This window comes from Pinus tabuliformis, chromosome 2_1, assembly GCF_031772625.1.
Source record: "Pinus tabuliformis cultivar Carrire ecotype Pingquan chromosome 2_1, CPIR1, whole genome shotgun sequence".
NCBI classification, from domain to species: Eukaryota; Viridiplantae; Streptophyta; class Pinopsida; order Pinales; family Pinaceae; genus Pinus; species Pinus tabuliformis.
In genome coordinates this window covers 374863419-375007597 of record NC_142299.1, presented here as the reverse complement: position 1 = coordinate 375007597, position 144179 = coordinate 374863419, and positions in this window count along the sequence as shown.

Below are 144179 nucleotides of genomic sequence, written 5' to 3'. Positions count from 1 at the left end.
TGTGTTGTCAAAGTTCCCAAGATATCTGTTTTGAAATCTTCTAGCAGGTTACCGATTTCTACACGAGTAATGCTTCCACCAGAGATTTTGTTGTCCCTGGTGGTCATATCACGTTTTGCTGGTTTCAATCTCGTACTGCCTCTTGAGCACCTGATACATAAATTAATAATGTTAGCATAGTCTTCTTGATATATATCACCTTTACCCATAATATTTAATGTCTCTATCCATTGGTCTTTCATCCCCTTAATCAGTGTAGTTTTTAGCACATTATTAGGCAAAGGCAGAGTTGCGTAGGGAGACCTTTGGAGGTTATATTGAAAATGCTCCACATACTCTTCCAACATTTCACTAGGTCTTGCTACCATTTGGAATATTTCATCTTTTAGTTCCCTAGATCTGCAATAATCCTGATATTTTTTAAGGAAAGCAGTTTTCATTTGATCCCAATCATTTATGGTGCCCCCACCTAGTCCCATAAACCAATGCAGGGCTGCTCCCTTTAACATAGAGGGAAACAGCTTCAGTTTCTGGGGATTGGTGGTGTAATCATAACCCCGACATAATACATCAAATTCAAACAAAAATGCATTTGGATCTTTTGATGTGAGTCCATGAAAGGTGGGAATATTTTGTAGAGGGATAGCTTTCATGGGTGCGTTGATAGCTGTGTCAATGATAGGATATTGTAATGTAGAGGTCTAGGGTGCTTGTGGATTATTGGCCATTTGATCAAAGATATGCCAGTACCCTTCCAGGATCTCTGGAGCTAGAGAGTTATCCCTAGGATGTCTAGAAGGGGTGGGAATGATCTTAACAACACTCCCTTGATCTGGGACACTGGGTGTCCTTTGCTCAATTACTACCTGAGGGGATCTTGGTTCCTCTATTTCCCCTGTTTCTCCTCCTCCTTCACGAATATTGCAAGAGTTCCCTTCTTGTGAGGGAATTGGGCGTGAATTTTCAATATCTTGAAAACTCTGCTCAGTCCCTTCCATTTTACTATGGACCTCAGCGTAGGCTACAGATGGTGAGCTTGTGGCCCGAAGGGAGACAATAGGTTGTCTAGAAGCAATGGTTCAGGGACCTACTGATGGCTAAGATTCAACTTTTCTTAAGATGTCGTCGATGAAAGTTGATCGTCCAAGGGTCACCGGTCCCTTAGATTTTTTAGGTTTGGGATGTAGAATTGGATTGTTTTCTGGTCTTTTCTTCTTAGTCATTCATGCAAAAAATTCAAATGTTTATTTCTACCTTAAGTTCCTAGCAATTCTACTGGAAAGTGGGTGGGGGAGCAGGCATTTTACTTGCTCCGTACGCAGGTTCTTACCTTCCGTTTTTAATACCCAGTTCTCTCTCAACAGACAAGCATCAAACACCTACTTCACTTTTTTGTAATTGTGATGAAAAGTGGGTGGAAGAGCAAGAACTTTACTTGCTCGTTATGTAGGTTCTTACCTTCCGTTTTCAATACCGAATTCTTCCTCAATAGCAATTATGAGATATACATCACTCTTTGTAAAATGGCTACACTCTCGCCGGCAATGGTGCCAAAATGTTGGCTGATAAAAGGTTCCTTTTAAACCCCCTAATTATCCCACATTAATCATCAACCTGAGCAAGTCCTCTTATTTCAAGAGTGTACACAGTATGTGGCTGCTATAAATTCAGAGAGTAATGTTTCCTAAATTGTAGTATAGATCTTTGACACAAGAGTAAATGGATGCATCTAATAAACTCAAATTGCAATGATTAAAGGAAATATGACATCTAGCTTCAAAACTCAATCCTTTACTTAAATCAAATCCTATAGCAATTCAAATAATAATAACATCAGCCTAGAGCACAGTAATAATAACTCACCTCTTCTTAGCTGATTCAATCTAAACCATACTCAATCTCTATAAAGTAATCAAAATAGTAATGATATCAATTCTAGGAGTCTAATAGCAATAATCAAACTCTTATAGATGATTAAATCAATGCAATGCACTATCTAAATAATTTACTCTGTAATAAACATAACTCGAATCAAATGACAACATTGTAAATTATAAATAGACCATACTCTACTTCAATACAAGGAAGCAATAAACAACGAATAAAGTAAACTCACAGAAACAATAAATTATCAAACCAACCAAACTTTATGAGAATCATAAATATAACACAAGAAAGCAGTTAAATCCACCAGAGGCTGGGCCCTTAGCCACCAGCAAACATTGCTAAGCTACTTCAGATAATGCGAGGGAACAACAACTTCAATTATATATTAATCATCGAACTTAAGTAGCATTACAATATAATCACGTTCTCCAATAGTGCAAGTCTGTAATTAAATTTACAACTTGAAAAATAACAGAGATTCCCCCCTTTCTTCCTACAATCGCTTTCTTTTATAATCAAAAAGGGGTAAAGGGTAAATGGTAAATGTGATCCCTCAAGATCTCCCGATCCTGAGGGATTCGCAACCGATTGCTAACTTCAGACACCTTTCCTATTTCGTGCTGATCCCTCTGATTCGCCCTCAGCCTTATCCGCAACTGACGCGTTCCTTCCTTTGTTTGTCGGATTTTGCTATTCCAACATCAGGGAACAACAATCATTCCTTTTGTCGCTTTCCTACATAAAGAAGGGAAAAAGTTAGCTAAATCATAACTGCAAATAATTCATCTGTCTCTTAACATAATTCCTCAATATATTGGTGCATTAAGATATGAAAACGATAAGAATCAAGAAAAAAGGTAATGAAATTAATAGTAAATACATACCCATTTCGCCACTCAACACTAGTATACATGCTGGGATGGCCAGCTCCGAGACGCTTTGGCAAGTGTCGTTTATCACCTATACCATGTACTGACTCTGCGACACCAATTTGTCACTCTGCAAGCTTAGTTGTTCCATATTTATCTTCTGCTCACTAAGGACTTGGAGCGCGTGGCTCTCCCGAGCTCGCAGCTCTGCTCTTATGCCTTCCTGCAACACATATAATGTCTCACGTATAAGGGCAGCAAGATTAACACCGAGACCTTTTAGCATGCTAATTGAAGGCTTGTTGGCCTCATTTGATGTCACAAGTGCCCCTTTTGGCAGCACTATTATGTTCGTCATCTGCGCATGCAACATCTACTCTGCTATTGTGGATCTGACTGTGAGGTTGGTGAAAGGGTACCAACTTGAGGGGGGCGCGCCTGTAATTCCTACAGTTGTGCTTTGAGGGCCCCCAACACAGTCTGGTTCTCCTGCATGAAATCTTGGAGAGCCTCATTTGTGACATCGCACATCATCTCACTGATGTCAGGCAGATCACCCTCGGTTAGGGTGATCAGGTCAATGGACAATTTCGAGGCCTTGACCTTCTTCCACGATCCTACCCGCTCCGCTGGGTGTTGATGCTTCAGCTGTGTGGATGCGGTTCATGGGTCCATGACTCCTTCTTCTCTTTCTGCTTCCTCTACTTCCTGCCCCTGCGAAGTCATTGTCTGGCCCTAACCCGTCTTCGCGGCTACTTCCTTTGTTGTTGCTACTGCTGTAGCCTTTTCCTGCTCAGCTGCTTTCTGTGCCGCATCCTGCGTTGCCTGTACTTCTGTTGCTGCTATTTCATTTCTTCATTTTTTGGCCAACTATGCGATGCGCAGCTTGGCACTGTATTTCTTCTTTTGCGTTGCCAACTTCTCAAGTTCTGCAATGTCTCGGGCACGCCATTCCGGTGACCATGCCTCCAAGACATTGAAAATGGCATCATCAGTGGCTACAAAGGGTAGCTTTGTACACTACTTCGTCAGATCCTTGCACGCCCTAATATATATGTTATGCATGTCTGCCTTAAATTCTGTAAAACTCTGCAGGCTGGTGTAAATCACGGGTGACAACTATGGCTTACGATTGATCCACATTCAGATGTTCATCTCCATGAGCAGCTAGAAGATCTTGTTGTCGTGTATCCTTTTTGTATCTGTCGTGGCCCAAAGTGAAACATACTTCGTGGCCTCTAGTAACTCTCTATCAATTATGGGGAATTGACTACCTTCCAGTAATTCCCTAGCTACGAGTACTATGGACAACAACAACCATGCGTAGTGGAATGTTTTACCTTGTTCCTGTGCTTCGCGATAATTCTCTAAAAATTCTATGCAGATGAATTCAGACCAATTAGACTGGACCCCCTCCGTGCACTCCTCGGCCAGTGTGATCACCGGCGCAGGTACCTCATTTGCACGACACTTCCACATAACTCTACCTGCCAGGATTTGGGTTGTCACGCATACTGCTTTGTCCTTGATGCTAGAAATGGTGTAGCCCCTCTTCTTCTTTTCCATATTTTACTTCATCTTCATGGCCTTCGCGAGGGCCAAATCACTTCCCTTCCCTTCCAATATGGTCGTGGGGTCCTTTCCTCTGTATGGAAGCCAGGAAACGAGATGAATCAGGTCTACCGTGATGGGGATGGGCTCCCCTAGCCATAGATACCCATCATGCACTAAGCAGAGTAGCTTCTTGATGACTAAAATGGTTATTGGGGCATGGTGGAAATGCGGCACCCATAGTAGTTTCAACATCCTAGCCTTTTCCACTCCGTGCAACCATTTTCGTGGCTCTAATGTTGTCACCACCCCCGAGTTGTTGTGATTCATGAGGTTTTCAGTCTCAAGGTGAGGGAACTTCTTGCAGTCAACAAGGCCCCAATATTCAAATTTCATGGTTGGCACATGGCCCAAGTGCGTGCCTTCAAACATAATGCCATTTGGGAGGAGTGGGGTCTGGAGTGAGCTCTTGGTCTTGTCCCAGTCCTTGGGCACTTTTGCCTTCCCTTTTCACAGGGGGACATGGGCGGGCAGTTTTGTCGCAGAGTGCGTAGGTTGAGTATCCACCTCCATGCCTTTGTCTTCTTCCTATGTGATGATAAGGGCCTACATATCTTCTTCTTCTTCGTCTATTTCTATAGTGACGACTTTCCCTTTCTCCTCCATCGACAGTTTGCTACACAGTAGGTTCCACGGGGACATGTGTACGAGAGCTACTGCTTGTTTATCCTTCTTGGGTCTTGGCATGCACAGTGATTTTGGGATCTCTTCCACAATCCCAGCACCTTTTGGAACATCCCCCATAGTTAGGGCCTGCGTGGCCTCGCTCGTGGTCGCATTTGCTATCTCCATACCATCCTTAGTTGTTGTCATTGCATCTATGCAACAATCTATCACTCACGAATTCAGGGGCTTAATCAACGCTCGACTCACAACACTTAGGGCTATGCTCAATTGCTCAATTCACAAATGACCAAGTGTTGTTTGCTGAGTAGCCCTTTGTATTTTATAGTGCTTTTTGAATTTGAATTCGACTGTTCCCCCCAATTCTCGTTCATTAATGCTTTCTCGGCAGTAGATTTTCCCAAATCTTGCCCACAAATCGCATCTTAAATGCCTGTTGCCCGCTCCACTTAGCCTCAATTTGAGAATCCCATAGTGAATAATGACTTCAATGGTCACTTTCTGGCCAACCTACATGGTAGCATAGCCCCCCGTGCACAATCGCTATCCTTGTGACTCTCTTCTTCTGTGTGCATCTCCAATATCACGTAGCTCCTGGGCAGAATAGTTTATAGTCCCGTGCTCCCTTCCAACTACCTGGAATGCTAATACTATCCTTCCCTCAGCTAGTCAGGTGGTCGCACCACCCGTGTAGAGTTCCATCTTGTCCTTTGTCATGGTTCCTGGAGAATCCCCACCTTATGTTGTTATGGTTGGCATCACGCACTTCACCATTTGGAATGCATAACCCTAGTCACTATGCTTAGCAATATGTGATACAAGCAAAGGTATCAGACTGATTAATTCATAGCAATAGGACTTAACCATGGCATTGGGATTGCGCACACCTTATCTTACCAGTCTGGTCTTTTTTCCAAGAAAATCTTTCGTTATTTCGTCCTCCATATTTTTGACCTCCGCGTCCATTAAAGCACTTTTCTTCCTTAACCGTACCCTTTCTTCTTCAAGTTCGTGGAGTCTAAGGTTTCCCTGTTGGATTTCTTCCTCAAGTCCCATGCGTTCTATTTCTTGTGGCTGTGTGATCCCTTATTTTTGGGCTTCACGAACCATCGTATCTATGGGTGCTACTATGCACGGACTAGGTTTTGCATGCTCCATAGGCATTAAAACATCTACTTCATACTTCAACTTTGGAAGTGCCTGCGCGGCCACAGTTTTGCACATGGTCCTATAAGCCCATAGAACCACTGGTACACAGAGGTCCCAGCTAGTTCATTTCGCATGGTGGACCGCGTTAAGTACTTTGCATAATTTGTCAAAGGCTTCCACTCAGATAATCTTCTGCGCACTTGCTATTATCATACTTCTTAGTCGTCATTCGCGCCATTGTCTTGCGCTCCTGCTTTTCGGTCATGTTTCCTATCATGAGGACGGTGTGCGTTCATGCAGGTTGTACACCGTATGCATGTACCCATCTGGAAAGGTGAGCATGTAGGTTGTTTCATCCATCATACCCAGCTTTCATCCGCATTTGAGGCTTTCCAAACTGCATGTGCATCTTCCTTCTGCATTCGCGTCAATCCTCAAAACTTCTTTGATGTGTACCCGACCATCTTGCAAGCATAGCGCATAGTGCCCATTTCAGAGTGTCGAAACGCTGATGTTATGGTACTTCTCTTTCAAATTTGTTCAGGAAATCATCCACCTCACTCAATCCATTATACACAGGCAGATCTCTTACCTCTGTTTCCAAGCAGTGCAGTGACCTTATCATCATATTGCAATTGAGCGTGGTCACCTTGTGTAACCGGTTCTGCCATCATTGTATCTATTCGTCTGAATCTGAGGTGCAGGAGCTTTCACGCTCCCATGAGATCCTGCCATACACAGTTGGATTTACCCAATCCTACTCCCATGCAGTTATCATTTAGATACAGTCTAGATCATCGTTGCTATTGTAGTCACGCACTGGCTCTGTGTAGCATGATCATTATGTAGGGTCTAAGGGTACCACTATGTGCAGTGACATTTTCTCAAAAATCATCTTGCGCTTCTTTAGATTTATCACTCCATTCATGTCAATGGCCCAATCTATTCCCAGTAGCTCGGGATAGGGATTATTATTATCAACAATCTCTATCACTTCGAAATCTTCTAGTGTGCTCGCACCTTCGATATCTACCGTTATTCCCTGCAATCTTCCCATAGGTAGGATGTTTTTTTGGTTTGCCATTCACAGTTGGATCAGTGACCATTGCAGTGCAGGCTTGCCCATGCACTCCCATGTTTGCTTTGGCAGGAAGTTTGCATCCGATCCTAGATCCAAGATTACTTGATCCATTTAATATTCCCTGATCTGCGTGGTCAATCTCATCTCTCTTCATGTTCATGTTGTGTGCTTCTCGAGCTTCCAAACTACATGCGGTTCTCCTGCCGTGGTTTTAGCACATCTAGTGATGAGTTTCTGTAGTCCCTTCATAGCTTTATTGTCGCGCATCAGCTTCATGCATGTCTCCAAAAATTTAGTGAGCATTGATGGGTCCATTTCAGGTTCCAGTTTGTCTTTACTTCCTGAAGTGGGGGCCTCTGTGAAGCTCTTATTAGCTTCCATAAATGTCTCCTCAGCGCGCTCCTGTTCAAATTCCGTTTCCTTCGTCAGAGCCTTGCGAACCCAGGTACTTTCTTTGAGCTACTTGTCCTTGTCATCCCTCGTCATAATACCACTTCGAAGCATGATATTTACATTCGAGTCTTCCTCGCGTGGCTCAAACCTCATCATTTGCAGGTTCTGAGTCGGGGGAGGTTGGAGTGATCCTTTATCATGCAACCTCGCAATCAGCATGGAACAGTCCTCCATCTCATCATCAAACTAGGTACAATATAAGCATGATGGTCTCATCGGATTTGTACAATTGCGGGCATAATGCCTCAGTCCTCCGCAATTGTAACATATTAGTTGTCGACGAACTCTTCCTGGTCCCATTCCACCTCGACCTTGTCTGAGCCCCTGAAATCCAGTGCGTGCCATCCCTGCATTTTGATCCAGGGGCCGTGTTTCGGTCTAAACTCTGTAGGTAGGAGTCTGATCCATCATTAGTTCATAAATTCTACAGGTGTGCTCATCGTGGCCTACTGACCTGCAGAAATTACATAACAACTGTTGGGAGTTCTGTGTGTACCTTTGTAATAGATGGCAGTTATCTATAGCATGCTTCCCTCCTATCTGACAAATCGCGCACCATAATGTAGGCGCTGTGCTTGGTCCTGCTTGTGCCTCCGGTCCTAGTGGCATTGGTCCTTCTCCCACCAGGTAGTTCGCGAAGAATGGTCCTTGTCATGTCCGTGGTTCTTTCAAACTCTGCATCTCAAGGCACAAGTTTTTCAACTGCGCATGAATCTATTGAACTCCTAGGTTAGGATCTTGTATTGGGGTCTCATGCAGTCTCATTGTGATCTCCAAGGCCTCGGCCTGAGTGGATAGCTTCTGCTGTGATAGTGCGTTCCTTAGATGTGGCATTAGTGATGCTACAAACCATGCGCAGTGTTTCCCATCCTTCAAGGTCACATTGGCTTCACGAATCATACACTTCAGTCTGTAATCTAGCTCCTAGGGGGTTTTTCTTCGAAGCATCACAACTTCCTTAAATCCGATAATTGACTGTGTCTCTGATTTTGGCCTACTAAATTCCTTGTTTAGCAGAGCTTGGATATTTGTGATCCCTGCATTTGGATTGTCATTGAAATGCTTAATGTACCACACCAGTGCACAATCCTGCAAAGTGCTGACCAATGTTTCTTTCTTTATATTGTCATCCGTGAATCCCTGCGCTTCCCATACAGCCCTTACCATGAACCAAAACCGGTCTAGGTCTTCATTCCCTACTCCTTTGAACACTAGCAACTTTATCGTTCTTGCCATGTTGAATTGTGGTGGTGGCGGAGGTGGTGTGGACAAAGATGGGGGTGAAGATGGTTAAACTGGTGGTCGTGTAGGTGGGAGTGGTATGCATGGAATTCGCTACTTTATCAAAATGATCGCGCTTCTTGGTGAAACCTTCAAGAGCTCTTCCTCGCTTTCCCACGGAGGTGAAATCAAGGGGCTAGTTTCTAGCTCTGCGCTACCTTCGTTTCTATAGATCCTCCCACTTCGCGTAGCCCCAAACATCAATTTATTCACATAACCTGCTTTTCACACAATAGCATTTTAATTCAAGTATTCAAAGATTTAATGTACTTACCTCGCGGTCCTTTGAGGAAGAATCGTTTCGCCTCCCTATAGCTGACTGAAGTATCTACTGCGAACTCAGTGATAAATCCTCTTATAATTCGATCAAGCTAGTGAGACACAACGCATGCGATCTTATCTTCTGATGCTTCCTGTCTGCGCACCAACTCCAGAGTGCACACAATCGGTTTGTCGAGCCTAGACCTTCCTTGACTATCTACTAGATTCGCGATTCACTCATACAACTCAGAGGGGAAGTATGCAAAGAAAATTTCATGGATTTTCGTATATAAGTAGCAATCTAACTTCTCTTCCTTTGATAATCGAGGATTCATGTTTTCCTGCACCACGAACTCTTGAATCTTTCTGTTCAACAACTCTTCATTTCCTTTCTTTGTCAAATTCCATTGATACGAAATCATACATCCCTATGCAGATCTTAGTCCTAGCAACGGAACCAATTTTTGGCTTATTGGGGCCTGACCCAGGTTCAAAGTTAATTTAGCCAAACAAATCCCGATACTACTAGCCCTTTTGGCAATAGTCCATGGAGCACGGACTAAGGTCTCACTCGAAGTAGTATGGGAGGGTGCTAGAACCAGATTTCTGCACCCTGGAGATGTCTGATGAGGTCACGTGGTCCATGGTTTGACCCTATGCACAGGTTTCTTCGTGCACTTTCCCACACTTCGCAGCCTAATCTACTTCCTTTGCGCAACCCTACCCAGGAGTTGAACATCATGCTTTCCATTATTACCCAAGATCTCACTGACATTCCAATGTTAGTTTATTATCTTAGCTTACTTGCACGCTTTAAGTTATACTTAACAATATAAATCATTCATATAGGTGCGCACAGTAAATAAACATTATATTTGCAAAGTATATCAAACATGTATTAATCCAAGTACAGATACACAGAATTATGACAGAACTTCTCTTTATTAATTCCTTCTTTGGTTACATACTCGACTCCACCCTACGCACTCAACTGCAGGGGTCCGCGCACTCAGCTGCAGACTACTAGGCCTCTGCGCACTTAGCTGCAGAGCCTTCTCCTACTCTATGACCCAAAGACACACTTCACACTTCGATTCAATCGCTTTCTCTTCTCATGATTCTCTTATATTTTCTATCTCTTATCTATACTTAGGGCCTCACTCTATTTATACAATCCCATGGTCTGCAGACCATGGGTAGGTCTCTCTAGCCGACATAACATTACAAAACTAGGGCGGGCAACCCTGTGACTCTATCATACTTTCGCACCCCGCGCCCACAATTTGTGGAGCTTTACAACAAGATTCGGTCAAAACTTGGGCTTTAAGTCCCAAAACATGCCTTGGGAGGATTCCATGCCCAACACACCTTGAGATTCAATAACTCTGATCTCTTCAATCCTTTGAATTCGAAGGCATTATTTGAGCACCTACCTGAACCGTTAAGAGATTTGTGGAACAATAGTATGACTGCGTTAGAGGAAGCCATGGATATTGGAGAGATGAACGTTGAAGAGGCCGTGTAGGCCATGACAATAGGAGACACCCTAGAAAGCGTTGGGATAGTTGCAGAAATTCCTAAATCATTGTGCACACCAAGGCCTAAGAAAGACAAGTGGCCTATGGTACCAGTGCACATGTACCTTAGAAACCCACTGAGAACTATATTGACCATGGAAGAAAAGGGGAAGGTGATTAATTTGGAAGCCAATGATGAGGAGGAAGACCTTGAAAAAATCCTGGTAGAAGAGGAGGAGGACGAAGAAATGGAGGAGGAAACCCAGGGTGTAGACCTTTTAACTAGGCTGCCCACGTATGTTCCTCTGCGGAAGGGGAAAGCAAGAGTGCCTAAGGACTATGCGTGGCTTCTGCTATCCATAGTACTGGTGGCTTGAGAATCACTTGAGGACAGCCAGTTCTCCACGATTGTGCAGGATCTTCCGGAGGCAACGAAGTATGCTTCACTGTGGGAAACTAAAGATGCACAGAGGATTAGAGACAATAAGATATTCTGGGTGTTCATGGAGATGAACATCAAAATGGGGATTAACCGCAAGCTACGATTATCGCCCACTGTCTATAATAGTCTGCAGAGCTTCACGAAGTTCAAGGTGGACTTCCATCACATATATATCTAGGCGTGCAAGGACCCTGTGAAGAAATGGAACAAGCTCTGCTACCTAGCCACGGATGACACCATATTCGTTGTGCTTGAGTCGTGACCGCTAGAGTGGTGCACTCCAGCCAGCTCTACGGTGGAAGCAGAAAAGTCTACCACATAGAGGAATAAGGAGGAGGCAAAAATATGGATGGAAAAGTTTGCAGAGAAGAGAAGGAATGAAGCAGCAACAGAAAAGGCGTCGGTGGCGCGAGATGCTGCGAACGCAGCAGCAGAACAACAACAGGTATCAGAGAAGGAGTGCGAGGGCCATAAGTCGCCCTCTCCTGAATAGGATCCCGAACCAAAGGAAGGTGGTGTGGACCCACGGACAACATCTACACAACTAAAGTGGCAGCACCCCAGAGAGCAGGTGGGGCTGCGGAAGAAGTCAAAAGCCTCCAAGACTTCTTTCAACCTGATTACCCTCACTTAGGGGGATCTACATGATGCAAGGGAGACGATGCGCGACGTCACCGTGGAGGCCCTCCAATAGTTCACGGAGGAAAATTATATGGTGTTGGGGGCCCTCCAGGCATAGATACAGGAGTTGCAGGTGTGCACTCCTGAGGCTGGTACTCTATTGACCAAACTCATATTAGGCATGACCATAGCTGAGGAAATTTTGCGCTCCCGCATAACCAACGCTATAGTGCTGCTAGAAGGGGCACTGGTTACAGAAAACGAGGCCGATAGGCCTATGGTTAATGCACTGAAGGGAGTTGGGATAAACATGGATGCGCTCCCATGGGAGACGCTCCATGTTCTGTAGGATGGTGTGATTGTAGAACTATGGGCCAGGGAGAATCACACACTCCAAGTGATGAGTGAGCAAGGGATTTTTATGGAACAACTGAGCCTACAGCACAACGAGGTTGTCACACAGAACAGGTAGCTAGTGCAAGTGGTCGAGGAAGCCTGCCATATGGTCGCTAAGTTGGCCATCCCAGCAGAGGCACTAGTAGAGGCGCACATCCAGAGATTAGCAGTAGGGGTGCGCGAGGCGAAAGAAGAGATGGCTAACGTTCAGCTAGAGCTGAACCTTCAGATAGCTAAGTTGCAATTGAAAGCACAACATTTAACTCTGCCAGAAGTGAAAGAGAAGTGCGCTAGTTGATGAGCCCCAAAAAAGGGTAACTTATTGGGCTCATTTTACCTATTATTCTTGATTAATCCACCATTCTTCATATTTTTATGCATTCTTTTGAATATATTTATGTTAATTGAATGAATGAGAATAGTCACTTGACCACAAAGTCTAATACGTGCTTATTGCAGATTTTTGGACATCTTTTAGACCAAGGTCAAGCATTTATGAGCAAGTTGATAGCCAAATACGAAGGAACAAGGCTGAGGATTTGTAGGAAGGGTTTCTCCCACTCTAAATGACCCCTTTCTGGAGTTCTCCACCATCAGCTCAGAGTTCAACAGCCAACCAAATATGATCTCAAGGGGCAACCGAGCAGATTTTGTGAAGTGGCTGATTAACTACAGTTTTGAGCAGCCAATCTCCTAAAGTTGAGGGTTGTTGGGAGTCCTCATGGTGCATAAGTAGGAAGGATTCAAGCCTTGATAGTTTAGCCATTGAACAATTGTTTTTCGCACCTTAGTGAAGCTCTGCATTTCAACTCATTTTCAAGCTCTTGCTGTAAACAATTTTGTGACATGATTATTTTTTGAGTAATGGAGATGAAATTCATTTTGCACCAGCTTTGAGATTTCTTAGGAGGCTGTAGCTCTTGCTCTTGGGCCCAACCCAAGTGCTAGTACCTCCTTTTTGTACTTTTATGTGTTTTCCTTGCATTCATAGAATAATTTCTGGTATTTAGGTTAAGATCTTGCTTTGTTCCTTAGGTTGTTTTTGATGATTACAATAGATTTTCATGCTTCAGGTTGATTTGACAGTTTGGTAACAAAAAAGATCTGCAAAAATGCCATCAAGCAATCCTTGATCTCATCTCTCCCTCCTTGGGACCATGAGCGGAGACCAAGGCATACTTAGTGCCACAAAAACACTGTTTTTTCCTTTCCATGCGAATGTTAGTGTTAGATTTTTAGTTGGAAAAGTTGATACCAGTTGTGCTTGCATGTTTATATCTATTCTTACTTAGTTTCCATAGTTATCTTGCATGATTTCCTATCTATAAAATTTTGTTCATCATGTTTCTGGTTTTTAGGTTAGATTAGGTCAAAATAGATAGATCTCTGGTTTTTCTAGTCTTTGTTCGACCAATTTTGGAAAATAGTGTGTAGAGCACCTATAATACATCCCTACCTACCCTTCCTCCATCATACAACTTGTTCTAGCCTTGATCCAAGATTCCTTCCCTTCATTTGCCACACTTTCCCAATTTGCCCTAATTTCTGCATTCTTGTGCAACATTGCTCCCTCCATCCTTGAACAAAATTAACCACCTTCATCACTCCTTAGCTTCATTTACCAGGTCCTAGACCCCTTAACATCCTTATCCATCCTTCATTTCCACTTTCCCACCTTTTTTCCTCCATCAATCCTCTAAAAACCTCTTTCGACCGTTCCTGTAGAACATCCTCTAGAATCCCTGCAGACTTCCTGTAGAAGTTCACGTGAGCAGTTTCTTAAGATCTGAACACTGTGAAACTCTCTGGAAGGGTGATAGGGACCCCTTAGGCCCTCTTCTCACCTTCCCAACCTCCTTCAAGTGCCCACTCCATTTCCTTTCGCCAACCAACCTCTGCACAGTCAAAAATAGTTAAAGCACATGCATAATAATTCTTCTAAATTACTCAAAAATACCAAAAGATGATTTTTCTATATTTTCCTTCAAAATTAGCTTAGACAAATGCACTTTACCTTTCCAAGAGTCAATGGCATCCATTTCAGCAACCTTCATCTCTTTTCTTTCACCAGTAGGGTTAGTCAGTAAAACTAGGGTTTGCTAGGGTTTGCATTTCCTTTCAGTTTTCCGCTTCTTTCTGCAAGTAGACTAGCCTCTTTTGAGTTAGATTTCGTCCATCACAGTTAAAAGCTTCTTCTAAGAACTCATAGAATTTGGCTTAAGCTCCTAGTGAACTTGTGCCAGCTGATCAAGTGACAGCCTGTAGTAAGAGCTAGTACTTGTGCATATAGCACTGTCGCTTCCAAGTTTGTTACGAACTACCAGGTTGATAAAAGTAAAGAAGGGAGTCCCAGGAGTTGCAGCATCATTGCTGCAATACTGTCGCCCACCATATTTTTGGCGCCATTGCCGGGGAAGTGTCAAAGTATTTGTGATTACTACTTTTCTTCTATTTTCTACTACAACATTCTGCTAAGTAGTTTATTTAAGCAAGAATAGAGTAGTTGTTTCATTCCCATTCCGCAAGTTCATTTCCACAAAAGTAGATTAGACATTCCCTGCTTTCATTTCATTTCAACAAGCGTAGACTAGACATTTCCTGCTTTCACTTCAATTCTACAATTTCAATTCTGCAAGCGTAGCATAGCATTTCAATTCTGCAAGTGTAGTTTAGCATTTCAATTATGCAATTTCAATTCAGCAACATAGATTAGTCATTTCCCGCTTTCATTTCAATTCTGCAATTTTCATTCCAGAAAGGTTTATTTTAGTTAGTTGCAATTTTTTGTTCAATCAATTTCAGTTTTGCAGGTACAAGCTGAGAAAAACACAAAAATTAACCAAAAATATTTCATTTCATTCCTCGTAGGAACCGAGATAATTCAGGAAAATTCCTACCCAACACTCCCAACACATCACTAAGTCACCCTTCTCTCTTCTTTGGTGGAAGTGATCCAGAAGATATTATAGGTGAACCTCCAGAGATGTATGAAGATCCTATAATAGAAGAAGAGCAAGAAAACATTCCTCCTGAGACCATGGTTGAAAATAGAAATGGTAGAGGAAATGGGGAGAGAATAGAAGGCACCTTTCCCATCTGAGAGACCAATGGGGACACAAAGATGAAAAGCATAAGTCCCTCAACCTTACCTCACTTCCATGGATTGACTACTGAAGACCTTGATACCTTCTTGTTTGAGTTTTTTGTCCTTTGTCGAACCTATGACTATGTAGAAGATGAGCAAAATTTGAAACTCTTTCTCTCTACCCTCAAGGACACAGCACTCCACTGGTTCATGGGGTTACCTAGAAAAAATATCACAACTTCGGCTCAGATGTAGCAAGCCTTTAACAAAAAATACCGGGACTATTGTAGGTCAAAGGAAACAAAGGAAGAAATCTTTCGGATGACCATGGGAAGTGATGAATCTTTAGAAGACTATGAAGAGAGGTTTCAACTCAGTTATAAAAGGGCCAAGTGCACACTTGACCCCGAGTCTTTGAAGTTGGTTCTACTCTGAGGAGTCCCTAAAGACCTTGTAGATACCATCCATTTGTTGGCTGGGGGAGACATCTACTAGCTACCTTATGATGACATAAAGACTATGTTTAGAAACCATTCTAGGGCAGCCAAAAAAAGAGGTAGGGGAAGTCAACTTTCAGTTAGTACCACTTTATCCAAAAACGAGTTTGCAAATCAGATGGAAGACCTCAAAAGTGATGTGAGACAGACCATTGCCATGCAAATGGATACCTTCTGAATCCAACAGAAGAAAGAGGAAGCTAAGAGGGATTTGGCCATCTTTTGTCCCAGATGCACAAGGAAACACCCTAGGAACGAGTGTCCATTACACTCTGTAGAGGTATGTTTTGTTTGTGAGGTAGACCACCCTAAAAACCAGTGCCAAAACTTACCCAGACTTAAAGCTATGTACCAAGGGGCTGAAGGAGCCATTGAACCACTCTACTTCCTGAACCAAAGGAGGCCACATGGACCCAGAACTTACTAGCAAGGGATGCAAGGGACATCCCAGAATTATTACAACCCCAACCAATCCACTCACATACCTTCTTGGGGCCCCCATGCTCATCCTTCTTGGTCTGCACCCCCTCCTTGGTCCTATCCATATCAATACCATACTCAACCTGCTTCTCATTCGTTTCATTCTCATGTTCAGTCACAACCTCAGTGGAATGCACCTCAACAGGGGTGGAGGCCCTAGTACAAATCTCCTCCCGCTATTTTTCCTCCACCACCTGCTCAACCACAACCATTACCTCCTGCTCCTCTGAGACAACCCCAGATGCCTGCTCAACCGAACCCGAACCCCAATAACAAACAGGCCCAGCAGGTATATACTGGAGAGACAACATGCCCTACCTACGCTGTGGAGATTCAGGAGATCAACCTACGATCTGGGAAGGTCCTCCCAGATAGCCAACCTCCTCCTAAGGAGGATGAGGAAGAGAAATAGGAGAGTGAACCCAAAGCCATTCCACCCTTTCCTGAGAGACTAACTCAAACCACGAAACCAAACCCAAAAGAGACTGAACTTCTGGGAGAACTTAAACGGTTATGTGTAAAAATACCACTTCTCCAGGCCATAAAAGATGTATCAATCTACAACAAATTGATTAAGGAGAAGTGTTTCAGGCACCCAGTCAGGCGCAAGAGAGATGCCCCAACTATTAATTTCATAGGAAAACTGTCCGACCTGATGTTGGGACAAGTAATCTATCCAAAATATCTAGACCCTGGGAGTCCTATAGTCGATGTCCACATCAATGGCACCATAATCCCCCACACCCTGATTGATCTAGGGGCTGCCATAAATGTGATGACTAGGGACACTATGCTTAGACTCAACCTTCAACGTACTCTAAGAAAGACCTCGACAGTACTACAGTTAGCAGACCGCTCCACCGTGACCCCCGAAGGGATTGTGGAAGATGTCATGGTCTCCGTTGATTCTTGGGAGTACCCTGCGGACTTCTTGGTCCTTCAGCCAAAGGCAAAACTCACTGGATACCCCCTCATTTTTGGAAGACCTTGGTTAGCTACTGTAGATGCTTACATCAGTTGTCAAGCTAGGAGCATGACCATTAAGAATGGGCCTATGTCCAAACAGCTAGTCCTATATCCTCCTGCCCAACCTCTGCTAGAACATGACTTACCTCTCTGGTTGGAGGAGGAAGATGAGGATGAAGTCTACTCTGCACCATTGTGCACAGTGGAAGCCACCAGGGGAGGTCCTCAAACCGAGGATGACCTTATTGAGAATTTGATTCAAAATCCACCTCACAGTGTGCTGCCATTAGAAGCATTGGTAGAAGATACCCAAGCCAGTGCTTTAGTGGATCTCTGTGTGGCTGATCCGTTCCTCCCCGAGTTAAGAATGTGGAATTTGGCCCTGAAAGAACCTTGAAGATCAACTTGTCCCTATCCCCCTCTCAGGAGAAGGAGCTGTGTAGCTTATTGAACTGCCATTTGGATGCTTTTGCTTGGAGCTATAAGGAGATGAAAGGAGTCCACAGTCTATACCCATCACATTTACATTAAAGAGGATTGTAAACCAGTCAGGCAGCCTTAGAGGAGAATCAATCTAGCCCTTAAGGAAATTGTCAAAGAAGAATTGAAAAAGTTGCTGGATGCAGGATTCATCTACCCCATCTCTGACAGCGAGTGGGTTTCTCCTCTGGTGCTTGTGCCCAAGAAAAATGGGAAGTGGAGAATCTGTTTAGATTATCGAGAACTTAACAAAGCTACCAAGAAGGACCATTTCCCTTTGCCTTTCATAGATCAAGTATTAGATGGCTTGGCAGGGAAGAAGTTCTTTTCCTTCCTAGATGAATTTAGCGGATATAATTAGATCCAAATCAGCCCGGAAGACCAAGATAAGACCACTTTCACTTGTCCATGGGGTACCTTTTCCTACCGGGTCCTTCCCTTTGGGTTATCCAATGCTCCTGCCACTTTCTAGAGAACAGTACTGAGCATATTCGTTGAGCTGGTTCATGATTTAGTGGAAATATATATGGATGAATTTACTCCTTATGGGTCCAACTTCCAAGAAGCATTGTCTAACCTGGAAAAAGTTTTAACCAAGCGTATTGAAATGAACCTGTCCCTCAGTCCTGAAAAATGTGAATTCTTGATGACTGAAGGGACCGTGCTAGGTCATACAATTTCTCAGCAAGGATTACAGGTGGATCCCAACAAGATTGCTATCATCCAAAGGGTTCCACCTCCTCAAAAGGTAAGAGATGTTCGGAGTTTTCTAGGCTTAGCAGGATATTATAGAAGATTCATTAAAGATTTCAGTAAGCTAGCCTCTCCATTGTTTGGTCTTTTGGGGAAAGATGTTGAGTTTATATTGACTGACAATTTTCAAGAGGCTCTGGAGGCATTGAAAGGTAATCTGGTAACTACCCCAATCTTAAGAGGTCCAAACTAGGCCCTACCTTTCCACATTCACACAGATGCCTCAAACAAAGCCATAGGAGTAGCCTTACGAAAAGTTGAAGAGAAACTACCATATGCCATATATTTTTTTAGTAAGAACCTGTCCAAGGCAGAGTTAAACTATACTGTGACCGAGAAAGAACTCCTAGCTGTAGTCCATTCCCTAAACAAGTTCAGACACTACATCACTGGTTATCAAACATTCGTACACACTGATCATGCTGCAATTAGGTATTTGATGAATAAACCTGATGTAAATGCTCGTATCATTAGATGGTTACTTTCATTATAGCAATTTGATTTTCCATTATTGATAAGCCAGGTAAGGAAAATGTTGTTGCTGATTTTCTGTCTAGACTAGATTTGCCTGTAGGTGAAGAAGGGATGGTGGATGATCAAATTCCAGATGAACACTTGTCTGCTATTTCAGTACTCTCTCCATGGTTTGCTGATATAGCAAATTACTTGGTTTTAGCACAGTTCCCACCACACCTATCCTCAAAAGAGAAGAGCAAGATTATGAGGAAAAGCGCCCCATTCACTTGGATTGGGGGCAACCTATTTAAACTCAGTGTAGATCAGATTTTGAGGTGTTGTGCCAGGGAGGAGGAAATTTTTGACATCCTCCTAACCTGTCATGATGGGCCCTATGGAGGCCACTTTGCAGCAAAAAGAACCACCTTCAAAATTCTACAGGCAGGCTGATATTGGCCCACTCTTCATTAAGATGTCAGGAGTTACATCAACCAATGTGACCGATGTCAAAGGATGGGGAAACCGAATCCAAGGGATGAGATGCCCCTCCAACCTCAAGTGACTTTCGAGCCATTTGAGAAGTGGGGCATGGACTTTGTGGGTCCTATCAACCCTCCTTCAAAACAAAAGTCTTACATCATTGTGTGCATGGACTACCTGACAAAGTGGGCAGAAACAAAGGAAATCAAGGTAGCAACAGAGGAAAAAGTGGCTGAGTTTTTGAGGGAAAATATCTTCTACAAGTTTGGCTACCCAAGAGAATTAGTCACAGATCAAGGAAGTTAGTTTACCTCTAACTTGATTGAAGACCTGCTCGCTCATCACAAGATTAAGCACAAAACTTCCACCCCTTATCATTTGCAAGCAAATGGATAAGTGGAAGTCACTAACCGAGCTTTGGAAGATATTTTGACTAAAGTGGTGAGCAGTAGCAGAAAACATTGGGCAGATCACTTGGTTGAGGGAAGCAATTCATCTACAACAGTCTCTGAACAACGCGTCCAAGAAGTACAGGAGGAAGCTGCTCAATGCACTGCCGATCTTGTAGCGGTCCAAGTAGGTCTTCGTTCAAAAATCTCTGCATCGACAGAGTGACTTGAGGGTGAGTCACGATGTTTGTGTTGGGGGCCTGTTGGGTGCAGGATCCCCCAAGGGAATTTTTGGGGCTTAAAGCCCAAATTTTGGTCAAAAGATGTAAATCTAATGTAAAGACTCCACATTTTGTGGGTGCGGAGCACGAAGTTTGTACATGAGTCATAGGGTTTTCTGCCCTTTATTTTGTAATGTAGTGTCGGCTTTAGAGATCTACCCATGGTCCGCGGACCATGGGATTGTATAAATAGAGCGAGGCTCTAAGTTGTAAAAGAAGAGGAAAAAGGATCTAAGGATGGATAATTGAGTCTTATATTAAGTGTAGAGTTGAGTCTTTGGGTTGTAGAGTAGGAGAAGGCTCTACAGCTGAGTGCACAGAGTCCTAGTAGTCCACAGCTGAGCACGCAGACCCCTTCAGTTGAGTGTGCAGGGTGAGTCGAGTTTGTAACCATTGAAGAATTAATAAAAAGAAGTCTCGCATCAATTCTTTGTATCTATTTCCTATTTTTATGCTTTGAGTATATTGGGTATGAATTGCATTTTCACTGTTTATATGGTGCACAAACTTATATGATTGTGTTGATTAAGTAAATGTGAGATAAGTATCTGTTTACATAAATATAACTAACAATTGCAAGAAGATAAGCAAGATCTGCAGTGTAACTTGGGGAAATAGCTTAGATTGCTGCCATAAGCAGCGTGAAAGCACCTCAGCCCCTAGTGAGGGCTACGCGAAGGCGGTTATAACAGATCACGAAGGTATCGCAGGTCAGGATAGTGCGCAAAGTGACCTGCATGAAGGTATTCACAATTGGACTAAATCGACCCCCAGACATCTCAAGGGTGCGGAAATTTGGTTCCAGCATCCCCCCATACTGCTTCAGGTGAGACTTTAGTCTACGCACCATGGGCTATTGCCAAGACGGCCAATAGTGTATGGATTCATTTAGCTAATTAACTCCAAACCCGGGTCAGGCCCCAACAAGCCAACAGTTGTGTACAGGTGGTACTATGTACATGTTGTACATATGGCACTGGTGTAAATGTGGTATTGTGCACATGTCATACATGCGATCATGCACTACTATGTATGCGCATTATGTCTTTGTGGTATCGTAACATGTGTATTTGTTGTGTTGTACTCTGTGTACATATATGTATTGTGTTGTACATAGGGTGTAGGTGTAATTTATTGTGTGGTGGTGTACACCGAATGTAGGAGTATGCATTGCATTGTGTTGTATGTTAGGTGTAGGTGCATGTATTGCATGGTGTTGTATGTCATGTGTGGTTGTATGCATGTGACGCACACTATATGTATGTGCACATGGTTGAAGAGAAGGAAATTGGTGTTTGTCGGGTGTGGAAACCGATCCAGTGTGTACAGAATAAAGACAAAGGCAGAAGCTAAGGATTGATTAAAGGATAAGTATCAGTATTTTATTTTATTTTTATTATGCATGTGATTTATGATTGTGGTCAATGATGATTGCATGTGATCTATGATTATGGTTTATGATGATTACATGTGATTTATGATGGTTGTGTTTTGAGCTAACCTAATGTGATATGTTTATACATGATGATTTGGTCAAAGATGCTAGTTTGACTTGTTATGATAGGAAGTGAACAGAATTGCAAGTGTATCTTATTGACGGGCCACCAATGAGGTATGATTTGAAGTTATTCAATTTATTTTGAATCTAATGGAAATGATGTGTTTGGTACAGTAAATCATGAAATGCCCATTTGGGTGGTCGAACTGATGACAAGAATTAGTAGCAATAGCAAAAGGAATTTGAACATACAACAATATGTTGGTAAAGTACTTTAAGAGCAGGGCCATTGTGTGACACTAGTACCTAATAGTGCCCATTGATTTCCATGAGAAGATTATGACTAGTATGATGTTTCGAGGAAGGGATATGCCTTGGTTTCTAGACCTTCCAATGCAAGGAAGCCTTGCTGAGGGATGGACTACCCGGGATGAGGGTGCCAATGGTACTTGGAAGATGTGTGACTACATAGAAGGGGGCGAACAGATTTCCTGAGGGACTGTGTAGTAGAGAAGGGAAGGTCAGGGATATATGTGTTTTGGTAATTAGCATTTCTAGATGGAATAAAATGCACGTTGGGAGTGTTCCCTTGAACAATGAGATGGTAATTGTTCATTAAGAGGACAAGTGGCACTAGATTCTAACATTGGGCATCGAATGCAAATTTAATCTTGCAGCGGATACTGGACTTCCTGGGAAGGAGGTGAATCCTAGTATTACTTTGAGGGTGGAGGTGTGAGCCTCTAGATTCCCTTGTTGCGGATGCATACATCGTATCCTTTTATTTGTTGGTCGAGCAAATATGAATATGTGTATATGTGTATATTATTGTAAATATTGTATAAAGATGGTTTATAAAGCACCATAAACAATATGGTTATTTATTGGTTGAAGAAAATGTGCTTAAGTGTATGTGGTTGTTATTGTAAATTCCGTAATGAGCTCTATTATAAAGCTCCAATAAATGGTGTGTTTGTCATGTTTTAGCAGATGGTCATTGTAAATACTATAATGAGCTATGTTATAAAGCTCCATGGGAAGTATGTATTGTTTTCAGTGGCTTTTCTAATTATAGGTTCCATTGAACACCGAGGATGGTGTTCCCCCAAGGGAGAGGATTTTGTAACAACCCTGGTTAAAAATCCATGTAAATATAAAAATATAATACCAAGGTCATGGGACACACATTCCAAGTTGAATGTTGGGAAAGAAATCCTAGTGTGGGTGTTCATTGGTTTATCATGGCTAAGGAAATTGGAAAAGGAAATGACAAAGGATTTGGAAAGGGAAAATGGCATTTTTGGCACATTTATTTATGAAAATAATGGAAATTAGGAGAAAAGGGAGGTGAAAGGTCACATGTTACATGTGAGGAGGAAAATGAAGAAAATAGAGGCCCCACTGATAAAAAGGCTTATGAGGATCAGTGGGAAAGCTTGGTCAGTGTAACCTTTTCTTAGTTTAGTTTTGGAGCTCTCTCTCTATTCTCTCTCCCATACTCTTGGACACTTAGATTTTTCTTGGAGAACTCTTGGAGGACTGTGGAATACTTGGAATTTTGGAGCACGAAGGCAAAGAAAGAGTAGGAAATCACAAGAGGCATTGGGATCAGTAGCTACAATAGGTTTTGCTTGTAGGTACCAAGGTGCATGTATGTTTTCCTCACTAGTTTTGGCATGCAAGGCATATGTGTGTGGTTTGTTGGTCATGATATCTCATTGGCATGGAGGATTTCATGGACTGACAGTGGATTTGCCTAGCCTTGCCATTTCATGGATAGCCATGGTGTTGTGGGTTTTACTTTTTCTTTTTTTTCCGGTTGGTTTTGTTGTGCCTTTGGCTATGGGTTGAGTTATTAGTTCCTGGAAGCCTTGGATGGAAAAATGCTTTGTAAGGCCTGTAACAACTTGGGTTGAGTTACTAGTCCTAGAAGCCTTGGTTGGAAAAACGGTCTAGAAGCCCTATAACAACTTGGGTTGAGTTACTAATCATAGAAGCCTTGGTTTGAAAAACACTTTGGAAGCCCTTGGTGGGTTGAGTTACTAGTCCTAAAAGCCTTGGTTGGACAAATGCTCTGGAAGCCCAAAGAAAACTGCGGGTTGAGTTACTAGTCCTAGAAGCCTTGGCTGGACAAACTATTTGGAAGCTTGACAAAAATGTGGGTTGAGTTACTAGTCCTATAATTTGGGTTGGAAAAAACACTCTGGAGCCCTGAACAACTTGTTTAGAGACCAATATAGAGATGGTTAGTGATGTCCACCGGTGAGGTGGAATCACTCATTGAGGGTTGAGGTGGTTCTGCCTCTGGAAGGCTTGGTTTGGTTTTGATGGATTTGTTTCAGGATATCCCACATTAATGTTTGGAATATTCCATGGGGGTGACTGGCTAAAAGAAATATTTGGTTCATCCTAGTATACAGTCAGGTGGTTCATGGAAGTCCCATACCTGGTCATCTAATGCAATCATCAATAAGAGATCTATTTCTCCTTGGTATGTTATGAGTATTATAGTGGCTTACATGTGGATTAAATGGTTATTATTTCCTTGGTATTTATGTTATTATTATGTTGGTTATGAACATGTATTATGACAGTGGCTATGTATGGCTCTCCTCATGTTTTGATTTGTAAATTAATGAACAATCCATATATGGCCTAATAGATGATAATGCAACCAATGTGATAAGGAAACAATGCCTCATAGTGAATCTCAGATAAGTATGAGACCCCTATGCTTAGCTTTGCTCTCAAGACCTAGATATTTCATATTTGTGATATGTTTGACAAAATTCCTGTCATGGCTAGTAGGGGTCCAATCTAGTCCTTGTCAATTTTTTTGAAAATATATCTTTGTTCAACTTTGAAATTTAATTTCTAAAGGTGTCATTGAGTCTTGGGCAGCAACTTAGGCTTTGGGCCTTAAAAAGTGGCACAAATAACAGAGTTGTAGGCATAGCACTAGGAAAAAAGTCCTCAAATGCTTGCTTGCACTTGCTGTGGGAGCATCTGGAGCCTCCTAGATGCACCCTGGTCCATATCAAGGGAGTGTCCTCAGAGTTCTATTACTGATGTGGAAGGTGTGTGTAATTTTTTCCACCAGTTGCACTTCCTTAACTAACACATAAGGAGTTGAATCATATCATAGTAACTTCTCGTCACATGTTTACCTTGGTTGGTTGGTTACTTGAATTGATGTAGGAGGAGGGTGTTACAAACATGTAGGACTAATTTTACCATAGTAAAATCACTTTCACCATAGCAAATAATTTAGTAAACCATTTATATTAAATTATTTCTATTCAAAATATAAAAAACCCCATGAAAATAATTGAATAAATAATTATTTAATTTTCTCTAGAATAATTATTAAACCATTATTTGATAACTATTTCTTAATACATGTGACTAAATCACCTTGGAATAATTAAATACATCACTCTTTATTTATTGTTCCTTATTCTTATTTTTTGAATAATTGTTAAATCATTATTTAAAAAATATTTCAAATTCACAATTTTCTTAATCCTTGTAAAGTGATTAATAAATCATTTTATAAATAAAGATATTTGATTGTTTTGAATGTATTTTTCCTCTCGAAAAAATATAATAAAGTATTCCTAACGGTTAGATCTGGATTTGGTCAATAATATTTTATTACTTTCCAATTTCTAATATAGCTTAATACTTTGCTAGAAATATGATGGTTTTCCATTCATTCTTGACCATGATCACTATCATCATCACCATTATCATCTCATGCCATTTGAGCTCCCACTTGAGTTCTATTTTTTTTTGGGTTTTCCGCATATTGAGAGAGAGAAACAAATCGTTGAAGCACATGGAAATAAAAGGACCCATCCCATGGAGGGGGATTTACAAACCCATTTTGTAAATCTTCTTCACCACGTGTTATTAATGAAAATATTATTCATTTAAAGTATTCTTTTATTGGGTTATGGCATCAATTATTTCTTGGTGTTCTAATTTTTAGAGTGCACATGATCTTTTTGTTGTAGGGTTTTCTCCTTTTGTCATTGTAGATTTGAAGAGTAAAAAGGCACATCTTGTTGTTAGGTTCACTTGTCACCAGTGACTTAAGTAAATTATTTTTGGTACACCTTTTCGAAATCTTTACACTAACAAATGACGACTCCATTGGGTCTTTAGCTACATTGTCGTCAACAAATGGTGACTCCATTAGTGTAGTAATTCATATCCTTGGTGACTGTTGTTTTAGTGGAATATTTTCTCCAGCTATTTTTTCCTCTCAATTTTTATTTTTAGATCTCCTTTCTTTTTTTGGAAAAAAATTGGATTCTATTGATTTTCCGCATCTTTCCGTAGGTCCCAAGTTCCAGCCAAGCAGGAGACTACAAAAGCTGGGGGAGATCTTCCGACAAAGAGTCCTAGGAGAAACGTATTTTTTGGCCCCTTTTCTGCATTTTAAAACACACTTTTTGGCAAGTTTTCTGCATTCAAACACAGTTTCCACGTCAAATCTACATTCTCCAATTTTTCAATTTTTTTTTTTCATAATTTTCAGATTTGTCGACTATGTTATGTGTGTACTGGGAAGGGTTTCTATTATTTCCTAATCCACCCTTAGGACTAGATTATCTTAGTAATTTCTCATTGAGGAAGAAAAAATCCCCTTAGGGTTTAGAGTATACCTCCATCATTTAGGAAGAGATTTGATGAGTTGAGGATTATAGGGTAGAGCACTTTCAACCACTGATTTCTATGGTTTTTTCCAGTTTTTTACAGCCCTCTTGGATAGTTTTATTCATCATCTTACTCCCTTTATAGTTTTGTGTTGCCTTTCCCCCTTAGGATCCCCTTGTGTGTCATATATTTTTGGATATTCTTACCTATCCTTTGCAACATTTTTCACCTTTAATTGTCTACACCATTTATAGAAGATTAGTGACTTCAAATGATAGTCCCTTAGACATTAGATATTTTTGCCATTTATGTGTCTTTGAGTAGTTTATTTTCCTCCTATTTTTTAGCTTATTGATAGCCTTCTTGGGTGGGGGTTGTTTGCTTGGATTTGTTGTTCATTTTACTATCCATTTTCAATATTATTTATAGTTTTTCAAGACTTTATTTTCAGTAGCACATGGAATCATAAAACATGATCGATTAACTCATCCACTTGACATATTATTTTCACACACACACACACACACACACCCCAAGTGAAAGTGAGCTTGGTTAATACCACCAAGCCACCACTTGAAACACTACACTTTAATATTTCAACATAGATAGATTAAGCCCACTTGGGCACCAGGGCCAAACAATTTGTGTAGTAAGGTGTAGGATCGGTGGGTAGGATTCCAATAACACCCTGTTGTACTACGAAACAAACCCCACCCCCCATTTATAAAAAACAATAGCTAGGTTTAGAATCTTAAATGGGGACCCTTTTAATTTTTTAGGCTTAGGATAATAGAGCCCTAACTCTAAGAAAATTCCTAGCAAAACCTTGCAAAACTAACTAAGGATCAAATCCATATCGCAAATCGCAAATTGCACTTTTCCGCATGATCATGTTAAAAACTGTTACAAAAGTGCAATATGCGATTAGGTATCCCGTTGCGATAACATCACCTGGTCATTTCACAATCACATTTCGCACTTCACATAGTTCACAAAAACTTGACCATGCCATTAGAACAACCACAAACGATTTGCGAAATGCAATATTGCGATCTTGCAATCGCATTTCACTTAAGATATTCGGTAACGCTATACTGTATCATTTTTAAGACCGTGATGCGCGATTAAGTCCTGTAAAACATGTGGAATAATTACGTTTTAAATGCTAAAACAAATGAGTTGTTGTTGAAAATAATACTGAGAGGGGGGGTGAATCAGTATTATCAAGCAATTTAATAAATCTTCCTTATTTGATCTTTGAATTATTTTTGCATGTCAGTACCATAAAATAACGAGCATGAAAAACAGATAATCACACCAAAGAACACAAGATGTAAGGTGGAAACCCAATGTGGGTGAAAACCACCTGCTGCAATATGTCTCTATCTTCTTTCAATTTAGAAACTTCTTTTACAATGATTTTGTATTGGTGCAGTCCTTTACCAGTACGCAGGCTGCAACCTGCAGAGAGCTACAACTCTCTCTCTTTCTCGTTTTCCAGTCTACTCCTGGAAGGGAGCTACAACCCCCTACTTCTTTTCATAAAGCATCAGATGATCAACAAGTACATAACAGATATAGACCACTACAGATATCAGATCAGCAATAACAGAACTAACCGAGAACACCTTATCAACAGAGAAATTCAATCAACAGAACATTTTAAAACAGAGACGCAGTTTTCCTTTCTGTGGCCTGCGACCAGACGCTGTTGACCTTCTGTTACTCTGCGTCCACACGCAGATGTCCTTCTGCCTCGCTGCGTGCCCACGCACTGTTCCTTTGTCTGCTCTACGTTCTGTTGCTTCAGGGATGCACCCAAGGATACTATCGCGCCGCGTCTTTCGCTACAGAGACGCACCTGAAAACACTATCGCGCCGCGTCCTTCTGCTTCAGAGACGCACCTGAACCTTGATCTCCCTGCGTCCCCACGCAGGTCTCTCTCTACTGCACTGCGTCTCAGCGCACTTGCCCTTTACAGTACCTGCGTCCCGGCGCACTTTTCCTTCACTGAACCTGCGACCCTTCAGATATAAAAGATATGAAGACTTCAGAACAAACCTAAACAGTCAGATCTACCAGATCTGATCATGCGCCATAGAGATCACAGTCCATTAGAAGATTCGCCCTCTTAGATCTGAACTAGATCTCACCAAATAAGATATTCAACCTAAGACACTTACTCAATCCAAATGAACTCCTTTGCTTTATATAGGCAAGCTCCTCCCCAAAACATGGAACAATACCACGAGCCGACACCATAGAAACACAAAACCGTCGGCTAGATACCACACAAGAAACCCCCACGTGCTTTTCTCTGCCTTGAAATGTGTGCACTGGGTAGACGCACCCCCTGAACGGCTGGCCGGCGTCCCTGGACGCGGGTTCTGCATGGTATACCTGCGGGGACGCACTTTCTGAACCGATTTCCTGCGTCCTTCTTAATTTCCAACAAACTGAGAGCCTTACCACTGGAGTTGCCATCAAGTACAACATCTGTAACATACAGTCATACCAGAAAACATAATGCCAACAATCTCCCCCTTTGGACTTGATGGCAACCTTACAAACTTCAGCTTCATTCTCCCCCTTTGACATCAAGGGCAAAGGGTATGCTCCCCCTAAGCTCATGCTCCCTCTGAATATGAACCAGATCTGCAGCAACGCACCACCATGAAAGAGATAGAGACATATTGCAGCTATTTCCAAGATCTCCTTCTTCATAATGCCAACAATGCATTATGTGCTCCCCCTGAGCCTGTACCACCAATAAGAAGAAGTTCAACAAGATGATGCATCAACAACTCCCAGCTTTTGCCTGAGGTATTCAAACGTGTCCCTGGGCAATGGTTTGGTAATAATATCAGCAACTTGTTCCTTGGAAGGAACATACTCCAACTTGACTTTCTGTTCAAGCACTTGTTCCCGGAGAAAATGGTACTTGATTGGTATGTGCTTGGTTTTTGAATGCATAACCGGATTCTTTGAGATGCTGATTGCACTTGTGTTATCACATAAGATGGGGATAGGTGGTGTACAAGTGATTTGAAAATCCTGCAAAGTCTGCATCATCCAAAGGAGTTGAGTGCAACAAGATGCAGCAGCAACATATTCTGCTTCAGCTGTAGACAAGGCAATCGAACTCTGTTTCTTGCTGAACCAAGATACCAGTCTGGAACCCATAAAGAACGCACCACCACTTGTGCTTTTCCTGTCATCCACGCTTCCGGCCCAATCTGCATCTGTATAAGCATGAAGAGTAAGATCTGTATTCTAGGATACCATAAGCCATAATTTTGAGTCCCTTGAAGATATTTGAAAATTCTCTTTACTGCCTGAAGATGAGTCTCCTTCGGATTTGCCTGAAATCTTCCAACTATTCCAACTGCATGCATGATGTCCGGTCGGGTACCTGTCAAATATAGTAAACTTCCAATCATAGATCTGTAGGTTGGTTGATGTACTGCTGCAGATTCATCATTTGCACTGAGACTACATCCTGTGACCATGGGTGTACATACTGGTTTTGCATCTTCCATGCCATATTTCTTCAAAATCTGCTTGAGATACTTGGTTTGAGATAAAAAGATTCCTCCTTCCTTTTGTTGGATTTGCAAACCAAGGAAATATGTCAGTTCTCCTAGCAGGGACATTTCAAATTCTTTCTGCATGACCGAGGCAAAGCTTTGACTCATAGCTTCTTCATTGCTGCCAAAAATAATGTCATCTACATACACAACAAGTATTAGTAATTTGTCATTTTCAATTTTTATATACAGATTGCTATCTGCTGAACCTTTTGAGAAGCCTTGTTGATGAAGATATTTGTCCAACCGGTAGTACCAAGCCCTTGGAGCTTGTTTGAGACCATAGAGAGCCTTTTTCAATCGGCATACAAGATTTGGATCATTTCCAAGAATGAACCCATATGGCTGTTCAATGTACACTTCTTCTTCCAAGTCTCCATTCAGAAAGGCTGATTTCACGTCCATTTGAAATACTTTGAAGTTTTGAAAACTTGAGAGAGCAAGGAACATTCGGATGGCCTCAAGTCTTGCAACAGGAGCAAAAGTTTCTTCAAAGTCTATTCCTTCTTGCTGCGCATACCCTTTACAAACAAGTCTGGCTTTGTTTCTAATTACTTCTCCATTTTCATTCAATTTATTTTTGAAGACCCATTTTGTTCCGATAACATTCTTATCCTCTGGTCTAGGAACCAGCTCCCAAGTGTTGTTCTTTTCGATTTGCTCAAGTTCTTCATCCATTGCTTTTACCCAACATTCATCTTTGCATGCTTCTTTCACATTTTGTGGTTCAGTAGAGGAGAGTAATGCCAAATAGCTTGAGGCTTCTGCAACTGTTCTTCTTGTTTGTACACCTGCTTCTTTTTGCCCCACAATCTGAGATTCTGGATGATTCTTCTGAACATATCTGGATGGAGTTTTCTCTTCTATTCTTGTCTGCTCCTCTGGTTCTTCTTGAGGTTCTCCTTGGGGTTCTTCTTCTTCATCATTCTGTCTTTGAGGGTAGCCTTCATCTTCTTCTATATCTTCATGATGTACTTGCCTAGGAATATATCCCTTCTCATCAACCACTACATCAATGCTGTCAACAATTCTGCCAAGTCTTTTATTGTAGCATTTGTATGCTTTGCTATGTGGAGAATAGCCAAGAAGAATGCCTTCATCTGCTCTAGGTTCAAGTTTGCCAAGATGCTCATCAGTATTCTTGATATAGCATTTGCTCCCAAAGATTTTGAAGTGCTTTACCGAAGGAGTTTTACCACTCCAGAGCTCATGAGGAGTTTGAGTGCTGTTCACCCGGACATTTGTTTTGTTGAGAATAATAACCGCAGCATGTGCAGCTTCACCCCAGAAAATTGCGGGAGTTCCTGATTCATCAAGCATAGCACGAGCCATTTGTTGGATTGTTCTGTTCATTCTTTCAACAACTCCATTTTGCTGAGGAGTTCTAGCTGTAGAGAATTCTCTCCTTATCCCATGTTCATCACAGAAATCGAAAAATTCATTTGAAGTAAATTCCCCACCTCTGTCGGATCTGAGGCACTTAATTTTGTGACCTGATTCATTTTCAACCAAGGCTTTGAAGGTCTTGAATTTTTCGAATGCTTCATCTTTGTGTTTCATAAGTCCTAACCAGACAAACCTGGAGAAATCGTCAATAAATAATATCAAGTATTCCTCTCCTCTAGGTGTTCTTTTCCTGAATGGGCCACATGTATCTGTATGTACTAGCTCAAGAGGCATGCTAGCTGATCCCTCTTTCTCTGGAAAGTTAGTCCTGGTTTGTTTTCCAAACTGACATGATCTGCATATGGTGTTGTCAGGAATTTTGATATCTGGAAGATCGCGAACTGCCTGATATTTGCATGCTTTCCTTATTTGTGAGAAGCTTAGATGTCCCAACCTTCGATGCCATAACCAGTGCTCTTCATCCTTGCTAAGATAGCATTGTTGTTCTCCTTCTTCAAATATGTACAGATTATTTGGAGTTCTTTTGCCTTTGAGTACTGTTTTACCTGTATCAAGATCACGAACAAGACATCCATTCGATCTGAAAATAACCTCGGTTTTTTGATCACACATCTGGCTGACACTTAGTAGATTATGCTTCAATCCATCAACATACAAAACATTTCCAGCCTTGACCTTTTCTTTCAAAGGAGCAATACCTTTTCCTTTTATAGTTGCAGGAGTATCATTTCCAAAAGAAACTTTCTTTCCCTTTTCTAAAGTAGAATAAGATTCAAGTTTTTCTTTATCACCTGTCATATGTTTCGAACATCCACTGTCAATGTACCATAGATTTTCCTGTCCTTCTGCATAAAATGCTATCCCACATCTTTCTGTTTGAGGTTCTTTTATTCTCCATGTTTTGGTGCTTGTGGCTTGTTCCTTTTTCTCCTGAAACCTGCTCCTGCATTCAGAGTCTTCATGACCAAAATTATTGCAAATAGAACATTCAACTTCATTTTCAAGAACCGAAAAGTTGTTATAGGTCCTCTTTGTAATCCCTGTCATACTTCTTTGTTTTTGAGCTTCCCTAGTCATGATTGTTTTATATGCAACACATTGAGCTGCTTTGTGACCAAAGTTATGGCAAGAAAAGCATTGTCCATTGAAGAAGCTTCTGCGGTTATTGAATCTACCAGCGAACTGATTGTAATTTCTATTTTCATCTATTCTTGAACCAAACTGAGAAGATTTTACCTGTGGCTGGTTGTAGCTTTTGTTCACCCTTAAGATGGATTGTCCCTGATAGTTTCTGTTAGTAATTCGTCCCTGCTTTACCTGATTATCTTCATTTTTCTTCTGCTCATTTCTTCTTGCTGCATCAAGATAACTTTTTGAGGTGGATGCTTGAGAGGTTTCTCCATTATAGCCCAAACCTGTCTTGTTTAGAGGAGACCGCTGCACATTGATAATCTCATCCAAAGTTTCAGATCCTTTGACAAACTTAAGATTAATAGCTTTTGTTTTCTCAATTTCTTTTCTGAGACCAACAATTTCACCTTCTAGTTTTTCAAGATGTTTTTCCTTTTCATCAATTTGAAATTGCAAGGTATCAATGATCACATTCTTTTCTTCTATGCATCTCTTGAGTCTAGTAATTTCATCATAGAGATTATCTACATCTACAGCATCCTCATAATCATCATCTTCAAATGTCATCAACAACTTATATTTATTACCTTGTTCATCTTCATCACTGTTTGATAAGCCATCACTATCTTCATGGGTGTAGTAGCTTTTCTTATTTGTACTTTGTTTCCTGTTCCATCTAGCAGGTTCTTTTCCTTTATCCTTATAAGGACATTTTGCAGCATAATGACCTACTCTTCCACAAGCAAAGAATTTGAAAGGTAGCTTACCTCTGAACCTTCCAGAACCCCTTTGAAGATTTCTGACAAAATTTGATTCTTCTTCCTCTTCTTCTGGAACATGGCTTGCTTCATAGTAATCTTCTTTGCCTGATGCCTTAAAAGCAGCTTCCCTTCTGTCTGATGGACCTCCCTTTCTCATTTCATAAGCAGTTAGAATTCCATGTAGCTGAGACATAGTGAGAACACGGAGATTTTCCTTTTCTTCTATTGCAGATACTTTAGATTCAAACTTGGAGGATAATGATCTTAGAATCTTTTGAACTACTATAGTCTCTTTTATTTCTTCACCCAAATTTTTCATACAATTAACAATCTCATCTACCCGAAGAAAATAATTAGCCACACTTTCATCATTATACATCTTGAGAGTCTCATATTGAATCCTGAGAGTTTGAAGTTTAGCTTGTTTTACCTGTTCATCTCCTTCATAGCTAGTGATCATTTTGTCCCATATCTCTTTTGCTGATTTGAAGTGCATGACCTTCATGAATTCTGTTTGGGATATACTTCCTAATAGAGTACTGACTGCTTTTGCATTTGTTTCATACTGCTTTTTCTCAGCTGGATCTGTAGGAGTAGCTGAAGGAAAAGCATAGCCTGTTTCTACAATGTTCCAAACTTCTGTACCAAGAGATTGAAGATATGCAGTAACTCTTACCTTCCAATAATTGAAATTTGTCCCATCAAAAATAGGTGGCCTGATTGATGCTTCTTTCTCGTAGTTGCTCATGATGAACGATCTACCTTCAAGCGATCAAGCTTCTCTGAAGGACCTGCTCTGATACCAATTGTTGAAAATAATACTGAGAGGGGGGGTGAATCAGTATTATCAAGCAATTTAATAAATCTTCCTTATTTGATCTTTGAATTATTTTTGCATGTCAGTACCATAAAATAACGAGCATGAAAAACAGATAATCACACCAAAGAACACAAGATGTAAGGTGGAAACCCAATGTGGGTGAAAACCACCTGCTGCAATATGTCTCTATCTTCTTTCAATTTAGAAACTTCTTTTACAATGATTTTGTACTGGTGCAGTCCTTTACCAGTACGCAGGCTGCAACCTGCAGAGAGCTACAACTCTCTCTCTTTCTCGTTTTCCAGTCTACTCCTGGAAGGGAGCTACAACCCCCTACTTCTTTTCATAAAGCATCAGATGATCAACAAGTACATAACAGATATAGACCACTACAGATATCAGATCAGCAATAACAGAACTAACCCAGAACACCTTATCAACAGAGAAATTCAATCAACAGAACATTTTAAAACAGAGACGCAGTTTTCCTTTCTGTGGCCTGCGACCAGACGCTGTTGACCTTCTGTTACTCTGCATCCACACGCAGATGTCCTTCTGCCTCGCTGCGTGCCCACGCACTGTTCCTTTGTCTGCTCTGCGTTCTGTTGCTTCAGGGACGCACCCAAGGATACTATCGCACCGCGTCTTTCGCTACAGAGACGCACCTGAAAACACTATCGCGCCGCGTCCTTCTGCTTCAGAGACGCACCTGAACCTTGATCTCCCTGCGTCCCCACGCAGGTCTCTCTCTACTGTACTGCGTCTCGGCGCACTTGCCCTTTACAGTACCTGCGTCCCGGCGCACTTTTCCTTCACTGAACCTGCGACCCTTCAGATATAAAAGATATGAAGACTTCAGAACAAACCCAAACAGTCAGATCTACCAGATCTGATCATGCGCCATAGAGATCACAGTCCATTAGAAGATTCGCCCTCTTAGATCTGAACTAGATCTCACCAAATAAGATATTCAACCCAAGACACTTAGTCAATCCAAATGAACTCCTTTGCTTTATATAGGCAAGCTCCTCCCCAAAACATGGAACAATACCACGAGCCGACACCATAGAAACACAAAACCGTCGGCTAGATACCACACAAGAAACCCCCACGTGCTTTTCTCTGCCTTGAAATGTGTGCACTGGGTAGACGCACCCCCTGAACGGCTGGCCGGCGTCCCTGGACGCGGGTTCTGCATGGTATACCTGCGGGGACGCACTTTCTGAACCGATTTCCTGCGTCCTTCTTAATTTCCAACAAACTGAGAGCCTTACCACTGGAGTTGCCATCAAGTACAACATCTGTAACATACAGTCATACCAGAAAACATAATGCCAACAGTTGTTATGTTATTAAATATTTAGCAGCCCGAGGAAGGATAATCATTTTCCTGGTTATGGGTAGTTATAATTGAGTATCTCATTAAAACCTTTCTCATGATCCAAAGTCACTTCACAGAAGTTTTCAATCTTAATTTATAGATATCATCTATGCTGATATATCTTGTCTATCTTAGGAAAGTGACAAAAGACACGTCCCTTAGAAAGGTGATGTAGAAATAGAGCAAACAAACCATTGTTGAATTTGAGTTTACAAAGATGGCTCCTATCTTTTCTGATACAGTTGACGCTGCTAGAGGTACAAAAACTTTGGAAGTGATTTACAATAGGCTGGAGGACGACCATCCTAAAATCAATGTTACGAGAGCAACAACTGATTCCAAAAGGCCTTCAGAAATCCAATGTAGATATGTTTCCTGTTCATTCCTTCATAATATAGGAGCAAGGGCTAAAATCCTCCCCTATACAGATATGAATAGGTGGGTGATTGAAAACCTTATAATTGGAGATAAGAAGTTCAAGAATTCAAATAGGGAGCTCATTGGGTCGTTCAAAGCAGAGGATCTGAAGAAGATGTACCACATACCTGATCCCCAGGATATCTACGATGGTACATGTTTGGCTAACTCCACAAAGCAGAATCCAAACCCCTTCAAGCTAATTCAAGGTTGGAGGGTGTTGGATAACAAATTCAAGTATGAAAGATTGGGTATGTATGTTATAGCCTCTTTGGTGAACCCCTACAACTATGCAGCAACCATGTTATGTAGATTGTATGGGCTACCCAATAATACTAAGTTTTCAATTGAATGGATTCCTCTGATTGATGCCAGTGTTAATTCCCATATCATGAATTGGCATTTCATCCTATCTAACAACCTAGCCACCACCATTACTGAATATCAACAGAAGAAAGCCTCCTTCTCAGATAACCTCCCTCCCTTCTATTTTAGTTCCTACATTATCGATGCTATCTATTTTTGCACAACATTTCCAACCATGGGTTGGAAATGGACCTTACAAGATCCTTACCTAATCCATCTCAGTCATAAACAAATATGGGAGTCACATTACATACCTCACCTCTATAAGATATTCCATGCTATTGTGTTTCCCCTACATCAAATGATTTTTAATAAAAAAGCCCCCAGGTTCTCCCAAGAAGCTGCAGCAGACCTGCTTACTGTCGGCAAGTATTTTATTGAAGAGTGGTCACCTATATTAGGGTTTTTGGTAACACATTTGATCCACATGTCGTTCCATTATATGTTTCTGATAAGTTATTATCAAGAGAGATTTCCTACCAAACTGTGGGAAAGGGCCTGACTAAAGTTCTAAATGATTGCAAGAAGTCATTATGGCCCATTTTCCGTGTAAAATTTGGCTCTTTTCCTTTAGCCAATTTTTTTCATGCCACTAAGGAATCACCACATATGGAAGCCCTCAGGCTTCATACATTTCCCAAGAGGCAATTTAATCCATAAAATGTTGCATACAATGTCACTACTAGAGTTAAACTCAAGCCATACAATCATGATGATAATCATTTTGAGGATTTGTTACAGTCAGTTGTATCCTTCGAACAAGCGTTCGAATGGGCAAAAGAAAATATGAAACCTGAAGATTTTCAAAGATTTCAAGAATTTAGAGATGAGAGGCTCTGGGTGATCCCAATGCATCTATCAAAACTCGAGGATAAGACTACTCCAAGCGTCACTATTGATAGTGGAGGCCCTAGCTCTCAAATAGACTCTTAGGTAAACACTGAGAAGACACCAAACACAAGGAAGCCCCAAGATGCCGATAACATAGCTGAGTCCAACAGAAATTCGGATGAGAAGCAAGTGATGATCACCTCGGCTATAGAAATCGGTTCAGAGACCAAAGGCAGTAGTTTGGATCCGGAGTGGGATCAGTTTAATCAGAAATTGCAAGGCACTTCCAAAGCCTCAAATGCCCAAGAAATAGAGGAATTCAAAACTCCTCCACATGTTCAAAAGGATACAGAGCCCAAGTCTATCGAAAAACAATCTACACCTATGGAGGAACAAGAAACAACATCCCAACATACTAAAATTATCCCTGCTCTACCCACATCGAAGAGTGTTCTCAGAATGACTGAAATACCTCCAGTTGATGTGTTCTATAGCCCTATACACAAGGTTGTAGCTAGAAGGCAGAGGAAAAGGATAAGGGTAGATGCACCTGAATTCCCACCTGGAAACGAAGCCATGGACGTGGTCTGGAAGGACATTCCTTTTAGTCCAGCCAAGAACTTGACTAGACTATCACAGTTCACGAGAGCATACGCATTGGCCACTATGGACAAGGCTACTGAGGTCTTTACTTTGCTAAGGGAGAAGGAGGAGAGAATCGCACAGCTTGAATAAGAACTCGAGGCAAAGATAGCAAGCGCAAATGGGCAGGTGGTGGAGCAACTAAAACAATTGCAGCAAGACATGGAGGTTTTGAAAATTAGCCATGAGGCCGATATATCGACCAAAAACATGCAACTCCAGGAAATGCAACAATCCATGGAAAGATACAAGGACATTCCCACTACTGAGGAGTTCATCAAAGAGGCCTTGGAATTAAATTCCCTTTTGGTGAGACAACAAGAGTATTTCTGCCAAAAGATGTCGCATATTACTCCCTATCTGACTACTAGTGACCAGCTGACAGACAAGGAAATCGACTAGAGAATGAAGTTTAATGATTTAAACACCAGAATCTCTGAGTTCATTGAGTGGTAGGAAATAGAAGATGGAAAGAAGGCCAATCTACCTAAGATTGAAGAAACTCATAAGGACATTCTCTTTATATATTGGGATGCCAGAATCAAACAGGTTGAACTAGCAGTTGCAAGGGTAGTGGGAGTATCAAAGAACATCGTCAAAGCAGTGAACCACATCCTGTTTGCCACCAATCTCATCAAGGAAGGAAATACAAAAGAAATTCCTGATTTAACTGCTCTATATAAAGACTGGAAAGAGAAGGCCAGGATTCAGAGAGAGGCAATTGAGAAACTGACTACGACTAAATTGGAGTCATATTGGCAGTATTTGGTTAAGCCACATAGCCAGATTATGACTCTCAACTATTCCCTTCACATGACTTAAAGGATGTTTCCACCGCTCACCAATGTGATCTTCACCAGACATCTTAGGACTCATTTCGGGCCACCTCCTCAAATTCAACCAATGACCAATATTTGTGACTTAAAGGACAAGCTGGAAGACAACAATTCATCCTCTTAGTTTTGCTTATTTAGCCTTTGTTTATTTTTGGAGTTGGTTACCTATTTAGGAGGAAGGTTGTTTGAAACACCCTCAAATTTTGTATAATCTATTTTTCACTTTTAGTTAGACTATTTATACCCTTCTCATGCATTTAGAGAAGGGTCCAGAATTTTATCAAAAACATTTGAAAAGAATGAACTATTGTAAGTTTGTGAATGATTTGGTGAAATGATGGAACATGATCATTTATTTTAGATATCAGACTACTTTCCTTTGTTGATACACTTTTGTATTCTTGGGAGACAATTTGATTTGAAGAAAGGAGTTGGTCTATGTCATTTGTCAAATGTGCACGACTTCACACATATGGTACTATTATCGTGTATGATTGATTCTATTTACATTTCATTAGTGGCAAAAACTTTACTTTTATGGATTATATGTGAGATTTATTGTTTTTGTTAAGCATTAATTGCACTTTTGTATGATGCCTAGCTGAAGTTGTGATTTTCATATATAACTCATCATATATGCGATATATTTTATAAATTCCTTTGACTAACTATTTAGTCAAAGGAATTATCTTTTACGTTATCATCTTTGTTTAGTTGTGTTCAATCTTTATTATCACATGCTAAATAGATATCCTTGTAGATAACATACCACACAAGAACACCTGAGTTTATATTAGAATAATTTAGTTAGAGTAATTGCATTGTAGAATGGATCGTTTAGATTATCATTATTCTATTGCAAGGCACTCATAAACCACCCACTCTCATCTTAAAACTCACACTGGGAAACTGGTCCCATTATCCCCAGTCAGAGCCACCACTTTAAATGGGAAAGGATTTGTCTTAAGGTCTAGACTGGGTGGTTATCCCCCATGTTTTGGCAGTAGAACTTTGAGGCCGCAACATTTTGGCTCTAGAAGGAGGGCATTCAACTATGAATGGCAGATGAAGCTAAAAATCATTCGAAAAGAATTCATAAGAGTCAAAACCCCTCCACCATTTCTACACCTTCTCAAGAGACGGAAGATTGTCCTACACTGATAGCTAGGATACGCAACAAGTAAGTGCTACCACCTCCCCCGACTTAGAACCTACAGATGATGAGGTCTGAGCCAAGCAAGGAAGATCCAAATGTGAACATTATGCTCCGAATTGGCATTACGATGGGAGATGATAAAGGAAAATAGCCCAAAGATAGTTCTTGGGTTCGCAAAACTCCACTGAAAGAAGCGGAGTTTGATTTGGGGCACGCTCGAGAAACTTTTATGGAAGCTAAGAAGAGCTTCGCTAATGCCTCCACTTCAGGAAGCAAAGATAGACTGGAGTCAGAGGTGGACCCATCTATGCTTACGACATTCCTGGAAACATGCATGAAGCTACTGCCTGACAGTAAGGTTGTAAAAGGATTGCAGGAAGTCATTAACATATGTGCTGGAACCGCACCAAGAGAACCACGCGTAGTCTGGAAGATTGGAAAGCATAAGATGAGGATGGGTAGTGAAATGAGGTTAACTACACAAATTGGAGAATATGAGATGGACCAAGTAATTTTGGATTTAGGATCGGATGTGAATGTTTTGTTGAAGCAAGCATGGGAGCATATGGGGAGACCTACATTGTAATGGTCCCCTATTCAGCTGCGAATGGCGAACAAGCAAAAGATGATACCTATGGGGAGATTGCAGGGAATTACTGTGGATATTGAGGGAGCGAGCATTCTAGCAGAATTTGAAGTAACAGATATGTTTGATGATATCAATCCCTACCCCACGTTCTTAGGAATTGATTGGGCCACTGACATGAAAGGGGTGATTAATCTAAAGAAGCGCAAGGTGATTTTTGAGAAGACGTCTTTGCGCATAATTATACCCTTGGACCTGCTGAAGGATTGCGCTATACAGATCTAGTGCGTGACTATGAAAGTGATGATGATTTGGACTGCATCTACAAAATAACCACGCGAGAGCAAGATTAGGTAAATCCCACCGCAGACGGATGGATCTCATGGGAGCGCAAAATCTCTTGTATGTCAGATTCTGATGAGGAGATAGAGCGATGGCAGAACCGGTTACACGAGGTAACCATGCTGAACTATAATATGATGAAAATATCATTGCGTTGTGTATCGATGGAAGTGATGGATCTGCCTACTTATGATGGGTTAAGTGAGGTAGATACTTTCCTAGATAAGTTTAAAAGGGAGGTGCTGGAAAAGCAATGTTTCTAGGCCTTGAATTGGGTACTGTGTGCTACGCCCACGAGGTGGTGGGGTACGCACAAAGGGAGCTTTGACGAATGGCACGAGTGTAGGAGGATGATGCACACATGGTTTGGGAAGCCTAGAGTATGATTGACAGAAAAATACAATGGGAAGGATGATCCGCACACGCATCTGGCTAGGTGGATGCAGGCATATGGAAAAAAACCTACGCGGATGCATATGAACTCTGCACTGAGAGGTATGGTCAATAAGCATGTGTTGGGGGGGAAATGTGCATTTGGATCTTAAGGTTGGACAGATAGTATGTGGGAAGAATAATCGTGTAGAAGGTTATCCACGCAGAAGCAATTGACAAGGAGTGCAACGCGCTGAACACGGTATGCAACACACAGTGAAGTGATTGGGACCTGTGCGTACCCGGACAGACACCTTTTCGGTTGATCGATGGAGTAGAAGCCATAATTCCTATGGAATCTATCGTGTCTAGTCAGTGGATAGTGGTGCTCATAGGGGTAATGGACCGCAAAGCCCTGGAAGAAAGGCTCCTGCAGTTGGAAGAGCTCGAAGAAGAATGATTGGGACTCGATGAAGAGATCTAGTAGGGTGATATTAGGCTCCAAAAACTCATGAATGAAAGAGTTCGGTTGAGGGAGAAAATCACCATGGCGAAAGCAGAAATCAAGAAGCTTGAGGAAGGAATACAGAAGGACTTCCTTGATAAAAAGACCATGCTGATAAAGCAAGAGGAGCTCGATTACATTGATGAACTTAGGGACTGCCATTGAGAGTTTATTAGTTTGATGCATTGGATAGGACCGTATGTTATTAGGATCATAGATGGAGGTGCGGTGCAGTTGGTGAAGTTAAATGGAAAATTCTCTCTAGGAAAAGTAAATGGTAGTCAGTCGAAGCCATATACAGGTGGTCCGGCCACCTGACTAGCCGCAGGAAGCATAGTCATAGCACTCTAGGAAGCTGAAAGGAGGGGCAGAACTATAAACTACTCTACCTGAGAGCTGTACGATGTCAAGACTACGCGCAGTAGAGAGGTGTCACAGGGTCCGCAATAATGCAAAGGTAGTTGCGCTGCCATGTAGGTTAGCTGGAAAGTGACCGTTGTAATCACTATTCACAATGTGATGCTTTGTTTGAGACCAAATGGAGTAGGCGATAGGAATTTAAGGAAAACTTTATGAGCTATATTTGGGAAAATATGCCGCCAAGGGAGCATTAATGAACCAGATTTGGGGGGAACGGTCGAATTCGAATTCAAAGGGTGCTATAAATTGCAAAGGGCTGCCCAACAAACAACATTTGACCATTTGAGAATTAAGTTGTTGCATGCCTTGTTGGCTTATTGGAGCTTGACCCAGGTTCATAGTTAATTTAGCCAAAAAAATCCCAGTACTACTGGTCCTTTCAGCAACAGTCTGTGGAGTGAGAACTGAGGTCTCACCCGATGTAGTATGGGAGGGTGCTAGAACCAGGTTTCTGCACCCTAGAGATGTCTGATGAGGTTACGTGGTCTATGGTTTGACCCTGCGCGTAGGTTGCTTCGCACATTTTCCTGGACCTCGCAGCCTGATCTACTGCCTTTGCGCAGCCCTACCCAGGCGCTGAACACCATGCTCTACATTATTACCCAAGATCGCACTGGTATTCCGATGTTAGTTGATTATCTTAGCCTACTTGCATGCTTTAAGTTATACTTAATGATATAAATCATTCATACAAGTGTGTGCAATAAATAAACAGTATATTATATCAAACATGTATTAACCCAAGTATAGATACATAGAATTATGACAAAACTTCTCTTTATTAATTCCTTCTTCGTTTACAGATTCAACTCTGCCCTGCACACTCAGCTGCAGGGGTCTGCGCACTCAGCTGTAGGGGTCCGTGCACTCAGTTGCAGGGGTCCACTCACTCAGCTGCGGACTACTAGGCCTCTATGCACTCAATTGTAGAGCCTTCTCCTACTCTATGACCCAAAGACACACTTCACACTTCGACTCAATCGCTTTCTCTTCTCATGCTTCTCTTCTATTTTCTATCTCTTATCTACACTTAGAGCGTCGCTCTATTTATACAATCCCATGGTCTATGGACCATTGGTAGGTCTCTCTAGCCGACATGGCATTACAAAACTAGGGTGGACAACCCTGTGACTCTATCATACTTTCGCACCCCGCGCCTGTAATTCGCGAAGCTTTACAACAAGATTCGGTCAAAAGTTGGGCTTTGAGCCCCAAAAAATGCCTTGGGGGGATTCCATGCCCAATAGGCCCCCAACACAAACATTGTGACTCGGCCTCCAGTCACTTTGTTGGTGCAGTGATCTGTTAGTGAAGTCCCTCCAACTGTTCTCAAACTGCGCTGAGGTCAGCAGCACAATGAGCTGCTACTTGTTGGATCTGCTACATCCGTTGTTCCGAGACCTCTGTGTCGGGAGTGCTTCTCTGCATCAATGTGTGCATTCCCTGCATGTGTGCAAGCTTGGCTTTGATATCTGCTGTGATGGTGAAGGCCTCATCGATCCAAGGCTGGATGCATGCTTTTAGGAATGCTTCCTTATGTTGTGTCGTGTCCACTTTCTCCTTCAGTGCCTTAGCCTGCTGCATCCACACAAGCCTCTGGGTGAGGACCACCGTCTGCGCAGTTTCCCGGACAATTTCATACTACTGTTAGAGTTCACGTGCCTCTATCTCTAAGTGTTGGATGTTGGGATCCTCCTGCATATTTGTGAGGACCCCAAGTGACTCTTCCAACATGCTGGTGCAGTCTCACACCGCACCTCCAATTTCCTCTAGTCCCGTTGTGATAGTGCTAACGTGTTGTTCTCTAACTTCTAGCAAATGGATGGTTGTGCCTTTAACCGCAGCTCATCGATCTGAAGTTTCAGCTCTAGCTGAACCTTCATCAATTCCTCCTTAGCCTCGTGGACCCCTGCTTCCAACCTGTGGATCCACGCCTCCGCTAGTATACCTGCTGGGATGGCCAGCTCCGAGACGCTTTGGCAAGCGTCGTCTATCACCTGTACCATATGCTAACTCTGCGACACTAATTCGTCTTGCTGCAAGCTTAGTTGTTCCATATTTATCTTCTACTCCGTGAGGACTTGGAGCACGTGGCTCTCCCGAGCTCGCAACTCTACCGTTATCCCATCTTGAAACACATATAATGTCTCATGCAGAAGGGCATCGAGATTAACACTGAGACCTTCTAGCGCGCTAACCGAATGCTTGTCGGCCTCATTTGATGTCACAAGTGCCCCTTTCGGCAGCACTATTGTGTTTTTCATCCATGCGCACAACATCTGCTCTGTTGCCATGGATCTGACTACGAGGTTGGTCGAAAGGGTACCAACCTGAGGGTAGCACACCTGTAATTCCTGCAGCTACACTCTGAGGGCCCCCAACACAGTCTGGTTCTCTTGTATGAAATCTTGGAGAGCCTCATTTGTGAAATTGCTCACCGTCTCACCGATGTCATGTAGATCTTCCTTAGTTAGGTTGATCAGGTCAATGGACAATTTCAAGTCCTTGACCTTCTTCCATGATCCTGCCTGTTCTACTAGGTGTTGGCACTTCATCTATGTGGACGCAGTTCATGGGTCTGGACCTCCTTCTTCTGTTTCTGCTTCCTTTGCTTCCTACCCCTGTGAAGTCGTTGTTTGGCCCTCACCCGTCTTCACGGTTGCTTCCTTTGTTGCTACTACTGCTGCGGCCTTTTCCTCCTCAGCTGCTTTCTATGCCATGTCCCACACTGCCTGTACTTCTACTGCTGCTGTTTCCTTTCTTAATTTTTTGGCCAATTGTGTGATGCGTAGCTTGGCATCGTCTTTCTTATTTTGCATTGCCAACTTCTCAAGTTCTGTAATGTCTGGGGTGCACCATTCCGACATCCATGCCTCCAAGACATTGAAAATGGCATCATCAGTGGCTACAAAGGGTAGCTTTGTCCACTGCTTCATCAGATCCTTGCACACCCTGATATATATGTTATGCATGTTTGCCTTAAATTTTGCAAAACTCTACAGATTGGTGTAAACCATGGGCGACAACCGAGTCTTATGGTTGATCCACATTCAGATGTTCATCTCCATGAGCACCCAGAAGATCTTGTTGTCGCGTATCCTTTTCGCAACCTTCATGGCCTAGAGCGAAGCGTACTTCGCGGCCTCTAGTAATTCTCTGTCAATTATGGGGAATTGACTATCCTCTGGAAATTCCCCAGCTACGAGTACTATGGATAGCAATAGCCATGCGTAGTGGAATGTTTTGCCCTATTCCTCGGCTTCGTGGCAATTCTCTAAAAAATTTGTGCAAAGGAATTCAGACCAGTTAAACTGGACCCCCTCCGCACACTACTCAGCCTGCAATCACCGACACAGGTACCTCGTTTGCGATGCACTTCCACATAACTCTGCCTACTAGGATTTGGGTTGCCACGTGTATTACTTTGTCCTTGATGCTGGAGATGGCGTAGCCCCTCTTCTTCTTTTCCAACTTTTACTTCATCTTCATGGCCTTCGCGAGGGCCAAATCACTTCCCTTCCCTTCTGACATGGTCACGGGGGTCCTTTCCTTTGTATGGAAGCCAGGAAAGGCAATGAATCAGGTTTAGCATGATGGGGATGGGCTCCCCTAGCCATAGATAACCATCATGCACCACGCAGAGTAGCTACCTAATGAAAAAAATGGTTATTGGGGTGTGGTGGAAATGTGGCACCCATAGTAGGTTCAGCAGCCTGGCCTTTTCCACTCTACGTAACCATTTCTGCGGCTCTAATGTTGTCACCACCCCCGCGGTGTTCTGCTTCATGAGGTTTTCGGTCTCAAGGTGAGGGAACTTCTCATAGTCAGTAAGGTCCCAATATTCGAATTTCATGGTTGGATCGTAGCCCAGGTGCATGCCTTCAAACATAATGCCATCTGGGAGGAGTGGGGCTCGGAGTGAACTCTTGGTCTCGTCTAGGTCCTTCGGCACTTCGGCCTTCCCTTTTCATAGGGGGACATAGGTGGGCAGTTTTTTCGCAGAGTGCATAGGTTGAGTATCCACCTCCATGCCTTCGTCTTCTTCCTATTCGATGATAAGGGCCTGCAGATCTTCTTCTTCTTCAACTATTTCTATAGTGACGACTTTCTCTTTCTCCTCCATCGACAGTTTGTTGCACAGCAGGTTCCGCGGGGACATGCGTATAGGTGCTACTTCTTGTTTATCCTTCTTGGGTCTTGGCATGCATAGTGATTTCGGGATCTCTACCACAATCTCAAAACCTTTTGGAACATCCCCCACAGTTAAGGCCTGTGCAGCCTCGCCGACAGTCACCTCTACTATCTCCATACCATCCTCAGTTGTTGTCATTGTATCTGTGCAACAATCTATCACTCAAAAATTCAAGGGCTTAATCAATGCTCATCTCACAACACTCTCACAACACTCAAGGCTCTTTTGAATCGATCAATTCGAAAATGACCAAATGTTGTTTGTTGGGCAGCCCTTTGTATTTTATAGCACTTTTTGAATTCAAATTCGACCGTTCCCCCCAATTTCGATTCATTAATGCTTTCTTGGCGGCAGATTTTCCCAAATATTGCCCATAAATTGGGTCTTAAATGCCTACCTCCCACTCCATTGGCCTCAAGTCGAGTATCCCATCATGAATAGTGACTTCAATGGTCACTTTCTGGCCAACCCACGCGGTAGCGCAGCTCCCCGTGCACGGTCGCGGTCCTTGTGAATCTTTGCTTTTGCGCGCATTTCCAATATCGCGTAGCTCCCAGGAAGAATAGTTTATAGTCTCGTGCTCCCTTCCAACTGCCTAGAATGCTAAGACTATCCTTCCCTTGACTATTCAGGTGGTCGTACCACCCATGTAGAGTACCATCCTATCCTCCGTCATGGTTCCTGGAGAATCCCCACCTTGTGTTGTGACGGTCAACATCATGCACGTCACCATTTGGAATGTGCAACCCTGGTCACTATGCTTAGCAATATTTGGTCCAAGCCAAGATATCAGACTGATTAATTCATGGCAATAGGCCTTAACCATGTCATCGGGATCACACACACCTTGTCTTACTAGTCTGGTCTTTTTGCCAAGAAAACCTTTCTTTATTTCATCCTCCATATTTTTGACCTCTGTGTCCATCAAAGCGCTTTTCTTCCTTAACCATACTCTTTCTTCATCAAGTTCATGATATCTAAGGTTTCCATGTTGGATTTCTTCCTCAAGTCCCATGCGTTCTGTTTCTTGCGGCTGTGTGATCCCTTGTTTCTGGGCTTCGCGAACCATCGTATCTATGGGTGCTACAATGCGCAGACTAGGCTTTGCATGCTCCATAGAGATTAAAACATCTGCTTCATACTTCAGCTTCGGAAGTGCCCAGTCAGGTTTTTCACATGGTCCTATAATCTTCCACGTGGATAATCTTTTACACGCTTAGTCTTATCATACTTCCTGGTCGTCATTCACGCCATTGTCTTGCCTGCTCCTGCTTATCGGTCGTGTTTCCTATTGCGAGGACAGTGTGCGTTCATGCAGGTTGCACACTGTACACCTGTACCCATCTGGAAAGGTGGGCACATAGGCTGTTTCATCCATCATACCTGGCTTTCATCCACATCTGAGGCTTTTCCAACCACATGCGCATCTTCCTTTTTCATTCACACCAATCCTCAAAACTTCTTTGATGTGTACCACACCATCTTGTGGGCGTAGCGCATAGTGCCCATTTCAGAGCGTCGAAATTCTGCTGTTTCGATACTTCTCTTTCAAATTTGTTCAGGAAATTATCCACCTCGATCAATCCATTATACACAGGCATATCTCTTACCTCTATTGCCACGCAGCACAGTGACCTTATCATCATGTTGCAATTGAGCGTGGTTACCTCGTGTAACCAGTTCTGCCATCATTGTATCTCTTCGTCCAAATCTGAGGTGTAGGAGATTTCATGCTCCCACGAGATCCTGCCATCCACAGTTGGATTTACCCAGTCCTGCTCCCACACAATTATCTTGTAGATACAATCTATATCATCATTGCTATCATAATCATGCACTGGCTCTGTGTAGCGCGATCCTTCTGCAAGGTCTAAGGGTACCACTACGCATAGTGACTTTTTCTCAAAAATCATCTTGCACTTCTTTAGATTTATCACTCCATTCATGTCTGTGGCCCAATCTATTCCCAGTAGCGTGGGATACTGATTGTTGTCATTAACAATCTCTATCACTTTGAAATCTAATAGTGTGCTCGCACCTTCAATATATACCATTATTCCCTGCAGTATTCCCATAGGTAGGATCTTTTGTTGGTTCGCCATTCGTAGCTAGATCGTTGACCATTGCAGTGCTGTCCTGCCCATCCACTCCCATGTCTGCTTTGGCAGGATGTTCACGTCCGATCCTAGATCCAAGATTACTTGATCCATTTCATATTCCCTAATCTGTGCGGTCAATCTCATCTCTCTTCCTGTTCGCGTTGTGTGCTTCCTAAGCTTCCAGACTATGCATGGTTCTCCTGGCGTGGTTCCAGCACATCTAGTGATGAGCTCTTGCAGTCCCTTCACAGCTTTGCTGTCATGCAACAATTTCGTTCATGTCTCCAAAAATGTAGTGAGCACTGATGGGTCCATTTTGGGTTCTAGTTTGTCTTTACTTCCTAAAGTGGAGGCCTCCGCGAAGCTCTTCTTAGCTTCCATAATTGTCTCCTTAGCGCGCTCCAGATCAAATTCAGGTTCCTTTGTCAGAGCCTTGCGAACCCACGTACTTTCTTCGGGTTGCTTGTCCTTGTCATCTCTCGTCGTAATACCACTTCAAAGCATGATATTTACATTCGGGTCTTCCTTGCGTGACTCAGACCTAATCATTTGCAGGTTCTGATTCAGTGGAGGTTGGAGTGCTCCTTTATCGCGCAACCTCACAATTAGCGTGGGACAGTCCTCCGTCTCATGATCAAACTGGGTACAATATAAGCATGATGGTCTCGTCAGATTTGTAAAATCACAGGAATAATGCCCTAGTCCTCTGCAATTGTAACATATCAGTTGTCTGTGACCTCTTCCTGGTCCCATTCCACCTCGACCTCATCCGTGCCCTTGAAATCCAGTGCGTGCCATCCCTGCATTTTGATCGAGGGCCCGTGTTTTGGTCTGAACTCTATAAGTAGGAGTCTAATCCATCATTAGTTCATAACTTCTACAAGTGCGCTCATTATGGCGTACTGACCTGCAGAAATTATAGAACAACTACTGGGAGTTCTGCATGTACTTCTATAATAGATGGTAGTTATCTGTAGCATGCTTCCCTCCTATATGACAAATTGTGCACCATAATGCAAGCACCGCTCTTGGTCCTGCTTGTGTCTCCGGTCTTAGTGGCATTGGTCCTCCTCCCGCCAGGTAGTTTGCAAAGACTAGACAATGGTCCTTGTCATGTCCCTAGCCTTTGCACTTTATGCACCATACCTCTTCGCGCACTTCTAGGCAAGCTGTCCTGTCTTTTTTCAAACTCTGCATCTCAAGGCACAAGTTTTTCAACTGTGCGTGAATTTGTTGAACTCCTAGGTTAGGATCTTGTATCAGGGTCTTGTGCAGTCTCATTGCGATCTCCAAGGCCTTGGCCTGAGTGGATAGCTTCTGCTATGACAACGCATTCCTTAGACGCAGCATTAGCAATGCTAGAAACCATGCGCGATGTTGCCCATCCGTCAAGGTCATGTTGGCTTCACAAATCATACACTTCAGTCTCTAATCTAGCTCCCAGGGGGTCTCGCCTGGAAGCATCATGATTTCCTTAAATCTGATAATCGACTATGTCTCTGATTTTGGCCTGCTAAATTCCTTGTTTAGCGGATCTTGGATATCTATGATTCCTGCATTTGGATTGTCATTGGGATGCCTAATGTACCACGTCAGTGCATGATCCTACAAAGTGTTGACCAATGTTTCTTTCTTTATATTTTCATTCGTGACTCCTTGCGCTTCCAATACAGCCCTTACCACAAACCAAAACTGGTCCAGGTCTTCATTCCCTACTCCTTTGAACACTGGCAACTTGAATTGTGGTGGTGGCGGAGGTGGTGTGGATGAAGACGGGAGTGAAGATGGTGAAATTGGTGGTGGTGTAGGTGGGAGTGGTATGTGCGGAATTCACTATCATATCAAACTGATCACGCTACTTGGCGAAACCTTCGCGAGCTCTTCCTCGCTTTCCCACAGAGGTGAAATCAAGGGGCTAATTTCTAGTTCTGTGCTACCTTCGTTTCTATAGATCCCCCCACTTTGCGTAGCCACAAACATCAATTTATTCACATAATAGGCTTTTCACATAGTAGTATTTTAATCCAAGCGTTCAAAGATTTAATGTACTTACCTCGCAGTCCTTTGAGAAAGCGTCATTCCACCTCGCTACAGCTGACTAAAGTATCTACCATGAAATTAGTGATAAATCCTCCTATAATTCGATCGAGCCAGTGATCCACAACACACGCAATATTATCTTTTGATGCTTCCAGTATGCACACCAACTCTGCAGTCCACACAATCGGTTTGTTGAGTCTACACCTTCCTTGACTATCTGCTAGCTCCGTGATCCACTCGTACAACTCAGAGGAGAAGGATGCAAAGAAAATTTCATGGATTTCCATATATAAGTAGCAATCTAACCACTCTTCCTTTGAGAATCATAGGTTCCTGTTTTCCTGCACCGCAAACTCATGAATATTTCTATTCAACCACTCTTCAATTCCTTTCTTTGTCGAATTACAGTGATACGAAATCAGACATCCCTATCCATATCTCGGTCTTGACAGAGGAACCATTTGTTGGCTTATTGGGGCCTAATCCAGGTTCAAAGTTAATTTAGCCAAAACAATCTTGGTACTACTGGCCCTTTTGGCAATAGTCCGCGGAGTGTGGACTGAGGTCTCACTCAAAGTAGTATGGGAGGGTGCTAGAACTAGATTTCCACACCCTGTAGATGTTTGATGATGTCACATGGTCCGTGGTTTGACCCTGCGCGAAAGTTGCTTTGCGCACTTTCCCGAACCTTACAGCCTGATCTACTACCTTCACGCAACCCTACCTAGGGGTTGAACGCTGCGCTCTATGTTATTACCCAATATCTCACTGACATTTCAATGTTAGTTGATCATCTTAGCCTACTTTTGTGCTTTAAGTTATACTTAACAATATAAATCATTCATACAAGTGCGCATAGTAAATAAACAATATATTTGCAAAGTATATCAAACATGTATTAACCCAAGTACAGATACACAGAATTATGATATAACTTCTCTTTATTAATTCCTTCTTCGGTTACAGACTCGACTCCACCCTACGCACTCAACTGCAGGGGTCTGCGCACTCAGTTGTGGACTACTAGGCCTCTGCGCACTCAGCCGCAGAGCCTTCTCCTACTCTATGACCCAAAGACACACTTCACACTTTGACTCAATCACTTTCTCTTCTATTTTCTATCTATTATCTACACTTAGAGCCTCTCTCTATTTAGACAATCCCATGGTCCGCGGACCATGGGTAGGTCTCTCTAGCCGACATAACATTACAAAACTAGGGCGGACAGCCCTGTGACTCTATCATACTTTCGCACCCCGCTCCGGCAATTCATGGAGCTTTACAAAAAGATTGGGTGAAAACTTGGGCTTTGAGCCCCAAAACATGCCTTGGGGGGATTCCATGCCCAACACACCCTGAGATTCAAGAACCCTAATCTATTCGATCCTTTGAAGTCGAAGGCATAATATGAGAACTTACCTAAACCGTTGCGAGACTTGTGGAACAACAGTATGACTGCACCAGAGGAAGCCATGGATATTGGAGAGATGACTATTGAAGAGGCTGCATAGGTCATGATAATAGGGCACACCCTAGAAAGTGCCAGGACAGTTCCATAAATCCCTAAATCGCTGCATGTGCTGAGGCCCAAGAAAGACAAGAAGCCTATGGTACTGGTGCGCATGTCCCCTAGAACCCCGCTAAGAACTAGATTGACCATGGAAGAAAAGGGGAAGGCTATTAATTTGGAAGTCAATGAGGAGGAAGAAGACCTTGAGGAAATCCTAGTAGAAGAGAAGGATGATGAAGAAACAGAGGAGGAAACCTAGGGTGTGGACCTTCTTACTAGGCTGCCCACGTATGTTCCTCCACGGAAGGGGAAAGAAAGGGTGCCTAAGGACCTAGATGAGAGAAAATTATTTCTACAGAATCCACTACTCCCTGATGATATCATTTTTTTAAGAGTGCAATTAGGATGGGTTCTGGTTCTAAAGTTTGAAGATTGCGATCTCACGAACCACGAGAAATTCCCACACTTGGAAACCACGCAGCTAATGCGACCAAAGAAAAAAGTAGTGGCAGGATTCATAGAGTTGGAGCCACACAAGTGGTTGTGCAGAGTAGAGAAAGCAAGGTTATTAAACCTACTCTGGGTGCCGCATTACCATCGCGCCCCAATAACTATTTTTTTCATCAGGCAGCTGCTCTGCCTAGTGCATGATGGGTGTTTGTGGCTGGAGGAGCCCATCCCCATCACGGATCACCTAATTCACAGAATTACCTAACTCCCTTGCAAGGGGGAGGACCCAACGGATATTTTGGATGGTAAGAGTAACGATCTGGCCATCGCAGAGGCCATGAAGAAAAAGTTCGAGTTGGAGAAGAAGAAGAGGGGGTACATGATCTCCAGTATCAACAATAATGTGGTTAGAGTCACGACGCAGATATTGGCTAGAAAGGTTATATGGAAGTGCCACGCGGATGAGGTGCCCACGATGGTTGCACTTGCCGCGTAGTGCACAGAGGGGGTCTAGTTTAACTGGTCGAAGTACTTGTGCAAGGAGTTCTTGGAGAATTTTTGCGGGGCATAGGAACAGGGGAAGACTTTCCACTATGCGTGGCTTCTGCTATCCATAGTACTAGTGGCTTAGGAATTTCCTGAGGACATCCAGTTCCCCATGATTGCGCAAGATCTTCTAGAGGCAGCAAAGCATGCTTCGCTGTGGGCAACTAAAGATGCACAAAGGATCAGAGACAACAAGATATTCTGGTTGTTCATGGAGATGAACATCAAAATGGGGATTAACCACAAGCTGCGGTTATCGCCCACTGTCTACAATAGTCTGCAGAGCTTCACAGAGTTCAAGGCAAACTTCCATCACGTATATATCCAGGCATACAAGGACCCCACGAAGAAATGGAACAAGCTCCCCTACCTGGCCACAGACAATGTCATATTCACCGTGCTTGAGTCGTGGCCATCGGAGTGGTGCGCTCCAGCCAACTCTATGGTCGAAGCAGAAAAGTTTTCCGCATAGAGGAAGAATGAGGAGGAAAAAATGTTGATGGCACATTTTGTAGAGAAGAGAAGGAACAAAGCAGTAGTAGCAAAGGCATAGGTGGCACGGGGCGCTGCGAAGGCAGCAACAGAATAGCAATAGGCAACAAAGAAGGAGCGCGAGGGCCAGAAGTCACCCTTGCCTGAACAGGAGCCCAAAATAGAGGAAGGTGGCGTGGACCCACAGACAGCATCCACACAGCTGAAGTGACAGTGCTCAAGAGAGCAGGTGGGGCCGCAGAAGAAGTCAAAAGCCTCCAAGACTTCTTTCGACCCGATCACCCTCATTGAGGGGGATCTACATGATATAGGGGAGACAGTGTGTGACGTCACCGCGGAGGCCCTCCAACAGTTCGCAAAGGAAAATCAGATGGTGTTGGGGGCCCTCCAGGCATAGATACAGGAGTTTCAGGTGCGCACTCCTCAGGCTGGTACTTTGTCGACCAGCCTCACAGTAGGCACGGCCGTAGCTGAGGAAATGTTGCGTGCCCGCATAACCAACACTATAGTGCTTCCAAAAGGGGCACTGGTTACAAAAAATGAGGCCGACATGCCTATGGTTAGTGCACTAAAGGGAGTTGGGATAAACATGGTTGCGCTCCTGCGGGAGACGCTCTATGTTTTGTAGGATGGAGTGACTGCAGAACTATGGGCTAGGGAGAATCGCGCACTCCAAGTGATGAGCGAGCAACAGATTATTATGGAACAACTGATCCTACAGCATGATGAGGTTGTCACACAGAACAGGAAGCTAGTGCAAGTGGTCGAGGAATCTTTCCATATGGTCCCTAAGTTGGCCATCCCAGTAGAGGCACCAGTAGAGGCGCACATCCGGAGATTAGTAGTAGGAGTGCACAAGGCGAAAGAAGAGATGGCTAAGGTTTAGCTGGAGCTGAACCCTCAGATAGTTGAGCTGCAATTGAAGGCACAACCTTTAACTCTGCTAGAAGTGAAAGAGAAGTACACCAATGCCATTGCAGCAGGAATAGTGGATATTAGCATTGCAGTGAAGGAATGCACCAAACATTTTGAAGAATTGTTCGAAGTCCTCCCCACTTTGCAGGAGGACCTGAACATACAATGCCTAGAAACAAAGGTGAACGAGATGTAGCAACAATATGTTGACATAAAAGGGACCATGCAAATGGTTGCCCTTACACAGAGGCTCACGCAGATGCAGCAGGAAAAAGTGCTCAAGGAGCAGGTAAACGCTTCATGACATAAGGAAGTTGTCCTGAAGATGCACATACAACCATGGATCGATGAGGCATTCATCATTATAGCCTTGATTGAAGCCAAGCTCGTGCATATGCAGGGAACATAGGAACAGGTGCAGGGCAACAGTTCATCTACAACAGTCTTTGAACAATGTGTCCATGAAGTACAGCAGGCTGTTGCTCAGTGCACTGCTCATCTTGCAGTGGTCCAGGTAGAGTTGGGTGGTCTTCATGCAAAGATCTCTGCACCGACAGAGTGACTCAAGGGAAAGTCACAATGTTTGTGTTGGGGTCCTGTTGGGTGCAGGATCCTCCAAGGGAAGTTTTGGGGCTTAAAGCCCATATTTTGGTCAAAAGATGTAAAACTGATGTAAAGACTCCGCATTTTGTGGGCGTGGAGCGTGAAGTTTGTACATGAGTCATAGGGTTGTCTGCCCTTAATTTTGTAATGTAATGTCAGCTTTAGATATCTACCCATGGTCCGCGAACCATGGGATTGTATAAATAGAGAGAGGCTCTAAGTCGTAAAATAAGAGGAAAAAGGATCTAAGGATGGAGAATTGGATCTTACCTTAAGTGTAGAGTTGAGTCTTTGGGTCATAGAGTAGGAGAAGGCTTTGCAGCTGAGTGTGTAGAGGCCTAGTAGTCCACAGCTGAGTGCACAGAACCCTTAAGCTGAGTGTGCAGGGTGAGTCGAGTCTGTAACCATTGAAGCATTAATAAAGAGAAGTTTCACATCAATTCTGTGTATCTATTTCTTGTTTTTATGCTTTGAGTATATTGGGTATGAATTGCATTTTCATTGTTTATATGGTGCACAAACTTATATGATTGTGTTGATTAAGTAAATGTGAGATAAGTATCTGTTTACGCAAAGATAACTAACAATTGCAAGAAGATAAGAAAGATCCACAGTGTAACTTGGGGAAATAGCTTAGATTGCTGCCATAAGCAGCGCGAAAGCAACTCAGCCCCTAGTGAGGGTTGTGTGAAAGTGTCTATAACAGATCGCGAAATTATCGCAAGTCAGGATAGTGTGCGAAGTGACCCGCGGAAAGGTATTCACAATTGGACTAAATCGACACCTCAAACATCTCGAGGGTGCGAAAACTTGGTTCTAGCATCCCCCCATATTGCTTCGGGTGAGACTTTAGTCTACGCACCGTGGGCTATTGCCAAGAGGGCCAATAGTGTAGGGATTCATTTGGCTAATTAACTCCAAACCTGGGTCAGGCCCCAACAATCCAACATTTGTGTATAGGTGGTACTATGTACATGTTGTGTAAATGCGGTATTGTTTAAATGTGGTATTGTGCACATATCATACATGCGATCATGCACTACTATGTATGTGCATTGTGTCTTTATGGTATTGTGACATGTGTATTCGTTGTGTTGTACTCAGTGTACATATATGTACTGTGTTGTACATAGGGTGTAGGTGTATGTATTGTGTGGTGGTGTACATTGAATGTAGGCGTATGCATTGCGTTGTGTTGTATGTTAGGTGTAGGTGCATGTATTGCATGGTGTTGTATGTCGTGTGTGGTTGTATGCATGTGATGCACACTATATGTATGTGCACATGGTTGAATAGAAGGAAATAGGTGTTTGTCGGGTGTGGAAACTGATCTAGTGTGTGTATAAAATAAACACAAAGGTAGAATATAAGGATTGATTAAAGGATAAGTATCAGTATTTTATTTCAGTTTTATTATGCATGTGATTTATGATTCTGGTCAATGGTGATTGCATGTGATCTATGATTATGGTTTATGATGGTTACATGTGATTTATGATGGTTTTGTTTTGAGCTAACCTAATGCGATATGTTTATACATGATTATTTGGTCAAAGATGCTAGTTTGACTTGTTGTGATAGGAAGTGAATAGAATTGCAAGTGTACCTTATTGACGAGCCACCAATGAGGTATGATTTGAAGTTATTCAATTTATTTTGAATCTAATGGAAAGTATGTGCTTGGTACAGTAAATCATGAAATGCCCAGTTGGGTGGTCGAGCTGATGACAAGAATTAGTAGCAATAGCAAAAGGAATTTGAACATACAACAATATGTTGGTAAAGTACTTTAAGAGTAGGGACATTGTGTGACACTAGTACCTAATAGTGCCCATTTATTTCCATGAGCATGTTATGACCATTATGATGGTTTGAGGCAAGGATATGCCTTGGTTTCTGGACCTTCGGATGCAAGAAATCCTTGCTGAGTGATGGACTACCCAGGATGAGGGTGCCAGCGGAACTTGGAAGGTTTGTGACTACATAGAAGGGGGTGAACGGATTTCCTCAGGGACTATGTAGCAAAGAAGGGAAGGTCAGGGATATATGTGTTTCGGTAATTAGCATTTCCAGATGGAACAAAATGCACATTAGGAGTGTGCCCTTGAACAATGAGCTGGTAACTGTTCATTGAGAGGACAAGTGGCACTAAATTCTAACATTGGATATCGAATGCAAATTTGATCTTGCAGTGGATACTGGACTTCTTGGGAAGGAGGTGAATCCTAGTATTACTTTGAGGGCGTAGGTGTGAGCCTCCACATTCCCTTGTTGTGGATGCAGACATCGTATCCTTTTATTTGTTGGTCAAGCAAATGTGCATATGTGTATATTATTGTAAATATTGTATAGAGATGGTTTATAAAGCTCCATAAACAATATGGTTATTTATTGGTTGAAGAAAATGTGCTTAAGCGTATGTGGTTGTTATTGTAAATACCATAATGAGCTCTATTATAAAGCTCCATGGGAAGTATGTTTTGTTTTCAACGGTATTTCTAGTTATAGGTGACATTGAACATCGAGGATGGTGTTCCCCTGAGGGAGAGGGTTCTGTAACAACCCTGGTTGAAAATCCATGTAAATATAAAAATATAATACCAAGGTCATGGGGCATGTATTCCAAGCTGAATGTTGGGCAAGACATCCTAGTGTGGGTGTTCATTGGTTTACTATGGCTAAGGAAATTGGCAAAGGAAATGAAAAAGGATTTGGAAAGGGAAAATGGCATTTTTGGCACATTTATTTATGAAAATAATGGAAATTAGGATAAAATGGAGGTGAAAGGTCACATGTTGCATGTGAGGAGGAAAATAAAGGAAAATAATGGAAAATGAAGAAAATAGAGGCCCCATTGATAAAAAGGCTTATGAGGATCAATGGGAAAGGTTGGTCAATGTAACCTTTTCTTAGTTCAGTTTTGGAGCTCTCTCTCTATTCTCTCTCTCATACTCTTGGACACTCGATTTTTCTTGGAGAACACATGGAGGAGTGTGGCATACTTGGAATTTTGGAGCAAGAAGGCAAAGAAGGAGTAGGAAATCACAAGAGGCATCGGGATTAGCAGCTACAACAGGTTTTTCTTGCAGGTACCGGGGTGCATGTATGTTTTCCTCACTAGTTTTGGCATGCATGGCATATGTGTGTGGTTTTTTGGTCATGATCTCTCATTAGCATGGAGGATTTCCTGGATTGACAATGGATTTTCCTATCCTTGTCATTTCATGGATAGCGATGGTGTTGTGGGGTTTTTTTTTTTATCTGGTTGGTTTTGTTGTGCCTTTGGCTATGGGTTGATTTATTAGTTCCTAGAAGCCTTGGATGGAAAAACGCTTTGTAAGGCCTGTAACAACTTGGGTTGATTTACTAGTCCTGGAAGCCTTGGTTGGAAAAATGGTCTAGAAGCTCTATAACAACTTTGGTTGAGTTACTAGTCCTAGAAGCCTTGATTTGAAAAATGCTTTGGAAGCCCTTGGTGGGTTGAGTTACTAGTCCTAAAAGCCTTGGTTGGACAAATGCTCTGGAAGCCCAAAGAAAATTGTGGGTTGAGTTACTAGTCCTGGAAGCCTTGGTTAGACAAACTATCTGGAAGCCTAACGACAAATGTGGGTTGAGTTACTAGTCCTAGAATTCGGGTTGGAAAAAACACTCTAGAGTCCTGAACAACTTTTTTAGAGACTAATCTAGAGATGGTTAGCGATGTCCCCCCTTGAGTTGGAATCACTCATTGAGGCTTGAGGTGGTTCTACCTCTAGAAGGCCTGGTTTGGTTTTGATGGATTTGTTTCACGATATCCCACATTAATGTTTGGAATATGGCACGAGGGTGACTAGCTAAAAGAAATATTTGGTTCATCCTAGAATACGGTCGGGTGGTTCATGGAAGTCCCATACTTGGTCAACCAATGCAATCATCAATAAGAGATCTATTTCTCCTTGGTATGTTATGAGTATTATATTGGCTTATATGTGGATTAAATGGTTGTTGTTTCCTTGGTATTTCTGTTATTATTATGTTGGTTATAAACATGTATTATGAGATTGGCTATGTATGGATCTCCCCATGTTTTGATTTGTAAATGAATGAACAATTCATCTATGGCCTAATAGATGATAATGCAACCAATGTGATAAGGAAACAATGCCTCATAGCGAATCTCAGATAAGTATGAGACCCCTATGCTCAACTTTGCTATCAAGACCTAAATATTTCATATTTGTGATATGTTTGACGAAATTCTTGCCATGGCTAGTAGGGGTCCAGTCTAGTCCTTGTCTTTTTTTTTTTAAATGTATCTTTGTTCCACTATGAAATTTTATTTCTAAAGGTGTCATTGAGTTTTGGGCAGTGACATAGGATTTGGGCCTAAAAAAGTGGCACAAATAACAGAGTCGTAGGCATAGCACTAGGAAAAAATTCCTCGGATGCTCGCTTGCACTTGTTGTGGGTACATATGGAGCCTCCTAGATGCACCCTGGTCCATATCAAGGGAGTGTCCAGTGGTTTTATGCACTAAAACTTTAGTTGGAGGGATGGTTACCTAAGTGGTTCGAATGGCTCCTCAGAGTTCTATTGCTAATGTGGAAGGTGTGTGTGATTTTTTCCACCAGTTGCACTTCCTTAACTAACACATAGGGATTTGAATCATATCATAGTAACTTCTCGTCACATGTTTACCCTGGTTGGTTGGTTACTTGAATTGATGTGGGAGGAGGGTGTTACAACCATGTAGGATTAATTTTACCATAGTAAAATCACTTTCACCATAGGAAATAATTTAGTAAACCATTTATATTAAATTATTTCTATTCAAAATAAAAATAAAAACCCCATGAAAATAATTGAATAAATCATTATTTAATTTTCTCTAGAAATAATTATTAAACCATTATTTGATAAATATTTCTTAACACATGTGACTAAATCACCTTGGAATAATTAAATACATCACTCTCCTTATTCTTATTTTTGGAATAATTGTTAAATCATTATTTAAAAATTATTTCAAATTCATAATTTTCTTAATCCTTGTAAAGTGATTAATAAATCATTTTATTTGTTAATTACTTCAACCATTTTTTAAATAAAGATATTTGATGGTTTTGAATATATTTTTCCTCTCCAAAAAATATAATAAAGTATTCCTAATGGTTAGATCTGGATTTGGTCAATAATATTTTATTAATTTCCAATTTCTAATCTAGCTGAATACTTTGCTAGAAATAAGATGGTTTTCCATTCATTCTTGACCATGATCACTATCATCATCACCATTATCACCTCACGCCATTTGAGCTCCCACTTGAATTCTATTTTTTTTGGGGTTTTCCACATATTCAGAGAGAGAAACAAATCGTTGAAGCACAATGAAATCAAAGGACCCATCCCATGGAGGGGGATTTACAAACCCATTTTGTAAATCTTCTTCACTAGGTGTTATTAATGAAAGAATTATTCTTTTAAAGTATTCTTCTATTGGGTTATGGCATCAATTATTTCTTATTGTTCTATGTTTTAGAGTGCACATGATCTTTTTGTTGTAGGGTTTTCTCCTTTTGTCATTGTAGATTTGAAAGTAAAAAGCCACATCTTGTTGTTAGGTTCACTTGTCACCAGTGACTTAAGTAAATTATTTTTGGTACACCTTTTCGAAATATTTACACTAACAAATGACGACTCCACTGGGTCTTTAGCTACATTGTCGTCAACAAATGGAGACTCCACTAGTGTAGTAATTCATATCCTTGGTGACTGTTTTTTCAGTGGTATATTTTATCTAGCTATTTTTTTCCTCTCAATTTTTATTTTTAGATCTCCTTTCTTCTTTTGGAAAAAAAAAGGATTCTGTTGGTTTTCCGCATCTTTCTGGAGGTCCCAAGTTCCAGCTGAGCAATAGACTTCAAAATCTGGGGGAGATCTTTCGACTGAGAGTCCTGGGAGAAAAATGTATTTTTTGGCCCCTTTTCTTCATTCTGAAACACACTTTTTGGCAAGTTTTCTGCATTCAAACACACTTTCCAAGACAGAATCTGTATTCTCCAATTTTTCATAATTTTTTTCTTCAAAATTTTTCAATTTTTCCGACTATGTTGTGTGTGTAATGGGAAGGGTTTCTATTCTTTCCTAATCCACCCCTAGGAATAGATTCTCTTAGTAATTTCTCATTGAGGAAGAAAAAATCCCCTTAGGTTTTAGAGTATACCTCCATCATTTAGGAAGATATTTGATGAGTTGAGTATTCTAGGGTAGAGCACTTTCAACCACTGATTGCTATGGATTTTTCCACATTTTTATAGCCCTCTTGGATAGTTTTATTCATCATCTTACTCCCTTTATAGTTTTTTGTTGCCTTCCCCCTTAGGATCCCCTTGTGTGTCATATATTTTTGGATATTCTTACCTACCCTTTGTAACATTTTTCACCTTTAATTGTCTGCACCACTTATCGAAGATTAGTGACTTCAAATGATAGTCCCTTACACATTAGATCTTTTGGCCATTTATGTGTCTTTGAGTAGTTTATTTTCCTCCTCTTTTTTAGCTTCTTGATAGCCTTCTTGGGTGGGGTTTGTGTGTTTTGATTTGTTGTTCATTTTACTATCCATTTTCAATATTATTTATAGTTTTTCAACACTTTATTTTCAGCAGCACATGGCATCATAAAACATGATCGATTAAATCATCCACTTGACATATCATTTTCACACACACACACACACACCCCAAGTGAGCGTGAGCTTGGTTAATACCGCCAAGCCACCACTTGAAACACTACACTTTAATATTTCAACATAGATATATTAAGCCCACTTGGGCACCAAGGCCAAAGAATCTGTGTAGTTAGGTGTAGGATCAGTCGGTAGGATTCCAATAACACCTTGTTGTACTATGAAACAACCCCCCCCCCCCAACCACATTTATAAAAAACAATAGCCAGGCTTAGAATTGTAAATGGGGACCCTTTTAATTTTTTAGGCTTAGGATAATAAAGCCCTAACTCTAAGAAAATTCCTTGCAAAACCTTGCAAAACTAACTAAGGATGAAATTCATATCGCAAATTGCACTGTTCCACATGACCATGTTAAAAACTGTCACAAAAGTGTGATATGCGATTAGGTATCCCGTTGCGATAACATCACCTGGTCATTTCACAATCACATTTCACACTTTGCATAGTTTGCAAAAACTTGACCATGCCATTAGAACAACCACAAACGATTTGCAAAATGCAATATTGTGATCTTGCAATCGCATTTCGCTTAAGATATCCGGTTGGAAATGGACCTTACAAGATCCTTACCCAATCCATCTCAGTCATCAACAAATATGGGAGTCACATTACATACCTCACTTCTATAATATATTCCATGTTGTTGTGTTGCCCCTACATCAAATGATTTTTAATAAAAAATCCCCCAGGTTCTACCAAGAAGCTGCAACAGACTTGATTACTGTCGAAAAGTATTTTATTGAAGAGTGGTTCACCTATATTAGGGTCTTTGGTAGCATAGTTAATCCACACTTCCTTCCTCTATATGTTTCTGCTAAGTTATTAGCAAGAGATATTGCCTACAAAACTATGGGAAAGGGCCTAACTAAAGTTCTAAAAGATTGCAAGAAGTCATTATGGCCCATTTTCCCTGTAAAATGTGGTTCTTTTGCTTTAGCCAATTTTGTTCATGCCACTAAGGAATTAGCACATATGGAAGCCCTCAGGCTTCATACATTTCCCAAGAGGCAATTTGATCCAAACAAAGTGGCATACAATGTCACTAATAGAGTTAAACGCAAGCCATACAATCATGATGATAACCATTTGGAGGATTTGTTACAGTCAGTTGTATCCTTCGAACAAGTGTTCGAATGGGGAAAAGCAAATCTGAAACCTGAATATTTCCAAATATTTCAGGAATTTAGAGATGATAGGCTCCGAGTGATCCCAATGCATCTATCAAAACCCGAGGATAAGACTACTCTAAGCGTCACTATTGATAGTGGAGGCCCTAGCTCTCAAATAGACTCTTAGGTAAACACTGAGAAGACACCAGACACAGGGAAGCCCCATGATGCCAAAAAAATAGCGGAGTCTAGCAGAAAGTCGTCTAAGAAGCAAGTGATGATCACCCCGGCTATGTAAATCGGTTCAGAGACCAAAGGCAGTAGTTTGGAGCAAGAGTGGGATCAGTTTAATCATAAATTGCAAGGCACTCCCAAAGCCTCAAATGCCCAAGAAACAGAGGAATTCAAAACTCCTCTGCATGTTCAAAAGGATATAGAGCCCAAGTCTGCTGACAAACAATCTACACCTATGGAGGAACAAGCAACAACGTCCTAGCATACTGAAATTATCCCTTCTCTACCCACATCAGAGATTGTTCTCAGAGTGACTGAAATACCTCCACTTGATGTGTTCTATATCCCTCTCCACAAGGTTGTAGTTAGAAGGCAAAGGAAAAGGAGAAGGGTAGATGCACCTGAATTCCCACTTGGAAACGAGCCCATGGACGTGGTCTAGAAGGACATTCCTTTCAGTCTGGCTGAGAGCTTGACTAGACTATCAAATTTCACAAGAGCATACACCTCAGCCACTATGGACAAGGATACTGAGGTCTTTACTTTGCTAAGGGAGAAAGAGGAGAGAATTGCACAGCTCGAACAAGAGCTCGAGGCAGAGAAAGCAAGTGCAAACAGGCAGGTGGTGGAGCAACTAAAGAAATTGCAGCAAGACATGGAGGTTTTGAAAATTAGCCATGAGGCTGATATATTGGCCAAAAACATGCAACTCCAGGAAATGCAACAATCCATGGAAAGATACAAGGACATTCCCACTATTGAGGAGTTCATCAAATAGGCCTTGGAATTAAATTCCCTTCTAGTGAGACAACAAGAGTATTTCTACCGAAAGATGTCGCATATTACTCCCTATCTGACTATTAGTGACCAGTTGACAGACAAGGAAATCAACCAGATAACGATGTTTAATGATTTAAACACTAGAATCTCTGAGTTCATTGAGTGGTAGTAAACAGAAGATGGAAAGAATGCCAATCTACCCAAGATTGAAGAAACTTATAAGGACATTCTCTTTACAGATTGGGATGCCAGAATCAAACAAGATGAACTGGCAGTTGCAAGGGTAGCAGGAGTATCAAAGAACATCATCAAAGAAGTGAACCACATCCTGTTCGCCGCCAATCTCATCAAGGAAGGAAATACAAAAGAAATGCCTGATTTAACTACTATATATAAAGACTGGCAAGAGAAGGTAAGGATTTAGAGAGAGGCAATTGTGAAACTGACTACGACTAACTCAGAGTCGTATTGGCAGTATCTGGCTAAGCCACATAGCCAGATTATGACTCTCAACTATTCCCTTCACATGACTCAAAGGATGTTTCCACTGCTCACCAATGCGATCTTCACCAGACAGCTCAGGACTCATTTCGAGCCACCTCCTCAAATTCAACCAATGACCGATATTTTTGACTTAAAGGACAAGCTGGCAGACACCAATTCATCCTCCTCGTTTCACTTATTTAGCCTCTGTTTATTTTTGGAATTAGTTACCTAGTTAAGAGGAAGGTTGTTTGAAACATCCTCAAATTTTGTATAATCTATTTTTGCACTTTTAGTTAGAGTAGTAATTATACGCTTCTCATGCATTTAGAGAAGGGTCCAAAATTTTATCAAAAACATTTGCAAAGAATGAACTATTGTAGGTTTGTGAATGCTTTGGTGAAATGATGGAACACGATCATTTCTTTTATATATCAGACTACTTTCCTTTGTTAATACACTATTGTATTTTTGGTATACAATTTGATTTGAAGAAAGGAGTTGGTCTATGTCATTTTTCAAATGAGCAGGACTTCACATATATGGTACTATTGTCGTGTATGATTGATTCCGTTTACATTTCCTTAGTGGCAAAAACTTTACTTTCATGGATTATATGTGAGATTTAATATATTTTTTAAGCGTTAATTGCACTTTTGTATGATGCCTAGCTGAAGTTGTGATTTTCATATATAGCTCATCATATATGTGATATATTTTATAAATTCCTTTGACTAACTATTTTGTCAAAGGACTTATATTTTACATTATCATCTCTGTTTAGTTGTGTTCAATATTTATTATCACATGCTAAATACATATCCTTGTAGATCACATACCACATAAGAACACCCAGGTTTATATTAGAATAAGTTAGTTAGAGGAATTGCATTGTAGAATGGATCGCTTATATTATCATTATTCTATTGCAAGGCACTCATAAACCACCCACTCTCATCTTAAAACTCACATTGGGAAATTGGTCCCATTATCCCCAATCGGAGCCACCACTTTAAATAGAAAAGGAGTTGCCTTAAGTTCTGGACCAGGTGGTTATCCCCCATGTTTCAGCAGTAGAACTTTGAGGCTACAACATTTTGGTGCTAGAAGGAGGCGTTCAATTGTGAATGGTAGATGAAGCTAAAAATCATTCAAAAAGCATTCATAAGAGTCAAAACCCCTCCACCATTTCTACACCTTCTCAAGTTCGTTCAGAATCTCCTGATCAGAAGTCTAAAGTAGTAGAAACATCTCCCTCGTCTCCTGAAGTAGTAAGGAAACCACCTTCCCCGGAATACACTCATGAGTCTCCTGAAGTTCATTCTTTGATACAGCAATTGGAAGAAATCTGCCTTTCTGCAGAGAAACCACAGAGACCTGAAGTATCTGAAGAGAGTGTTACCTCCTTATTACAGCAAACTGGCGTATTGACTAGACTGCAAAGTGAGATACTTGGGATTACCCCTTTCGAGTTCCCCATTCCTCCATGACGTAGGAAAGTCACTTCATCAACATCTGAATCAAATACTAGCGAGATCACATCACCTTTTTGGTGAGCTTCAGTATTGCAGCAATAATGCTGCAACTCCTGGAACTCCCTTCTTTACTTTTATCAACCCGGTAGTTCGTAACAAACTTGGAAGCGATGGTGTTGTATGCACAAGTACTAGCTCTTGCCGCAGCTGTCACTTGGTCAGCTGGCACAAGTCCGCTAGGGGCTTAAGCCAACTTCTATGAGCTCTGAGAAGAAGCTTTTTAACTGATGGATGAAAGCTAACTTAAATAAGGTTGATCTACTTGCAGAAAGAAACTGGAAAGCAAAAAGGGAACGTAAACCATAGCAAACCCTAATTTTACCAGCTATCCCTACCGAGGCAAGAAAGAGGATGCAAGCTACTGAAAGAAATTCCATTGACTTCTAGGAAGGTAAATACATGTATCTAATCTACTTCTACAGTAACATCTAAAAAAAAAAACATCTTTTTTGTATTTTTGAATAAGTTGCCAGAATTATCATGCATGCAATTTGACTCGTTTGACTATGCAGAGGTGGATTGGCGAGAGGAAATGCTTGGATGAGGTCGAGAAGGTTTAGAGAGGGCCTAAGGGGTCCATAAAACCCTTCTAGAGAGTTTCACAGAGTTTGGCTATCAAGAAACCTCATTCGTGAGCTTCTACAGGAAGTCTGCAGGGGTTCTATAGGATGTCTGTGATTTTCTATAAGATGTTCTGTAACTTTCTACAGGATGTTTAGAAATGGGATTTTGGAGGATGGATGGATGGAGAAAGGTGAAGGAGTGGGTATGGAGGTAGGATAAGGGTTGGAGGTGGTCCAGGACTTGGTGGATGGAGTTGAGGACATAGGTGGATGGCTGGATTTGTTCAAGGAGGACTGAAGCAATGATGCACAAAAAAACTAGGGTTATGTGAGAAAATGGCAAACGTAAGGCTAGAAGCTGAGCTGAGGGATGGAGCAGATGGGTTTGATGGAGAATGGGCAGGTAGAGAAGTGGTACAGGTGCTCTGCAAGTCGTTTTTCCAACTGAACCAACGAAAACTTGAAAAAATCAAAGACCTAGTTACGTTAGCCTAAGCTGATCTTAGCTGTCAGTAAAGAGAATGAACAGAGGTTGAACTGCAATGAAACCATGTATACTAACTCATGCAACTAAGCAAGCAAAAGTCTGAACTTGTAACCAACTTCTACACATGAAAATCAAACACTAGTGATTGCATGGCAAAGCAAAATCAGTGTTTTTGTGGGTAGCAAGGTGTCCCTGATCCAACTCCTCATCCCACTGAGGGGGAGGTGAAACCAGAGATGTTTGATGGCCCTTTTTTAAAGCTTTTCCCTATTAACAACTTATCAACTAAATCTGAGCACCAAAAAGTCTTTTTAACCATTAACAATGACCTAGTTAATCAGAAAGATTTAATCTACTTAACAGAAATAATTTTGCAAATGCATGAAGAACAAATAACAATACATAAAGGAGGCCTTAGCACTCAGGTTGGGCCCAACCCCAACAGCTGCAGGCTCCTATAAAGAACTCAGATATGATGCCAAGTAAGGATGCTTCCCATTACTCAAAAATAATCATCACAAGAAAGTTTGTACAGCAGTAGCTAAGAAAAACGAGCTGAAAAAGGACAGCACTATGGTGCAAATACCAACAATTCAAACAAGTAAACTACAAAGGCTGAGGCCTTCTTATTTATACAATACGAGGGGGCTAGCAGCCCTCCTAGATTCAAGGGACTCAGCTATCCCAACTGCTAGTAGATAGTCACTCTTCCCAAAACTGCTTGGCTTCCTTTAGAACTCGTTTTGGTGGCCTGTTCAGCTCGAAGTTGAGGGTGAAGATTTCGAGGAAGGGCCATTTAATGCCACAGAAAACCTCCTTACGAATCCTCACCTCAAGCTTCGCTGTCACCTGAGCCATAATTTCTTGGTTTTGCTCCAAAATTTGTCCAAAAAAACTTGAAATGACCATGTATTAGCCTCCTTGGTAGAGTGACCACCCTTATTCGTTCAAATAACATAAACATACTAGAAAAACATGCATAATCTATGAAAAATGGAGGATTGAACAAGGAAAATTAGGCAAAATGAGCCCAATAAGTTACCCAATTCGGGGCTCATCATCACCCCCCTGCTAAATGGGTTGCTCATCCTCTGAGCAACTAGTCCAGCTCATCATCCTTTATGGCTTTGATCGCCTCCCTCACGTCCCAAGCCTCTGCTGTGATATCTTCTTCCCGATCGTGGAATTTTGCCTCCCTTTCCACTTCCTCCCATTGTCTACCTTCTTCCTCTTCCTTCACTCCTTCTAGCAATCCCAAAAGTAAAGGAGGACTGAATTTCAAGCCAATCCAATTGGCCTGCAAATTCTGCATCAACTGTTTGTAGAGGGGTACCCTTGCCAAGGCTTCCCTCATCCTGGTGGGAGAGTGGTATTCTTTTATCTTCATGCTGTGAGGCAGTGTGTTCCACCACCTTGTGCAGACATGCATGCATTTTTCTCCCAACACTCTCTCCATGCCCTCAAAGTGGGCAATGGCTTGAGCATGTTGCTCAATGTACTCCGGTAGATCCTGAGGACGGTTGGCCAAGTGTTTGTGGGTGCTTATCACTGCTGATGGGTCATCTGGTTCTACTCTGATCATGAGAGGCTCACTGAGCTCTCTGCCTATGATACTGCGGACTTTTGCTTCTCTCTTCTCCTCATGGGTCATCCAAGAGGCCATGGCCATAAGCTGGACATCTCCTATCATCGCGTTGGGATCCCATGCGTTCATGTCCAGAAGGGAAAAGTTGTGCAAGTAGAACTCTGATAATTTGGCCCTATCCTCAGATGAACTACTGCCACATAGAGCTGCAAACTGATGATAATTTTGGAATGGGGTGATGCCCCTTTGAGCCAAGGTATTGATCTAAAACTGTAACCACTGATCCTTGAGGTATAGGGCATAGGATTTTGCAGGCTGCCTACACTGCAGAGCTTCCATTGCCCAGCTGGCCATGCAGGCCAGTTGGGCCTCCTTTTCTTGTATCTACTATTTCAGAGACCGTGTCTCCAATTCTTTTTCCTATAGCTGCCGATTCAGTATCTCAATTTGAGTATGCACCCCTTCCTTTCTCTGTTATTCATCAGGGGTATCTTTGGCTGTTGTGGGCTCCTCCTGTTGCTGTTGTCCTCCCAAGATATGAGGCCTGTCTTCCTTCCTATGTCCCTGTAATTGTAGCTACTGTCTAAGCAGCTCATTTTCTTCCTGTAGCTTGACCCGCTGGCTACTCTCCACATGCCGTACTAGAGCCAATTCCCTTCTTGCCTCCTTGAGTTGTTCCTCCAGAGGACCTATATCCGCCACACCCTTGGACTTAGCGATTTTCATCCAAGTGTGGGTCCTCACTCTCTCTTCTTCTAGTGCAAGGAAAAGTGGCACTGTGAATTTTTGAGGAATGATCTTTCCGGCCTCCAAGAAGTTATAGTAGGAGCCCAAGCTGGGCTGGGGCTAGGTTCCACAATGTTCTCCACCTTTTCTTCCTCCTGGGGTGATTTAGCTGCCTCACCTTCCATTGCTTCGGTCTCCTTCAACCTAGCCAATGTTTCCTGTAGAATAGTCTCAACATCCTGTAGAGAGGCCTTTGTGTCCAACATTTTCATTCTCTCCCTCCAGGTGGATGTCTTCGGGCTTCCTCATTCATAAGTGATGGATGCCTTGGGGGGGGACCTCTCCTTTTGTGTGGTAGGGGTGTCTACAATTGTGATTTGATCTTTTGACGGAGGTTGGGGTCTGCCAGTCTTAATCCTCACAATCCTTCTTGCCTTAAAATACAGGGGAGGCTCCCTCTTTCGCTTTTCCTTCTGCTTGGGAGATGTGCTTAGGGTGGCCAGCACAGCTGCTGCCTCCCTAGCTAAAATTTCTGGTGATTTTTCCCTCTGTTGCTCTGTCTTCAGACTTCCTGTAGAAAGTCCTGTGCTGACTATTTTCTGTCTTCCTGTAGAAGCAGTTTTCGGGCTTCCTGTAGAAACAATTTTCACTGTTTTGGCCTGCTTGGTTGGGGGTGTCTTCTCCTTCAATTTTGCTATGGTTTCCTTGGATGTGCCCTCACTTGCTTGGACCTTTTCAGTCCTTTCTGCCCTGATTTGCAACCGTTTCTCCCTTGGCGTTTGTGCTTTTACTCCACCCACAGCTTTGGCCTCAGTAGCTTGGCCTTTTTCTTGTTTCTCTTCTTGCTTTTTCTGTGGGGGCCTGTCCTGGGTTTTCTTATCCTTAATTTCCTTACCCTTAGTTTGCTTCTCTGCCTCAATATGCTCCTTTTCCTCACTACTGGATGAAGTGAGTTCTTCGGCCAGAATCCGGATATCATCATCCTTGGTCATATTGCGAAAAATCTCCCAGGAGAGAGGGACAATATGAGTATGGAGGGAATCTTCTACTAGAAGCTTGATAAGCCCATGATGGGCCAGCTGGTCTGGTGTCCCTTCCTTCAGTTTTGTGCCACACTCAATCAATGACTGTAGGAGGAAATATGGGAGGCTTAATTTTTGTTCTGTGGGTAAATCCATCTTATGCCTGAGCTCAGTTAACAACCGGAAGTGATAACCATATACAATACTGAATCGCCCCTCACAGGTAATGTATTTCATAATCTGAAGGCTAACCTCGCTCCAAAATGGATGTAGGCTAGCTCTCCAGACCCCATTTTTATCCTCTGAAAACTGTTCTTCTGGTAGGAAGAATTCCTTTTTGGCCTTCTGGTCCAGTTTCCTTTCCTCTTTATCCTAGGGTATTACCAATGGTAAGTCAGTGATTTAGGCTGCAGGGACCTTAGGAACTCCTCTGTTATCTCATCATCATGACCTTGAATTCTGTCACAAAATGTCATCCAATTTTCACGAGTAAATAGGTCTACCACCTCAGGAGTTTCTCTCAACTTCTTGGAATCCGAGGGTTCCTTTCTAATAAACCCTCCTGGCATGGTGAAAAATACTCTGTTTTGGCTTGTGCTTTGATCAGAAGGGGAATTCTGTTTAAGGTTTCCTCCTTTGATTCTCATGATAGGGTTTCTCAGACGTTTGTATCTCCCTTTTCACCAATTCCTTGGTTATAATACTGCTGCTGCCCCAAAACTTGGCTATCAAAAGGAAATTAGGCTCTCACAGACAGAGTGCAGAGCTTAATTTTCACACCAACCATATACAAGTCACAATTTTTTTACGCATAGATCAGTCCTTACAGAGGTTTATCATTTCTACAGGAGGAATTCATTAACATGCACTGTGGAGGAGAATGTAACATAGAACCAACTAAAAAACTCTGTGTATCACCCAGGCAAACGATAATTGTTGACCCACATAGGCATACTTGTTTTAACTTTCCCTACTCCAAACAGTTTAATTTACCACCTTTTGAAATTTCATGCACGGGTATGGCATTTTTCGAGCCTACCTCTCTTCGAAACTCCAATTCCAACGCAGAAGATCTAGGTTTCTCTGCTCCAGGAGGCTATGCCGTGCTTCCTGTAGAGCTCCTTCCTATAGAGAGCTTTGTTGGCTACTGGAGGATGTCACGGTGCTTCTGAGCAAGCTTGGGACACAGGAGGAGTTTGAAACGGGCCGAGAAACTCGGGCTAACGAACTGCAGAGGAGGAGGATGCGTACGCTACTGAAAACCGGTTGCAATAGTAAATGCCAGTGGTTAATGTGAGTGTTATGGCTGAAGGATTTTGAATTACGGTGCAATTCATGGCATGGGGGTGAGGTGTCCAGGCCGATCCGTTGGCCAACATTGCAGCGATCATTCTCCGGCATGTCTCTAACTTCCATTTTTCTATATCTGCCATTACCTGCCGTCATCACTACCCATCCGCCGATTTCACAGCAAATCTGCCTATTTTCCTCGATTGGACACTTCCCACGTGTCGGCTTCACGTCCCTTTGGTGGATTCGAGCGTAACCAAGCTCGTTCGAATCCCATGATGCCATTCGACTGACTATGGGTGGCCAGTTGACTGGCCACCGAATTTGTTCAACCCGCACCATTCACAGACATGAAAGTTCCATAGTATAGTTTACGCAATTTGATGAAATAAGGTTAGGCACTTACCTGTGTGTTCGTGGACGTGCTCTGCAGGTTTCCAGACGTGGAACGATGGCTCTTCTCATTGCTGCTTCGTGCACAGGCGCTGGAATTCCCTCGTTCATTGGTTGATGCTGCATGCAGGCTTCGGAATTTAATCCACTGGTAGCGAACGTTGCATACACAGCTCTGCCATTTCTCAGCTGTCGAGGAGGTGTTCACATTGAAGTGGAGCTGGTTACCTGCCTCCTGCATTGATTTCAACTGCTATTGACTCCATAGTGTGTATTCTAGGTGGATCAGCTGCTACAGGATTCCTGTAGGACATCCTGTAGCTACTTCTCCTCCTGGGCTGCATGCTGAAACGAGCAGGGTTGCATTCACGATTGAAGGGTCCTGATGAAGCTTTAATAGGTAGAGTGTGTGGGCCTTCATGTACTTGATTTGTCCCTTGAGGAAAAAAAAATTGCAATCTGAGGAAAACAGGACTTTTTGCATGACTGTGCAGGAAACAGGTCCAGATTGTGGTAATGGTGGTGGAAAGAGATGAAACAGGTGATGGATGGGAAAAAGGGGTGGTTGCATGCCTTATCAACTAATTTTAAGCTTTAAATCCCTCTTCAGAATCGATTTTGGCCTGCCCAAAGGTTCTACAGGATGTTTCCTATAGAAATGCAGAACTTCCTGTAGAAAGCCCTGAAACTTCCTGTAGGAGGTTGAATCTTGACCCGAATGTGTCCAAATCCTGGAAAAAGTGAGTGGCCATGGAGGGAGTGTCTGTGAGGATGTCTGGTAACTTGGTACGGACCCCTGTCCTTGTTTTGCGCGACCTCCTTTATCTGCACTGCATTCCCTGCAACCTGCAATAATTTTTCAGAGATGAGACCTGTTTCTTTTCTTTTTCTTTCCTCTTTTTCTTTTTCTCTCTTCTTTTTTTTTTTTTTTGAAAGATAGCAGGGGTGCCTTCATGAGGTTTTCACCCCCACTATCTGCCCTGGGCGCCTCAGAGAGGTTTTCACCCAAGGATCTTTTTATTCAAATTCTTTATTTTCTGAGAGACAGCAGGGGCGCCTCCCTGAGGTTTTCACCCTCACTGCCTGCCCTAGCAGCCTCAAAGAGTTTTTCATCTAGGGATCTTTTTGTTCCTCTCTTTTTCTTTTCTTTTTTGATCAAGATGTGGCCAGAATAGAGGCAGAACCCTACTCTATTACTAGCACTGATTTTTCCACAGTTTCAATGAACTCCTTCCTTGAAAGGGGTTTCTTGTAGATTTTCAATCGATGCCCATTGACAAGCATGGGGATGGCTTCTTCATCAATGGTCCTGATAAGGACTGAACCATTTTCATTGCATTTCTCCACTGTATATGGTCCTAACCATCTTGTCCTCAGCTTTCCTTTGAAATCCTTGTATCTTGAGTCATACAGCAGTGCCCAATCTCCTGGCTGGAATTGCTTTTCATTAAGGTGCCGGTCATGCCATATCTTCCTTTGGAGTTGAACTACTTCTTAGTGGAGGAGGTCTTGCATTCTTTGTTCATCTAATCCATTCAGTTGCAATAATCTTTCACGTTGAGCATGGCTGAGATCTAGGTCCAGTTGAGCTGCCACCCTTAATGTATTGTACTCGAACTCTATGGAAAACAAAGCTTTCTTCCCATAGACCAGCTCATAAGGTGTGAAATCGGTTGTGGTCTTCCAAGTGGTGTTGTAGGCCCAGGTGGCCTCAACTAGGCGATCTACCCAATCCTTTCTGTTGCTTCTCACAACCTTAGTTAAAATTCCTTCCAATGCTCTATTAGTGACCTCCACCTGCCCATTTGCTTGAGGATGATAGGGGGAGGAAGTCTTGTGCTTGATCTTGTGATGAGCGAGCAAATCTTCAATCAGGTTGGAGGTGAACTGGCTTCCTTGATCTGTGACTAACTCTCTTGCGTAGCCATACTTGTAGAAGATATTTTCCCTCAGAAACTCAACCACCTTTTCTTCTGTTGCTGCTTTGATTGCCTTCGTTTCTGCCCACTTGGTCAGGTAGTCGGTGCACACAATGATGTAAGACTGTTGCTTCGAAGGAGGGTTGATAGGACCCACAAAATCCATGCCCCACTTCTCAAATGGCTCGAAGGTCACTTGAGGTTGGAGAGGAATTTCATCCCTTGGAGCTGGTTTTCCCTTCCTCTGACATCGATCACACTGGCTGATGTATCTTCTGACATCTTGATGAAGAGTAGGCCAATAGTAGCTTGCCTATAAAATTTTGAAGGCAGTCCTTTTGGCTGCAAAGTGGCCTCCACAAGGTTCATCATGACAGGTTAGGAGGATGTCAAAGACATCCTCCTCCCTAACGCAACGTCTCAAGATCTGATCTGGGCCAAGTTTAAATAGGTTGCCCCCGATCCAAGTGAACGAGGCACTCTTCCTTACAATTCTGCTCTTCTCCTTTGAGGATAGATGCGGAGGGAATTGTGCTAAGACCAAGTAATTTGCTATATCAGCAAACCATGGAGAGAGCACTGAGATAGCAAACAGATGTTCATCTGGCATCTGGTCATCCACTGTTCCTTCTTCACCTGCAGGCAAGTCCAATCTAGACAAGAAGTCAACAACAACATTTTCCTTACTTGGCTTGTCAACAATCGTCAAATCAAATTGCTGCAACAAAAGTAACCATCTAATGATACGAGCATTGACATTAGGCTTATTCATTAAATATCTAATCGCAGCATGATCAATGTGTACAAATGTTTGATAACCAGTGATGTAGTGTCTGAACTTGTTCAAGGAATGGAATACAGCCAAGAACTATTTCTCGGTTACAGTATAGTTCATTTCTGCCTTGGACAGGTTTTTGCTGACGAAGTATATGACATATGGGAGTTTCTCCTCAACTTGTCCTAAGGCTGCCCCTATGGCTTTGTTCGAGGCATCAGTGTGGATGTGGAAAGGTAGGGCCCATTTTGGACCTCTCAAGATCGGGGTAGACACCAGCTTATCTTTCAACTCATCCAATGCCCCTTGACAATTGTTAGTCCATTTAAACTCAACATCTTTCCCTAAGAGGCCAAACAAAGGCGAGGCTAGCTTACTGAAGTCTTTAATTAATCTTCGATAATATCCTGCTAAGCCTAGGAAACACCAAACATGAGGAGGTGGGACCTTTTGGATGATAGCAATCTTATTAGGGTCCACCTGTAATCCTTGCCGAGAAATGGTATGATGTAGCATGGTCCCTTCCGTCATCAGGAATTCACATTTTTTAGGACTGAGGGACAGGTTCATCTCAATGCACTTGGTTAGAACTTTTCCCAGATTAGTCAATGCTTCTTGGAAGTTGGACCCATAAGGAGTAAAGTCATCCATATAGATTTCTACCGAATCATGGACCAACTCAGAAAAGATGCTTAATACTGCTCTCTGGAAAGTGGCAGGAGCATTGCATAGCCCAAAGGGAAGGACTCAGTAGGCAAAGTTACCCCAAGGACAGTTGAAGGTGGTTTTGTCCTGGAATTCTAGGCTTATTTGGATCTGGTTATACCCGCTGAACCCATCTAGGAAAGAGAAAAACTTCTTCCCCGCCAGTCCATCCAACACCTGATCTATGAAAGGTGAAGGGAAATGGTCTTTCTTGGTGGCTTTGTTAAGTTCTCAGTAATCTACACAGATTCTCCACTTCCTGTTCTTTTTGGGCACCAACACTAGAGGCGAGACGCACTCACTATCGGAGATAGGATAGATGAATCCTGCATCCAATAATTTTTACAATTCTTCTTTGACAATGTCCTTAAGGGCTGGATTCATTCTCCTTTGAGGCTACCTGACCAATTTAAAATCTTCTTTAATGTAGATGTGATGGGTACAGACCGAATGATGGACTCCTTTCATCTCCTTATAGCTCCAGGTGAAAGCATCTAAATGATTGTTCAATAAGCTACACATCTCCTTCTCCTGGGAAGGAGAGAGGGAGGAGCTGATATTTAAAGTTCTCTCAGAACCAAACTCCACATTCTTAACTTTGGAAGAGGTTGGATCAGTCACACAGAGGTCCACTAAGGTGCTGGCTTGGGTATCCTCCACCAATTCGTCTAAGGACAGTGCACTAGGAGGTGAATTCTGAATCAAAATCTCAATCAAATCATCCTCGGTTTTAGGACCTCCCCTAGTGGTTTCTACTGTGCACAATGGTGTAGAGTAGACCTCATCCTCATCTCCTTCTTCGAACCAGAGTGGTAAGTCATGTTCTAGCACAGGTTGGGCAGGAGGATATAGGACTAGCTGCTTGGACATAGGCCCATTCTTGATGGTCATGCTTCCAACTCGACAACCGATGTAAGCATCCACAGTGGCTAACCAAGGCCTTCCCAAAATGAGCGGGTATCCAGTGAGCTTTGCCTTTGGTTGAAGGACCAAGAAATCCGCAGGGTACTCCTAAGAGTCAACAGAGACCAAGACATCTTCCACAATCCCTTCGGGAGTCATGGTGGAGCGATCTTCCAACTGCAAGACTGTCGAGGTCTTCCTTAAAAAATTTTGAAGGTTGAGTTTAAGCATGGTGTCCCTGGTCATCACATTAATGGCATCCCCTAGATCAATCAAGGTATGGGGGATTATGGTGCCATTGATGTGGACATCAACTACAAGACTCTCAGGGTCCAAATACTTTGGACAGATTACTTGCCCCAACATTAGATCGGACAGTTGTCTAATGACATTGATAGGCAAGGCATCTCTATTTCTCCTACCTGGGTTCCTGAAACACTTCTCCTTAATCAATTTGTTGTATATCGGTACATCTTTGATGGCCAGAAGAAGTGGTATTTTCACACACAATTGTTTCAGTTCTCCCAGAAGTTCAGTCTTCTCTGGGTTTGGTTGCATGGTTACTGTTAGTCGCATAGGAAAGGGTGGAATGGATTTGGGTTCACTTTCATATTTCTCTTCCTCATCCTCTGGGGGAGGAGGTTAGTGATCTGGAAGGGTCTTCCCGGATCGCAGGTTGATCTCCTGGATCTCCACAGCGTAGGTAGGACATGTTGTCTCCCCAGTGTATACTTACTGGGCCTGTCGGTTTTTGGGTTTCGGGTTCGGTTGAGCAGGTATCTGGGGTTTTCTTGGAGGAGCAGGAGGTAATGTTTGTGGTTGAGCCAGTGGTGGAGGCAAAATGGAGGGAGGAGAGTTGTATTGGGGCCTCCACCCCGGTTGAGGTGCATTCCACTGAGGCTGTGGTTGGACATGTGAGTGAAATGAATGAGCAGTGGGTTGAGTATGGTATTGAGGTGGATAAGACCACAGAGGAGGTGCAGACCAGGAAGGATGAGTAGGGGGACCCCAAGAAGGCATGTGAGCAGATTGGTTAGGCCATAATAAGCTTGGGATGTCCCTTGCATCCCCTATTGGTAAGGTCTGGGTCCATGCGGCCTCCTTTGGTTGAGTAAGTAGAGAGGTTCAGTGGGAGCCTCAGTCCCTTGGTACATGGCTTTGAATCTGGGCAAGGTTGGGCATTGGTTTGTGGGGTGATTCTCCTCACAAACGAAACATACCTCTACTGAGTTCAATGGACACTCATTCTTAGGGTGCTTCCTCGTACATCTGGGACAGAAAATGGCCAAAGCCCTCTCTGCTTCCTCTTTCTTTTGTATCTAGAAGGTCTTCAGGGACTCCTCGGAGTAGAACCAGCTTTAGGGATTCAGGGTCAAGTGTGCACCTGGCCCGTTTATAGCTAAGTTGGAACCTTTGCTCGTAGTCTTCTAAAGACTCATCATTTCCCATGGTCATCTAAAAGATTTATCCCTTGGTTTCCTTTGACCTACAGTAATCTTGGTATTTGTTGTTAAAGGCTTGCTGCATTTGAGCCCAAGTAGTGATACTGTTTCTAGGTAACCCCATGAACTAGCGTAATGCTGCATCCTTAAAGGTAGAGGGAAAGAGTTTCAACTTTTTCTCATCTTCTGATAGTCATAAGTTCGACAAAGGACAGCAAACTCAAATAGGAAGGTATCAGGGTCTTCAGTGGTCAATCCATGGAAATGAGGTAAGGCTGAGGGACTTATGTTCTTCATTTTCATGTCCCCGTTTGTCTCTTGGATGGGGAAGGTACCTTCTATTCTCTCGTCATCGTCTCTACCATTTCTTTTGTCAGCCATGGTCTCAAAAGGAATGTTTTCTTGCTCTTCTTCTGTTATAGGATCTTCATATATCTCAGGAGGTTCACCTATAGGTTCTTCTGGATCACTGCCACCAAAGAATAGAGAAGGGTGACTCAGTGAAGTGGTGGGGGTGTTGGGTAGGAATTTTCCGGTATTATCTCTGTTCCTACGAGGCATGAAAGGATTTTTGGTTTCTTTTGCTTTTTTTTCTCTGCTTGTACTTGAAAAACTGAAACAGATGGAATTGCAACTAACTAAAATCTATCTTGAAAAAATGAAAATGCGGAATTGAATGAAAGCAGGAAAGGACTAATCTATTTTGCTGAAATCAAATTGCGAGAATGAAATGCTAGACTACGCTTACAGAATTGAAATTCTATTCTACGCTTGTAGAATTGAAATTGCGGAATTGAAAGGCTAATCTATGAAAGTAGTAAATGTCTAATTTACTTTTGCAAAAAAGAAATTGCAGAATGGAACTGAAATAAACTACTTAGCAGAAGATTGGAGTAGGAAAATAGAAGAAAAGCAGCAATCACAAATACTCTGACGCTTCCCCGGCAATGGCGCCAAAAAGAGTGGTGAGCTCTAGTATTGCAACAATAATGCTGCAACTCCTGAGACTCCCTTATTTACTTTTATCAACCCAGTAGTTCATAACAAACTTGGAAGCGATGGTGCTGTATGCACAAGTACTAGCTCTTGCCGCAGCTGTCACTTGGTCAGCTGGCACAAGTCCGCTAGGGGCTTAAGCCAAATTCTATGAGCTCTGAGAAGAATATTTTTAATTGATGGATGAAAGCTAACTTAAAGAAGGCTGATCTACTTGCAGAAAGAAACTGGAAAGAAAAAAGGGAACGTAAACCCTAGCAAACCCTAATTTTACCAGCTATCCCTACCGAGGCAAGAAAGAGGATGCAAGCTACTGAAAAAATGCCATTGACTTCTAGGAAGGTAAATACATGTATCTAAGCTACTTCTACAGTAACATCTGAAAAAAAAAAAAAAAAAAAACATCTTTTTGTATTTTTGAATAAGTTGCCAGAATTAGCATGCATGCGATTTGACTGGTTTGACTGTGCAGAGGTGGATTGGCGAGAGAAAATTCTTGGATGAGGTCGGGAAGGTTTAGAGAGGGCCTAAGGGGTCCCTAACACCTTTCCAGAGAGTTTCATAGAGTTTGGCTATCAAGAAACCTCATTTGTGAGCTTCTACAGGAAGTCTGCAGGGGTTCTACAGGATGTCTGTGATTTTCTACAGGATGTTCTGTAACTTTCTACAGGATGTTCAGAAATGGGATTTTGGAAGATGGATGGATGGAGAAAGATGAAGGAGTGGGTATGGGGGTAGGATAAGGGTTGGAGGTGGTCCAGGACTTGGTGGATGGAGTTGAAGACAGAGGTAGATGGCTAGATTTGTTCAAGGAGGACTGAAGCAATGATGCACAAAAAGACTAGGGTTATGTGAGAAAATGGAAAATGTAAGGCTAAAAGCTGAGATGAGCGATGCAACATATGGGTTTGATGGAGAATGGGTAGGTAGAGAAGTGGTACAGGTGCTCTGCAAGTCGTTTGTCCAACTAAACCAATGAAAACTTGAAAAAATCGAAGACCTAGTTACGTTAGCCTAAGCTGATCTAGCAGTCAGTAAAGAGAACGAACAGAGGTTGAACTGCAATGAAACCATGCATACTAACTCATGCAACTAATCAAGGAAAAGTCTAAACTTGTAACCAACTTCCACGCATGAAAATCAAACACTAGTGATTGCATGGCAAAGCAAAATCAGTGTTTTTGTGGGCAGCAAGGTGTCCCTGATCTGGCTCTTGATCCCACTGAGGGAGAGGTGAAACCAGAGATGTTTGATGGCCCTTTTTGAAGCTTTTCCCTATTAACAACCTATCAACTAAATCTGAGCATCAAAAAGTCTTTCTAACCATTAACAGTGACCTAGTTAATCAGCAAGATTTAATCTACTTAACATAAATAATTTTGCAAATGCATGAAGAACAAATAACAATACATAAAGGAGGCCTTAGCACTTAGGTTGGGCCCAACCCCAAGAGCTGAAGGCTCCTATAAAGAACTCAGATCTGATGCCAAGTAAAGCTTCTTCCCATTACTCAAAAATAATCATCACAAGAAAGTTTGTACAGCAGTAGCTAAGAAAAATGCGCTGAAAAAGGATAACACTATGGTGCAAATACCAATAGTTCCAAAAAGTAAACTACGAAGGTTGAGGCCTTCTTATTTATACAATATGAGGGGGTTAGAAGCCCTCCTAGATTCAAGGGACTCGGCTGTCCCAACTGCTAGTAGACAGTCACTCTTCCCAAAACTGCTTGGCTGCCTTTAGAACTCGTTTTGGTGGCCTGTTGAGCTCGGAGTTGAGGGTGAAGATTTCGAGGAAGGGCCATTTAATGCCACAGACAACCTCCCTACGAATCCTCACCTCAAGCTTGGCTATCACCTCAGCCATAATTTCTTGGTTTTGCTCAAAAATTTGTCCAAAAAAACTTGAAATGACCACGTATTAGCCTCCTTGGTAGAGTGACCACCCTTATTCGTTCAAATAACATAAACATACTAGAAAAACATGCATAATCTATGAAAAATGGAGGATTGAACAAGTACAATTAGGCAAAATGAGCCCAATAAGTTACCCAATTCGGGGCTCATCACTTTCCATCCATTTACTCCTCCATACACTTCTATCCAATCCAGGACTTCTCAAACATCCACTTCTCCAATTAGTACTACAACTATCAGTATTAATCCAGTAGTAAGTTATTCACCATCTATACCTACTTCTGGACCGACCTTCCCAATTTCTCAGTCCCTAATTCAAGTTATGGCCAATCAACCTTGGACAAATCCTAGTTTTTTTCTAGTTGCAAATCCAAATGCACTCCAAGCAAACCTAGAAAAGTGGTTGCCTAAGTATAATCCTGACGATTCTCTCCCGGCCAAAGAACATCTAAATAATTTTATGTTAGCCATGAATCTTAATGGGGTTGCACATGAAGATATTGTAATTAGACTGTTTCCTTATACTTTCCAAGGATCTGCTAGGTCTTGTTACTTTTCCCTCCCAGCAGGTTCAATTAGAGACTGGGATACTTTTCAAGAAGTGTTTCTTGCAAAATTTGCTGATGATAGGACCATAGCATCCTTGCTCAATGATATTTCTAATTTAAAATCTAACCCAGATGAAAAGATCAAAGATTTCAACTCCAGATTTAACAAATTGGTAAACAAAATCCCAACTGCCTCTAAACCTGCTATAGATGTACAAATATAATGGTATATATCGTCTCTGCCCTCTAATACTACAATTTTTGTAGATAGAGCCAATAAGGCTACCTTGTAGAAAACATGAAATAATCCCTGTCTGTAGAAAGAAGAATCATAGCTTTGGAGAAGAGATCACAAATAGATGAAAGGAAGACCAAAAAAGTGACATTTAAGGATGACTCTAAGAAGAAGGCTTCAAAAGACCCTTTTGATCTTGAAGGTCTTCAGAAAGTGTTAAAGACAATGTCCAACAAAATGGTCGAAATTAAAAAACAAGTTACAGAATCCTCTGCTCCTAAGAAACCTTTTTGATCATTCAAAAGGAACCCTTCTTCTACGTCACAACCCCCAAACACCATTTCAAATGTTGAATCTAACCAAGAAGCAAAAGAAGATTCACCAAGCCGAAATGGAAGAAGAAATTGAACTAAATAGGATGTGGGATTTTATTCTCCCAACTAAAGAAGAGGCACAAGCAATGCCAGTGACTACAAGAAGAAAAAATTCTCCTAACATGTCTATCACAAATCACAAGTAGAAAGTTGCTACTTGTACAAAGAAGAAAACAATTGCTAAGAAATCTAAGACTAGCCAAACTGATCCTATCCCTCCATATTCCCCAAATTCCTCAAAAACATTGGTAATCTCTGATACAGTCAAATACAATATAGTGGACGACATGAAAAATACTAGAGCTAACATCTCGCTGCATGAGATCACTAAACTCAAACATAAGCAAAAGATTTTATTAAGATAATTGAAAGCAGTTCTAGTATCTCCTCTGCCATCTGTTGTAGTTACTCAGGCTACCTACAATATGGGAAAACCTCCCTCATCCTCAAACAAGGTAGATCCTTCAGATCTAGTTTTGATTGGTGATAGGTCTATTTCTCACGTTCCTCTGTTTCTACTCACAAAATTTTCAACAAGAACATTCACAACCGCCTTGTTGATTCAGGAGACTCCTCAAATATAATGCAAAGGGATGTGTGTACCAAATTGAACATTACACCACAAAAATCTGCAGTGCACATAGTTCAACTAGATAGGACAAGATTTGAAGTCCTTGGAGAAATAACCTTAGTTTCAATTAGGCTTTCCTCTAATCCAAAGTTTCCCAGATAATTGATATTCTGGTAGCCGATATCCCTAAATTTTATGGTTTAATTCTCAATAGGGACTAGTCTGAAAAGCTGCATGATTATTTCACAATTGATTGGTCTCACATGTGGTTGCCACACAATGGTAAGCCTAACCAAATTAGGGTAGACCGAGAGAAATTCATGAAATATACGGTTATCGACCTTGAGGGAAGAAACAAGCCTATTTCTTTCACTAATAATATCATTGGAAATTACTCTGCCGAGTCCTCTTTAGGATCCTTTAATGCTCAGAGGTCTCCTTTTTTAGATAACATTGTAGTCTCTCAAATCGAAATTTTTTCACAAACAGATCCTTCCAAATGTCTAAATTTAGTAGATAAAGTTTCTAATGATTCTCTATTCTGGAATCTCTATTTTGATGGTTCTAAATCAGAGGATGGCGTGGGTGCAGGATGAATTTTGATCAATACACAAGGAGAGAAAACCATGCTGGCCTGCAGACTTGAATTCCAATGCACTAAGAATGTCGTTGAATATGAAGCACTAATCCAAGGATTGTATAAAGCCATTGGTCTTAATGTCAAATACCTGCAAATCTACGGTGATTCAGAGATAATTGTGAAACAGGTGAGAAATGCAATTCATTATGTCTCTGGGAAACTTAAACACTATCAATCTTTAGCTCAGAAATTGACTTCTCATTTTTCTTCTTTCAACATATCTTCAGTCCCTAGATTACAAAACATAAGTGCTAACTTACTTGCAAATGTGGAATCCAGGCTTATGCCCTCATAAGATTTTAGTCCAGACAAATTTTCAATAGAATTAATATTTAGGCCATCAATTCTCGAGAATGTAACAAATTGGAGAGTATTCAACAACGATGTGGATATGAAGAACAGATCATAGATGAACATGAGCATGTTCTAGAAATCAAACTTAATCATGATCATAACCTGATCCCAAAGTATGTGGTTAAAATGGAAGATCTTTATGATCTAAAGGATAGATTTAAGAAAAGTACTAATTCCAAAACTCAAAGATCTACTTTGAGATTTGTAGTAAACTTAGGGTCAAACGAAAAACCTCAAAATGCCAACCTAGGTCTAGGCCTATCATCTGAAGAACAAATATCATTCATCAGGTTGTTGAAGACATATAAAGATGTTTTTTCTTGGGATTATGCAGATCTCAAAACTTATGATGCCTCTATAATTCAACACACCATACCCATGACTTCAAATGAAAAGCCAGTTCAACAGAAGCTTCGCAAAATTCACCCAAACCTTGAAATTCAAATAAAATCTGAATTGAACAAGCTTCTGAAAGCCAAAATAATCTTCCCTATTATACATTCTAAGTGGGTATCAAATATGGTACCCGTAAGGAAAAAGAATGGAGATATTAGGATTTGTATTGATTTTAGAAATCCGAATCAGGCTTGCCAAAAAGATGACTTTCCCTTGCCCACCATGGAATAGATTTTACAATCAGTTGCAGGTTCTGAATTAATGTCCTTTCTAGATGGATTCTCAGGATATAATCAAATACTTTTCCATCCAGATGATAGATTAAAGACAACATTCAGGACCAAGTGGGGAACATATGCCTATCAAAAGATGCCTTTCAGACTCATTAATGTGGGTGCCACATTTCAACGTGCTATGGACATTGCTTTCAAAGGTCTAATCAATAAATCAGTGGTTATTTACTTGGATGACATCATAGTCTATTCCAAGGATAGGAACAATCATTTAGCTGACCTAAAACACATTTTCGAAAGATGCAAGAAATACGACATTTCCTTAAATCCCAAGAAATCCTATTTTTCTTTACTAGAAGGCAAACTCCTTGGGTTTATAGTATCCAAGAAAGGAATTTACATTGATCCTGATAGAGTCCAGAAGATTGAAAAAATTCCCCTTCCACACAACAAGAAAAACATGCAATCATTCCTAGGCCAACCAAATTTGGTAAAAAAAAATTTCCCAGGTTTTTCACAAATTCTTCTACCTCTTCAAGCGATGATAAGAAAAAAATGCAGTTTTCAGATGGAACAAGGATGAAAGAGAGTCATTCGAGTTGAAAAAAAAATCTATTATTAATGCTCCCTCATTGACAAACCCAAACTTTCTCAAACCTTTTGTATTATATACCTTCTCATCTGATACATCATATGCAACAGTGTTGACACAACTGAACGGTGAAAATATTGAGGCACCTATCTCCTTTTTCAGTTTTAACTTACAAGACATCGAATTAAATTATTCAGCTGTAGAGAAACAAGCATTTGATTTTTTTAAAACTCTAAAACATTTCAGGAATTTTCTTCTGAAAACCCATACAAAGATAATTGTACCCTACCCTGTAGTAAGACAACTATTGATCCAAAGAGAAGTAGGGGAGAAAAGAGCTAATTGGGTAACTGCACTCCAAGAATATGATGTAGAAATCCAGCCAACTAAAATTGTCAGGGGCCAAGGTTTTTGCAGGATGTTAACAAGAGCTTCCTAGTTACGATCAGAAGAATATCAAGGTAATGAAGTACAAATATCAAAGGTAAGCCTTAATGAGACCCAATCACAATATGTTGATTTGAAATTTTATCTAAAAAATGGATATGCTCCTATGCATCTTAATTATAAAACAAAGCGAGATTTAAGATTGAAATCAAATTAGTATGAGCTAGTCAATGATGTATTGTTTAGGAAGAATTATGATTCAGTATTGCTAAGATGCCTAGAGAAACCTAAAGCCGAAAAGGTCATGTAGGAATTACATGATGGACCAGCTGGAGGACATTTTGGAGGAAATACCATGGCCCACAAAATCCTACATGTAGTGTATTATTGGCCAACAATATTTAAAGATGCACATGAATATGAAAGGAAGTGAAAAACTTGTCAAACCACAACTGGAAGAGAAAGAAGGCCAACATTCCCTTTACAACCAGTTAACATCCAACTACCATTCGAACAATGGGGATTAGATATAATTGGTGAGATTGTTCCTAACTCTTCCAAAAAACATAGGTACATCCTTATAGCTACTTATTACTTTACTAAGTGGGTAGAATTTGTCCCATTAAAGATAGCTAATACAGAAAATATTACAGACTTCATTGATCAGTACATAATTACCAGGTTTGGCTTACCCTCAGCTTTAATGTTTGACAATGCATCTTATTTTTCTAGAAATACAATGGTAGAATTTTCTCTGAAGTGAGGTTTCAAGTTGAAATATTTAGCCAATTATTATCCTCAAGGTAATGGATTAGCAAAATCAACAAAAAATAACCTCATTAGAATTATCAAAAGGACTATTGATCAAAATCATAGGAATTGGCACAAAGCATTAACAGTTTCTCTATGGGAAGACATGATTACTCAGAAAGCCTCTATTGGTTCATCTCCTTTTTCTTTAGTTTATGGAAAAGAATCTATTCTTCCCACAAACGTAGCAATCCCATCTCTTTCCCTATTGCAATTTATTGATGAAAACCCTTCATCTTCTCTCTAGGCCAAACAATTTCAAATTCTCAAGCTTGAAGAAGAAAGAGAAAAGGCTAAAGCAACCCACTTCCATCATCAACAAGTAGTCAAAGCTTCTTTTGATACAACTTCTACCAGTCATAAAAGTCTTGAAGTAGGTGAATGAGTTTTGAAATGGGACAAAACACACAAGTAAAAGGGTAGACATACCAAATTCCAAAGACAATGGCTTGGCCCTTTTCAGATCATTGAAAAAATTGGACAATCAACATTTCTTCTACAAGACTTGTTAGGAAAGAAGGATTTTTTGCCCGTCAATGGGAAAATTTTGAAAACGTACTTCTCCTAGGAGATAGCCTCTTCCAATTTTGTAATACATTGCTTTCTAGGAAAATAATGGTCAAATAGTATTTACTTTTGGATTTTCAAAATAAAATCTTTGGTAACATTTCTGTTTTTTTCTGTTTTATAAGAAAGTAAGAGTTAAAAGGAATAATTAGCACATTTGAGTGCTAAACTAAACTTGATTTCTTTGGAAAAAGATGATCTTGCTTAAAACATTTATTTTATGAACAAACTCTTATCTTTATAGAATATGAAGGTTTTGTTATCAGTCAAGAAAATAATCCTTCACCTAGTAAAGATTTTTGCAGATCAACACCTTAAAATCTCTATCATTATCACCAAAAACTCTCAAAAGAGCCAATGATCCACCCCATCTAGTAACATTTTCCATTTTTAGAGTGTAGTTCTAAAATATAAAAAACTTTAAAGATAAAAAGTCTCATTATGAGCTTGTTTACCATGTTCATAGGGAAGTGATTAAACTGATATTACCAATACTACATACCAAATAGGGTAATAGCTAATGGTCTCCTTGATCAGAAGACAAGGGGTCTCATTAAGAGCCAGCTTGTTCAGTTTAGTTACAACCAGTGAATGGCATTTTCATTAGTAGGTTACCATGCCTAGATAATGTATTTTAAGAAACCAAAAAGAAGAAAAATTACATTCATAAAAGGAAAAATAGGACAAGGTCCAAGTGAGATTCAATCCAAGTGAATATCATTTTGAAATTTCAAAATTCATACAGATGGGATAATGAATCATTGTTGGTTAAAAGATAAACCTGTCGAGGCTATGAATTCCTACTAGTAGCAAAGACTCTATCTATGATAAATGAGTAAACTACAAAAAACTAATCTGCAAAAGACACCTACTATATTTCTTTAAAATTTATTGGTTGATGAAAATCTTTATACTTCTACCATTACAAGAGTAAAGTAATTAAGTAAATAAGTTGAGCAAGTAATGATGATTCTAGAGACATCTTGTTTACCTTATAACTCATGTAATCATTATTCTTATAACCCTAATTACTTTGAAAGTTTTTAGAAATTTCAGAAAACTACTCAGAGATAACTAGTTCTCCCAAGTCAATCACCAATTGTTGTACTACGAAACAACCCCCCCCCCAACACACACACATTTATAAAAAACAATAGCTAGGCTTAGAATTATAAATGGGGACCCTTTTAATTTTTTAGGCTTTGGATAATAAAGCCCTAACTCTAAGAAAATTCCTAGCAAAACCTTGCAAAACTAACTAAGGATGAAATCCATATCGCAAATCACACTTTTCCACATGACCATGTTAAAAACCATTACAAAAGTGTGATATGCGATTAGGTCTCCCGCTGCGATAACATCACTTGGTCATTTCACAATATCATTTTTCACTTCGTATAGTTCAAAAAAACTTGACCATGCCATTAGAACAACCACAAACAATTTTCGAAATGCGATATTGCGATCTCACAATCACATTTTGCTTAAGATATCCGGTAACGCTATATAGTGTCCCTTCTAAGACCGCGATGTGCGATTAAGTCTAGTAAAACATGTGGAATAATTACGTTTTAAATGCTAAAACAAACGAGTTGACAGGTTATTAAATATTTAGTGGCCCGAGGAAGGATAATCATTTTCCTGGTTATGGGTAGTTATAATCGAGTATCTCATTAAAAACTTTCTCACGATCCAAAGTCATTTCACAGAAGTTTTCAATCTTAATTGCTAGATATCATCTGCACTGATATATCTTGTCTATCTCAGGAAAGTGACAAAAGACATGTCCCTTAGAAAGGTGATGCAAAAACAGAGCAAACAGACCATTGTTGAAGCTGAGTTTACAAAGATGGCTCCTATCTTTGTTGATACAGTTTGTGACACTGTTGGAAGTGCAACAACTTGGGAAGTAATTTACAATCGGTTGGAGGATGAGCATCCTAAAATCACTGTTACGAGAGAAACAACTGATTCCAAAATGCATTCAGAACTCCAATGTAGAGATGCTTCTGTTTCATTCCTTCATAGGATAGGAGAAAGGGCTAAAATCCTCCCCTATATAGATATGATCAGGTGGGTGATTGAAGATAATCAGTTCAAGAATTCAAATATGGAGCTCATTGGGTCATTCAAAGCAAAGGATCTAAAGAAGATGTACCACATACCTGATCCCCAGGATATCTACAACTATACATTTCTGGCTAACTTCGCAAAGAAGAATTCAGACCCCTTCAAGCTAATTCAAGGTTGGAGGGTGTTGGAAAAAAAATTCAAGTATGAAAAATTGGGTATGTATGCTATAGCCTCTTTGGCGAACCCCTACAACTATGCAGCAGCCATGTTATGTAGATTGTATGGGCTACCCAATAATACTAAGTTTTCAATTGAATGGATTCCTCTGATTGATGCCTCTGTTAATTCCCATATCATGAATTGGCATTCCATCCTATCTGAAAACCTAGCCACCACCATTACCGAATATTGATAGAAGAAGGACTCCTTCATAGATAACCTCCCTCCCTTCTATTTTAGTGCCTACATTATGGATGTTATCTGTTTTTTGCACAATATTTCCAACCATGGGTTGGAAATGGACCTTACAATATCCTTACCAAATCCATCTCAGTCATAAACAAATATCGGAGTTACATTACATACCTCACTTCTATAAGATATTCGATGTTGTTGTTTTGCCCCTACATCAAATGATTTTTAATAGAAAAGTCCCCAGGTTCTCCCAAGAAGCTGCAGCAGACCTGCTTACTGTTGGCAAGTATTTTATTAAAGAGTGGTTCACCTATATTAGGGTTTTTGGTAGCATAGCTGATCCACACGTCCTTCCTCTATATGTTTATGATAAGTTATTAGCAAGAGACATTTCCTACCAAAATGAGGGAAAGGGCCTTACTAAAGTTCTAAAAGACAACAAGAAGTCATTATGGCCCATTTTCCCTGTTAAATTCGGTTCTTTTTTTTTAGCCAACTTTGTTCATGCCACTAAGGAATCAGGACATATGGAAGCCCTCAAGCTTCATACATTTCCCAAGAGGCAATTTGATCCAAATAAAGTGGCATAAAATTTCACTACTGGAGTTAAACTCAAGCCATACAATCATGATGATAATCATTTTGAGGATTTGTTATAGTTAGCCATATCCTTCAAACAAGCATTCAATGGGCAAAACAAAATATGAAACCTGAAGATTTCCAAATATTTCAAGAATTCAGAGATGAGAGGCTTCGAGTGATCCCAATGTGTCTATTAAAACCTGAGGATAAGACTACTCCAAGTGTCACTATTGATAGTGGAGGCCCTAGCTCTCAAATAGACTCTCAGGTAAACACTGAGAAGACACCAGACATAGGGAAGCCCCAATATACCGACAACACAGCGGAGTCCAGCAGAAAGTTAGCTGAGAAGCAAGTGATGATCACCCTAGCTACGGAAATCAGTTCAGAGACCAAAGGCGGTAGTTTGAAGCAGGAGTGGGGTCAGTTTAATCAAAAATTGCAAGGCACTCCCAAAGCCTCAAATTCCCAATAAATAGAGGAATTCAAAAATCCCCCACATGTTCAAAAGGATATAGAGCCCAAGTCTGCCGACAAACAATCTACACCTATGGAGGAACAAGCAACAGCACCCCAACATACTGAAATTATCCATGCTCTACCCACATCGGAGATTGTTCTCAGAGTAAATGAAATACCTCCACTTGATGTGTTCTATAGCCCTCTCCACAAGGTTGTAGCTAGAAGGCAGAGGAAAAGGAGAAGGGTAGATGGACCTGAATTCCCACGTGGAAACGAACCCATGGACGTGGTCTAGAAGGACATTCCTTTCAATCCGACTGAGAACTTGACTAGACTATCACATTTCAATGGAGCATACACATAGGCCACTATAGAAAAGGCTACTGACGTCTCTACTCTGTTAAGGGAGAAAGAGGAGAGAATTGCACAGCTCGAACAAGAGCTCGAGGCAGAGAAAGCAAGCACAAACAGGCAGGTGGTGGAGCAACTAAAGCAATTGCAGCAAGACATGGAGGTTTTGAAAATTAGCCATGAGGCTGATATATCGGCCAAAAACATGAAACTCCAGGAAATGTAGCAATCCATGGAAAGATACAAGGACGTTCCCACTACTAAGGAGTTCATCAAAGAGGCCTTGGAATTAAATTCCCTTTTGGTGAGACAGCAAGAGTATTTCTGCCAAAAGATGTCGCATATTACTCCCTATCTGACTACTAGTGACCAGCTGATAGATAAGGCAATCGACCAGAGAATGGAGTTTAATGATTTAAACACTAGAATCTCTAAGTTCATTGAGTGGCAGGAAACAAAAGATGGAAAGAAGGCCAATCTACCCGAGATTGAAGAAACTCATAAGGACATTCTCTTTACAGATTGGGATGCTAGAATCAAACAGGTTGAACTAGTAGTCGCAAGGGCAGCAGGAGTATCAAAGAAAATCATCAAAGTAGTGAACCACATCTTGTTCACCACCAATCTCATCAAGGAAGGAAACACGAAATAAATGCCTGTTTTAACTGCTTTGTATAAATACTGGAAAGATAAGGTGGGGATTTAGAGAGAGAAAATTACAAAACTGACTATGACCAACTGGGAGTCATATTGGCAGTATCTAGTTAAGCCACATAGCCATATTATGACTCTCAACTGTTCCCCTCACACGACTCAAAGGATGTTGTGATTGCTCATCGATGTGATCTTCATTGGACAACTCATGACTCATTTTGTACCACCTCCTCAAATTCAACCAATGACCGATATTTGTGACTTAAAGGAAAAGCTAGCAGACAACAAATCATGCTCTTAGTTTTGCTTATTTAGCCTTTGTTTATTTTTGGAGTTAGTTACCTAGTTAGGAGGAAGGTTGTTTGAAACCTCCTCAAATTTTGTATAATCTATTTTTGTAGTTTTAGTAAGAGTAGTATTTACACCCTTCTCATGCATTTAGAGAAGGATCTATAATTTTATCAAAAACATTTGCAAAGAATGCACTATTGTAAATTTGTGAATGCTTTGGTGAAATGATGGAACATGATCATTTCTTTTAGATATCAGACTACTTTCGTTTGTTGATACACTTTTTTATTCTTGGGAGACAATTTGATTTGAAGAAAGAAGTTGGTCTATGTCATTTTTCAAATGTGCAGGACTTCACACATATGGTACTATTATCATGTATGATTGATTCTGTTTACATTTCATTAGTTGCAAAAACTTTACTTTCATGGATTATATGTGAGATTTATTATTTATGTTAAGTGTTAATTTCACTTTTGTATGATGCCCAACTGAAGTTGTGATTTTCATATATAACTCATCATATATGAGATATATTCTATAAATTCCTTTGACTAACTATTTAGTCAAAGGAATTATCTTTTATGTTATCATCTCTATTTAGTTGTGTTCAATATTTATTATCACATGCTAAATAGATATCCTTGTAGATCGCATATCACATAAGAACACCAGGGTTTATATCAGAATAAGTTAGTTAGAGGAATTGCATTGTATAATAGATCACTTAGATTATCATTATTCTATTGCAAGGTAGCCATAAACTACCCACTCTCATCTTAAAACACACACTAGGAAACTAGTCCCATTGTCCCCAGTCAGAGCCACCACTTTAAATGGAAAATGAGTTCTCTTAAGGTCCGGACTGGGTGGTTATCCCCCATGTTTCTGCAGTAGCACTTTGAGGCCGCCACACACCCATCGATCACCTACATTGATACATAGAAGTTGACATATTAGGGAGCTTAAAATCCTTCACCATCCCACGATCCAAATTTGAAGTGTGTCAGAAACGCTATTTAGAGGGGCTTAGGCTAGGTCATCATGCGAGAGGTTCTCCTTGGGGCTACCCAACCCATGGTAGGGAATCCTATGCAATGGCTAATCACCAAGAAGCTTAATAATCGACCAACCCTGGGGGACAAAGATAACCATAGTGACCAATCATAGGAAAACACCCTATAGGACTGGTTGTGAGTAGAAATTGGTTCTCTCCCCCATCTTTCTATGGACAACTCTACGTGCGGGGATCATATTTTGTCAAGTAAGAAGACTTTTAGAAGGCCATATGAAACAATAGATTTAGGACTTGTTTTAGGATTTAGATCACCTATAGGCTAGAGGTCATTTTTCTTTTATAGGACCTCTTTGCTTGAATTATAGTAGCATCTTAATTAGTTTATACTTGGCACCACTGCACTAGGTGTTTTCTTGTTTTTTATTGCTCTTTTTCTCCTATCATCCCCTTTTAGTCTATTAAGTCAACTTTTTCTTGACATCATTACACCCCCTAGGTGTTTTCATGGAGACTTCATGGCCTTCACCCCCATTTTCCTCTAGGAAATTTTACTTCTACTCGTCGAGTTAGAGTTCATCCTCTTAGTCCTCCATTGAGTCCTCATTTTTTATTTTGTTTTCTTTTATTCTTCTAGTTATTCCTTTGATTTCACGTCTTCCTAACCCGATACTGGCACCATGTCAGGCACCAACGTGGGTGCAGGAAATCAAGGTGGTAACCAAGGTAACCCCACAAGTGAAACCTCTACCAGTATGGTCACTCCTCCTCCATTACTTCCCTTTATGGCTAGTTTGAGCCTCCCTGATTTTAGCCAGCTCATCAATGATCCTCTTCTCCATGACCCTAGTTGGCCTGCTATGCCTACCAAGCTTCCTTCCAACATCCCCAAGTTTGAAATTAATCCTGGAAAAGATCCCACAAATCATGTTCACTCATTTCATATGTGGTGTTCATCCAATTCCATTACTGAAGACTCCATTCGTCTTCGTTTGTTCCAACGCACCCTTACTGAAGCTACTACCAAGTGGTATGTGGACCAATCTCATTCCTCCCATGGCTCTATCCAAATATTTTCTTTCATACTTCAAGTTTCCCCTCTGATATGACACTGGTACTGAACTCTTAACCTATTTTCATCAAAATTCTGCCACCCGCTTATGTAACCATGTTCAAGAAGGGCGTGGAAAGAGGAGCATATGTAAAGGTCCCAAATTTGAAGATCATGTCTATATGGATTGGTTCCTTAGATTGCTTTTGGCGCTTATTGGTAAATATGTCGCCTCCCACTTCCCCAAGTCTAAAGAATATGCACTCTAAGTAGCTTTGAAATATGACCTAATCTATGCACAATTAGGATATGTTTATACTGTCATTCTTGATCTACCTTAGCCTAGTGTTTCTAATGCTTCGAGGGAATCTCATGTCATAGATGGTATGGTTGGATCTATCTCATACCCTCCACCTCCACCATATCCTTAACCTCACATGATTTATGGTCAACCCCAATGGGGGACCAGTTCCACTTACACCTATCAATCTCCTGCTCCTTCCCATGGCAACCCTTACCACAGTCCAAACACGTCATACACATATCCCCATCTACATCAGTCAATATCAGGGCCAATTTTTGCTTCACCTGGTTACCCCAATGTTGCCTCCAATTATTTCTATCCTTATGCACCGCCTAACACTCTAGTCCCTCCATCACCAGCGCCCCAACCTCCCATGCCTCCTCCACCTCTGCCACAATAACAACCACCTCCTTAAGTTCAAGAGTATGCTCAGTAGAGTGTAACCAATCCCCCAAACCCAAGTGAAAGAATAAGGAGAAGGGTAATCGAAACCAGCCATCTCAAGGTAACCAAGGTAACAAGGGTCCACCACCTAATGCCCTTTAGGGTGACCAGACTACTCCCACAACACAACAATAGGGCGGACAACCCAAGAAAAGCAAGGCTCTTTGTATGAATAAATCTTATTCCTGTTGTGGAGTATATGGGTATTATACTCATGAATTTCCCCTATTGCCTCAGATGTGCTAACTATGGGAAGCTCAATCAGCTACTTCTAGAGGACATCAACCCATTGCTCCACCTCCCCTCCTTCCTACTTCATCACAGCTGCCTATTCTTACCAATCCTTTTCCCCATCAGGGATATATAGCTTCCCAACCCATACAAGGTAATGCAGTTCAACCTACACAATCTGGCCCCAACAATTACCAGATTCTCATGATGAATTCCGATGAAGTCAACACCCAATAAGTTAACCTTCAAACTCGGTCGTGCCAATAAAACAAGCCCCTTGCAAATTTAGTGTCTCATCCCCAACCCAAAGTTTCCACTGAGCCTATGTCATCACAAAATGGAACCTTACATATCCCTCTACCTAAAGTTGAGGTCCCTTCCAAGATCCCAAAAGGTTCATTACGTCGAAATTATACTTCTACTAAATCTGCCCATACCTATAGCATATTAGATGACTTGCCAAAATCTCCTACTAGCATGTGAATGTTGGAAGTCCTCTAGACATGCCCATCCCAATGAAAATATATACTCTCTTCTTTAGGAATTTTGGATCCTTCTGACGATCGTTTGATTGTCTTTGACATTGATAAAGTGGAACACCCCCCCTTCCTTCCTTAGTTCCCTTTCAAATACCAGTCTCCATAAATAATGCCACAGTCGAGCGATGTATCATAGAAGAAGGCACCTCCACCTGTGTGATGGTCGCTAGTGTTTGGAAGCAAATTGAATCCCCTGACCTATCCCCATCCACTATCACTCTTTGTGCTTGGGATGGGAATCCCTCACAACCCCTCGGTATGTATCGCAACTTTCCTGTCATCGTTGCTAGAAAGATTATCTTAATTGATATAAAATTCATTGATGTTATTGTCCTCTGATATGAATCTAGGTTAGTTAGTCATGCCAGAGCATCTAAAATATTTTTTTGGTTTTAAATTTTATGGATGACAAATGATATGAATTATTGAAAACATGTGCTTAAGCCTTAACAATTACTCAGCTAGATGAAATGGCTGCTACATGTTTAGCTATAGTTAAATTGCTTTAAAGTGAATGAATAACATAATATTGATGAAGTATAACTTGCTAAATATGTAGACAAAATATTTGATTGGTTATAAGAAAAGAATACAGGCAAACAACGTTTCCTGTAGAACAAAATATATTCAAACGAATGCAAATTTATGTGGCAATTAATGGATATAGGGGAGTTTATAATAATAGATAGTCTTATAAGCTAGTCCCTAGTTATTGTTGATAACTCCATAGGGGATTTAAGACTGGATGATACTCGGTATGATCTTACCCAGATCTTTGCATAAAGACTTAAATATATGAAGCAATACATAATGAAATGATCATATATGAAAACTTACTAGAAGACAAAACTATAGTAGGAAAATTCAGAATCATTTCATTAACTTTATAAATCTCTAGCTCGGTTACAATTATGTTCTCAAAGTTCATCCAAGGTTTCAACCCTTAATAACTTGAAGGAGGAGTTATTTATACAAAAAGATATAGTAGATATTTTCAAAACAAGATTACAAAAATAGTACAAAATTGTAAGAATTTCAAAACTTCTAAGTTCTAGCACTATCCTTTAGGAATATGTTGATGATGTGGTCCCAAAAAAGTGATGCCCAACTATCCTTCAGTTGTTTATGAAAGTTACTCAATAACTTCACACAAGTGATCCCATCGGTCTTCACTTGGTATGGAAAGATTTACCAATTTTCTGTAAACTTGATCAACCTTGGTGTATTTCTCGAAAGTGGGCTTATTTACAAAAATATTTTTAATTTCATGCTTAATAGTCAAATAAAAATTTAAAGCTTCTAATGCTTGTTTCCGTGTAATATGTCCCTTTAGACCTGCAAAGTTTGATTTATCAGTGGCTATGGTATAAAGCTTCTGGAAGTATTCTTCCAGACTAATCATCCTCTCATTTAGGGTCACTAATCCTGGTAGTCCTCTCTGATTCAGTAAATTAAATTTAAAATAAAATATTTGGATATAAATCTTCAAGGTTTGACACTTACTTTCCAACTGACTCATTAAGTTATTTTTCTGTAACACCTTCTTGATTTCCAAGATGGTTTCTGTTCTATCAAGAATTTGAATCTGCTCCAACTCGACCCCAGTTTTTTAGTTAAGAACTATGGTCATGTCTGCAGCCTCACTTGGTTTATCTTTAACAAGCTACTTCACTTGATAAATGGCCACCTGGCATTTGTTTCACTTGCTCCTGCTAATTGAGTAATTTCTAGAAAATTCTACGAAGTAGAAGAAAAACAAGTAGTAAATACAAGTTCTTATGTCCCTACAGAAACCTGTGAATCAACCAAATTGATGATAATATGCTCCTTTTGACCCTGAGTTGTAGTAGTTGTATTTCCCTTTGATTCAATCCTTGATTTCTTCTGGTAGTGGATGGATTCCTTCTCTCCAATTGTCAATGATGATGATCCTTCCTTAGGCCTCTTGTCATTCTTAGTTTGAGAATTAGGAGTCTGAAGAGTGGAAGGAGGTAAAACATGTTCTTCTACTTCTTGAAGAGTATTCTCTTCCCATTTTTCCTGATTTCTAAACTTCTCAATCTCTAGCCTAGGTGTATGATTATAAGGAGTGGTTTTGAGTTCCACCCTTAAGTCTAAAATAATGTTGAATGGATCATAGGACCAGGTGAAGCTGGGTTGGAAACCCATCTGTTTTAATATAGCATCTGCCTCTAAACCAATTGATTTGGTGTTATAGATGAATGATCCAACCTATGCCTTTATCTTAAACTGTGATCTTCTCTTCCCTGAGATGAAATGGTGCTCATCCATGTTCATCATCTTCCTGATATATTCCATAGAAAAAATTATCATTAGAACATATTTTGGTAACTTATATGGAGCCAACTCACAGCCATATACTCGGATCTCTGTTTAGTTCTAGTAAAGATACTAGTCTCGTGTTCTTACTTGATCACTGAGGTGCAGGATCCTTTTGATTTCTATGTTGATTCTAGGTTCACTCTGACTGCTGAGAAGTTGTGCAACTAAGTGAATGAAGCAATATATGAAGTCTGAAAAACTGAACTCAGTTGAGTTCTTTCTAATCAATGAAGTCTAGTGAATAACTTCTTGATTCTCTTGCTGATCATCCTACTTGTGCAAAACAATAGTCAACCTATCTCCCTGCTAAAAAACAAACATATGAAATAGGATGGACGAGTATATGAACACTCCTTCGATAGTGAGGTTCATAAATTGTTCATGTTGTGTGTGGAGCATGATTTTTCAAAGGTCTTTGTTTCAACCGGATGTATACCCCAGGAAGTCTTGTACACCCCTCCACGCGGGGGGGGTGGACTAGTCCCCCCCGCGGGGGTCCGGGGGGGCCGATCCCCCCCCGCCTGGGGGGTCCGGGGGCCAGCGGTCCCCTGGCCGGGGCTCGGGGGCAGCGCCCCCGAAGCTAAAAACAAATGTAAAATTGCCTTGTAAAAGTATAGTAATTTCTAGTCAATCTGGGCCGTTCATTAGGCGGATGATCTGACGGTAGAACTTATGTTTAGTTTAGGGTTTTTTGCCCCAGAAGGCAACCCCTCTCTTTGTATGAGGGTATTGTATTTGAGGCTGTGAAATAGATGTGTATTTTGTGAGCGAGAAATAGAGAGGTGAGACTGTGAGAGAAAACAGAGGATATTACAGCAGATTTGCTGTAGGTTGTGTCTCTTTCATTTTGTTGGATAATAGAAAGAAAGGACTGGCTGTTCAGGGTGGACATAGCCCAAACTGGGTGAACCACGTATATCTGTGTCTCTCTTGTTTTGTGCGTTTTCTATGTTTATATTTCTGCAATATTTTATGTGTTCCATGCTCCGTAATATATAATTTTCTAACAGTTCATGCATAGATTCAGCCAAAAATTGACTATAGTTATACATGAAGGTGAGCTTATTTTCTTTAGAAAATTTGGAGAGATAGCCTAGGATAGCTTCATCTACCCACTAGTCTGATTGGAAGCCCAACAAGTAGGAAATAAGGGAAATTATATGCTTGGCTCTCTCAGGGAACATAGATGTTGGGTAAGGAGGATTCTTCTTGGGGAGTTCAACATCTTCAAGGAGAAATATCTCAAAGATTTGAGCTCTTTGAGGGAAGTTCAACTTGTGATATAGGTCGATTAAGGCTGCAGTGGAGAAAAATATAAGGGAGTCACTATCAGGTATCAGAAGCATTTTGTTTATGGTTTTTGCAGAAATAGTTATCAGAATGTCTCCATTCTGAGCTACTATTTTTCTCTGGAAGGGATTGTATTTGGATTGGCACTAGATAACTAAATCAAGGAAGGAATAATTCTAGGGAAACATATATAGAGGTAGATTGGATTCCCAGAGGTTTATTTCATCCTCAAAATCAAAGTATGTCTACTTTAGCGAGTTGTGTAATTTGAACATTTTGAATTCACATCTGGCGTCTGCAATTTTAAAGTATTGATCATGTTACACAAAAATATCGTTACCATGATTATTTGCAGTCAGTATGGGTCTATTATCACTTGTATTGTCCTCCTAAGCAAGTCTCAGACCTCAGCTCTTCAAGTCAAGCTTTGAAAATAAGAGAAAGACATTGAAAATCAATGAAACTCTGGTTCCGCACTTTCTCTCACTGTTACCTGCGGTCCCGCACCTTCTGTTTACAAAATCTGCGGACCTGCCCGCTCTGTCCCTAAAGGTGTGGGTGCAGACCCCTGTGAAAGTCAAAAAGGCGCAAGTTTATTCTAAAAAACTCACTTTGGGTTAATTCTAGATGATTCTAGAAGGAATTTTGACGTGGATTTGCCGCTCTTAGGTGGTTCATGCATCCCAAAAGAGAAGGAGCTAATCCCTTGATGAGAGGAGCTATCCCTTTGAAGGAGGGATTTATCCCTTTGAAGGAGGACCTAGTAACTTCCCTCCATTACACTATAAATTCAGGCATTGGGCTAGTTGCTGGGGAGGTTAGAAGCTGAACATTTTTGAGGGTAAATGCTGGTGAAATTAAGACTTCCTAGTTGAGCTTAAGAGGAGAGATCACATACCTTTTTGGCTTCATTGGGAAGAGAGTGAAACTTGTCAAAGTAGAGGAGACTTCTTGCTGGACCTTGGGAGGAGCTTGTACAGCGTCAAGGCACAGGTTGTAAAGTTCTTCTTCTTTTGAATTAATACAATCAAACTCATTATTATCAACAAATGGTCTCATGTTATTTGTTTCATGAATTCCTTGACTTTCATGTTAAATATGTTTTATGATATTGGCTTTTCAGGTGCTATTTAATTTGTTTGCTTGTTTGTGTTTGCAGATTCATGACAAGGGAGCTCATTTGGATCGAACGAGCGAGGGCATCAACAAACTTGCGTTGGAGCTAAGGTAGGCCTAAAACACTTGTTTGCCTTTGTTTACAAAAGCATATTTAGAGAAAGATAGTGTGTGATTGGTTTGCTTATCATTAGGTCTTCTTTAGATCCTAGGAAGGTCTATCTTGTCCGCAAGATCGACTTATTCCGTGTGACAAAATGGAGACTCCGCTGGGGACTTGATTTTTTCCTTGTTTTTACTTTGACCTGAGAAACTGTGTTTTTGTTTATGTTTTTGGCTTGTTGTGTGTGGAATTGGGTAGAGTTTGTAGATCCAGGGTTATTTTTCGTTTTTCATAGCTTTGGGAGAGGACCGCACCCTAGCCTTTTAACACAGTGCGTACTTATCCGCACTTTTGCTTTTAGCACAGAGCGGGACCGCACCTGTGTTAACTGTGGGCCTGCAGACCCTGTCAAAATTTTGAAAAACCTAAGATTTCCTCTGTTAGTCAGCTTAGTTTTTGTTTAGAAGTTATTATCCACTACCCAGACCTGCATTTAACCTGTCAGAAGCTTTCCTTAGGTTGATTTCATTAGTGTTAGGGTTTTAGGTGAAATTCCTAGGAGTTTTGCTTGTTGGGTTTGTTTTTCGTTTTGGTCTTGTAGTAGCTCTGAGCTTAGAAGTTGTAGGGACCTCAGATCACCTTGGTGTCTACCAACCTTCTTATGAGTCTGACCATTTATGAAATCTACCCTTGTTGAGAAATCCGCTTTGTGTTTTCTCTTTACAAAACTTCGAAAAGCTTGTGTTTAAAAGTTTGGATTTTCATTTTTAAAAAAGAAAACAAAATTGGTTGTTTTTTGACTGATTTGTGATTCTGCATAAATTGGTCCTTAGCTTATATCTATCTAAGTAAAACATCCTTAAAAATACATCTTGTAGGCTTTGAATTCAAATAGGTTTTTATAGTTTATAGATCTCAAAGTTAGTTGTTTGCATAGTTTTGAGTGTTTTATAAAAAATAAAAAAAATATATCTTTTGGAAAAAGGTTGTTTCTGTAGTGGTTGAGTGCTTTGAAAAGAAAAGGAAAATTTTTGTGAAATAACTAGTTGTCTCATTTTGAGTGCATTGGAAAGGACAAAAGCTCTTCTTTTAATTTGTGTGTTAAGAAAGATTTGTGTTTACAAAGTATTTTGCATTCTCAAACTCTTTCCTAGCTAGAAGTTCATCGAAGAGAAAAGATTGTTTAAATCATCTTAGGTGCATTTTTAGTGATTTTGAGTCGAGTCTTCATACCACAAGTTTCATCTCCGCACCTTTTGACTTAAACAAAGACCAATAAAAATAACACTTAAAGTAAAATTCATCTAGCAACATTTTTATTTCTAGGGCTCTGATACACCAACTTAGCTTAGGCTAGTGTCTTGGAGTAGGAGAGTAATTAACTCTCCAAGACAGTAGAAACAAACAAGTAGCTATATCTTGTGGTAGGGAAGAAATCCAATTGTTTCATTTATGCTCTGGGAAAGATCCTCTTAAAGGAGAAGCACGAGATCATGTCCGAACCAGTGTGGGAATCAATCCTTCCTCATTGGGAACAATGCTAGATATTCACGTATTAAAAATGGTAAACCTCGGATTAACCATTGTCGAGGAGTCTGGGGTGTTACACTAAAAAATGTCACCATGACTATTTACAGTTAGTATGGCTCAATCAACAGTCATGCTACCCTCTTAGGCAAGTCTTATGCCTCTGCTATCCATCTCAAACTCAAAAAAGAGAGAAAGTCTTGTAAAAAATGTGTTTATCTCTGGGGACGCAGGTTCTCTCAAGCCTTACCTGCGGGGACGCTCACAATGTTCACAAAGACTGCGTCCTTGGATGCTCTGTATGTTAAGGGACAGGTGCGTCCTTCTGTAAAAGGCAAAATGCGCAAGTTTCATCTTAAAAAGTTACTTGTGGTTACTTCTAGAACTTTCTAGAGGTCGGTTTGATGAAATGGATGCGCCTCCAGTTGGTTCATGTATCCCTATTAAGGAGGAACTTATCCCATCAATAAGGGAGCTATCCCACCCAAAGAGGGGGATTATCCCATTGATGGTGGACCTGAATAACCTCTTTACAGCACTATAAATAAAGGCATTGAGCCAGAGGGAGAGGAGGTTGAAGCTATACATTTTCTTTGGGTAAATGCTGCAGGAATTAAGACTCCCATTTAGAACCTTGTGAGGAGAGATTGTCTTTGCTTGATTCTACTTGGAAGTGGGTGAGCTTTGTCAAAGTAGAGGAAAACCCTTGATGGACCCTGGGAGGAACTTGCACAACACCAAGGCCAGGTTGTAAGAGTTTCTTTGTTTCGTTATTAATACAAACTGGTTTATTTTTCTCAATAGCTTGTGTTAATGAGTTATTTCATGTGTTCCTTGGTCTGCATGTTGAATATATGTTTTATTATATGAAATGCAAGTGCTTGGTAATTGTTTGATTGTTTGTGGTTGCAGGAATTGATGTGAAGGAGGAGCTCATCCGGATCGGCAAGGACGGACTACAACAACAGCGTTTTGGAATAAGGTAAGCCTAAACACTTGTAGTTTTCATGTTTTAAAAGGTATATTTAGAGAAAGATCACTCCATTTTGTCTTGTTTGTCGCTAGAGAGTTTAGACTCCTAGGGAGGTCAGTTGTGTCCGCACAAACGACTTTTTCCGCCACGACAAATTGGCGACTCCGCTGGGGAATCCATTAATGAGAAAGTCTTTTCCTTTGTGTGAACTTTGCTCTGAGAAAATCATTTTTATTTTCTGGTTTTTGACTGTGAGAATTAGTATTTGGGTGGCTTAGCTTTAGATTTAGTTAGATTTGGTTTTTCTTAACTTTTCCAGAAGGACGCACCCTCTGAGTACTGCACAGTGCGTCTTTGGACGCGCTGTTGCCGTTTGCACAGAGCGGGCCCACGCCTGTTCTAACGGGTTGCCTGCGTCTTCCTGTAAAAATTTAGGAAAACTCCATTTTTGCTTTAATTGCTTTTAGATTTTGTTTTTTCTTAGTGTTTTCTGCCCAGATCCTTTAGTACCCTGTCAAAAATTTTCACCTGAACTTGTTTCATTAGCATTCCTGCTTTTAGCTTTCATCAATTGGGTGTTTTGAGTCTCTTTTTTGAGAAATTCTTAATTTGATTTCCTTTGGTCATTACTTGGAGGTTTCTCTCAGTCTTTTCACAATTTTGCATCTTTTTGCTTTCGTTTTTGCAAAAAAATTTCCCCCTCATTCGCCGGGGGGGGCTAAATTGTGTATGAGTGTTAATCGCCTTTGAGTGTTTTTATGTTTTGATCTTTGGAACTCTCACCCAATTTTCTCGACTTGCACTTGATTGGTTCTTAGATTACATTAGAATCATCTTGTGTTTGAGAATTCTCTTGCATAGATTACATTTGCATACTTTTCATGTGAATTGTGCATAGATTACAATTGCATAGTTTACATTCTGAAAAATCAATCGTAGATTTAGATCAGCTTTCTTTGATTTGAATTTACACAAAAATAAAAATAAAAATTGGTTTGGAATTGATTTGCATTAGTTTTTCTTGATGAAATTAGTGCATTAGAGAATTTGTTAAATTTTCTCTTAATGATCAATTTTTTGCATTGTTGGAAGTGAATGGAAACTCTCTCCTTACTCTAGTTAGGATTCATCGAATTGAAAGGATTGCATTATCATATTCGATTGCATTCAGTTGAGTCGGGTCATAACACCATTGGTTTCATCTCCATTTACCCATTTGAGTAATAACAGCCTTAATAACACAGCGCTTAATTAAAATTCATCTAGTAATTTTTACATTTCTAGGGCTCTGAAACACCAACATAGCTTAAGCTAGGGTCTTGGAGTAGGTGAGTACTTAACTCTCCAAGACTACAAAACCAAACAGATAGTTTATCTTGAGTAGAATAAATCCAATTGTTTCAATTGCACTCTGGGAAAGCTCCTCTTAAAGGAGAAGCACGAGCTCGTGTCCGAACCAGTGAGGGGATCATTCCCCCTCGTTGGGAACGACGCCAGACAGTACGTATTACAAACGGTAAACCTCGGATTAACCATTGTCGAGGAGCCAGGGGTCACTTATCGGTAAACCTTGGATTGTTGTCAAGGAGCCGGTAAGGGGATTGAGCTTGCTACTCTGCCCTTGCGTGCTGTCGGAGTTTAGACTGTTCCCCCAGGTGTATTTGTTACTGTTGGTGACCTTAGTGACCATAATCTTTAGGGTTCTACCGAGGTGACGGTGGAGGGAAGGTCCCACTGTACCTGGAGCAGACGTCGGTTATACTCACTTGGATTTTCCGGGGGGTTCACTTCACTTCGAGACGGTTAAAGTGGAGGAACTTGTGCCGGTCTATTCATTAAGCAGGTTGCCGGGGTAACTGTTCCACCCGCCATTTCTGTACTGAATTCTGCGAGGTTGGGCTTCATCACCAACTAGTGTTTTCGGTCCGGAGAGCTTACTGTTTGTGTGTGGTTTGACTCCTAGATTTGATAGCGCGTGTTAATTTGTTTGTTTTTACTTTTAGAGACCATAGGTGTGAATTGTGAATTTTAGTTGTTAAGTGTGAATTGTGAATTGTTAATTTTAGTTTTAAATTGTTAATAAAATTCACTGAAGTTGAATATAATGGCAAATGTTCCGGAATTTATCAACCTAGGAACCCCTCCTAATGAGAATCCTAGTACTTTTCCTTACTTTGGAAATGTTGGTCCTCCTTATATGGCTACTTTGTCATTACCTGGATTTACAATAGGTTTACCGATATGGTTATTTTCAACTTCGTTGGCCCAAAATACTCCAATTGTTCCATCTCAACCGGATGCTTCACCTCAACAGAGTTCACCATCTCAACATCACCAACCTTCTGTTGACCCATTACCTTCTTCGCCTAATTTTTCTTCCTCCATTTCTTCCTCTTCGCCTGGTAAAAGCCTTGATGCTAGTAACCAGGAGGTTAAGAAGAAGAAGAAAGGGAAGAAGAAGAAGAAGAAGAAGAAGCAAGATAAGAAAGAAGTCAACCAACCAACCATGGTTGTAAGTGTTAGTTGTGTTGAGGAAAATTCCGACATGCACCGTAAACCCAAATACCCTTGCAGGCTTTGTAAGGGTGACCACTTCCTTGTCAATTGTCCTGGTATTCCAAAGTTCTTGGAAGTATGGTCAGAAAAATCTCATCAACTTTCTGTTGATCAATCAACCAGTGATAGTCAGGTTCCTGGGAAAAAGGGTAAAGTTAGGTTTCCTTGTAAGTTATGCAAAGGGAGTCATCAAACTCACATTTGCCCTCACATGGATGAAGCCTCAACGTTGTTGGAAAACCTTACTGTTCCACAGCAAGAATTTCCGACTGGTTACCGTAAACTTTCTCCCAACCTACCGTCATCTAACGGAGTGATTGATTTAAATTCAAGTATAGTCGATCACACTCTCCCATTGGAGAGTGAAACTCATGTCACTCAAGTTGATGATCCATTAGTTGATCAAGTGGTCGATTCAATTTCACATTCGGTCGATCCCACTTTCCATTTAGAGAGTGAACTTCATACTGCTCAGGTTCTTCTTGTTACATCAGATTCTTCTATGCCGGGGGGCATTTCACCTGTTTCTATAGAACCCCCTCCAAGTAGTGAGGTCTTTTCCTTTGATTGGAATAGACTGACAGAACCTCGTCTTCCTTCCTCCATCCCTTTCCAAATCATTGTTAAGGCTGGTGGTAGGGACATACATCGTACTCAGGTAGATGAAGGTGCTTCTGTTAGTATTTTATCCTCAGCTGTTTGGAAAGCTTTGGGTTCCCCTCAGCTTGCGCCTATTACGCAGAATCTGAAAGCTTTTAACAGAACAATTAGTGAACCTTTAGGGATCCTTCCTAAGTTTTCTATTACCTTGGAAGGTAAAACTATTTGTGTTGATCTTATGGTAGTTCGAGGTCCCTTGGATTTCAATTTACTCCTTGGGCGAGACTATGTTTATGCAATGAAAGCTGTCATATCGACACTCTTTCGCGTGATGTCTTTCCCTCACAATGGCAGTATTGTGACTGTAGACCAGCTTTCGTTCCCTAGTCTTTTTTCAACTACCAATAATATGACACCCCTAAATGTTCCTGATTCTAAAGTGGTATCTACCCTGCCACGGGTTAATTATGTGGCAACCGGTCCCATGATTTCAGTTACCGATGTAAGTGAGCCTCTCACTGTTTGCTCATCTTCCTTTGATTTAGCTCCGGTAATTGACATGGAAAACTCTATGGGATTACTTGAACATGATGTTCTTATCCCTTTTGAGTCCCTTGACATGTGTTCCTTCCCAAGAAGTATTCTTCCTTCGGATGAAGACCTCTTGGAAGCCATGATCAAGGTGTGTCCATTGACATGTCTTTCCTCCAGTTGGAAGCCATGATCAATGTTACGAGGATAGTTTTTTCCTGTATCAACCTCGTTAAAAAATGAAATAGGCTAGCATGAGGACAGTTCTTTTACTGAGTCAACCTCATTAAAAAATGAATCAGCTAGATTTTAGGATATGTAGGTAGATTGTAGAAAGTGGGGTTTGAGGACAGTTCATGTTACTGAGTCAACCTCATTAAAAAATGAATCAGGTTTGAGGACAGTTCCTGTTACTGAGTCAACCTCATTAAAAAATGAATCAGGTTTGAGGATAGTTCCTGTTACTGAGTCAACCTCGTTAAAAAATGAATCAGGTATGAGGATAGTTCTTTTCTTGTGTCAACCTCTTTAAAAATGAAACAACTCCCTTTTCAAGTTAAATATTGAAAGTAAACCTTCATTTCATCCAGCTGGTTGAATGCAATGAAGCCTGGGGGGCATGTACCACATTTCGCATCATTATGCTGGGGGCATGCGAACTTTTTGAGCATAGTTCCTTGTCTTGTGTCAAGCTCGTTAAAAAATGAAACAAGGGTAGGTTAAGTAGGTAGATTGTAGAGAGTAGTCATGAGCATAGTTCCTTGTCTTGTGTCAAGCTCATTAAAAAATGAATCAAGGATTTTAGAGCATAGTTCCTTGTCTTGTGTCAAGCTCATTAAAAAATGAATCAAGGATTTTAGAGCACAGTTCCTTGTCTTGTGTCAAGCTCGTTAAAAAATGAATCAAGGTTTTTTAGAGTATAGTTTTTTGTTAGGTAGATTGTAGAAAGTAGTTATGAGCATAGTTCCTTGTCTTGTGTCAAGCTCATTAAAAAATGAAACAACTCCCACGAGTCTTTCCAAGATCTTGAAAGTAAAGCTTCATTCCATCCACCTCATTGAATGCAATGAAGCTTGGGGGGCATGTACCTAGTTTTGCGTCATTATGCTGGGGGCATGCGAACTTGAAGCAAGCATAGTTTTTCGTTTCAAGCTTGCGTAAACATGAAACCGAATCCAAGCATAGTTCTTTTCCTGTGTCAAGCTCGTTAAAAAATGAAACAAATCCTCCTCTAATTGAGTCGAAAGTTTGACTAGACCTCCTAGATGTTAAGTTGTATATTTAGGTTAGTTATTTCGGTTTTGCATAGTTTTCTTATAGTTTTAGGTCGAGTCTTTCAAATGATCTCGTAACTCAACCTTCATTTCATCCAAATGAAGCTGGGGGGCATGCGCTCTAGCAGTTATGCTTAGGGGGCATCAAGCACAGTTTTCTCTCTGTTTCAAGCTTGTGTAAAAATGAAACTACTTTGAAGCATAGTTTTTGTCTGTTTCAAGCTTTTGTAAAAATGAAACCTATCTCGAGTCAATTTTAGTTATTTTCAAAACTCGTTAAACTCATGAAAATACCGAGATTATTTTGCTATTTTTCATTCTCGTAAAACAAATGAAAATGCCGAGTTCTTTCCGTCTTTTCCTGCTCGTAAATTAAATTGAAAGTCGGTCATATGAGTACATTTTTATCCCTTTTTCGAACTCATTAAAACTTACGAAAAAGTGAAAACCATGAGTACATTTTTATCTCTTTTTCGAATTCGTTAAAACTTACGAAAAAGTGAAACTTCAGAGTCATCTTTTAAGCCCTTTTCTGACTCCTAAAATATGAAAAGATTGCCGAGCATTTCTTTTACACTCGTTAAAACGGAATTAAAAGACGGTCCCCTTATAGCTCTTTTCTGACCGTAAAATCAGGAAAAGATTGCCGGGTTTTTGTCGTTTCAAACTCGATACGGAAATAAAACGACGTGTCCTTGATCGCTTTTTACTTTTCAGGTCAGTGGCACTAATTATGAAAGTACTCCTTGGTCGCAAGATCAAGCGGTTCCCCCAGGTATTATTTTATACTTTTTTGGGCTTGAGGGACACAAATCTACGAAAAAGTTCAACTTGGAGTCTTCTTAAGTTTTTCAGACTCTCTAAAATTGAAAAACACCGAGTTTCTCCTATACTGGGCTCGTTAAACATTTCACAGTAAAGGACCTGTTCAATTACAAACAGGAACGAACCACTCCTTCCTAGGGTTCGAATCAAAACTAGGTTGGACTCATCCGAAGGATGAGCTTATAATCAAGCATATGTTATCCTCCTCAAGCTTGTTAAAAATAAAGAGGTACTTGCCAGAAATGGTGGGGGAAAAGAGAGAAGAATGAGCCTATTTGTTACCTTTTGTCTCAGAAGAAACTTTATTACCACTCTTGGACACGACACTTTTTCATTCACCTGGGTTGGGAAATCCTTTACCTCACAGTTGATCAAACCACTTTGAAAGTCTTTAACCGGGTTCCGGGGATTAACTTTGAGTTATTTGTCACCAAGCCATCTATCGTGTCGTTATGTGTTCAAGAGGTCTGCAAGCAAAACTTTCATCTGCAAAATACTTTGTCATCCATTTGACCATCCCTGAGTCAGTCCTTACAGCAACATTTCTTCAACTTGAACAATGATTTCGTGTTGCGGGCTTGCCTGCAACGGGTTGCTTTCTATCGACATCGACACATTATCTAGAAAGATGACTTAGGAATCGACAGTACCTTGAAGTCTGCATGCATCAATGGCAGGTTTCTCGCCTTTGACGTCAGTTTACATCATTGACTTTCGATCAAAGGATTCCGTGAAGTGTTCGACATCAAAACATCTATTCACATTTCACGGGTTGTGCTTGGTACTTTGAGAACCATTGACATTACTGGTGGTCTCTCTCACGCTTGTTAACAGTTTACATCATCGACTGGTAATCAAGTGGTTTCTAACATGTTCAACATCAAATCATTTAATCACATAGCTAGAATCGTACCAATTCGGGAAGTAGAAGTGAAGACCCTGGATCTAGTTTCTACCATCCAGGCTGCGAGGAGTTTTGTATTCATTATCTATGTAGACTAATCATAAACAGATGGCTGCGTCCATACTGTGTCTACAAAAGTCTATAAAATGATGTACTGCAAGATCATTCCTGTATCAGAGTAGTTAGTCCATTAGTTAAAGTTTTGAATCTGAGTATGGGAATTCCTACCTCAGTGATGATATAATCTTATACATGTATTTTGTGTTGAAAATTGCAGGTTCCAACCAGGTCGTCCACAAGACAATCCTTGAAATGATAAAGCGCTTCACCCTTCCTAGAATTACAAAACCCTAATCTATTCCAGGCTTCGCACTTTAGGGGGCAATCTGTTACACTAAAAAATGTCACCATGACTATTTACAGTTAGTATGGCTCAATCAACAGTCATGCTACCCTCTTAGGCAAGTCTTATGCCTCTGCTATCCATCTCAAACTCAAAAAAGAGAGAAAGTCTTGTAAAAAATGTGTTTATCTCTGGGGACGCAGGTTCTCTCAAGCCTTACCTGTGGGGACGCTCACAATGTTCACAAAGACTGCGTCCTTGGACGCTCTGTATGTTAAGGGACAGGTGCGTCCTTCTGTAAAAGGCAAAATGCGCAAGTTTCATCTTAAAAAAGTTACTTGTGGTTACTTCTAGAACTTTCTAGAGGTCGGTTTGATGAAATGGATGCGCCTCCAGTTGGTTCATGTATCCCTATTAAGGAGGAACTTATCCCATCAATAAGGGAGCTATCCCACCCAAAGAGGGGGATTATCCCATTGATGGTGGACCTGAATAACCTCTTTACAGCACTATAAATAAAGGCATTGAGCCAGAGGGAGAGGAGGTTGAAGCTATACATTTTCTTTGGGTAAATGCTGCAGGAATTAAGACTCCCATTAGGACCTTGTGAGGAGAGATTGTCTTTGCTTGATTCTACTTGGAAGTGGGTGAGCTTTGTCAAAGTAGAGGAAAACCCTTGATGGACCCTGGGAGGAACTTGCACAACACCAAGGCCAGGTTGTAAGAGTTTCTTTGTTTCGTTATTAATACAAACTGGTTTATTTGTCTCAATAGCTTGTGTTAATGAGTTATTTCATGTGTTCCTTGGTCTGCATGTTGAATATATGTTTTATTATATGAAATGCAAGTGCTTGGTAATTGTTTGATTGTTTGTGGTTGCAGGAATTGATGTGAAGGAGGAGCTCATCCGGATCAGCAAGGACAGACTACAACAACAGCGTTTTGGAATAAGGTAAGCCTAAACACTTGTAGTTTTCATGTTTTAAAAGGTATATTTAGAGAAAGATCACTCCATTTTGTCTTGTTTGTCGCTAGAGAGTTTAGACTCCTAGGGAGGTCAGTTGTGTCCGCACAAACGACTTTTTCCGCCACGACAAATTAAAAACGGTAAACCTCGGATTAACCATTGTCGAGGAGTCTGGGGTCACTTCTTGGTAAACCTTGGATTATGTCAAGGAGCCTTCAAGGGGATTGAGATTGTTAATCTGCCTTTGCGTGCGTATCGGATCGTAGATTGTTCCCCCAGGTATATTTGTTTCAGTTGGTAACCTTAGTGGCCATATTCTTTAGGATTCTTCCTAAGGTGACAGTGGTGGGAAGATCCCACTATACCTGGAAAAAACGTCGGCTAGACTCACTTGGATTTTCTGGGGGGTTATCTTCACTCGAGACGGTTAAGTGGAGAAACTTGTGCCAGTCTATTCATTAAGCAGGTTGTCGGGGTAACTGTTCCAACTGCCATTTCTGTATTGAACTCTGCGACGTTGGATTTCATCACCAACTAGTGTTTTCAGTACGGAAAGTTACTGTTTGTGTGTGTTTGATCTCCTAGATTCTTTAGGCGTGTGATTCAAATTTGTTTGGTTCTTTAGAGGCTTTAGGTGGTTTTCATTAAGGTTTTACTTTGTTTGCGTGTGAAGTAGTTAAAAGTTTTTAACTGTGGCTAAATTACCGAGGAAGACACGTAGACTTCGGGGCCAACCTCCTGAGTTTTCACCGAGCCAGCTTGAAGGTTTCAAAGTCCTTGTAACTCCTAGAGACAGTAGATTTGGGTCACCTGAAGAAGGAGATTCTTCTTTGGTGGTACATCCTGATATTCAAGCTTTAGTAGCAGATTATAATCCACAATCAGTGTCTGTTTCTGAAGTTACTGGTAGCTTTTTGTCTACTAGTGATATAGGTGAGGAACCTGAAATATCTGAACCTGAAAGTGAATTTGCTGCTACTCCGACATTGGGGTTTGCTTCTCTAGCTTCTAGTGGTCCTGGTTCACCTAGGGTAGAAAGAGTAATCACCCAAGATCTTCCTTCTGGACTTATAGCTATTGAAGAACTTGCTACTCCGGAAGAAGAAGTAGGCATCCCTATCCCTGAAAATCAACCTGTTATTGAGCTAAGGGAGCATGAATCAATCTTTTACAGTCCACCTAGGAGCAATACTTGGTATCTTTCTTTGACTAATTTCTTAGAAAACCCATGGTTAAGTTTTTCACCACCTCGTGTTCCTTATCACCCAACACCTAGAGGTTATTATCCTCCGTTAAATATGTCAAGAAAATTGTCCATGTTTACTCAATCGCTTGAATCCTTTTTGTACAGCGGTCCTTTTGTTCCCTCTGGGTATCAGTCACTTTCTGGTACTTTTTCAGGAGAATCTCCTCAACCCATTGAGCAGGGGTTATTAAGTGGAAGCAATGGTACTAAGCCATTGAGCGTAGAAGATATTCTCATGATGTCAAGTTCTATTCCCAATCCTCAACTTCAAGGTGGCCAGTTACCGCCTGGGGGGCAGCCTCAATTATCGCCTGGGGGGCAACCTCAAGGTACCCAATTTGCATCTGGGGAGCAACCTCAAGGACAGTATATACCTACGGGACAGTACGTTCCTCAAGGTCAACCCCAGACTCAATATGTACCCCAAGGTCAACCCCAATATCAATTTATACCTCAAGGTCAACCCCAGTATCAATTTATACCTCAAGGTCAATCCCAGTATCAGTACGTGCCTCAAGGGTATCAACCCCAAGGTCAGTACTCGAACCAAGGTTTCCAACCACCCTCCGGTCAATCATATGTTCAAGGAACAGGAAATGTACCTTTGAATTATCAATATTACCCTCAACCCGGTTATGGTCCTCAATATTCTCAACCTGTTATGTGTCCGTACCCCGGAATGAATATAGTGTGGGATCCATCGCAAACTCAACAGGTGTTGCAGCCAAATGTACAGTTGTCATCTCAAACTGGACAACCCTTAGTTTCTAGTACACCCCAGCAACCAGTCCAGTCTAATATTCAAACTTCTGTACCTTCGGTAGTTTCTCAGCCTGGGCCTAGTACGCCTCGTACTCCGCCTCAAATGACTGCTGCAACTGCCGTAACATCTGTTCAATCTACCCCACCTACTTCTGGAGTATCGACAACTCCGGTTTCTACAATTCCTGTATCTACTCCTCAGACATCTTTACCATCGTCTGGATCTACGATTCAAACTTCGGTTCAGATGCATATAGGACAACCTGGTTCAAGTATGGTTGTCACAAGTCAACCACAATTTACTTATCAACCATACCAGGGACAATACCAATTCGGTCCTGCTGTGCAGCAGTCAGTCTATCAGTATAAACCGTACCCTGGGTACACATCTCAACAACCTCAGCAACCCCAGTACGGTCCGGCTAATCCTGGTTTTCCGGGAGGATACAATATCCCAAATGCAATTCCAATTCCTAGTTATCCTGGATATCCTCCTCCTGGGGCTGGTCTCATGACCTAGAGTTTTAGGGACCCTAATCGTCAGTTACCATTTATCGCAACTTTGGACTTGCCTGACTTGTCGTGCCTAACAAACGATCCCATTAATTATCTTCCATTTTGGCTGCAAATGTTGAATAAGTTGCCTAGTGATATTCCTAAGTTCGAAGGCAAATCAGGAGAGGACCTGTCGAACCATGTGATGACTTATCACCTCTAGTGTGCGTCTAACTCCATTTCAGATGATTCAATCCATCTAAGACTTTTCCAGCACACTCTAATTGGTCTTGCGGCCAAATGGTACATTGAGTTACCGCGAGGCACTTTTTATAATTTTAGTCAGTTAGCTACCTCGTTTTTAACTCATTTTCAGTTGCCAGTCCAATATGAAAATGGCACGGAATTGTTAACTTCGTTAAAGCAATCGACGTCCACTTACATTTCAGATCATATTCATGAGTGGAGACGTCAACGGAGTTTAGTGAAGGTTTTTATTCCGGATCAAATTTTGGCTGAATGGTTCGTAAAATCTTTGTTGCCAAAGATCACTGAAGATGTAGCTAAAGCCGGAGTTGTTACTGAGGAGCAAGTAATTTCTTAAGCACAGTACCTTGACTTGGTCTATACTCAGTCAGGTGCATTACACGAGAAAATCCCCGATCTTCCCAAGCAAAATTAAATCGCTGCAGTTCCTTCGGGATCTCATGCCGCCGATGGTATGATTGGTACGGTTAACACTAAAAGTAAGAAGAAGTCTTCCAAGAATTCTTCTCCTATCATAACCTTGCCTGATTCCCCGACAGGAGATTCTTCTACGGAGATTTCCGCCGATATTCACGTTGTAGAGTCATCTACAGCCAAATCAAAATCCGGTGGGAAGAAGAAAGGAAAGAAGAAGAATAAAACAGACAAAAATACAAAGGAGAAACCTGAAAAATCAGAATCCAATGATGAAAAGTGCAAACCTCGTTATCCTTGTCTCATTTGTGACGATGAACATTTTACAAGAGACTGCCCTCATCGTGCAGAGGTTGCTAAGATTGTCAAAGGTTCCCAAATGCCTGTTGTTTTGAAGGATCCTTTTCCAGCGAAAGACAGTAAGATGATAGGTTCTTCCTCGAGTGCCAATGAAGAACCCATCCTAATGATGTCCCATGTTAGGATTGAGACTCGATCGCATGATTATGGTAGTAAAAGTCCCGTTGATGGTAAAGAAGCAGAATCTTCTTGTTACACTAAAAAATGTCACCATGACTATTTACAGTTAGTATGGCTCTATCAACAGTCATGCTATCCTCTTAGGCAAGTCTTATACCTCTGCTCTCCATGTCAAACTCCAAAAAAGAGAGAAAGTCTTTATAAATGTATTTATCTCTGGGTACGCAGGTTCTCTCAACCTTACCTGCGGGGACGCATCCAATGTTAACAAAAGCTGCGTCTTTGGACGCTTTGTATGTAAAGGTGCAGTTGCGTCCTCCTGTAAAGGTTAAAATGCGCAAGTTTCATCTTTAAAAAGTTACTTGTGGTCATTTCTAGAGCATTCTAGAAGGTTGTTCGACGTGTATTGAGCGCCTCCAGATGGTTCATGCACTCCTACCAAAGAGGAACTTATCCCATCAATAAGGGAGCTATCCCATCCAAAGAGGGGATTATCCCATTGATGGTGGACCTGATTAACCTCCTCTTGAGCACTATAAATACAGGCATTGGGCCAGAAGGAAGAGAGGTTGAAAGCTATACATTTCTAAGGGTAAATGCTGCAGGAATTAGGACTCCCATTTAGAAGCTTGTGAGGAGATATTGCCATCTTTGCTTGTTCTATTTGGAAGTGGGTGAGCTTTGTCAAAGTAAAGGAGAACTCTTGATGGACCCTGGGAGGGACTTGCACAACACCAAGGCTCAGGTTGTATTTGTTCCTTTTGTTACCTATTAATGCAAATGAGTCCATTCTTCTCAATAACTTGTTATTTATGAGTTGTTTCATGTACTCCTTGGTCTATGTGTTAAATATGTTTTATTCTATGAGATTATCAAGTGCTATTTAATCGTTTGATTGTTAGTGTATGCAGGTTTCAAAGTGAAGGAGGAGCTCATCCGGATCAGCGGAGCTGGACTGTTACAACAGCGTTGGATTACAGGTAGGATCTAAACACTTGATTTCCCGTATAGTAAATGCATGTTTAGAGAAGGATTGCTCTTGTTTGTCTTGTTTGTCACTAGAGAGTCTTAGGCTCCTAGGGAGGTTGGTTGTGTCCGCACAATCGACTCTTTCCGCCTGACAAATTGGCGACTCCGCTGGGGACTCCATTGATGTGAAAGTCTTTTCCTTTGTATGCAACTTTCCTCTGAGAAAAGTCATTTATTTTCTGGTTTTTGGCTCTGTGACTTTGTTTTTGGGTGGGTTAGCTTAGGGTTAGATTCAATTTAGTTTTTCTTGAATTTTCCAGTAGGACGCACCCTCTGAGTATTGCACAGTGCGTCCCTGGACGCACTGTCGCTGTGTGCACAGAGCGGGCCCGCACCTGTCTTAACGGGTTGCCTGCGTCCCCTGCTAAAATTTAAGAAAATTCCATTTTTTGCATTTTTTTCTCTTAGATTCTGCTTTTTCTTAGTTTTTACTGCCCAGATCCATTAGTCTCTTGTCAAAGATCTTCACCTAAGCTTGTTTCATTAGCATTCCTGCTCTAAGCTTTCATCAATTGGGTGTTTTGAGTCTCTTTTTTGAGAAATTCTTAATTTGATTTCCTTTGGTCATTACTTGGAGGTTTCTCTCAGTCTTTTCACAATTTTGCATCTTTTTGCTTTTGTTTTTGCAAAAAAATTTCCCCCTCATTCGCCGGGGGGGGGGGGGGGGGGGGGGGGCTAAATTGTGTATGAGTGTTAATCGCCTTTGAGTGTTTTTATTTTTTGATCTTTGGAACTCTCACCCAATTTTCTCGACTTGCACTTGATTGGTTCTTAGATCACATTAGAATCGTCTTGTGTTTGAGAATTCTCTTGCATAGATCACATTTGCATATTTAGAATTCTCATTTTCGGAATATGAATGAAAAATGTGCATAGATTACATTTGCATACTTTTCAAGTGAATTGTGCATAGATTACAATTGCATAGTTTACATTCTGAAAAATTAATCGTAGATTTAGATCAGTTTTCTTTGATTTGAATTTACACAAAAATAAAAAAAATGGTTTGGAATTGATTTGCATTAGTTTTTCTTGATAAAATTTTTGCATTAGAGAATTTGTCATATTTTCTCTTAGTGATCAATTTTTTGCATTGTTGGAAGTGAATGGAAACTCTCTCCTTACTTTAGTTAGGATTCATCGAATTGAAAAGATTACATTATCATATTCGATTGAATTCAGTTGAGTCGGGTCATAACACCATTGGTTTCGTATCCATTTACCCCTTTGAGTAATAACAACCTTAATAACACAACGCTTAATTAAAATTCATCTAGTAATTTTTACATTTCTAGGGCTCTGAAACACCAATATAGATCAGGCTAGTGTCTTGGAGTAGGAGAGTAATTAACTCTCCAAGACAGCAAAACCAAACAAGTAGCTCATCTTGTGGTAGGATAAATCCAACTATTTCATTTGTACTCTGGGAAAGCTCCTCTTAAAGGAGAAGCATGAGCTCGTGTCCGAACCAGTGAGGGGATCAATCCTCCCTCGTTGGGAACGACGCCAGACACGCACATATTACAAACGGTAAACCTTGGATTAACGATTATCGAGGAGCCAGGGGTCACTTGTCGGTAAACCTTGGATTATTGTCAAGGAGCCGGCAAGGGGATTGAGCTTGATACTCTGCCCTTGCGTGCTGTCGGAGTGTAGACTGTTCCCCCAGGTGCATTTGTTGCTGTTGGTAACCTTAGTGACCATTATCTTTAGGGTTCTACCCAAGGTGACGGTGGAGGGAAGATCCCACTGTACCTGGAGCAGACGTCGGCTAGACTCACTTGGATTTTCTGGGGGGTTCACTTCACTCGAGACGGTTAAAGTGGAGGAACTTGGTCCAGTCTATTCATTAAGCAGGTTGCCGGGGTAACTGTCCCACCCGCCACTTCTGTACTGAATTCTGCGATGTTGGATCTCATCACCAACTAGTGTTTTCGGTCCGGAAGGTTACTGTTTGTGTATGGTTTGACTCCTAGATTTGATAGCGCGTGTTAATTTGTTTGTTTTTACTTTTAGAGACCATAGGTGTGAATTGTGAATTTTAATTGTTAGGTGTGAATTGTGAATTGTTAATTTTAGTTTTAAAAATTGTTAATAAAATTCACTGAAGTTGAATATAATGGCAAATGTTCCGGAATTTATCAACCTAGGAACCCCTCCTAATGAGAATCCTAGTACTTTTCCTTACTTTGGAAATGTTGGTCCTCCTTATATGGCTACTTTGTCATTACCTGGATTTACAATAGGTTTACCGATATGGTTATTTTCAACTTCGTTGGCCCAAAATACTCCAATTGTTCCATCTCAACCGGATGCTTCACCTCAACAGAGTTCACCATCTCAACATCACCAACCTTCTGTTGACCCTTTACCTTCTTCGCCTAATTTTTCTTCCTCCATTTCTTCCTCTTCGCCTGGTAAAAGTCTTGATGCTAGTAACCAGGAGGCTAAGAAGAAGAAGAAGAAGAAGAAGAAGCAAGATAAGAAAGAAGTCAACCAACCAACCACGACTGTAAGTGTTAGTTGTGTTGAGGAAAATGCCGACATGCATCGTAAACCCAAATACCCTTGCAGGCTTTGTAAGGGTGACCACTTCCTTGTCAATTGTCCTAGTATTCCAAAGGTCTTGGAAGTATGGTCAGAAAAATCTCATCAACTTTCTATTGATCCATCAACCAGTGATAGTCGGGTTCCTGGGAAAAAGGGTAAAGTTAGGTTTCCTTGTAAGTTATGCCAAAGGGAGTCATCAAACTCACATTTGCCCTCACATGGATGAAGCCTCAACATTGTTGGAAAAACTTACTTTTCCACAGCAAGAATTTCCAACTGGTTACCGTAAACTTTCTCCCAACCTGCCGTCAACTGACGGAGTGATTGATCTAAATTCAAGTACAGTCGATCACACTCTCCCATTGGAGAGTGAAACTCATGTCACTTAGGTTGATGATCAATTAGTTGATCAAGTGGTCGATTCAATTTCGCAAAGAGTCGATCCCACTTTCCCTTTAGAGAGTGAACTTCATACCGCTGAGGTTCTTCTTGTTACATCAGATTCTTCTATGCCGGGGGGCATTTCACCTGTTTCTACAGAACCCCCTCCAAGTACTGAGGTCTTTTCCTTTGATTGGAATAGATTAATAGAAACTCGTCTTCCTTCCTCCATCCCTTTCCAAATCATTGTTAAGGCTGGTGGTAGGGACATACATCGTACTCAGGTAGATGAAGGTGCTTCTGTTAGTATTTTATCCTCAACTGTTCGGAAAGCTTTGGGTTCCCCTCAGCTTGCGCCTATTACGCAGAATCTGAAAGCTTTTAACAGAACCATTAGTGAACCTTTAGGGATCCTTCCTAAGTTTTCTATTACCTTGGAAGGTAAAACTGTCTGTATTGATCTTATGGTTGTTCAAGGTCCCTTGGATTTCAATTTACTCCTTGGGCGAGACTATGTTTATGCAATGAAAGCTGTCGTATCGACACTCTTTCGCGTGATGTCTTTCCCTCACAATGGCAGTATTGTGACGGTAGACCAGCTTTCGTTCCCTAGTCTTGTTTCAACTACCAATAATATGACACCCCTAAATGTTCCTGATTCTAAAGTGGTATCCACCCTGCCACGGGTCAATTATGTGGCAACTGGTCCCATGTTTTCAGTTACCGATGTAAGTGAGCCTCTCACTGTTTGCTCATCTTCCTTTGATTTAGATCCGGTAATTGACATGGAAAACTCTAGGGGATTACTTGAACACGATGTTCTTATCCCTTTCGAGTCCCTTGACATGTGTTCCTTCCAGAGCACTATTCTTCCTTCTGATGAAGACCTCTTGGAAGCCATGATCAAGGTGTGTCCATTGACATGTCTTTCTTCCAGTTGGAAGCCATGATCAATGGTGTGAGGATAGTTTCTTCTAGTCTCAACCTCATTAAAAAATGAAACTGGAAGTCATGAGCATAGTTCCTTGTCTTGTGTCAAGCTCATTAAAAAATGAAACAAGGAGTTGCGAGGACAGTTCCTTTTCCTGTGCCAACCTCGTTAAAAAATGAAACAGGTGTCCACGAGGAAAGTTCCTTTTACTGTGTCGACCTCGTTAAAAAATGAATCAGTGAGTACGAGGATAGTTTTTTCCTGTATCAACCTCGTTAAAAAATGAAACAGGCTAGTATGAGGATAGTTCTTTTACTGAGTCAACCTCATTAAAAAATGAATCAGGTAGATTTTAGGATATGTAGGTAGATTGTATAAAGTAGGCTTTCGAGGACAGTTCCTGTCACTAAGTCAACCTCGTTAAAAAATGAATCAGGTATGAGGACAGTTCCTGTTACTGAGTCAACCTCGTTAAAAAATGAATCAGGTATGATGATAGTTCTTTTCTTGTGTCAACCTCCTTAAAAATGAAACAACTCCCTTTTCAAAGTTAAATATTGAAAGTAAACCTTCATTTCATCCAGCCGGTTGAATGCAATGAAGCCTGGGGGGCATGTACCTCGCTTTGCATCATTATGCTGGGGGCATGCGAACTTCTTGAGCATAGTTCCTTATCTTGTGTCAAGCTCGTTAAAAAATGAAACAAGGATAGGTTAGATAGGTAGATTTTAGAGTGTAGTCACGAGCAAAGTTCCTTGTCTTGTGTCAAGCTCGTTTAAAAAATGAAACAAGGGTTTTGAGGATAGTTCTTTTCTTGTGTCAACCTCCTTAAAAATGAAACAACTCCCTTTTCAAGTTAAATATTGAAAGTAAACCTTCATTCCATCCATCTAGTTGAATGCAATGAAGCCTGGGGGGCATGTACCTCGCTTTGCATCATTATGCTGGGGGCATGCGAACTTCTGGAGCATAGTTCATTGTCTTGTGTCAAGCTCATTAAAAAATGAAACAAGGAGTCTTGAGCATAGTTCCTTGTCTTCTGTCAAGCTCGTTAAAAAATGAAACAAGGGTAGGTTAAGTAGGTAGATTGTAGAGGGTAGTTATGAGCATAGTTCCTTATCTTGTGTCAAGCTCGTTTAAAAAATGAAACAAGGGTTTTGAGGATAGTTCTTTTCCTGTGTCAACCTCACTAAAAAATGAAACAACTCCCACAAGTCTTTCCGAGATCTTGAAAGTAAAGCTTCATTCCATCCACCTCATTGAATGCAATGAAGCTTGGGGGGCATGTACCTCGTTTTGCGTCATTATGCTGGGGGCATGCGAACTTTTTGAGCATAGTTCCTTGTCTTGTGTCAAGCTCGTTAAAAAATGAAACAAGGGTAGGTTAAGTAGGTAGATTGTAGAGAGTAGTCATGAGCATAGTTCCTTGTCTTGTGTCAAGCTCATTAAAAAATGAATCAAGGATTTTTGAGCATAGTTCCTTGTCTTGTGTCAAGCTCATTAAAAAATGAATCAAGGTTTTGTTAGGTAGTTTGTAGAGTAGTTATGAGCATAGTTCCTTATCTTGTGTCAAGCTCGTTTAAAAAATGAAACAATGGTTTTGAGGATAGTTCTTTTCCTGTGTCAACCTCACTAAAAAATGAAACAACTCCCACAAGTCTCTCCAAGATCTTGAAAGTAAAGCTTCATTCCATCCACCTCGTTGAATGCAATGAAGCTTGGGGGGCATGTACCTCGTTTTGCGTCATTATGCTGGGGGCATGTGAACTTATAACAAGCATAGTTTTTCGTTTCAAGCTTGCGTAAACATGAAACCGAATCCGAGCATAGTTCTTTTCCTGTGTCAAGCTCGTTAAAAAATGAAACAAATCCTCCTCTACTTGAATCGAGAGTTTGACTAGATCTCATAAATGTTAAGTTTAGGTTAGTTATTTCAGTGTTTTGCATAATTTTCTTGTAGTTTTAGGTCGAGTCTTTCAAATGATCTCGTACTGAACCTTCATTTCATCCAATTGGTTGAATGAAATGAAGCTGGGGGGGCATGCGCTCTAGCAGTTATGCTTAGGGGGCATCAAGCACAGTTTTCTCTCTGTTTCAAGCTTGTTAAAAAATAAAACTACTTTAAAGCATAGTTTTTCTCTGTTTCAAGCTTTTGTAAAAATGAAACCTATCTCGAGTCAATTTTAGTTATTTTCAAGACTCGTTAAACTCATGAAAATCCCGAGATTATTTTGCTATCTTTCATTCTCGTAAAACAAATGAAAATGCCAAGTTCTTTCCGTCTTTTCCTGCTCGTAAATTAAATTGAAAGTCGGCCATATGAGTACATTTTTATCAATTTTTCGAACTCATTAAAACTTACAAAAAAGTGAAAACCATGAGTACATTTTTTATCATTTTTTCGAACTCGTTAAAACTTACGAAAAAGTGAAACCTCAGAGTCATCTTTTAAGCCCTTTTCTGACTCCTAAAATATGAAAAGATTGCCGAGCATTTCTTTTACACTCGTTAAAACGGAATTAAAAGACGGTCCCCTTATAGCCCTTTTCTGACCGTAAAAACAAGAAAAGATTGCCGAGTTTTTGTCGTTTCAAATTCGATACGGAAGTAAAACGACGTGTCCTTGATCGCTTTTTACTTTTCAGGTCAGAGACACTAATCATGAAAGTACTCCTTGGTCGCAAGATCAAGCGGTTCTCTCATGTATTATTTTATACTTTTTCGGGCTTGAGGGACACAAATCTACAAAAAAGGTCCAACTTGGAGTCTTCTTAAGTTTTTCAGACTCTCTAAAGAGTAAGGTTGAAAGCGGAAAGAGTCTTCTTAAGTTTTTCAGACTCTCTAAAGAGTCTTTGGCTCAGAGTCTTCTTAAGTTTTTCAGACTCTCCAAATTGAATAAAACTACTTTAAAGCATAGTTTTTCTCTGTTTCAAGCTTTTGTAAAAATGAAACCTATCTCGAGTCAATTTTAGTTATTTTCAAGACTCGTTAAACTCATGAAAATCCCGAGATTATTTTGCTATCTTTCATTCTCGTAAAACAAATGAAAATGCCAAGTTCTTTCCGTCTTTTCCTGCTCGTAAATTAAATTGAAAGTCGGCCATATGAGTACATTTTTATCAATTTTTCGAACTCATTAAAACTTACAAAAAAGTGAAAACCATGAGTACATTTTTTATCATTTTTTCGAACTCGTTAAAACTTACGAAAAAGTGAAACCTTAGAGTCATCTTTTAAGCCCTTTTCTGACTCCTAAAATATGAAAAGATTGCTGAGCATTTCTTTTACACTCGTTAAAACGGAATTAAAAGACGGTCCCCTTATAGCCCTTTTCTGACCGTAAAAACAAGAAAAGATTGCCGGGTTTTTGTCGTTTCAAATTCGATACGGAAGTAAAACGACGTGTCCTTGATCGCTTTTTACTTTTCAGGTCAGAGACACTAATCATGAAAGTACTCCTTGGTCGCAAGATCAAGCGGTTCTCTCAGGTATTATTTTATACTTTTTCGGGCTTGAGGGACATAAATCTACAAAAAAGGTCCAACTTGGAGTCTTCTTAAGTTTTTCAGACTCTCTAAAATTGAAAAACACCGAGTTTCTCCTATAATGGACTCGTTAAACATTTCACAGTAAAGGACTTGTTCAATTACAAACAGGAACGAACCGCTCCTTCCTAGGGTTCGAATCAAAACTAGGTTGGACTCATCCGAAGGATGAGCTTATAATCAAGCATATGTTATCCTCCTCAAGCTTGTTAAAAATAAAGAGGTACTTGCCAGAAATGGTGGGGGAAAAGAGAGAAGAATGAGCCTATTTGTTACCTTTTGTCTTAGAAGAAACTTTATTACCACTCTTGAACACGACACTTTTCATTCACCTGGGTTGGGAAATCCTTTACCTCACAGTTGATCAAACCACTTTGAAAGTCTTCAGCCGGGTTCCGGGGATTAACTTTGAGTCGTTTATCACCAAGCCATCTGTTGTCTCGTTATGTGTTCAAGAGGTCTGCAAACAAAACTTTCATCTGCAAAATACTTATCATCCATTTGACCATCCCTGAGTCAGTCCTTACAGCAACATTTCTTCAACTTGAACAATGATTTCGTGTTGCGGGCTTCCCTGCAACGAGTCGCTTTCTATCGACATCAGCACATTATCTAGAGAGATGACTTAGAAATCGTCAGTACCTTGAAGTCTGCATGCATCAATGGCAGGTTTCTCGCCTTTGACGTCAGTTTACATCATTGACTTTCGATCGAAGGATTCCGTGAAATGTTCGACATCAACTCATTCATTCACATCTCATGGATTGTATTGGGTACTTTGAGAACCATTGACATTACTAGTGGTCTCTCTCACGCTTGTTAACAGTTTACATCATCGACTGGTAATCAAGTGGTTTCTACCATGTTCGACATCAACTCATTTATTCGCATGGCTAGAATCGTACCAATTCGGGAAGTAGAAATGAAGACCCTGGATCTAGTTTCCACCATCCAGGCTGCGAGGAGTTTTGTATTCATTATCTAAGTAGACCAATCATAAACAGATGGTTGCGCCCATACTGTGTCTACAAAAGTCTATGATTATGATGTACTGCAAGATCATATCTGTATCAGAGTAGTTAGTCTGTTAGTTAAAGTTTTAATCTGAGTATGGGAATGCCTACCTCAGTGATGATATAATCTTATACATGTATTTTGTGTTGAAAATTGCAGGTTCTGACCAGGCTCTCCACGAGATAATCCTTGAAATGATAAAGCGCTTCACCCTTCCTAGATAATACAAAACCCTAATCTATTACAGGCTTCGTACTTTAGGGGGCAATCTGTTACACTAAAAAATGTCACCATGACTATTTACAGTTAGTATGGCTCTATCAACAGTCATGCTATCCTCTTAGGCAAGTCTTATACCTCTGCTCTCCATGTCAAACTCCAAAAAAGAGAGAAAGTCTTTATAAATGTATTTATCTCTGGGTACGCAGGTTCTCTCAACCTTACCTGCGGGGACGCATCCAATGTTAACAAAAGCTGCGCCTTTGGACGCTCTGTATGTAAAGGTGCAGGTGCGTCCCCCTGTAAAGGTTAAAATGCGCAAGTTTCATCTTTAAAAAGTTACTTGTGGTCATTTCTAGAGCATTCTAGAAGGTTGTTCGACGTGTATTGAGCGCCTCCAGATGGTTCATGCACTCCTACCAAAGAGGAACTTATCCCATCAATAAGGGAGCTATCCCATCCAAAGAGGGGATTATCCCATTGATGGTGGACCTGATTAACCTCCTCTTGAGCACTATAAATACAGGCATTGGGCCAGAAGGAAGAGAGGTTGAAAGCTATACATTTCTAAGGGTAAATGCTGCAGGAATTAGGACTCCCATTTAGAAGCTTGTGAGGAGAGATTGCCATCTTTGCTTGTTCTATTTGGAAGTGGGTGAGATTTGTCAAAGTAAAGGAGAACTCTTGATGGACCCTGGGAGGGACTTGCACAACACCAAGGCTCAGGTTGTATTTGTTCCTTTTGTTACCTATTAATGCAAATGAGTCCATTCTTCTCAATAACTTGTTATTTATGAGTTGTTTCATGTACTCCTTGGTCTATGTGTTAAATATGTTTTATTCTATGAGATTATCAAGTGCTATTTAATCGTTTGATTGTTAGTGTATGCAGGTTTCAAAGTGAAGGAGGAGCTCATCCGAATCAGCAGAGCTGGACTGCTACAACAGCGTTGGATTACAGGTAGGATCTAAACACTTGATTTCCCGTATAGTAAATGCATGTTTAGAGAAGGATTGCTCTTGTTTGTCTTGTTTGTCACTAGAGAGTCTTAGGCTCCTAGGGAGGTTGGTTGTGTCTGCATAATCGACTATTTCCGCCTGACACTTCTCATTCTAATCCATCAACCTCAGCTCCTAGTTCCGATCCACTACAGATCGAGAAACCTAATCCAGACTTGGTAATCAAACCGCTCGCCAAGGGTATACCTCAAAAGTCAGCTTTCAATCCACATGCGAGAGCGGCCCAGAACTATAACATTGTTGAGGATTTAGCTATTTCACTCTCAGCAATGTCGGCTTTGGAAGTGCTGCAATCATGTCTAGCACAGCGTAAATTACTTTTGTCGGCTATGGGAGCTGTTGACATTCAGGACTCGAACCTAATAATTTTCGATCTAGAAAATAGTACACCACATTTACCTCATCAAATGGATTTCCAGATACCAGTGACAGTAAAAAACAGGCCTATTCATCGGACTGTGATTGATGAGGGAGCTTCAACGTGTATTATGTCGATACAATGTTGGAGATCACTTGGTTCTCCTTCGCTAAATCAATCCCTGACAATTCTAAAGGCCTTTGATGACCGTGGGTTTCATCCTTTTGGCATTCTATAGGAGTTGCCTATAGGGGTTGAAGGAAAAACCATTAATCTAGATGTGGAGGTGGTTGATGCCCCTCTAGATTACAACCTTCTCTTGGGTCAAAGTTGGTCTTACGCTATGACAACGGTCGTTTCATCGGTCTTTCGGGTTATAAAGTTTCCTCATAATGGAAAGATCGTAACAATAGACCAGCTGGATTACTTTTCATCCAACCCAGCCTCTTCTGAAAGTATTCAACATGTCAGTAAAACGACTATCCCGTATAAGGATGTTGGAGTAGGACTAGTTAAAGATGCCGGTTTACTGGGAACTTTTCCTTTTCCTCCGATCAACGCATCATCTTCATTTGCAACCATTCATATGATTACGTCAGACACCATTGTTTATGATGATCCTTGGATCATTCCTTCTGAATCTGAGATAGACTCATTTGGTGATGTCATGCCTTTGAGTCCATATGAAATTGCGTATGAGGCTGTGCAATCATTTACCGACCCATTTTCAACCGAAATTGACTTAATGAATGTGGTCTGTGAAGAATCACGTTTTACATCAAGCTCGGATTCAATCACGTTTTCTGAACTTGTTCACTCTGATGAACAAATTCGTGAAATCCTATGTGTAGATGATTTACCATGGGAAGATCTCCATCACAGATCTTTGTTTTTACCCGAGAATGATTGTTTTGAAAATGATTTTTCATCAATTTTTACGACTGAATATGTCAAGGAACCTCAGAATCCAATGAAACATCCCGATTCAGAGTTAAATTTGGGAAACATCTCTCGAACTATTCCTATTGACATTTCGGTTAAGCTTGGAATTGTTGAGAACATTCATATAGGTGCCTCGTGTACAGATGACGAAATTCAAATATATAAGGCCCTATTTCAAGAATTCCATGACGTGTTTGCCTGGTCCTATGAGAAAATGCCAGGAATTGATCCCGTGATTGTTGTTCATGAGATCAAGACTTACCCGGACGCTAAACCCGTCCAGCAACGTTTGCGTCAGATTCACCCAAGAAAAGCTGCTGCAATTAAAGCAGAAGTTGAAAAATTACTCAAAGAAGGTTTCATTTATCTGATCCCGTTAACAGATTGGGCAACGAATATTGTTCCAGTTAACAAAAAGCAATGAACAATAAGAATATGCATCGATTATAGGGACATTAATCGCGCCTGTACAAAGGACAATTACCTAACTCCCTATATCGATCAAATCATTGATGATTGTGCCGGTAGTGAAATATTCTCCTTCATGGATGGTTTTTCCGGATACAATCAAATCAATTTTCTACCTACCGATCAACCAAAAACGACTTTCATTTGTCCATGGGGGACATTTTCTTATTGCAAGTTACCTTTTGGGATCAAGAATTCCGGAGCAAATTTTCAAAGGGCCATGTCTTATGCATTTCATGACATCAAGCACATTGTGCAACCCTATCTCGATGATTTTCCCGCTCATTCATTACATCGAGCTGATCACCTCGTCCATTTACGAGCAATCTTTATGAGGTGTAGGCATTATCGGATTTGGTTGAACCCACACAAATGTGTCTTCTGTATAGAGACGGGTCGATTGCTGGGGTTTGTAGTTTCGCAAGCCGGCATTCGCGTCGATCCCTCGAAGGTCGAAGCTATTGTCAAATTGCCTCCTCCTTCGAGTCTTTGCCAACTCCAAAGTTTGCAAGGGAAAGCAAACTTTTTACGACAATTCATTCCTAACTACGCCGAGGTTACAAAGTGTTTTACCTGGTTGTTGAAACATAATACTCCATTCTATTGGGATGAGATAGCTCAGAAATCTTTTGATGCACTCAAACACGCGTTGACCCATGCACCGTTATTGCAACCTCCCAACTACAACCGGGATTACTTCTTGTATCTTGTCGCCTCTCATTCCACCATTGGAATGGTTTTAGTTCAAGAAGATGAAATCGGAATTGAACATGTGATATATTACCTTAGTCTAACTTTAAATCCAACTGAGCTAAAATACTCACATGTGGAGAAATTGGCATTGGCAGTTGTTCAAGCTGTCCAACGTTTTCGTCACTACATTTTACTATGTAAAACTACAGTAATTTAGGATTGCAACCCTATGATCTACATTTTGACCAAGCAATTGCTAGGGGGCAAGTACTCTAAATGGATTGTTATCCTGCAGGAGTTCGACTTGGAATTTGAAAAATCTAAGTCTAAGAAATCTTTAGTTTTTGCGGAATTAATGTGTGATTTCCAGCGTGCTGACACGGAAACTATGGTGGAGGAGCCCATTGCGGACGAATCCTTGTTTCTAATAAGCACTTTAGATCCATGTTATGGGGATATCATTGTTTATCTCCAGACCCAATCCTTTCGGCCAGAAATTTCAAGGTCAGAATGTCGAAAAATACGATTCCAGTCCCAACAATTCAAGATTATTGGAGATACTCTTTATCGCCATGGGGCGGACTCTGTTTTTCGACGTTGTTTAACACACGAGGAAGCTGAAAGGGTTCTAAATGACTGTCACTCTGGAGTGTGTGGCGGTCATATGTCTGGGTATGCCACAGCCCAAAAGATATTGTGCGCTGGCTACTTCTGGCCGTCTTTGTTTAAAGATTGTATTATTGCGGTCCGAAAATGCCACAACTGCCAAATTTTTGATCGAAAGATGCGCGCTCCACCTGCTCCTCTCCACCCTATAATTGTCGTTGCTCCTTTTGCCAAATGGGGTATCGATTTTATCACATGTAACCCTCACTCGGTCTGGGGGCATGCGTATATCATCCTTGCGGTAGATTATTTTACCAAGTGGGCCGAGGCGATGCCTACATTTGAGGCAGACGGCAAAACAACTGCAATTTTCGTGTTCAATCATATAATTGCTAGGTTTGGTGTCCCACAAGCGATAATCACTGATCATGGACGTCATTTTCGAAACGTTATGATGACCGAACTTACAGGCCAGCTTGGTTCGCGTCATGATAGTTCAGCCCCTTATTATCCACAAGCTAATGGTCTGGTTGAATCCATCAACAAAGTTTTAGTCATCATGATCCGATGAATCATTGGGATTCATCGGTTGAATTGGCATAACATGCTATTTTCAACGCTTTGGGCGTACCGAACCTCAGTAAAGACAACAGGGTTCACTCCTTTCCAACTAGTTTATGGTCTGGAAGCTGTGTTACCCATTGAATGCGAAATCCTGTCACTACAAATGGCCATCGAGTTACTTCCAGCCACTTCCGAAGAGGAAAAGCATTTTTTATACTTGGCTCAATTAGATGAGAATCGACGTGATGCTGCATTGGCGATCAAGACTCACACAAAACGTATGAAAGCTCAGTATGATCGAAATGTGGCCCCTCAAAATTTTTCAGAAGGAGATCTAGTCTTAGTTTACGATCAAGCTAATGATAAATTAGGCGCTAGAAAATTCATTCCTATGTGGCATGGTCCCTATGTTGTCAAGCGAAAGCTAGCAAAAGGGGCCTATGAATTGGTAGACTTTGACGGGGACTCTTTGGGTAAACCCAGAAATGGTCTTTACCTGAAGAGGTATTATGCTTAAAGAATGGGTATGGAGATTTTTAGTTAGGATAGTTTTTCTTTCTAGCTGGTGTGTTTTAGTTTAAACAGTGTGCTTAGCTTAGAGAGTATTTTTTTCATCATTATTCCTACTTATCTTGGTTTTACTCTTCATATTGCAAATTTCGATGCCTCTCCAAACATATATTGGTTTCTCTGTTGGTGCTTGTCATAATACATGGAACATTTCTTCCGCAGCTTGGGTTATCTATTCGCCCTCTGACGAGTTAGTATCTATGCATGGGGTAAGCCTCGGTCAAACAACGAACAAAATTGCCGAGTATAGTGCAGTGATTGAGTTATTATATGAATCTATTTCATTTGGGATTCGGAGTTTGATAGTGAGGTTAGATTCTGAACTCGTTGTATTATAGCTTAATAGAGTGTATGCCATTAGAAATTTAGTGTTATTAAGATTATTTTTGAGAGTGTGTCTCTTGGAACGTGAATTTGATTATATTGAATATCAGCATATTCCAAGATCTTTAAATACATTAGCAGATGCAATTGCTTCTCGAATGTTAAGTAGACATTTGCAATAATCATACATGTAAATTTAAAACCATTCCATAACATGATTTACAAGATAAGCTGGTAATAGTGATATAAATATATAGGAGTGTGTCAAAAAATACATCGTCCTCAATCATAGGTTGAAAAACACCTTATGATCGACAAAAATGATAAGTACAAAAAACCAAAATGTCATATGTGCCCACAATAGGCGATCATCCTATCACTGGTGATGATTTCGATAAGAAACCACTCCACGGGCCACCTTGCAAAGGAACCTCCTAAAAGGTCCTAGGACCCCAATCACATAGTGCTGAAGTCGACGAGGAATGTCATCTATAGTGGTCTCCAAAATATCTCCTGTCAAGCGCTCGAGATGACCCTCCAACTCGGCTAAAACCTCTGCTGATTTGTCCTGTGGGGCTGGCACGACTGCAACTGGTTGTTTCCTCTCGTAAGGCCGGAGAGCGGCTGGTCGCTGTGGACCCACATCTGCATTTGAAACTTTTACTATCAGTTTTGGGATGATGGAAAAATAAAAAAAAATTAAAATGTTGAAAATAATTTTACCTGAGTCATCCCAATGCTCTCCTGGTGGAAGAGCCATGTTTGGGTCACCAAAAAATCTACCCCAGCATAAGGGAAGTCCTGAATAGAAAAAACCTGGTTTTCCAACCATTGGAAATACTCAGGTTTGAATTGAGCAACCTCTGTCCTCTCGTCCGGATGACAGGCCATAATTGCGACCCATCACATCAGTTTGGGATCTCGAGGAAGCCCAACTCCAACAGTAAGGTGCTACGGGATCAACATGGGAACCCTCTCCAAACCAAAGCTCACAACCAAAGCCCCATAACCAAAGGTCTTTAGTTGTCCATTCTTGGCTCTGGTCAGTTGGCCTTTCACATTGGCCAACACAGCATCGCACCAGTTGAAGATGGTGCCTCGAAAACAATCAACTGCCATACGCATCTGGGATCCGGTGGAAATATGCAATGCAGCACTCCCGCAATGTCTGGTGATAGTAAACGCAATCACCATGAGTTCAGGAAGGGATATGGTTTTTATGTCTATCCCTTTATCTCTAACCTGGCTGTTGCAGAACTCTAGCCGAAGGCTATCGACAGACTGGCCACCTGGCCTAGCCCCGAATAGAGTCAAGTCTTCACCTCTCTTAGGCAAACCAGTCAAGAAATATATGTCTGTCGGCTCGATTTCGAGCTGGTGGCCACCAATAAAGAAGCATTGGTCCTGTATGCTCCATCTGTCAACCAGCCACTGTAAGAAATCCACCTGGGCCCTCATGCCAGGTATGGCCCAGAATTTCTACAACCACACACCTTCAAAACATCAAGCGAAGGTTGATGATTCCATGCGGTAGCATCCACGTCCTCATGCTCTCGTTCACGCCAATCTAGCATGATGTACTCTCTGCATCAAGTAAAAAGATAAATTAGAATGCTAGAAATTATTTTGTTTGGGCCAATTTTGAGAAATTTTGGGTTAAAAACCCTTGCGATGGGGACCGCACCCTCCGGGTTAGACACAGTGTGTGGGTCCGCACCTTTCCTACATGGAAGGTGCGGACCCCTAACTTTTTCCCCATTGAGAAAAAGTCGGGGTCCGCGGGCTGACAGTGGTACACCTGCGGGCCCCTGCGCGCGGGTTTTAAGCCTAAAAACCCTCCAAAAAATGAAATGAAAGCCTAAAACAAGAAATGAAACAGTTAAAAATGAAGAGTAGCATGATGTGGATTACCTGGAGAAGACGGCATTCGATTCTGACGGTTGGATTTTCCGCAATCTTCACGGGAAGTTTTCTGAACAAAAGCACTATTTTCTCACCCAAAACTCAAACAATAAAAATGAATTGACGAAAGCCCTTTTTATAAGTTTTTTGAGTAAATAAATTGCAAATTTGTTTATGTTTCACTTTGGAGACGTATTTTTGCAACATTTTTATCCATTTCAAACAGGTATGAGTAATGTTTGCGTTTTTGTTTAGGATAACGGATTATTCAGGCGAAATCTATCATTTTCGACGAAAAACATTTAGAGTCACCTTTAAGCTCTTTTCTGACTCCTGAAACATGAAAAGATTGCCGAGTTTTTCTTTTAAACTCGTTAAAACGGAATTAAAAGACGATCCACTTACAGCTCTTTTCCGACCGTAAAAACATGTAAAGGTTATCGGATTTTTTTGTCGTTTCAAATTTGATATTGGTTATAAAACGACGTGTCGTTGATCGCTTTTTTACTTTTTCGGATCAAGGGCACTAATTACGAAAAGTACTCCTTGGTTGTAAAGATAAAGCAGTTCTCTCAAGTATTATTTTATACTTTTTCGGGCTTGGGAGACACAAACTTACGAAAAAGGTCCACCCTGGAGTCTTCTTAAGTTTTTTCAGACTCTCTAAAATTGAAATATGTTGAGTTTATCCTATACTGGACTCGTTAAAATTTCACAGTAAAGGACCTGTTCAATTACAAACAGGAACGAACCACTCCTTCTTAGGGTTCGAATTTAAACTAAGTTGGACCATCCGAAGGATGAGCTTATAATCAAGCAAATGTTATCCTCCTCAAGCTTGTCAAAAATAAAGAGGTACTTGCCAGAAATGGTGGGGGAAAAGAGAGAAAAATGAGCATGTTTGTCATACTTTGTAACCACTCTTGAACACGACACTATTATTCACCTGGGTTGGGAAATCCTTTGCTTAGCAGTTGATCAAACCACATTGAAAGTCTTCAGTCGGTTTCTGGGTATTAACTTTCGGTCAATTGTCACCAAGCCATCTGTTGTGTCGTTATGTGTTCAAGAGGTCACTGCCAATAAGCCATTCATCTGCAAAATATATTTCATCCATCTTGACCATCCCTGAGTTAGTCCTTGCAACTAAATTTCTTCAACTTGATCTATGATTTCATGTTGTGGGCTTGCCTGCAACGGATCGCTTTCTATCGACTTTAGCTCATTATCTAGAAAGATGATCTAGAAATCGTCAGTACCTTGGGATCTGCATGCCTCAATGGCAGGTTTATCGCCTTTGATGATAGGTTGCATCATTGACCTTCGATCAAAGGATTCTGTGACATGTTCGACATCAACACATTTATTCACATCTCATGGATTGTACTGGGTACTTTGAGAACCATTGACATCACTGGTGGTTTCTCTCACACTTGTTAACAGTTTACATCATTGACTGGTAATCAAGTGGTTTCTACCATGTTCGACTTCAACACATTCATTCGCATGGATAGAATCGTACTGTTTCGGGAAGTAGAAATGAAGACCCTGGATTTAGTTCCCACAATCTAGGCTGCGAGGAATTTTGTATTCATTATATAATGGACTATTCATAAACAGATGGTTGCGTCCATACTGTGTCCACATGAGTCTATACTTGTGATGTATTACAAGATCATTCCTATATCAGAGTAGTGGTTATTTTCTAAGTCAGTTTTGATCTAAGTATGGGAATGCCTACCTCAGTGATGATATGATCTCATATATATATCTTGCATTGAATGTTTTTACAGGTTCCAACTGGGCTCTCCACAAGATGATCCTTGAAATGATAAAGTACTTCACTCTTCCTAAATGATAAATGAAATCCTCGTCTACTACAGACTTCGCACTTTAGGGGGAAATCTGTTACACAAAAATATCATCACCATGATTATTTGCAGTCAGTATGGGTCTATCATCACTTGTACTGTCTTCCTAAGCAAGTCTTAGACCTCAGCTCTTCAAGTCAAGCTTTGAAAATAAGAGAAAGACATTAAAAATCAATGAAACTATGGTTTCGCACTTTCTTTCACTGTTACCTGTGGTCCTGCACCTTCTGTTTACAAAATCTGCGGACCTGCCCGCTCTGTCCTTAAAGGTGTGGGTGCGGACCCCTGTGAAAGTCAAAAAGGCGCAAGTTTATTCTAAAAAACTCACTTTGGGTTAAGTCTAGATGATTCTAGAAGGAATTTTGACGTGGATTTGCCACTCTTAGGTGGTTCATGCATCCCAAAAGAGAAGGAGCTAATCCCTTGATGAGAGGAGCTATGCCTTTGAAGGAGGGCTTTATCCCTTTGAAGGAGGACCTAGTAACTTCCCTCCATTGCACTATAAATTCAGGCATTGGGCTGGTTGCTGGGGAGGTTAGAAGCTGAACATTTTTGAGGGTAAATGCTAGTGAAATTAAGACTTCCTAGTTGAGCTTAAGAGGAGAGATCACATACCTTTTTGGCTTCATTGGGAAGAGAGTGAAACTTGTCAAAGTAGAGGAGACTTCTTGCTGGACCTTGGGAGGAGCTTGTACAACGTCAAGGCACAGGTTGTAAAGTTCTTCTTCTTTTGAATTAATACAATTAAACTCATTTTTCTCAACAAATGGTCTCATGTTATTTGTTTCATGAATTCCTTGACTTTCATGTTAAATACGTTTTATGATATTCGCTTTTCAAGTGCTATTTAATTTGTTTGCTTGTTTGTGTTTGCAGATTCGCGACAAGGGAGCTCATTTGGATCGAAGGAGCGAGGGCATCCACAAACTTGCGTTGGACCTAAGGTAGGGCTAAAAAACTTGTTTGCCTTTGTTTACAAAAGCATATTTAGAGAAAGATAGTGTGTGATTGGTTTGCTTGTCATTAGGTCTTCTTTAGATCCTAGGAAGGTCTATCTTGTCCGCAAGATCGACTTATTCTGTGTGACAGATCAACTAATGGGATATGATCCAGGTCCAAAGCATTAGAGACCTTTGGGGTTTCTTTAGTTGCAAAGGAGCTGGAAGAAGGCTTGTCCTTTTTCTTGGGAGCCATGATATAACATAACTGTAATGGTGTAGGGTAGAAAAATACAGAAGTAGGCTAAGAGGATGTTTCTAGTTATAGGTTCGGCTGAACAGAGAAGTTGCAGACAAGAAAGTAAATAGAAATAGTGAAGAAATGTTTAGGAAAAACTATTGTAATAGGGGATATGGATATTTATAAATGAATTAGGCTACCATTACAATATATGTCATTGTTGATAATCTAATTAGGAAATAAATGCATTAATGGGAAGAAAGAGCAGCAATGGGATGGAATTAATGGCAGAAATGGATATGCAGGAATTGTTAAGAGATATCGGGTGACGGCACGTGGCATGGAGTGATTGGAGGAGGATGGCATAGGAGGAGTGAGCATTGGCACAGTTCCGAGAAGTTCAGGAGTGTGGATGGGGGATTTCAGAGGGGGGGTAGTGGTAAGTGGTTTGGAGCGAGCGGGTGTGAAGTGTTGAGGGACTGACATGTAGGTGAAGGGCCCGCATGGGCAAACCATTTTTCGCAGTGGCCCCCCCACCATTATCTCATTTCATGGTGGGGGGTGCGAAGAGCTTCCCCACCGTTGATCTAGGCGGGAAGACTAATGACCGTTGATCTGTGCCGAAGCTTTTGACTTGCCGAAAATAAATTTTTGTCGCATATGAATTTGGCTTAAAAAGCATAAAACATATTCATTTACAAATATTAATCACCCCTTTTAACAAGGTAATTAAACAATAATGAAAAATAATCTAACTAAGGGCACGTTTAGTAACTTCCCTTCTAAAATATTTAACTATTCTAAACCTAATCTAAACCAACTCTAGGACAATTTTTAAGCATATCAGGCCTTTTATTTGTCCTAATCTAACCTAATTTCTAATCTTCAACCAAGATTATACTGTTTGATTGAACTTATTCTCTAATCTAGAAGAAAAATTTAAATGCTCTGAACAAGATTAAAAGTTTGATTCAGATAAGAAGAAAAGGTTGTGGCATAAAAACAAGATGCACACAGACCTTCATTTATTACAAATGGAATTTATTCATAAAGGGGTATTTAAACAAGCACACTTATAAAAATCTTCTGATTTTCTTTTGATGGGGTTTTATTTCATCTCTTTTTTTTCTATTTTTTTCATATTTCATTTTTTCTTTATTTTTTCATACCCTCTTTTATAAAATAACAACTAACTTATCAAAAATAAAACATGTTACAACATCAGCTCCAACTAGGGATTGCTTCCTCCTGCAAGATGCAGAGAACTTGCAGATCCAGGTGCCTTCTCCTGGGGCTAATGGGGTCTTATGTTGAAACAAATACACACTGCATGTAAAATAAAACTCTATGGTAGAATACAATGGTGAATGAATGGAAACATCTCAAGACTGAATATAGTGCTTCGAGTACGTCCCATTAACAGGCAATGAGGAAAACTCTCCCTCCAAATTCTGCAGAATGAAAGTGTTATTACCCTTGACCTCAACAATGCTAAAAGGTTCCAACCAAATGTTTTCAAACCTCCCATGTTTGTCTTTGTCTTCTCTCCTAGCATCCCATCTCAGCACCAAATCACCTTGCCTGAAATCTCTTTCCCTAGCTTTCCTATCAAACAAGCTTTTCATTTTACTTTGATATTTCTTAATCTTGTACTGTACTTCATCTCTATCCTCATTCAATTCTATGATCTAATTTATTCTTCGAGAGAAGTCATCAGTCTCTTCATTTGACTCTTGCAAAAACTTTAAAACAAGAAAAGCTAAATGTGTGGGAAATATTGCTTCTTTTCCATAAACAAGCTGAAAAGGGGATTTACCTGTTGATCTTTTGGGTGAAATCCTGTTGGCCCAAAGTGCATAAATAAGATGATTGTCCCAACTCCTTTTATGATCCTCCAATGTTTTCTTTATTACTTTAACCAAACTTTTATTTGAGGACTCTGCCAATCCATTTCCCTGTGGATAATATGGTGTAGAATGATGCAACAAGATCTAATATTTATGATAGAACTCAATCATCTTAGTACTGTTGAATGTTTGTGCATTGTCTATGACTATTTGCTGTGGGCATCCAAGTCTAGACAATATATATTCTTCAATAAACTCAATAAAAATAGTATTAGTTGCATTTCTGACTGGAATGGCTTCTACCCATTTGGTAAAGTAGTCCGCAGCAATCAATATCCATCTGTGATGACTGCTAGATGGACGATGAATTTCACCGATGAAATCCAATCGCCATTGTAGGAATGGTGCCTAGATTAATACTGGAACCAATGGAAGAGTTGCTAATCTCTACTTTCCAACAAACATTTGACAATATGTAGAACTCCTAACCTTTGCTCCCACCTTTGCAAAAATAGTAAGCCAATAAAATTCTACCCTTAAGATCTTGTATGTTGTGGCCCTCCAAGCATAATGACCTCCACAAATTTATGCATGAAATTCATCAATAATCCCTTTTGTTTCATTCTATGTTAGGAAAAGTAGAAGGATATTAAGAGGATCCTTCAGATACAAATTTTCATTCACAATATAGTACTTTACAACTTTCAATTTCAATGTTTTACATGTATTTCTAGTAAATTCAACTGGACATTCAAATTCTCTAAGAAATTTCACAATGTCAAAGTACCAATCTGATAACAAACTTTTTTCATCAATGTGAATCAAAATTGTCTAACCTGATGTAGAAGGTTCTTGTGGATTATCCTATATGAGGATTGCAGAAGTTTCTTATGGATTCATCTCAGTTGGGCTCTCAGAAGGTTCTTGTGGATTCCCCTAAGTGGAGATTGCAGAAGGTTCTTGTGTATTATTCTCAGTTGGGATGTCAAAAAAAAAAATTATTCCTAAGATTTTGCAATTGAATTCAACAAGGATCTTGGACAGGCCTTGACCTTTTATCAGTTTGGTAGTCTTGATGATGAGATCATACTCTAAAATTTTAGTTATCCTTCTCCCTCTCCTTCCATCAATGTGAGGCTGAGTTAGAATTGTTTTGACAACACTATTAGGTACATAGGAAATGATAGAAGAGTGGAGGAGATACACTCTAAAGGCTTTCAGAGCTTGAACTGAAGAGTAGTCTTGTTTTTCAACGGTCATACTTTAGCTCAGCATCTCTCATAACTTTACTAAAAAAGGCAATGGTTTGGTCATCTCTATCTTTGTTCCTTTGCAAAAGAATAACAACTTATGTGGTTTCAGAGACACTGAAAGGTTGAGAGTAATCTGGACTAGCTAATATGGGAGCTTCTGTAATGGCCTTTTTAATCTGATCAAATGCATACCTAGTAGGAAAAGTCCATTTGATTTCATGATTCTTTTTCAGCATATCAGTTATGTCCTTAACTATTTCAGCATAGTTAGGGATAAATCTTCTTAAAAAAACAATTTTTCCAAGGAAAGCTTGAACTTCCTTCTTGTTCCTTGGTAATATGAGTGCCTGAATTGTTGAGACTCTTTTAGGATCAATGATAACTCCTTCTTTGGAAGTGATTTGGCCAAACAATTTTCCTTCTTGAAGTGCAAACAAAGACTTCTTGGGATTCCCAAATTTCCTGCACCTATCAAAAACCTTTCTCAAATGATTCAAATGCTTTTCATCAGAATTGGAAAAAAACAGTTAAATCATCTAAATAAATAACAACAAATTTGTTGGTCTTACCTACAAATTCAAGGTCCATAGCACATTGAAATGTGGCTCTAGCATTAGTTAACCCAAAAGGCATCCGGTTATACATGAATGTGCCCCATGGAGTTGTAAATGCAGTTTTTTCTCTATCCTTTGGACTAACCATAATCTGATTATATCTAGAGAAACCATCTAACATGAAAATTCCTTGGGCTCCTGAAACTTTTTGAAGTAATTGATCCATCTTAGGTAATGGATAATTATCCTTCAAGGAAGATTTATTCAAATTCCTAAAATCCACACATAATCTAATTTCACCATTCTTTTTTCTCACTGGAACTATATTGGCTACCCAATCTGAATATCTTAATGGAAGTATTATTTTAGCATCTAGTAACTTCTTTAGTTCTTTTTCAATTACAGGAAGAAGGACAAGATTAATTCTCCTCAATTTTTGTTTGAAAGGTTTTGCCTCTAGTTTTAATGGAATTTTGTGTTCAATAAGAGATGTATCATATGTTTTTAATTCACTATAAGACCAAGAAAAAAACATCTTTGTAGGCTTTAAGGAGGGCTAAATATTTGTCTTTAGCTTCCATTGACAGGGATGCAGAAATTTTAACATTTCTGATCTCTTTAGAACTTCCAATGTTATAAATTTCAATATTTTCATCAGGTGAATCAAAAAGTGGATTTTTGGGGACATCATTATGATCAAAGAGATTCTCAAGAGGGATTAACCCTTTTGGAATAAAATTGTTAGAGAGTTGGATAATGTTATGATCAACAATTATAGAATCAAATTGTGGTGTTTGATTTTCGTTGTCAATTTCAAGATTATTAAGTGGTTCTTCCTCAACTTTCATGTTTGAGAATCCATATATGACTTACAAAAAGGATTTTAGTTGCTCATCATCATAAAAAAATTTCCAGTACTTACTTGAATTGAATTTGATACTCGACAAGCATCTTATCAGGGATTTTAAAGGAACTTGCATAAACAACCAAGGAATCTGCATGCATGTTTTGATCTCTAAGAATAGTAGTAATATTGAATACTGAAAATAAATTTTCAATTGAATCTGTTATGAAACTAGCTCACAAAAAGATAGAAAATATATATGAATTCCTTGGAAATAAGCCTCTTCAAGGGGGCAACCTCCTTTACATTGCACAAATGAACAGTTCTTGCATATACAAATGACAAGACCTCCTTTCTATATCAGGAGTCTAAGGGGTCATAATATAATTAGAGTCGGCATAGCAATAATAATGTAAGGGCACAATAATAACAATAGTGGGCTTCTATGGGGCACAATAATAACAATATGGGGACTACATGGACACAACAATATAATAAGGGGGTTGTACTAATAACAATAAGGGGTTACACTAGTAGTATAGGGACCTAACATGCCCCTCTCCTTCAAAAAGTGTTGTCCTCAACGCTTGAGTAATTCTTGATGCTTCTATATAAGATTCTTGTCCTCCCATGTGGAATCTTCAGCGGGTAAGTTCTTCCACTTGATGAGATACTCTAAAATTAATCGATTTCGTAGCTGTCAGGTTCTTGTTTCTGTGACTGCTCCAGGTTCCAATATGATTTTTCCTTCCTCGTCAAGTTCTATCAATATTGTTTGAACTGGGATCTTCTGCAACTTTTGAATGAGTGGCCACAGTTCTTCATCCTTCTTCCATTCATCCCTTGCTTCATTTATCCAATCTTTTTGGATAATATAAATAGCACAAAAGAATGCTTCCACATCCTCATCCTTTCTTGAGAGTGCATCTGCAACAACATTTTTCTTCCCATTTTTGTAGATGATTTCAAAGTCATAACCCAACATATTTGTGACCCATTTTTTCTTTTCTTCTAAAGATAATCTTTGTTATAAAAAGTATTTAAGACTATCATGATCCATTTTTACCTTGAAGTGTCTTCCCATTAGGTAAGGTCGCCATTTCTTAAGTGCATGTAGTATTTCCAACATTTCATTCTCATAAATAACTTGCTTGAGATGTAGCTGTAAAAATACCCAATCGCCTACATCAAAACTTCTTTCACTCCGATGTTGATCTTCCTGTTGTTTCATTCGATTCTGTACCAAAGTGGTGTTATCCTTTAAAAGTTGGAGAACTTGTTGTTGATGCTCAATGTGATCTTTCATTGCTTGAATGTTTTTCTTCTTGATATGCCCTTCTATCTTGAGAGTTTGAGTGGTAATTCCTTCCAATGCATTACAAGATATGGTCGGATTCATTTCTTGATGCTTGATGTGATCTTTCACTTCTGGAAAAATTTTCTTCTTGATATGTCCTTCTATCTTGATAGTTTGAGGAGTGGTAATTCCAACCAATCCATTACAAGATATGGTCGGATTCATTTCTTCTTTCTCGTTGTGATCCTTCACTTCTTGAACCTTTTTCTTCTTGATATGTCCTTCTATCTTGAGAGTTTGAGGAGTGGTAATTCTTGCTAATACTTTACAATATATGGTCGGATTCATTTCTACTTTCTCTGGGGTTGGTTCCTAGTGTATATCCTCTTATTTTGATGTTTCTTAATCCTTTTCTTACTCCTCTTCACAATCAATGTAAAATAATTTATTCTCAGCACACTTATGACCTTTAATGTATTTGTTATCACAATTGTAACAAAGTCCTTTTGCTCTTTTTTCTTCCCATTGTTGTGGTGTCAACCTTGTAGGTTATGGAGGCTAGGAGAAACAACACTTCCATCTTTATAGTTGTGAGGGGTATAATTCCTTGTTTCCATAATTTTGCTTTCCACTTTTCTTGCCAACCTGAATGCCTTATCTAATGAATCTGGTTCCCAAAGATGAACCTCATGTTGAATGTTATCCTTTAAAGTCCCTATGGAAACATCAATCCTCTGCTTCTCTGGAATATCATTTTCCCTTATATTCAATTTTTGAAAGTCCTCAATAGGCTCTTCCATTGAACGCTTTTGTTTGAGGTTTATCAATTGGCTAAAGAAGGTGTTTCTCTTTGTATTCTCATAATGTGATATCATTTCCTCCGTGAAAATTGACCACGTAACAAGTGGTTTACAAGAACAAATCCCTTTATACCATAAAAATTGATCTGATTCTAAATATGAAGATGCAATATGTACCTTTTACAACAGTTGCACCTCATGTATATCAAAATATTGCTCCATCTGTAGTATCCAATTTACCGGATCCTTGCCATCAAACTTCCTCATATCGCCTTTTCTTGATTTTAGGAGCTTGATATTGAAACAATTGTAACTCTGTAATTTCCTATCTCCAAGTTCTGAAATTGTGTCCTGCAGTATCCCTCTAAGTCCTCCTTCTAAGCCTGCAAGTCTGATCAAGATTGGATTCTGCAAGGAAGCATTATGTCAAATCTCCCACGATGATCTGATTATAGACTAGTTCAGTAGATCAAACTTGTAAGAACTGCCACGTGTCATTGTTTAAACCTTAGCACCTGAAACTGATACACCGAAAACTATAGTTCGTCCTATTTCTGCAACTTCTTACGAAATTTCATTTTGCTGCTCAGAGATAAAGTTATGATGATTTTCCCAAGGTCACATGTTTAGGATGTAATTCGGAAGCCTGCAGAAACCCTAAATGTCTTGGACTGTATCTCCGAAAATATAGCGAACCAAGATCTGAAATTTGGGCTCGAGCTTCACCAACATTGTGGCTCAAAAGGGTTTTAATTTTAGAGTTTGAAACTTCGCATAAAAACAAGTATAGTGAAAATTCCATGATGACCTATTTGAGATGGAATTCTAGAGTTTAGAAAAAACCCTAACTTCCTCAGATCATATCTCCTAAAATATAGCGAGAGAAGATCTGACAGTTGGACTCAAGGTTCAAAATGGTTTCAGGTCAAATGGGTTTTTGTTTTAGCTTCTGAAACTTTGTAGTGAAAACGTTATAGCGAAAATTCCATGTTGACCTGTTTGGAGCAACGAAACCCTAGAATCCAAAGCTCTGATACCAAATGTTATGAAACCAGCTCACAAAAAGATAAAAAAGATAGATGAACGCCTTAGAAATAAGACTCTTCAAGGGGGAAACCTCCTTTACATTACAAAAATGAACAATTCTTGCATGATACAAGTGACAAGACCTACTTTCTATATATAGGAGTCTAAGGGATCATAATATAATCAGAGTCGACATAGCAATAATAATGTAAGGGCACAATAATAACAATAGTGGGCTTCTATGGGGCACAATAATAACAATATGGGGACTACATAGGCACAAATATATAATAAGGGGGTTGTACTAATAACTCTAATGGGTTGCACTAGTAGTATAGGGAACCTAATAGAATCCCAAACCTCATTCCTATAAGATCTCAATCTTGGGTGCTTAGTTTGACATTAATTCCTGACTTTTCTGACAATAAGTTCAAAATCACTATATACACTTAAGTTCTGCACCTTAAGGCTTCTTGCTAACTCCAATCATAGTAGAAAAGCTTCATACTCTGATAAATTATTGGTTACATCGAATTCAAGTTTGTATGATTGGGTAATATTTTCTTTATCTCGAGAAATTTATACAATTCCAGCTCATGTACCTTCCTTTGAGCAAGAACAATCAAAGTACATTTTCCAAATATCAGTCTCAATGGTTTTAGGTTGATCAACAATATATTCAATAGTAAGTAGAGTATTTTGTGAATTATTTATAGATAGTTCAAAACATCCAAAGTCTTGGTCAACATCATAAATATGATGATTCCTAACCTGATCATCTCGAAAAATAGTGTTCATAAATCCGACCTCTCTATATAGCCTGAGATGCTCACCCCATACATTGGAATAGTGGCATAAGACATATCCATTTGTAGGCTTCCTCCTAACTTAGCACAACAAGATCTTGACAGTAGCATGCCAAATTTTGGAGGGATGTCAGTGACTACTATGTCTAAAACCACACTTTTGACAGGGATCTAAGCTAAGGTTACTACCAAATATTTAATGAGTCCAAGAAAAGGAACTTTCTTGGAGTCAAAAGTGTAAAGATCATGGTAAGTTCTAGTGACTTCTAATTGCAACTGGTCCATGATCACTTTAGGCATTAGATTATGGGAAGCCCCATAATCTAGCATACAATTATATAGCAGGAAATCATGAATTTTTAGAGTCACATAAAATGGTGGTACATTCTCATCTATCATGTCAGAACTAGGACCAAAAACTATTGAGGTTTTTTCGTCTTGTAGGCTTATCACATCCCCTTCAGCATCCACACTGGATGACTGAATCCATTTTGAAACTTGGTTCTTATACCCTAGATTTTTTTACAGTTTAGCTAGGGGAATTGGTATTTTAACTCTTTCCAGTTCTCTTTCAACATTGAAGGTTGTCAAAACAGTTTTATCAATTTGAGTTGTTTCACCTGTTTGATTCAATGGTTGAATGTTAATTTTCTGGGTTTTAGCAGATTTTATCTCAGGTTCATTTTTAATGGGACCTTTTGGAGGTCTACCAGGCCCCGCCCTAGGTCTAAGATCGTATCTTCTATTTAGTTCACCAACTATAAATTTAGAGAAGGATTGGTATTTAGAAATTTGATTGTCTTCTTGATTTTAGGAAGACTGATTTGAAGGGTGAGAAACAATAGCATTATGTATAGATGTAGAATCAAAATTATTTATATCTTTAGAAATTAGAGGACCAATATCATCTGGTTGTTGGTCATCAATCATCAGAGGAGGTTGGATCTGTTGATCAGTGTTAGGCCTCTGTAAAATTTTAGTTTGAGGGGCTCTTCTAAACTGATTCTGTGGTCTGACAATAGTTTTTTGTATGGTCCTAGGCTGAGTTTCAATCTTAGAAATCCTATTAGATAGGTTTCTAAGTAATGACGTTATCTCATATATATTTTATCATAGCTTTTGGACTTTGAGGAGGATTCTTCCTCTTTAGCCTTCATTTTTCTTTCAGCCTTTTTAGCCTTGGCTTTGAGTTTAGATGAAGCTGATCTGTTAGCCTCAACTTCAATAGCATTAGTTTGCATATCCTGAAGGGTAGGATATATCCTTTCCCTCAACATGACTGCAAATTTATCATCAAAATATTTGGAAAACCTAACCTTTTCTACTGCAACAGGAGGTTTACAATCAGGAGGAATTTTGTGGTAAACTTTATTGAGTCATTTAATGAAATCTACCACAAGTTCTCCATGGTTCCTTTTAAGCTCTTCAAACTCAGTAAGGTAGTAAACTGCATCCTTTTTGACACCCCACTAATTCTTTAATATAGTAGTTAAATCATTCCAGGACTGAATTGAATTAGCCCTCAGTTGCCTAAACCATATCCTAACATTTCCCTCTAAAGACTGAATAAATAAACACATATATACATCCTCATGCTCTATATTCATATTATCTACAAAATCTAGGAATGCAGCTAGATGATCTTCTGCAGAAAGGTCAATTTCACCATTAAACCTGGGTAGGTGTTTCAAATACCCATCAGGAAAATTGTTTAACTGGTTGGGAAGCTACATAGAAGCATATCTAGCTTGGATTATAAGTCGAAATTCCAATCTAAAGATGAAGAAGACGATGATTCAATAGAAGAGGTTGGAGATGATGTAGTGGAGGATGATGAGGTAGGTGGTGAAGAAGTGGGTGAAGATGGAGGTGTGAAAGTGGGAGGAGGAGAATGAGAAAGTGGAGGAGGACTAAAAGCTTTCAAAGGTGTTTTTATTACTAACTTTTGAACCTCTATTTCAACCTACTCTTTACTTTCAAATAGTGGATTTGAATATAAAGAGAAGGTTTCTTCAGGTTGGGAAAAAGTGGATGGGAATGTATAATGAGTGGGGGAGATAAAATAATTTAGTTTTAGCTTCTGTAAATGTACATCTAGTTCTTCCTCTAACTTGGGAGAATTTGAAAATATTTCAGGAAGTTTGTAAGATTCAAAAGATTGGACTAAGAGAGATGACTGCATATTAACTCCTTTAGATAAAAGTTATAAAACCCTACATTTTAGATCAACCA